The 144179-nt window shown below is 44.7% G+C and overlaps 1 protein-coding gene and 1 long non-coding RNA gene across 2 annotated transcripts; one reads left to right on the top strand and one right to left on the bottom strand.

Moving 5' to 3' along the window:
- Positions 1-10380: 10380 nt before the first annotated feature.
- LOC143934893 (uncharacterized) lies at positions 10381-12193 on the bottom strand. Its single transcript, XR_013263420.1, has 2 exons — positions 11333-12193; positions 10381-11065 (listed from the first exon to the last, which is right to left on the bottom strand). It is a non-coding gene; the product is annotated as an uncharacterized LOC143934893 (long non-coding RNA).
- A 37323-nt stretch (positions 12194-49516) lies between these two features.
- Positions 49517-101854, top strand: FAM83C (family with sequence similarity 83 member C). Its single transcript, XM_077459565.1, has 4 exons — positions 49517-50314; positions 80846-81013; positions 88654-88778; positions 99418-101854. The coding sequence occupies exons 1-4, from the start codon at positions 49814-49816 to the stop codon at positions 100205-100207; spliced, it is 1584 nt and encodes a 527-aa protein (XP_077315691.1). The 5' UTR covers positions 49517-49813; the 3' UTR covers positions 100208-101854.
- The last annotated feature ends 42325 nt before the right edge of the window (positions 101855-144179 follow it).

A 144179-nucleotide genomic window follows, 5' to 3' on the forward strand; every position in this document is an offset into this window, starting at 1 on the left:
GGTTTGCGGCGCCAGTATGACAGGGGTGGCTTGACGGCACCAGGACAGCGGGACAAGCATTGTGGCGCCACAGCCTCCGGGAGGGCTTTCGCCCGGGGGGCTGGCCGCGTCCCCATCAGGTGAGCTGGAAGACAGATCAGAGGGGGAATTGTCGCAGGAAGAGGAACCACAACCTACAGCGAGGGAGAGCAGTGGTGCGGCTGTTGGGAGAGCTCCTGGACGGCTGGGTGAGTCACATGACCCTTTACTATTGTCTGACGCATTGCAGGATTTGCTGGGGGTGGTGCATGTGGGCACTGGGGGGACAGAGTCACACGGGGGGCAGGACAAGGGGGGTGCCAGTGCAGTCCATGGTGGTGGGGGGTCCTACCTCCGTGGGGAAGGTGAAGGACCTATTGGAGGGCCTGCAGGCCCTGGTGGGTAGATTTGATGGGGGTCAGGGACTGGCACCGCAGGTGGGGCCTTGGACGGCTTCGGGACCTGGGACCACTGGCAAAAAGACGGGGGGCGCCAAGGGCGTTGGCCCCTCAGCTACCTCGGCCGCGGAGGGGTCCGGGGAGGCAGGGATCGTGGGCCCGGCGGGGGTCGCCGTGGCCACGGAGGCAGTGGGGAGGACCGACGTGGTCAGGATAGCAGCACGCGGCACGGTGTGAAGTTTACGCGTGCTTCGAGGGCCCGCTTGGCGCACACTTGAAACAGGAGGTGCGCAACAAGATTGGTAAGGGTGAGTATGTTGAGATCTTTTCGTTGCTCCCCTTGGAAAAGTTTAATTTGGATAGGGTGAAGCCCGACAGTTCCAAGAAGGACGACGAGGAGAAGCGTTGGTATCGGCTGATCCCTCGCACTTTCTCCAATTGGCTGCAAGTGTTCGCCATTCTAGCTAGCATGATAGGGGAGAAGAACCCCGAACATTGCTCGGCGTTGTTCTGTTATTTAGACGCCATAGGGGAGGCTTATAGGGTGTATGGGGGGGGGGCAGCCTGGCTCCGTTAAGACAAGCAATTCAGGCAGTGGAAGGCGGTCCGATCGGAAATTGCGATGGGACCATAAGGACATCCGCCTCAGTTTCTTCAGGGGGGGGGGGCGGGAGTGCGCCGTCCTCAGGGCTGCCGGCCGGAAAGAAATGGGGAGTGTGCTGACAGTTCAATGAAGGAGCTTGTAAATTTGGGGGAGCGTGCAGGTTCAAGCACGAATGTTCAGGGTGTGGGGGAGCCCACGTCCTGGCCAGGTGCTTCAAGAGGGCGACATTGCTCACAAAAGGGACGACGCCGGTGAACCTGGAAAGGATGCTTCCTTGTTCGTTGGCGGACCCCGCCGGTGGCACGGAACTTGCGATCGTAGCACCCCTGGGGTGGTGGATGAGAAGTTGGGGTAAGAAGGTGGCGTTGGGATGTATGGGGGGGCCTTTCGAGACTAAGCCTTGGGGTGACTTGGTGGTGTCCCCGTTGGGGGTGGTCCCTAAGGAGCCCGACAAATTTCGCCTGATCCATCACTTGTCCTTTCCGAAAGGGGGTTCGGTCAATGATTTCATTGACCCAGATGCGTGCACGGTCTCTTACAAGTCGTTTGACGCTGCGGTTAGATGGGTGTGTCGATACGGGCAAGGATCGCTCATGGCAAAGGCGGATGTTGAATCTGCGTTTTGCCTGTTGCCGGTTCACCCGGACAGCTTTCGGCTGTTGGGGTGCCACTGGCGGGACAAGTTCTACGTGGATAAATGTCTACCTATGGGCTGTTCCATTTCGTGCGTCTATTTTGAGGCATTTAGCTCCTTTTTGGAATGGGTGGTGAGGGACGTTTCGGGCCTGGAGTCGATCATCCATTATTTGGATGACTTCCTGTGCGTGGGCCCACCTGCCTCCGCTGTGTGTGAGATTCTTCTTTCCACCTTGCAGCACATCGCAGGCAGGTTCAGGGTTCCCTTGGAGGGGGACAAAACGGAGGGGCCCATCACAGAGTTGAGCTTCTTGGGGATAGTGATCGATTCGGGGGCTATGGAGTGCAGGTTGCCCAGCAATAAATTGGAAGATCTGCAGAAGGAGATCAGGGAGAATCAGGGGAGGCAGAAGGCCCAGCTGCGGACATTGCAGTCGTTGCTAGGCAAGCTGAATTTCGCTTGTAGGATCATCCCCATGAGGAGGGTTTTCTGCCGACGGCTGTCGGCAGCCACTGCTAGGGTTAGTGTGCCTACCCATTTTGTTCGGTTGCGGAAGGAGCACAGGGAAGATTTGAGGGTGTGGCATAAATTCCTGGCCTCATATAACGGGCGGCCCATGTGGATGTCCGGTCCGGTGATCAATTTCGATGTGGATTTGGTCACCGACGCGGCGGGCTGTACAGGTTATGGGGCATTCTTTCAGGGTCGATGGAGTGCGGAACCTTGGCTGCAGTCCTGGGGCGAGGTGGGGTTCTTGGGAAACGTTGCTCGAACTCTTCCCGGTGGTGTTGGCTTTGGAGCTGTGGGGTGAGGAGTTCCGCAATCTGAAGCTGCGCATCAATTGCAATAACATGGGGGTTGTGCAGGTTATAAACCGCATGACAGCTTCATCACCTCCAGTCATTTGACTTCTGCGGTAGCTGGTGTTTAGGTGCTTGCAGCTAAATGTTTTTGTATAGGCCGTACACATCCCTGGGGTTGAGAATTCATTGGCTGATTCGCTCTCTCGTTTTCAGTGGGCCAAATTCAGAGCGCTGGCGCCGGGCGTGGAGGAGTCGGGGGCTCGTTGCCCCGCGTGGATGTGGGAGCTGCCTTTTGGATCCAGAGGTCTTTGAGCGAGGCCACTTGGTCGGCCTACTCGAGGGCATGGACGGAGTGGTTGGAGTTGGTTCAGGTGGTTGGGGTAAGTGATCGGGGCTCCGATCGGCGTTGGTTGGTGTTGTACCTGGTGGCTAGGAATATTGAACTGGGTTTGTCGCCCGCGTCCATTGACCATAAGTTGGCGGGGCTGGCTTTTCTGTTTAAGCTATTGAGGGGGGTGAATTGGACTTCTGGGTGTGGCAGACTTAGAAAGGGTATAGGAGACAGTGGAAAAGGCAGGACGCAAGAAGGCCGGTCACGTTCACGAACCTGGTGGCAATTTGTGGTCGGCTCAGGTCGGTCTGTGCTTCCCGCTACGAGGCGGTGCTGTTCACAGCAGCGTTCTCGTTGGTTTTCTATGGGGCGTTTAGGATTGGGGAGTTGGTGAGTTTGTCCAATATGTTGGCCAGGGGCCTGTTGGATCAAGACCTGCAGGTGGGTGCTGATCGGGTGAGTATCAGGTTGCGTAGGTCGAAAACTGACCAGCAGGGCAGGGGGACGGTGGTGTCACTGTTTGCCTTACCAGGTTCTTCGATGTGTCCTGTGGCGGCAGTATGCGAGTTCCGTACGGTGCGGCCAGGAGGGGCGGGGCCATTCTGCCGACACGAGAACGGCTCGTTCCTGTCCAAATTCCAATTTGTGTCGGTGTTCAGGCGTTGTCTGCGTCGCACTCCTTCCGCATCAGGGCGGCCACGGAGGCCGCCAGATGTGGATTGTACGGGGTGATAGTGCGACAGATTGGGCGCTGGGAATCGAAGAGATTCCGTTCTTATATACGGCCGCAGTTGGCCTTGGAGTGAAGGGAAGTGTGGGGGTGTGTTCGGGCAGGTTGGTATTGACTGGATGTATCTGCACTGTACATGCGGTTGTGTTTGTGTTTGTTGGATGTTATTTGTTGTGTTTTTTTCATACCAGATGGAGGTTTGGCTCGCCTCGTTTGGATCCTAGGGCACTTTATTCCAATTAAAAGGTGTAGTCTCATCTTTAAGAGGGAAGGTAAAAGGGGAAGGGCAAGGTATTTGGTGATAGGGGTATAGGAGGGGGAGAACATTCAGGCTACACTGGTCAAGGTCAGACGGAATAATTTCATTGGATATTGCAATCGTGTGTTGGCTTCATCTGACTTTTTTTTTTCAAAAATTCTGACAGACATAGAAATAGAAAATATTTTAAATCTTTTTGATTCCGTTCGTCTGTATGATATTACGACGGACCAAAAACGACGCAAGGGCAGATATTGGCTACTGGCTATTGAACTTCCTTTTTCTAGTCCCGTCATACGTCATTGTGTTCTAAACAAATGGACTTTGGTGTGATCGTGTGTAGGCAAGTGCTCCGTCACAGTTTATGCTGACGGAAAAAACGGTTGCGTGTACGCGGCATTACACTACTCTCTGTAATTGCTCCTGTCTAAGGGTTTAACCATTGCTCACAGCATATAGGTCCATTTGCTGCTTCAATGTCTGCAAATGGGTGTGTGGATGGCCACTGATATTGTATTAAGGCTATGTCCTAGCCAGTACTTCCAGATATTTATTATGACCACACATCTGATGGAATCATTGATGGAATGGAAACCAAGTCTACTATCGTGGAGCAGCAAAGTTCCTTTTCACTCAAATGTGCCCAGTAAGTGTCAAATTGCAGAAATGTATGCAAATTTGGGCAGGAGGCTCAGGATCAGTGGGGCCTGTGCAGCACTTATTTTGTTATGTGATCTGTCTGCAACAAAACCTTGGGACAACAACAGAAGATTCATGGTGTGCTGGTGAGTTGTACTTTGTGCAGTAAGAAAGTCAATAGAATTTCTTTCCACTTTTCCAACTCCTTTAATTATCACTATGGTTCTTTAGAAATATCAAAGCTTTAAGCAAATGTTACCAAATCTTGTCCAACGGGAAACATTGGTACATTGTTCTTAGTCGGAAAGCAGATTTAGGCAAGATATGAAACGAAGGATCAAGATCCCAAAAAAAAATCATATGAAGTTATTGAGAACAATCACGCAAACTATTAGATAAAGCAGCTACAGTTTTCTTCGGTACACCCAGGCTTCACCTTGGGCTCATTTAACAACAATTTGACCTTTCCACATACTCAAGACATTTTTCCAGAACATTGCTTCCAGGAGTGGCCATCTTGCAGAAGCAAGGACTGCAGGTTCCTTATGCGAACAACAGCTGCGGGTGGCTCAACATCCTCCAGGTCTTGGCAAACCCTGATTCAGAGGGAAGGCCAACTAATCTCATTATAATAATGACATTTTAGACATTCAGGAGAATACTGTAGAGTTGCCCTCATGGAGGTGACAGTATTAGGTCTTAGGTAGAGGCAAATCCTCACTCTATCCCATCTGTTTGCATCCCATAGTATTAAATGGTTGAAGTAAGTCTGCAGTAATCCATGCAGTCAGTTGGATGCACTGGAAGATTGTGAACATCAAAAACTGGCCTTCTAGGGTAGTGAAAGATTAGCTTCCTATTCCAGGGAAGATTACCCCACATATGGGACTAGACCCGTTGATGGTGGCTAAGGATAGTTTATCTTATCAACTTCAAGGCATACCAATCATCAAAGTCTATTCACTTTCTTGGTATTCACCTCAGTGACCTCCTAGCTCAAGGTCAGTGACATAGGCCAATGGAGGATGAAGTGTCTAACATCAGGGGTACAGTGATTGCCAAGTGGGGAAGTTGTTTGGGCAACACAGCCTAGGAGGCCTCAGTTATGCCCCAAACAGACGGCAATAGGTAATCTCCTATCATCATGGCAAGAGGTGTCTCCCATTCAGGTTTGCCAACAGTAAAACCTGTCTCATCTCATTGCTTTGTGTTCTGGCTTCCCAGAACTTCCTGTCAGATATGATAAAATACGAAGCCTTGGATGTCAAAGTTGAGTCCCTAGACCTAAAAGTGTTTCAATGAATCTCAACTTGGCAGTAAACTCAATGGTCAGGAAGGGCAGTTATTCCTGCAAGAAGAGCTTTCCAGAAGTGGAAGCAGTGGATTTACTTAACATCCAGCTGGGTTGGCAGGTTAGCTAGCATAGAATTCCCCCTGCTGAAGATAAGATTACCCTGTATCGAACATGTGTATGGGAGGGGCCAGGACGGTACAGCAGGCAGTCTATCTGCCTAGGAGGAAGCATACACCATTCCAAAACCAGCTGCTGTAATATTTCATGCCATGCACAGAGTGGTGCACTGACGCACCTGATACATGTGAGTACCTCATTGGGGGATTGTTCTTATTTGTTTGTTAAAACTTTTAAAGCGATATCACACTATCAAGGATTTTTTATTCCCCATTATTCCCGAGATACTGCGTGGGAAGCTGCGTGGAAGCCCAGGAGCCTGTTACCATTATAGAACCCAGGGGTTGTTCACAAGTGTGTATTGACTAAGCGTAATTGCTAAGTCACACTCTCCAAGTTGAGCATTCAATACCTAGGGCAGTGATGGCGAACCTTGGCACCCCAGATGTTTTGGAACTACATTTCCCATGATGCTCAACTACATCACAGAGTGCATGAGCATCATGGGAAATGTAGTTCCAAAACATCTGGGGTGCCAAGGTTTGCCATCACTGACCTAGGGGGTCACTGGAATAAGAGTGCCAATGCATGATCTGAAACACCTGTCAATAATTTCTAGACGCATGGATTTATAAGCATGTCAGCAGTGCTATTACTGGATACCACGCATATACACTTTTTTCAACAGAATTGTTACAGCATTGTTTTAGTAAAAAGACGTTTTTGCACAATAGCACTTTCTGCTATTTAAAGTGGGACTAGTGTTGTTCCCTATATACCACCTGACACTTATATCTGTGTTACAAAGCACTTGGATGCACATGAGCACTTTATTATTAATGTTTTAATTGACATATTTGTTGTTTTTATTTTGGTCATATCCCATCTATGTTACATATGTCACTTACGTTTATATTAACACTACACGTGTTTGTTTTAATCTTCAGCACGCATTTATTGTGTAATATTCTAAAGCGCAGCGTATAATTTACTATTTTTGTCTATGTGCACAAGCTTATGAGACGTGTGTAACACTTGCAACTGGTTAGTGATAATCAGGCTTTGGGTTGATTGAGGCTCGCAGGAATTTTATTTTTTTGCTAGCCTATATAGCTACCAGACTCAGTGATCTCCAAGTTCCTCATCAAGATCATAGTAAATAGTTAGGCAGGTTGAAAAGACACAAGAAAAAGACAACTTCTCCTGCGCTCTGGTGTCTAGGTCTTCAAAGTGTGTCTTCCTTTTTTTGTTTTGAAAAGACACAAGCCCATCTAGTTCAACCAGGATCCGTAGTCCTACAGCTGGGATAAGGGCAATAATGATCCATTAGCCTTACAGGTCGTGGTGTCCTCAAAGTACAGTCTTTGGCCCAAGAACCTCCTATTCTATTCTTCCTGAGATCTCAGACCTTACGCAGTGGAGCCAAATGTATCCAAATTCAGCCACGTTGGAACTAGCAACTGGGGGACCGAGTTAGGAAGGCTCATTGAGGGGTCACGCCACTATTATTTGAAACCTTGTGGAAACCAGGGGAAGCTGCAGCAAGCTCCAGGTATACTAGAACATGGGAAATCTCACCGAATTTTAGGATAGAATCCTATGCTCCCGGCTGCAAATTAAGAATTAAAATTAAGATGTCTGCAAGTAATATAAGATAAGGGATTGAGCAGTAGCCAAGTCTTGGCCGGGTCCTCAATTCCTGAAATCCAGTGACCACCGCACAGCTGGGGGAACCAATTCCGAAAGGCCGGTACAGATCGTTCTTTCCCCTTAAAACTTGCAGTGCAAATAGTGTTTGGAAGGTTGTCCCACTCCTCCATTCTTCTGAACAAGACTACCTCAATAGGTTCAGTGACACTAAAGCAGTATTTCTTAAGGACATCCCGTCTGAAAGAATTATTTCAGAGATCCAAGCGTAAAGCGGTAAACTACCTCATTGCTACCATACTCAAACAAAATAGCTCTGGTTTCTTCCTCTCCAGCACCAGACGAGAGTCTGTATCCTCGCTTGTGGGTCAAGACATCACCCTTCCGGCATGTCCAAACTGAAATGCCTGCGTGACCACAAGCTGGAGTAATGGACTCTATGTGGAAGAAATACATGGAAGTGGCTCTTCTTTAGAAGGTCAGAGAGTGGCCTCTTCAGGCCTAGCAGTATCAGAAGAAGACTTTTCACGGTCCACTAGAACAATGGCATTATCTCAGGTCAGAGTAGCCTAAGGGGCTTATAGGATGAAGATAAATTCATCAATCTAGTGCAGAGCTCACTTTATCAGATGGGTGGCGTGCTCGTGGGCAAAATTCAGAGGTCCAGAATTTTTACAGGATACCAACCAGGTTCATGTACTACAAACCATTTTTTGCCTATTGCAAAGTCAATTAAGCAACATTGGAAGCAGGGGAGTTGACTTCAGTTCTGTTGATTCAAACGCTTCAGCATGGCCCTCCCTTATAGGTTTTGTTGGCGTGCTACATCCCATTCATGTATGCTGTCATGCTTGTGTCAGGAAAACTGAAAATTGTATACTTACCTGACAGTAATTTTGCTTTCCTGATGCAAAGCATGACAGCATACAGGTCCCTCCCTTGTGGAATGTCACCTGGGGGGAGGCGACTCATTTATATATATTCTATCCCATTAGTGTATGCTGTCATGCTTTGCATCAGGAAAGGAAAATTACCGTCAGGTAAGTATACAATTTTCCATTTTATTGCCTTACATGCCCTTGTGGCCAACGGTTGTGGCAAACCGCAAACGGTTTGGTGAGCATCGCCCTTTTATTACAGAGGGAATTGACACACATAGTGTACCTAGACATTTTTTGCAACACCATAAAAAGTCTACAGCTGGTTTAAAGGTGCGAGTCATCGAGGCTATGTTCAGGGATCTCTCTCTAATGGAACAGTTTTGCAAGCTGTGCTACTGGCTCTATTCCCTTGATGTCTTATCACCTGGTGGGATCAACGAGGAATTGGATTTAAATACGTTACTATAACCAATCACTATACTTCTTTTTATTTATTTATTTTTTTCCATTATCCTTATGCTTCCTCCATTTCCATATGACATCTCTTGGTACTTTGGAATCATTGAAATAATGTTATTTAGTTTCTCATTGCAACTGGGACTTGTAGTCTCACGGATCGTTTTTCAGCTTTTTATGTTTTTTGTTTTTTTATGTACTTTTCGTATAAAGGTTTATGTTCTTTCTTTTTCCTCCCCCTTTTAACTGTTCAGCAATAGTTTTTAGCTATAGTCTTTAGTCACTATTTTTTAGCTTGGACTCGGCATTATGCACAGTATATCAGCACTTCTGACTCTCCTGCCCTTCTTTCCGGTCCCCGGCACGCCCATTGCTCTATATCTGTGATTGTGCAGAGACTCATCTCCATTGGTATGAAGAAGAAGCCAGTCACTCTGAAATGCATCGCACCATTTATACATCACTTCTGGGACCGTGCGTTCCACACTGGTTTCGGGCGCACTTTCGGTGTCAAGTGTCAACCAGCGTTCTATGCTGGTCCACAATAGCACGGCAGTTTCCTCACTGATCTCCTGTCACATGGCTTCCCTCTGCTGGACGGCTGGGATACCCATTACTCTGCTGCAGACCTGATCATCCCAGGACTACCACCATTGCTGGACTCCTCCATATGATGAGCCTTTTTACCACCACTTTTTAGTAAGGGTTTTTAACCCCTTTGGCTAATGAAGTCCTTTCTGCACTTAGAGGTGCCTTCCTTTTGTTATGTTTCTTTAGAGTAGTGGCTTTCCTCTTGAAGTGCTGCCTTATGCCACGTATACACCATCGGATTTTCCGATAACAAATGTTGGATGTGAGCTTGTTGGCGGAAAGTCCGACCGCTTGTATGCTCCATCGGACATTTGTTGTTGGGCTTTCCGCCAGCAAATGCTGGCTAGCAGGTTTCCAACAAATGTTTGTTGTCGGACTTTCTGATTGTGTGTACACAAGTCCGTCGCACAAAAGTCTACAGTACAAACATGCATGCTCGGAATCAAGTATGAGCCGGAGGCGCTGTCTTGTAAAACTAGCGTTCGTAATGGAGATATCACATTTGTGACGTGGCAAATTCTGAAATCTCTCAATGCAGCACATTCTCTTCTTTATAATGGTATTATAAAGAAGTTGCTTTGCTGCTGATGTTCCCAGAGTTCTGACAAACTGATATATATATATATATATATATATATATATATATATATATATATATATATAAATTTTAGTGATCTCTAGAATTAATCTTTTTTTTTTTTCTTCCAGTGATCTCCAGAATAATCTTTTTTTTCTAGTGACCTCAAAAATATTTTTTTTTGTGTGGGTGTTTTTTTGTGATCTCCAGAATATTTTTTATTTTTTTGTTTTGTGTGTCAAGTTACCACAACACCATTATTATGTTGTATTTTGTAACCTCAAAGATACAACTATGTTGGTGCCCCTTGTTAATTAATTTGACATTGTATTTTTGAAATGTACCTGCCTACTCACAAAAAAACTGTTCTTTTTGAAGTAAAACACATAGCTAAGTACTTGGTAAAACAAACCATTTTTAATTTAATAGGGAGCACAAGGTCCTAACAAAATAAAGAGGAAGGCAACGATGGAGAAACAGTTGGAATTGGTGAAGCCTTTGTACCCCAGGGCAGACATAAATTATTTGACTGTCAAAATTGGTAACCAGAGCAGTCCATTTAATAGGGAGCACAATACAGTCCAGGACTCCGAGAGATTGGGAGCAGCAGCAGATGACATATATGTCCTGAGGCTGTGGTCTTACAACAGCCTGTGTTTTTTGCCAAACCCAGGCCATCACTCTCAACACTTCCTTCCACGCATCCTTCCATGCTGCTGTGGTGGGTGGTGTGGCTGTGGTGTTGGTGGTATTGTTGGAGGTGGTGGAGGAGCATGGTCCAACTCACAGAGGTGTGTTTAAGGTATGAGTTTGCACCTCGTCCCCTTGTTTATGGCCTTCAGAATAATCTCTTTGCATATAGTGCATTGGGTCTCCTCCATCTGTTCTAATTTACTGTCAGTGACTCATCCAAACACCTCGTGGCCACCGGGGGCCATGTTAATTACTACAGTAGCCTGTCTTAGGAAAGCAGCCGTGGTCTCCTCCAGATTCCTTGCCTTCCTGGTCCTTTTGGTTGCAGGGGGGAGGAACCTGTGATTCAGTCAGGCTGCTTGCCACGGCCTCCTCCTGGCTGAGACTATCCTGTGTATGAAAATGTTACAGGAAAATGTTTTAGGTTTTTGGTCATCAATCACACACAATTTTGAGCTCATGACTGTTGCAAATTGAATATTAAATAGAAAAGACTATCATTCTGACCCCAGCATTTTTCATTCTTGTCCCAATCATTTTTGGCTACTACTGTCTATTGATATGTAAACCACTTTGTTAAATCAGAAATTAGTGATCCATAACATCTAGTTAACATCATTACATTTTTGACAAGAAATATGTTCAACAATGCTATACCTGGGTCGAGCTGGGCTCAAAAGCTTCTTCCTGGGTGGAAGGCCCAGGTTGGACCTCAGGAGCCTCAGCTGATGTGGAGGGAAGTGTTGATAGTGATGGCCTGGGTTCCATCTGGTCGTAAAAAAAATGCAGGCTTTTGTAGTACCACATCCTGGGGACATATATGTCATCTGCTTCTGCTCCGGATCTCAGGGAATCCTAGACTTTCTTGCGCTCCCTTTATACATGCTCCTCAGGCTACCAATTGTGGCCCTCAAAAAGTTGATGTCTGCCATGGGATACACAGGCTTCACCAATTCCAACAGTTTATCCATCGCTTTCTTCCTCTTTTGCTTGCTAAATAGTCCCTGCATTGGACTTGCAAGAGACATGGCAGCTCCCTGTATTTGTCAATAAAGTTGGGCAGGAACTCAGGGGCTGTGAATTTGTCAACCATTTTATCTGCAAGACACAACACAAGACAAACCCTAATGTCAGGCTAAACTCTCCTAATTTTGTCCCAATATAGGCCTCAATCTATAAGCAGTATAGGCCACTAACCACTGATGTCCCAAGTTACAATTGTACCTTTGTTTGAACGATCAGCACTACAATCCTCCGTCCTCCACTCACAGATCGTACGTATGTTGCCCACGTGTTATGCTTTATATACACTGCGCATGCGTGAAACTTCGCTCCTGTCCTTTTTTCTAGTGTAAAAAAGCTGTGCATAAATCCGCGAACAGGAAAAAAACTAAAAAAATTAAAGGAAGAAGAACTGCTGCCCCTGCAGATATACTTTCACCTAGGTGAAGTATGTTTTTAGAAAAAAAGGAGTTGCAGGTGTGGCGCTGTTCTAATTAGGAAGGTATTTGAGTATTTGGTTTGAACCTATTATAATGATAGTTCTGTTTTGCACCCTCTGCAGCTTGCAATGATATAAACTTTAAAATCCCAAAAATAAAAAGTGATAGAAATTGAATATACATCTAGTTATGCCAAAGAACACTGTATATATCCTCTGCAAGATGCGATATTCAATGAACCATGTGCTGATGAGTGTTACAACCTCTGCCTGATACAACAAGGCAGGACAGAAGCCCTTGGAGGATCATTCAATAATTAGTGATATCACTTACTGGAATAAACCAAAATGGTGTAAACCAAAAATTGGGGAAGTGCAGCCCCTTGGGTATGAATGTGCTAATGTACTACACCCTCTGCATAAATGTCATGTAATTAATTTTAAACCCCACGTGGAAGAAGGAATGTTGGATTGAACCTTAGTGTGGATGGTGTAGGGGTTGTATCCTCAGCCTAGGTGAAGTGTACAAAAAGAAAAATTGGTAAAAATAAACAAAAGTGAAACGTGTTCTTAAATAAACTTGTCTATAACCTTATTCCACAGTGCCTGTGCAAATATGACAAAGAATAAAAAAGTGCTTATGTGCATTCAATAAGTGCTGGTGCAGTGCTTTGTTGGAATTGTTATGCCATGTGTTACAACCTCTGGCGGGTGTTTTCACAAAAGTTATAACCAGTTAAGAGAATATATTGCCCAAAGAATTAATTAGATACCTATATTATGATGATAATAAATGGCTTAACAACATAAGTAAAAAAAATATATATATACAATTTGCTAGTGATGAATATAAAAGTCCGAAAACAAACAAAGTGACTAGTGCTCAAAAAGTGTCCAGTGATTTCTGAAATCTAATTTTCCAAACAGCTTCTTATTTAGGTGACAGCTGGTGTTGGTGATTCTTATCTGTGCTCCTATTATGAATGCACTCACCAAATAGCATCACCTCCCCTGGGGGAACTGCAAAGTCAGAGTATGTGCCACTGTGTAGCAAACCTTGGACCCCTGGTGCGTACTTCATTGGTATTGGCAATGTTTTCACTCACCCACCATATGGAGAAGAGAAGGGATGCCCATAGTGTGAATCCGTATTAAAATAATTTTATTTCATAATAATAGGAGATATACTCACATTTAAAACAATTTTATAAAAGCATGAACAAATATACACGAATGAATGCCGTTGGAATCCTAATCACGACCGACCGGAAGTGATGACGAAACGCTTGTTTCTCCACCATGCGCGTTTCGTCATTCAGACGTCATCTGGAGCGTCCATCTTGCTACACTTCCTGTCTTAATATAGTACACAGTGTCCATAGTGCGCCTGCGCATAGAAATAGCGTGGCCATTTTTGGTCGGATATTGGAGACCGAAGTCCATGATGGAACATAATCTAGTAGGGAAAATATCAGATATGCAGCAGCCAATCCTTATAAGGATGTTGGAAACCAACATTTATATGAAAATCCGCATTCCAATCCCCACCCCATAGGTCTCAATGAATGTTAGGCCATCAATAGGTATAAAGCAATGATATACTGATCACAAAATGGCACTATATGATGATTTCAGTCCGTGTCGTCAGTGTGTTCAAAAAATGGGGTCACCGTGTACTACCTTCTGGTAGCACACTATCCTAATACAAAATTACAAAATTAAAACCTGCAAACGAGAACATAAATGGATTAGAAATTAAATGTTGGATTAAAAATTAAAATGAATATTAAATGTTATGATGTTGATAACCACACAATGTCCTAATCTTCTTTATGAAAATGTAGGAATGAATGATTTTAACCATATTAGGGGAATCAATTAAAAGGTTATAAAATAACTGGGGATAAAAAAGGGAGCCCCAAATATTATATAGAATTCCAAAAAATAGGATATTGTTTTTGGGGTGTTATCCTTAGATTTATACAAGCTAAGAGTGCTAAATGAATCAAATAATAAGATAAATTGTACCATAAATAATGAATAGATGTTAGGTGAATAATCATAAAAATGTACATGAAAGATGTACTGAATCAATGTATAAAATGTTTGCTGGCAGGAGGGTTACTTCTGAAAAATGATAGGTAAATGGACTACATGTGAAGCCTATGTATGAGGAAACAGAGTTTGTTTTTATAAGGGGGGATTTATTTTGAATCAGATATAGTTACATCTGATATGCGAAAATCATCTGAATTAAGCCACGACAGCTCTAGGAGAAAGAAAATTGTATGTTAATGTCTTTTCGCCTAATCATAAAAATTAAAATATAAAAATGGAGAAGACTAAAGTGGGAATGTGAATTTTTAGGATCCCATCTTCCAAATGTTATGTATAACAGGGTCGGATGTAGTTTATTCAAAAAGAGTCAAATGTAATATATTCAAAAAAGGTCAAATGTAATGTATTCAAAAATGGGTCGAAAGTCATGTATTAAAAAAAAAAAAAAAAAAGAGGGGAGCTCCACTCTAGGTAAATGTAGACACCAAAATTAAACAGATACTGTTTTTTCATGCTGCATGATGGTTTTAAGATCTGACATGGAGTATAACAATTCAACTTGTAATCATATAGCTCACAAATTTGTTAGATCCACATCTATATTCATTCTTGCTGGTTGGAGGATGTCTAATCGAAAAATCTATTTTGTCTCATTCTGTGAAATTTTAATTCTTTTTGTTTTCACCCCTCCAATGCCCTTTGATTTTGTCTATGGCATAGAATACCATATAGGTTGGGTCTTTGCCATGATAGTCCCTAAAGTGTCTTGAGACGCTGTGTTTATTAAACCCGTTTTTTATATTAATGATATGTTCCTGAATTCTGACACATAGCTGCGTCGTTGTCCTACCTACGTATTGTTTGTGGCATGGGCACTCTATTACGTAGCTAACATGGGAAGTGTTATGGGTTATTAATTCTTTGTTGTATTCCTTTCCATTAGCTGCTGACTTGAAGTTTGTTATTTTTTTATTTGTTTTGTTTTTTGGTAACTTTACACGGTAGACACTTCCCACATTTGTAAAATCCATTGTTTTTATGTACTTGTGTCATGGTTATGCAGTGATCTTCCTGTGTTTGCTTACCTCCCCTCATGTCTTCAGACTAAGAGGCCAGCCACTTCCACCTGGTGGTTTTTATAACCTCTCCTCTAAGCATGGCTCCACCCCAGGCCCTATCAGGGAGCCCTATATTAACCTGTGCACTGCAGGCCATCAGTGCTGATCAACCATTGTGTGTTCCTTTGTGTGTTTAGCTTCCTGTTACCTGCCGTGTGCTCTTCTACTGTTTTCCGTTACCGACTTTGGCGTGTCTTTGACTATCCCTGCTTGCCTGTGATCCTGACCTTTTGGCGTGTCCCAGACTATTCTTGTCTGCTTGTGGCCCCGACCTTGGCTTTGTCCCTCACCATCCCTATCCTCCTGTTGCCTACTGTGGGTGTGAGCTGGGGGCCCCATCCTCACCACTAGAGGCACTGGTGAACACCTGCTGGCTCTTAGACTCCGCGCCCCAGGGAATCTTACGCTGTAACCCCAGTGGGATCTGTCCCCCGTCTGCAGCAGTCAGCCGTAGGGTCCACAACCTTGCGGTGCACTCCTGATTCCTTCGGTGTGCACCTGTCACCTCGCCTCAAGGTGACCTGACAACTTGCAAATCGAGATAGTCAATGCTTTGTTTATTCCAGTTTGCTGAAAAGGTGATGTCATAGATGTTTTGATTTATTTTGTCAAAAAAAGACTTCCACCTCTGTGCCTCTCCATATTATGAAGATGTCATCTATGTATCGATGCTACATTTTTACATTTTTTCTTTGCATGCTATATATTTGTTCTTCTTCCCACCAATTTAAAAACACATTTGCTACACTGGGGGCATATTTAGCCCCCATTGCAACTCCTTTTGTTTGGGTATAATATTCCCCTTTATGTCAAAAATCCGTCGCCTTGTATAATATTAGTGTATAAAGAGTTTACCTCTATTGTTACCAGGATGTCATCTTCATGTATTTTGAAATTCTTAAGTTCTGCAATTAATTGCATGCTATCCTTTAAATAGGATTTCCCTTCTGCCACCATTGGTTGTAAGTACCCATCAATGTATGCTCCTAGTCTTGAGAATAGGGAATCTATGCCAATTATTATTGGTCTCCCTGGAGGATTCGATTGATTTTTATGGATTTTGGGGACATAATAAATCACCAGAGTTTTAGCCACTTCTGGGGCCAAATATCTTGCTTCCTTCTTTGTTAGAATTCCCCTTTCTTCACCACGTTTTACAGATGATTTAAGTTTCTTCTCATATTCGTTTTTTGAATCCCCTCTGAGTTTTTTTTTTATATGTGTTTGGTGTCTTCAACAAATTTCCCATTTCTGCTTTTATTTTGTATGACTAGGCCCCCTCCCCCCCCCCCCTTTATCGGCCAGGCAGATGATTATATCTTTTTTCTTTTCTACCATTTTTTTAAAAGCTAATAAACTTTCATTATGTTGCATTTTCGGATTTAATGTATAATTATTCCTCAAATTAGAGTGCTTGAAATGGGAAATTGGCTTTGGCTTTGAGGAATAATTCTACATTTAATCCAAAAATGCAACATAACGAAAGTCTATTAGTTTTTTAAAAAAATGATGGAAAATTATATTAGAAAGTTAAAAATAAACAAATCCAAAAAGAAGCAAAATTTGGAACACCATTAAGGAGATAGAAAAGAAAAAGGATATAATCATCCGCCCAGCCGATAAAGGGGGGCCTAGTCATACTAAATAAAAGTGACTGTGAAGCAGAAATGGGAAATTTGTTGAAGACATCAAACACGTATAAAAAAAAAAGTAAAAAAAAAAAAAGGGTCTAACAAAAAAGAATTAGTGGCATTAACTTGTTGCTGACCGCCAGCTGTCAAATGACGGCCAGGCGGTGCAGCTCTTGTGGCGGAAGGCCGTCCTATGATGGCCTCCCGTTTAAACAGGGAATCCCCTGTTCCCTCGGTGGCGGCGTGTCACGAAGACACCGCTCACCACGAGGGTGGTAAACAGCCATTGGTCATGGCTGTTTACCACGTGATCGGCCGTGATGAAGTCACGGGCGATCACAGCTAGTGCTAGTATTGTGTGAACGGCGGGAGCGCGCTGCTCGTTCACATCGGTGGCGGCGTGTTCCCCGGGAACACTGTTCGTCACTGATGCCGGTAAACAGCCATTGGCTGGCTGTTTACCCATGTGATCGGCTGTGAACCTTTCACAGCCAATCACTAAATGTAAACAGAGCGGTAACTGACTGTTACCAGCACTTCTCTCCTCACACACCGTTTCCAGTGTGAGGAGAGAAGAGCCTGGAGCAGTGAGTTATCGATCTGTGTTTTGTAGTGTCTGCACAAACACCACACTGATCAGATCGCCCCCTCCCCCTGTCACCTGTCACCCAACAGTCACCACAGTCACCCAATAAAGTGAACCTGTCACATAGGAGACTGCCATCAGTGACCGTCAGCGGTGCACCTGTCAAACATCACCCGTCACCCACCAGTAAAGGCCAGCTGTCACCCGTCACCCATCAGTGACTGTCAACTGTCACCCATCACCCATCAGCCACCGCCAGGCGTCACTCGTTACCCATCAGTGACCGCCAGGCGTCACCCATCAGTGACCGCCAGACATCACCCGTCACCCATCAGTGACCACCAGACATCACCCGTCGCCCATCAGCCACCGCCAGCCGTCACACATCAGCCATCGCCTGTCACCCATCAATGACCGCCAGCCATCGCCTATCACCCATCAGTGACCGCCAGCCATCGCCTGTCACCCATCAGTGACCGCCAGCCATCGCCTGTCACGCATCAGTGACCACCAGCCATCGCCTGTCACCCATCAGTGACCTCCAGCCATCGCCTGTCACCCATCAGTGACTGTCAGCCATCGCCTTTCACCCATCAGTGACCGCCAGCCATTGCCTGTCACCCATCAGTGACCGCCAGCCGTCACCCATCAGTCACCGCCAGCCATCAGTGACCGCTAGCCGTCACCCATCAGCCATCACCTGTCACTCATCAGTGACCGCCAGCCATCACTCTTCACCTGTCACCCATCAGTGACCGCCAGCCATCAACCGCCACCCATCGTGACTGCCAGCCATCAGTGACCATCACCCATCAGTGACCATCACCCATCAGTGACTGCCAGCCATCACTGACCATCACCCGTCACAGTCCATGGCCTGTCACACCGTCATCACCTGCCACCCATCGCACAGCCCATCAGTGAACGTCACCTGTCACACAGGCATCAGCGTCATGGCCAAAAGAGTATACACCAGTGAGGAGGCGTTCCAGATCCTCTCCATGACCGATGAGAGCAACGGGGAATTCTCATCAGATTCCAATTCTGATTCTGATTCCGAATCAAATTCGGCATTTAACCTGAATAGTGAATCGGAAAATGAATCAGGGGGAAGAAAGGGTCCCTCCTAAAAGGGCAAGGTCCTCTGAAAACCAGGATTATATTCCCAGGCCCAGTACCAGAGCTCCTGCCAGCAATAGGCCCCAAGAACAAATTCCCAGGTCCAGTACCAGCGCTGCCGTCAGCGTTAGGCCCGGGAACAAATGCCTAGTACCAGCTTTGCCGCCGGCGATGGGCCCCACCAACAATTGCCCAGACCCAATACCAGTGCTGGCACATCACGCCTGAGTACCAGCACAGGAAATTCCAATCCAACTACTAGAGTGTCACATCCCCCAAGAGCCAGGGCCTCTACATTTATGCCAGATGGTCTTGCCAACCCAACATGGCTGCCTTTCGACTCGGCATCACCAATTATTCCCCCTTTCACAGCACAGCCAGGTGTGCAGACCAACACCCACAATTTTTCAGAGATCGATTTTGTTCATCTGTTTTTGCCTGACACATTTCTGCAATTAGTTGTGGACCAGACAAATAGGATCTGTAGTCAGTGGATCTCACCATCTGCTGCGCATGCTTCGCAGACTCATCCCTTTTATCCCAAAGAATTACAAAGCAGTGGTAGTTGGAACAATCATTAATTCACGACTGGACTACGCAAATTCGCTTTACATAGGATTACCACAATATCAACTTGCGCGATTACAACTGATCCAAAACACAGCGGAAAGGCTGATAACAGGAAAAAAACGCTGGGAATCAATCTCTTCTTCGCTGAGGAGCTTACATTGGCTAACCATAAAAAAATTGGATCATGTTCAAGACCCTTTGCCTCACCCACAAATGCGTGCATAGAGAAGCTCCGCAATACCTAATGGAGAAAATAAATCATTACACACCAAACTGCAGTCTTCGATCAGCCAACAAAAACCTCCTCCTCGTGCCCAAAGCCCGGTATAAATCCAAGAGGGATCGGAGATTCGCTGTCCAAGGGCCTCGGCTATGGAATGCTCCACCAATCAACATCCGCCTGGAAGAAAATCACCTGGCTTTTAGGAAAAAACTCAAGACCTTCCTCTTTTAGCAGATGATCAAAGCTCGCCACAGCGCCTAGAGGCGATTCAGTTCGCATTGTGCGCTATACAAGTATTTCATTCATTCATTCATTCATTCATTCATTCATATGCCCAGTAGTATATTGCCAATAACCCCCACTCATCATATGCCCGTCCCTTTGAGTGGAGAGATCTCAATTTGGAGGAGTTCAAAATTTTTATGGGCCTCACCCTGAACATGGGGATTACAAAAAAAAATTAAGGACATGCCTATTGGTCCACCCAACCCATCCACTACATGGCTATTTATTTTGCCGAAATGTCCAGGTCCCGATACAAGAAGATAATGCGCTTTCTTCACTTTAGAGACAACACCGAGTGCCTTCCCCACAATCATCCAAATTATGACAAGTTATGTAAACTTCGCCCACTGATAAATTTCTTTTCCCAACAATTTGCAGAACTCTATGTCCCCGATCAAAATATATGTGTCGATGAGTCCCTGGTACCCTTTGCAGGCCGGCTAGGAATAAAGCAATATATACCTAGCAAAAGGGCCAGATATGGAATAAAATTATACAAGCTGTGTGAGAGAGCCACGGGATATCTGTATGCGTTCCGCATATATGAAGGAAGAGATTCCCAGCTCCAGCCCCCTGAGTGCCCGGCCTTCATGGGCACAAATGGAAAGATTGTATGGGACCTGGCATACCCACTTCTGAACAAAGGATATCACATATACCTTGATAACTTTTACACCAGCCTGCCCCTTTTCAGACACTTATACCTTGCAAAAACCCTGGCCTTCGGAACCTGCAGAAAAAATAGAAAGGGCTTCCCACAATCACTGGCAAACAAAAAGCTGCGAAGGGGGGGAAAGAGCATCACTGAGATGCAACGAAGTGCTGGTCTTGAGGTGGAAGGATAAAAGGGACGTGCACATGATGTCCACCATCCATGAGGACACTACAATTGAGGTTCAAAAAAGACAAGGTCCCACTGAAAAGCCAACGTGTGTCCAAGATTATAACCTCTACATGGGGGGGAGTGGATTTCAACGATCAAATGATTCAGCCCTATTTTTCAATAAGGAGGTCCCGATTCTGGTACAAGAAAGTAGCAATCTCTCTAATCCATTTGGCCATTTATAATTCCTACGTAGTCTACACCAAATCCATGGAAAGCCCCGCCCCCTTCCTAAAATTCATCGAAGAAGTTGTCATGTCCCTCGTCTATCACCAAAGACCCCCCTAGAAGACCTTCGCTCTGAGGCTGTTTGCCGACTTTGTGAGCGCCACTTCCCCTTCAGAATTCCACCATCTGAAACAGGCCGAAGACGGCAAAAAAAATGTCGCGTGTGCACCAAAAATGGGTTTCGAAAAGATACCAGCTACCATTGTCCCGAGTGTCCCTCCCAACCTGGCCTTTGCATTGGTGAATGCTTCAAACTTCATCATACATCCCTAAAATACTAGCCCATATTTTTAACCATTTCCCCATTTTCATTATCTGTGCTGACCATTTTTCATGCTTCCCCCAAATAACCATGCCACTGCCTTCCCCGTGAACTGACCCTGGCCTGTTTTACCAACTACGCTTATGCCTACTGCTTGGACTGCTTTCACGTCATCTGACCCTGGCCTGTTTTATGGACTATGCTCTTGCCTACCGCTTGGACTGATCTGTTGCCCTGCTACTCTAGGACACAGGGGTCTCACATGTGAGGGGCTCCAGAAATGTTTTTCCGGATGGAGGAAACAATTTTTATTGTTTCCTCCATCCGGATATCCCTCTTCTAAAATAGGACGTACATCGGCGTGCGCTGGTCGTTAAGAAATAAGCTGGTACATAAAGCTCTAGATCCACCAAAACAGATTCAACTATTAAAAAATGTAAAAGTATTTTACAAACGTAGAAAGTGTTTACCGTGTAAAGTTACAAAAAAACAAATATAAAAATAAACTTCATGTAAGCAGCTAATGGAAACGAATATAACATCAAAGAATTCATAACATGTAACAGTTCCCATGCTACCTATGTAATAGAGTGCCCATGCCACAAACAATACATAGGTAGGATAACCAGGCAGCTATGTGTCAGAATTCGGGAACATATCACTAATATGAAAAACGGGTTTAATAAACACAGAGTCTCAAGACACTTTAGGGATTATCATGGCAAAGACCCAACCTGTATGGTATTCTATGCCATAGACAAAATCAAAGGGCATTGGAGAGGTGAAAACAAAAGAATTAAAATTTCACAGAAGGAGGCGAAATTGATTTTTCAATTAGACACCCTCCAACCAGCAGGAATTAATATAGATGTGGATCTAAACTGCTTTCTTACACATTTTTGAGCTATATCATTACACGTTGAATGTGTGCTGATAGCAGAAATGACGAAAGCCCGGAGCAAGGCAGTTCCAGATCCAGGAAGAGATATAAGGCCTCAAATATGGTGGAGATAGCGGACATCTTAAAGAGGACAGACTAGGATGGGAAGCATGGGCCATACAGAAACCCTAATGTGAGAAAGGCCAAGATCATGGCTAAAGTTGTGAGAAGTCTGCACAGGTCTTTTGGGGTACAACGATCCAAGGATCAATTGAGGTAAGGCTGGTCAGACCTGAAATTGAGGGAGCATGATCAGTATAGAAAGATCAGGAAAGTGCTGCAAGAAAAGTATGTATTTGTCGTGTGTTCCTATTATTATTATTATTACTTTCGTGCTGGTCCATGTGCTTTTTTTTACTGTTGTACAGTTTAAAATGCCAAGTTTGAAGTTCGTGGATACAGGAATCGTGTGTATTAAACATCATTTGTTCGACCACTAATATGTCGATTTTGGTAGGTGCATGTTAACTACATTTGTTCACGCCTATTTGGATTAAAATAAGTTTATTACATTGTTGTCTAGATGTGTTTGAAACTATAATGAAATTACAACTCTATTCAGTGTCAGGAGAGGACACTAGTGTGGGACACCATAACACCCTTGTTATGGTGTCCCATGCAGGTGCTCCAGTGGATACTAGGGGTCTCCCCATGTGTGAACCTTGTGTGAACCTTGCACAAAACAGGTAAGTATTCCAGCTTTTGAAAGTGAAAAAATGTCTTCAGCTTGGAATTCTGCCAAAACAGACAATTGGACGACACTTCCAAGCAATGTTTTATATTACTATTTCTAGCCTAACATATCTGTCTGCTACGTATACCTTTTTTGTATTCACATAGGGCAGAAAAGAATTGGGACATCTGAGGACACCAGTAACCCCACACCGAATGAAGAAAGGGAACTCGCCACATACCATGAAGATGTGGATGCAGAGGTTCAGGAAGTGCTGGGTGAAGTGAGAAAAATGGTGTCGACCACAGGTAAGTGTCTGAGACCACAGCTTCAGGTAATAGATGTATGCCTGCATATTTTTAATACATGGTGTTTTTTATTAATTTTAGGTAATGTGAATGTTGAGGAAGAAGAAACACTTCAGCAGTGCAAGTGCACAAATACAGATCAGTGAGATCATGGTGTGCAATCGTCATTTGGAAAAGATAAAGCAAAACATCCATGATGTTCAAAAAAGACTGAGCAACATCATCGATATTTTAGGCAAAATCTAAACCCATTTTTTTTTTTTAAAGTTGTCGTTATGTCATGTTTTTAAAGTTTTAAATGAATTGCAAAGCCAAATTCGGAAGATTCACACAGAGGGGGTTATTTACAAAAGGCAAATCTACTTTGCACTACAAGTGCGAAGTGCACTTGAAATTGCACTGAAAGTGAGTCACTGTAAATCTGAGGGGTAGATCTGAAATTAGGGGAAGCACTGCTGATTTTATCATCCAATCATGTGCAAGCTAAGATGCTGTTTTTTATTTTCCTTGCATTTCCCCCTCAGATCTACAGCAACTGATACTCAGATGGGCTGAGACATGTGCTCAGGTACTCGTGTACTCAGATGAACTGTGACAGGTACTCAGGTATTCAGATGAACTGTGACAGATACTCAGATGGGCTGTGACAGGTGCTCAGGTACTCATGTACTCAGATTAATTGTGACAGGTACTTGGTTACTCAGATGGACTGTGGCAGGTACTCAGGTACTCATATGGGCTGTGACAGGTATTCAGGTACTCAGATGGACTGACAGGTACTCAGGTACTCAGATGGACTGTGACAGGTACTCAGGTATTCAGATGAACTGTGACAGATACTCAGATGGGCTGTGACAGGTGCTCAGCTACTCATGTACTCATGTAATTGTGACAGGTACTTGGTTACTCAGATGGACTGTGGCAGGTATTCAGGTACTCAGATGGACTGTGACAGGTATTCAGGTACTCAGATGGGCTGTGACAGGTATTCAGGTACTCAAATGGGCTGTGACAGGTATTCAGGTACTCGGATGGACTGTGACAGGTATTCAGGTACTCGGATGGACTGTGACAGGTATTCAGGTACTCAGATGGGCTGTGACAGGTATTCAGGTACTCAAATGGGCTGTGACAGGTATTCAGGTACTCGGATGGACTGTGACAGGTATTCAGGTACTCGGATGGACTGTGACAGGTACTCAGGTACTCGGATGGACTGTGACAGGTATTCAGATACTCGGATGGACTGTGACAGGTACTCAGGTACTCAGATGGACTGTGACAGGTACTCAGGTACTCAGATGGACTGTGACAGGTACTCAGGTACTCAAATGGGCTGTGACAGGTATTCAGGTACTCAGATGGACTGTGACAGGTACTCAGGTACTCAGATGGACTGTGACAGGTATTCAGGTACTCATACGGGCTGTGACAGGTATTCAGGTGCTCAGATGGGCTGGTGACAGGTACTCAGATGGGCTGGCGACAGGTACTCAGATGGGCTGCGACAGGTACTCAGGTGCTCAGATGGGCTGCGACAGGTACTCAGGTGCTCAGATGGGCTGGTGACAGGTACTCAGATGGGCTGGCGACAGGTACTCAGGTACTCAGATGGGCTGGCGACGGGTACTCAGGTACTCAGATGGGCTGGTGACAGGTACTCAGGTACTCATATGGGCTGTGACAGGTATTCAGGTACTCAGATGGACTGACAGGTACTCAGGTACTCAGATGGACTGTGACAGGTACTCAGGTATTCAGATGAACTGTGACAGATACTCAGATGGGCTGTGACAGGTGCTCAGGTACTCATGTACTCAGATTAATTGTGACAGGTATTTGGTTACTCAGATGGACTGTGGCAGGTACTCAGGTACTCAGATGGACTGTGACAGGTACTCAGATGGACTGTGACAGGTACTCAGGTACTCATATGGGCTGTGACAGGTATTCAGGTACTCAGATGGACTGTGACAGGTACTCAGGTACTCAGATGGACTGTGACAGGTATTCAGGTACACGGATGAACTGTGACAGGTATTCAGGTACTCGGATGGACTGTGACAGGTACTCAGGTACTCAGATGGACTGTGACAGGTACTCAGGTACTCAGATGGACTGTGACAGGTACTGAGGTACTCAGATGGACTGTGACAGGTATTCAGGTACTCATATGGGCTGTGACAGGTATTCAGGTGCTCAGATGGGCTGGTGACAGGTACTCAGATGGGCTGGCGACAGGTACTTCAGATGGGCTGCGACAGGTACTCAGGTGCTCAGATGGGCTGCGACAGGTACTCAGGTGCTCAGATGGGCTGGTGACAGGTACTCAGGTGGGCTGCGACAGGTACTCAGGTGCTCAGATGGGCTGGTGACAGGTACTCAGATGGGCTGGCGACAGGTACTCAGGTGCTCAGATGGGCTGCGACAGGTACTCAGGTGCTCAGATGGGCTGCGACAGGTACTCAGGTGCTCAGATGGGCTGCGACAGGTACTTTGATGGCTGGTGACAGGTACATTGATGGGTGGTGTCCGGTACTTTGATGGCTGGTGACAGGTCCTTTTTATTAAGGCGGCAATCGGTGTATGTTGGTGTGCACTTTGAGTGGTAACGAGATGTTACCGCAATCTCCTTCTTACACAAGATTACAAGATTAAATTATATATTTGTTTAGCAGAGACCATAGAGAATAAATGGACTGTGACAGGTACTCAGGTACTCAAATGGGCTGTGACAGGTATTCAGGTACTCAGATGGACTGTGACAGGTACTCAGGTACTCAGATGGACTGTGACAGGTATTCAGGTACTCATACGGGCTGTGACAGGTATTCAGGTGCTCAGATGGGCTGGTGACAGGTACTCAGATGGGCTGGCGACAGGTACTCAGATGGGCTGCGACAGGTACTCAGATGGGCTGCGACAGGTACTCAGGTGCTCAGATGGGCTGCGACAGGTACTCAGGTACTCAGATGGGCTGGCGACAGGTACTTCAGATGGGCTGCGACAGGTACTCAGGTGCTCAGATGGGCTGCGACAGGTACTCAGGTGCTCAGATGGGCTGGTGACAGGTACTCAGGTGGGCTGCGACAGGTACTCAGGTGCTCAGATGGGCTGGTGACAGGTACTCAGATGGGCTGGCGACAGGTACTCAGGTGCTCAGATGGGCTGCGACAGGTACTCAGGTGCTCAGATGGGCTGCGACAGGTACTCAGGTGCTCAGATGGGCTGCGACAGGTACTTTGATGGCTGGTGACAGGTACATTGATGGGTGGTGTCCGGTACTTTGATGGCTGGTGACAGGTCCTTTTTATTAAGGCGGCAATCGGTGTATGTTGGTGTGCACTTTGAGTGGTAACGAGATGTTACCGCAATCTCCTTCTTACACAAGATTACAAGATTAAATTATATATTTGTTTAGCAGAGACCATAGAGAATAAAATGCCGGTCATTGCAATATGTAAAATAATACTTTATTTGCACAGATGTCTTTCAGTTTTTTTGAAAAAATACAATTTAGAACCTTTCACATCGAGGCGTTTTTTTTTTAGGTGCTTTTGGTCTAAAAATAGCACCTGTAAAGTGCCTGATAAATGGCTCCCCTGCAGTCTCAGTGTGAAATCCCGAGTGCTGAGGCGATGCGCTGACAGGACATTAAAAAAAACTCCTGCAAGCAGCATCTATGGAGCGGGGAAGGAGTGGTGTATAGACCACTCCTGCCTGTCCATTGAAATGAATGGGTGGCATTTTGTGGGTGGTTTTAACCCTTTTTTAACCCTTTCTAGGCCGCTAGGGGGGGTTAAAAGCGCTCCGCTAGCGGCCGAAAACCTTGGTAAAAACAACGGTAAAGCTTTACTGCTGCTGACACCTCGGTGTGAAAGCCCCATAAATAAATAGAAAAAAAAAACAGTAAAGTTAGTCCAATTGTTTTGTATAATGTGGACGATGATGTTACGCCGAGTAAAATAAATACCTAACATGTCATGCTTTAGAAGTGCGCACGCTCGTGGAATGGCGGCAAACTACAGTACTTAAGAATTTCTATAGGCGACGCTTTAACATTTTTTACAGATTACCTGTTTAGAGTTGCAGAGGAGGTCTAAAACCAGCATTATTGCGGCGATACCTCACATGTGCTGTTTGAAGACTGTTACATATACAGGCGCGACTTTTGTATGCGTTCGCTTCTGCATGCGAGTTCAGAGGGATGGGGCACTTTAAAAAAAAAATCTTATTTATTTTACTTTATATTTTTTATTTTTAGAAAGTCCCTATATATATATATATATATTATATATATATATATATATATATATATATATATATATATATATATATATATATATTATCGCTTTTATTCCTATTACAAGGGAATAAGTATGACAGGTCCTCTTTATTGACAGCAAAAATAAAAAAAAATGATCCTGACAGGAAGTGACGTCAGATGTCGCTCCAGTCCTCCAAAGGCATAGAACCCTCACTCAACTTCCTGCCTAGCCATCGAACAGTTACGGGCTTACCGATGGCTCTGGTAAACTTCGGAAATGACTGGGAAGTGGTGGGAGGGGGCACCTCTCCTGAGTGTGTTGTGTGATGTCATAGTGCAATGGAGCCGAGTGGAGTGGCCGGAGCCACATGGTCTGCGGGACGGTATCAAGGTAAGCCAGGAGCTGGATTGTCAGTGGTGTTTGGACTGGAGTGGACTGAAGGGACCACCTGGTGCAGAGAGACTGTCACTGTGACTCGGGAGGGGACATGTCGTGTCAGTGATCTGTGCTGCTGCACACTGCTGCCAGTATCACTGTGAGAGTCAATGTGTGTACGCCGCCCATTCTAATTGAAAATAAGAATATCTACCTTAAATCGCATTGCTAATTGCATATTGTACTTGTTTGTAGCCTAAATACTGAAATTTGCCCTTAAAACTATAATTTTGTAACTTTTAAAAATGTCACAACAAATTTGGCTGTGCCAGTAAATTGTGGGTGTTGTGTCAGTAAATTTTAATCTGGTAGGTTGGTCACACTGGTATGGGGGTGTTTTTGGGGTGATGTTCAATGCCATTTGACCTCCAAACATGGTGTGTACTATGGCATCCAAAGAGTTGAATTTTGGTCTCATCTGACCAGACTACATGCTCACAATTTTTCACAGGCTTGTCTAAATATTATGCAGCAAACCTTAAATGACTATTGTTTTCTTTGAAACAATTGTACCTGCTAATTCCAGGTCTTTTTGAAGCTCTCCACAAGTGGTCTTTGGCTCTTGGACAGCTCTTCTGATAATTCTTTTCGCTCCTCTGTCATCTTGTGAGGAGCACCTAGTCCTGGCCAGTTTATGGTGAAATTATGTTCTTTCCACTTCTGGATTATGGCCCCAACAGTGCTCACTGGAGCATTCAGAAGTTTAGAAATCCTTCTGTATGCCATATGCATATGCTTCTGTATGCCATAAGTATGTTTTGCAACAATAAGGTTACAAAGGTCTTGAGGGAGCTCTTTGCTTTTACCCATCATGAGATGTTTCTTGTGTGACACCTTGGTATTAAGACTGAACCAGCTGATATTAGTTTGCACTGACAAGGGGCAGGATTGCTTTCCAATTACTGATAGATTTCAGCTGGTATTAAAAAATAGTTTTGTTTTTTTGAGGACTTTATATGAAGCAATGATCTGGTCATATGCCTCCATCCCTATCATTGCGCTCACAGATTTCAGCTGGTGACTTTGCTTTCAATGCCTTTTTGCACCTCAGTTTCTTCATGTGTTCAATACTTTTTCTCTGTGCCATTCTATTTTATTACACATAACTTAATTTCAGCACTTATTTGTTTTGGTTTCTTTGTAAGAATGGAATGTATGGGTTGTTACCGACATGTGGTGAAAATTTAATGTCAATAGCATCTTTAGAAATAGATTTACCTAGAAAAATGTTGACGTGTTCAATACTTATTTTACCTGCTGTATAGGGTACTGAAGTCTGTCACCATTTCAGTAGTGCAAGCATATTTAAGGTTTGACGTGTTGGGCATCTATTTACATTTCCTAGAATTTGAACTACCACTATTTTATTCCCAAAGGTGTTTTCTTTCATAAAATATGTAAACATGTTTTGGAGGTTTTATGCAATCTTCAGGCCTAAAATGATTTTTTAAACATGTGCAAAAAACGGCTTTGGCAGTGAAAGGGTTAAACTACTAGCCAATTGAAAGTGTGAGAATGCAGACCTCATAGTAAGGTGAAGAGAATTTATGATGTTCTTAGTAAATAGTATAGTTATCAAGGTTTATGTTACATTTTTACAGGATGTTTAGAGTAGACAGTGACAAAGATCACCCTGGAAGATAATTTGTGCAACAACATGAAAGAATGTAAGAAACAAGGAGGGGGCAGGAATGAGAGTCAGGGGGAAATAAGATGACTTTAAAGCCACGTACACATGATCGGACTTTCCGACGGGAAATGTGTGATGTCAGGCTGTTGGTGGAAAATCCGACCGTTTGTCATCGGACAATTGTTGTCAGATTTTCGGCGGACAAATGCGTGTTGTCTGATTTTCCAATCGTGTGTACACAATTCCGTCGGACAAAAGACCAAAGTACAAGCACCCATGCTCGGAAGCAAGGAACGAGCCGGAAGCGGTCGGTCTTGTAAACTATAGTTCGTAGGGAGAATTAACATTCATGATGTGGCAAATTATTAAATCTGAAAATGCAGCGCACATTTGTCTTCTTCTTTAACCACTTAATGACTGTGTCATAGCCGAATGACGGCTATAGCGTAGCTCGATAACTCTGGGGAGGCATACAATGACATCCTCCCAGAATCCGGCTCCCCTGGGAATATCTGTCACCGGATCACGGTAAATGACCACTGACATCGGCCATTTACCATGTGATCACTCCGTCAAATGACGGAGCGATCACTTGTAAACAAACTGGCGTCTTGTCCGGTTCCTCTCTGTGCCGATCAGTACAGTGAGGAGAGAGATCGGGTGCAGCAGCGCTGTGGGCTGGATGTGTATGGCCCACAGTGCTGATCTGTGCCCATTTATGATGTCATACTCATCCAGCAATCCATCCATCCATACTTAGCAATACTCATCCATCCATTCATGCTCCTCCAGCCATAGCAATACTCATCCATCCATGCTCAGCAATACTCATCCATCCATCCATGCTCAGCAATACTCATCCATCCATTCATGCTCCTCCAGCCATAGCAATACTCATCCATCCATGCTCAGCAATACTCATCCATCCATCCATGCTCCTCCATCCATAGCAATACTCATCCATCTATCCATACTCAGCAATACTCATAGTTTCATAGTAAGGTTGAATAAAGACACCAGTCCATCCAGTTCAACCTGAGTCAGTGTCTACAATTGTCCCTATCCCTGTACATTGCACACTCACATCAGTCCCTACCCTCAAGGAGGCCACAATCCAAGGTCCCCATTCATATACTAGGGCCAATTTTCCTACCTGCATGTCTTTGGATTGTGGGAGGAAACCGGAGTACCCAGAGGAAAACCACGCAGGCACAGGGAGAACATGCAAACTCCAGGCAGGTAGTGTCGTGGTTGGGATTTGAACCAGCGACCCTTCTTACTGCTAGGTGAGAGTGTTCCCACTACACCACTGTGCCATCCATCCATACCCAGCCATCCATTCCTAATCAGCAATACTCATCTATGCTCAGCCATCCATCCATACTCAATACTCATCCATCCATCCATGCTCAACCATCCCATCCACCCCATCCATACTCAGCCATACCCAGTAATACTCAGCCATACCCAGCAATAGTCAGCCATACCCAGCCCCATCCTCGGCTCATCCATCCCCATGCATGCCACATCAGTGCCTCACAAAAGTGTAATAGGTAGTCAAATTAGATTTTAAATGTATGCCCCTAGAACACCTGATGATGTTCACTGTTGGGTCTTTGTATGTGGCCAGGCTGTGTAAAAGTCTCACATGTGGTATCGCCATACTCAGGAGAAGTAGAAGAATCTATTTTGGGATGTAATTTTTGGTATGTTCATGCTATGTGTTAGAAATCTTGTATAAATGGACAACTTTGTGTAAAAAAAAAAAAAAAAAAAAGCGTTTTAATTTTCTTTCCACATTTTCCAAAAACTTGTAGAAAAAAATGACATGTTCAAAAGACTCATTACACCTCATAGATTATACATTGGGTTGTTTTCTTTCCAAAATTGGGTAATTTTTGGGGCGTTTTCATTGTCTAGGACCTTCAAAAGTGTAAGAGGTGTTCAAGAAATTATGTGTAATTTATGCTCCAAGAACGCCTGATGGCGATCCCTGCATGTTGGGCCTCTGTATGTGGCCACGCTGTGTAAAAGTCTCACACATGTGGTATCGCCGTACTCAGGAGGAGTAGTAGAATGTGTTTTGGGGGTGTAATTTGTGCTATGCATATGCTGTGTGTGCGAAATAACCTGCTAATATAAAAATTTTGTGAAGAATTTTGGGAAAAAAATTACAACTTCAAAAAACTCACCATGCCTCTTACTACATACCTTAGAATGTCTACTTTCCAAAAAGGGGTCATTTGGGGGGTATTTGTACTGTCCTGGCATATACATATAGAAAATTCAAATAGTGATCATGCAATATTTTGTTACACAGTGCACGGCATTTTTTCAACTGCAATTTTTTGGGGAAAAAATACACTTTAATTAATTTTAATGGAAACAAAAAAATAATAATATGTAGCCCAATTTGTAAAATATAAAATTGATATAAAAGTGGCGTAAATGATATTACGCCAAGTAAATAGATACCCAACATGTCACGTTTTACAATTGCACACGCTCGAATGATTGCTTCTAATGTTCACGACGATACCTCACACGTAAACAGTAACACCACACATATCTGTTCGCTTCTGTGCATGAGCAAAAAACAAAAAAAGCATGCTGGGACTGTGACCCGGTGACCCCGCTCCATGCCTATATAAGTAGTTGTGCACACAGCATTACAGTGGGAGAGAGTGTCATGTCAACATCGGAAAAGAAGAGAAGAGGGAAGAGGACGACGGAAGGGACCAGATCACCACTAGCAAAAGTGCGGCAAAAGAGCAGAAGATAGTGGAGGAGCCCGGGAGAAGGCCGGAAAGTGGGAGAAGAGGCCGGAGAGAGTGGAGGAGTCAGAAAAGACCCCCGAAGACGGAAGAGACCCCCGGAGCTGCCTAATAAACTACTTTAAAAACCTGTCTAGTGTGTTTTTTTTATTGACTTTCTTTCCCCCAGGTGAATGGGTAGGGGTACGATGTACCCCATACTTATTCACATAGGGTGGGGGGCCGGGATCTGGGGGCCCTATTATTAAAGGGGGCTCCTGGATTCCGATAAGCCCCCTGCCCACAGACCCCGACAACCAACGGGCAGGGTTGTCGGGGAGAGGCCCTTGTCCTCATCAACATCACAAATCCCTGCAAGCACACATGGCAGGGCATGGCAGGGACAGATATCAAGAATCTGAGTGGGAGAATGATCTGCCTGCAAGGCAAGGCAGAGTGGCCTAATAATGAACTCCTGAACCCTGCACTCGGTACACAGTGCACTCCTGAACCCTGCACTTGGTACACAGCGCACTCCTGAACCCTGCACTAGGTACACAGTGCTCTCCTGAACCCTGCGCTCGGTACACAGCGCTCTCCTGAACCCTGCGCTCGGTACACAGCGCACTCCTGAACCCTGCGCTCGGTACACAGCGCGCTCCTGAACCCTGCACTCGGTACACAGCGCACTCCTGAACCCTGCACTCGGTACACATAGCACCCCTGAACCCTGCACTCGGTACACAGCACACTCCTGAACCCTGCGATCGGTACACGGCGCACTCCTGAAACCTGCGCTTGGTACACGGCGCACTCCTGAAACCTGCGCTCGGTACACAGCGCACTCCTGAAACCTGTGCTCGGTACACAGCGCACTCCTGAAACCTGCGCTCGGTACACAGCGCACTCCTGAAACCTGCGCTCGGTATACAGCGCACTTCTGAACCCTGCGATTGGTACACAGCGCACTCCTGAAACCTGCGCTCGGTATACAGCGCACTCCTGAACCCTGCACTCTGTACACAGCGGACTCCTGAACCCTGCACTCGGTACACATAGCACCCCTGAACCCTGCACTCGGTACACAGCGCACTCCTGAACCCTGCAATCGGTACACAGCGCACTCCTGAACCCTGCACCGGGTACACAGCGCACTCCTGAACCCTGCGATCAGTACACGGCGCACTCCTGAAACCTGCGCTTGGTACACGGCGCACTCCTGAAACCTGCGCTTGGTACACGTCGCATTCCTGAACCCTGCACTCGGTGCACTGCGCACCCCTGAACCCTGCACTCTGTACACGGCGCACCCCTGAACCCTGCACTCTGTGCAAAACGCAATCCTGTACTCTGCACTCTGTACGTAGCGCACCCCAGATACAACCAGCCCTTTGTGGGCAACTATACTGCAAATGTGGCCCCCAATCAAATTGAGTTTGCCACCCCTAACTTACAACATAGTTGAGAATGGTTTGCGATTTTTATGATTATTATTATGATAATAATCATCATTATTGTTGTTTTATCCCTTCATGACCAAGGTCAAAACAAATCTTAACAACCAAAGCCGGTTTTGCAACTTTGGCATGTGTTAGTGAAACCATACATATCTTTGTAAATATTTACTGGTGCATGCGTGGATTATACCTTGTTTTTTCAGGATAGATCAGGCTTTCATTTGACGATAAATGGAATGGATATCTCCTGACTTATTTGTTATCAAAGGTAAACTGGTCCAAAATAGTAAAAAAAATGGTGCTATAAATGAGCTATATACACTCACCAGCCACTTTATTAGGTACACCTGTTCAATTGCTTGGTAACACAACTTGCTAATCAGCCAATCACATGGCAGCAACACAATGCATTTAGGCATCTAGACGTGATGAAGACGACTTGCTGAAGTTCAAACTGAGCATCAGCATGGGGGAAAGGGGGGATTTAGGGGACTTTGAACATGGCATGGTTGTTGGCACCAGATGGGCTGGTCTGAGTATTTCAAAAACTGCTGATCTACTGGGATTTTCATGCACAACCAAATCTAGTGTTTACAAAGAATGGTCCAAAAAAGTCAAAATATTGAGTGAGCGGCAGTTGTGTGGAGAAAAATGCCTTGTTGATGTCAGTGGAGAATGGCCAGACTGGTTCGAGATGATGGAAGACAACACTAACTCAAATAACCACTGGTTACAACCAATGTATGCAGAATATTGAATGCACAACACATTGAACCTTGAAACAGAGCAGAAGACCACACCGGGTGCCACTGCTCTCAGATCATAACAGGAAACTGAGGCAACACTTCACACAGGCTCACCAAAATTGGACAATAGGAGATTGGAAAAAAGTTGCCTGGTCTGATGAGTCTTAACCACTTCAGCCCCGGACCAATAAATACCTTAAGGACCAGAGGTCTTTTTCCAATTTCGCACTGCGCTGCTTTAACTGGTAATTGCGCGGTCATGCAATATTGCACCCAAACGAAATTTGCGTCCTTTTCTTCCCACAAATAGAGCTTTCTTTTGATGGTATTTGATTGCCTCTGCATTTTTTATTTTTTGCGATATAAATGGAAAAAGAGCGAAAATTTTGAAAAAAAATGATATTTTCTTCTTTTTGTTATAAGAAAAATCGAATAAACTAAATTTTAGTCATACATTGAGGGCAAAATTTATTCAGCCACATGTCTTTAGTAAAAAAAATTTCAATAAGCGTATATTTTTTGGTTTGCGCAAAAGTTATAGCGTCTACAAACTAGAGTACATTTTCTGGAATTTACACAGCTTTTAATTTATGACTGCCTATCTCATTTCTTGAGGTGCTAAAATGGCAGGGCAGTACAAACCCCCCCCCAAATGACCCCATTTTGGAAAGTAGACACCCCAAGGAAACTGCTGATGGGTATGTTGAGCCCATTGAATATTTTTTTTTTTTGTCCTAAGGGATTGAATAATGACAAAAAAAAAATAAAAAATGTACAAAAAGTTGTCACTAAATGATATATTGCTCACACATGCCATGGTTATATGTGGAATTGCACCCCAAAATATATTCCGCTACTTCTCCCGAGTACGGGGATACCACATGTGTGGGACTTTTTGGGAGTCTAGTCGCGCACGGCATCCCGAAAACCAATCACCACCTTCAGGATTTCTAAGGGTGCAAATTTTTGATTTCACCCCTCACTACCTATCACAGTTTCGAAGGCCATAAAAAGCCAAAATAGCACAAAACCCCCCAAAATGACCCCATTTTGGAAAGTAGACACCCCAAGCTATTTACTGAGAGGCATGTTGAGTCCATGGAATATTTTATATTTTGCCACAAGTTGCGGGAATATTACAAACTTTTTTTTTTTGCACAAAGTTGTCACTAAATGATATATTGCTCACACATGCTATGGGCATATGTGAAATGACACCCCAAAATACATTCTGCTGCTTCTCCTGAGTACAGGGATACCACATGTGTGGGTCTTTTTGGGAGCCTAGCCGCGTACGGGACCCCGAAATCCAAGCACCGCCTTCAGGATTTCTAAGGGCATAATTTTTTTATTTTACTCCTCACTACCTATCACTACCTATCACAGTTTTGACGGCCATAAAATGCCAAGATGGCACAAAACCCCCCCAAATGACCCCATTTTGGAAAGTAGACACCCCAAGGAAACTGCTGATGGGTATGTTGAGCCCATTGAATATTTATTTTTTTTGTCCTAAGGGATTGAATAATGACTAAAAAAAAATGTACAAAAAGTTGTCACTAAATGATATATTGCTCACACATGCCATGGTTATATGTGGAATTGCACCCCAAAATATATTCAGCTACTTCTCCCGAGTATGGGGATACCACATGTGTGGGACTTTTTGGGAGTCTAGTCGCGTACGGCACCCCGAAAACCAATCACCACCTTCAGGATTTCTAAGGGTGCAAAGGCCATAAAATGCCAAAATAGCACAAAACCCCCCCAAATTACCCCATTTTGGAAAGTAGACACCCCAAGCTATTTACTGAGAGTCATGTTGTCTGAACGAAAAAAAAGAGATTGATCGGTGGGTATGCCCACCATTAGATACCTCCCTTCATCCACCCACTTCTAATGATGGACATACATGCACCATTTATATATGCCGAAGCATGGGGGCATCCTCCCGCAAAAAAGTTATGCCGCGTACATACGTTCAAACTTTTCCATGGGCAAGCCCCCTGTCGGAATTTTGACCGTATGTACGCGGCATTAGGAGCAAAATCGCTCCTCCACCCCTTATGCCCCCATGCTTCGGCATATATGCTCTTTTTTAACTGTGGTGGTGAAATCACCGCCTACAGCACTGGAGTCACGGCTTTATGTATCGTGGGAACAAACGCTGTTGCTGTCAAGATAAATAAATCCGCGCTGCAGCTGAATGGCGTACCTGCTAAGCAAATTATGGTTAATGTTAAAACAAAGTAACATCCCAGTAAAACCTTACCATACCATACCTGCAAAGCAATTGCCAAAAAAAACAGTAAAAAATAAAACATTTTTTAACACAACCTGTGCCTAAAATATATATATGCCGAAGCATGGGGGCATCCTCCCGCAAAAAAGTTATGCTGCGTACATACGTTCAAACTTTTCCACGGGCAAGCCCTCCGTCGGAATTTTGACCGTATGTACGCGGCATTAGGAGCAAAATCCCTCCTCCACCCCTTATGCCCCCATGCTTCGGCATATATGCTCTTTTTTAACTGTGGTGGTGAAATCACCGCCTACAGCACTGGAGTCACGGCTTTATGTATCGTGGGAGCAAACGCTGTTGCTGTCAAGATAAATAAATCCGCGCTGCAGCTGAATGGCGTACCTGCTAAGCAAATTATGGTTAACGTTAAAACAAAGTAACATCCCAGTAAAACCTTACCATACCATACCTGCAAAGCAATTGCCAAAAAAAACAGTAAAATATAAAACATTTTTTAACACAACCTGTGCCTAAAATATATATATGCCGAAGCATGGGGGCATCCTCCCGCAAAAAAGTTATGCTGCGTACATACGTTCAAACTTTTCCACGGGCAAGCCCTCCGTCGGAATTTTGACCGTATGTACGCGGCATTAGGAGCAAAATCGCTCCTCCACCCCTTATGCCCCCATGCTTCGGCATATACGCTCTTTTTTAACTGTGGTGGTGAAATCACCTCCTACAGCATTGGAGTCGTGGCTTTATGTATCGTGGGAGCAAACGCTGTTGCTGTCAAGATAAATAAATCCACGCTGCAGCTGAATGGCGTACCTGAAAACATGAAAAATGGTTAACAATAACACAGTAAACAGTAAAGTATAAAAAATTTGAGAGAAGAGAGAGAGAGAGAGAGAGAGAGAGAGAGAGAGAGAGAACAATAAAACGACAACTATTTTTGGTTTTTATATTTTATATTTTTTTTGTTTTTTTTATTTTACTTTTTTTTTTTTTATACACTTTTTTTTGAACTGTAAACTGTAACTGTAACGGTTCGGGTCTCTCAAAATGCGATGGCATCTTGGGAGACCCTGTGTAAGTGTGCCTAGCCTGTGAAATGCTGTATCCTACGCTAATACTTCACTAGTTCATGGTAGCGTTCAAAACACTCACCCTGACAAAGACCAGGATTGCCAGGACAGCGTGGACAATAAGAACGGGTGTCACGCCTATATCCGCGCTTGCTACAGACACGACATCTTTTTTGGGGGGCTCGTTGGGTAGGGGTACTCGGGAGGACATAAGAATAATGCCTCTCATGCAGCCGGCTTACTGCATTTGGTTGGGAATGGTGAGGTACAGAACCGTCTGGAAACAGAAGCTCTGTGACAACCTCTCTTTGGAAGAAAAGAAAGGTTAATGTTCCGCCTGAAGTTTTGTATAGCACAAAAGCATTCAGCAAAGCCAATTGAAATAAGTAAGCAGACACTTTTTTGTACCAGCGTCTGGTCTTACGGGAAGTTAGATACGGCACCAACATCTGGTCATTGAGGTCCACCCCTCCCATATTTTTGTTATATTCGTGGACACAGAGGGGTTTCTCCACAATACCAGTCGCCGTAGAAATTTGGACCGTCGTGTCTGCATGAAGGGAGGTAAGAACGAAAACATTCTTATTATGCCTCCACTTCATAGCGAGCAAATTATTACACCGATAGCAGGCTCTCTCCCCCAGCCTAAGACGGGAATCTACAAGCCGCTGGGGAAAGCCCCGGCGATTAGGTCGCACGGTGCCACATGCTCCAATCTGATTATCAAATAAATGACTAAACAGTGGCACGCTGGTGTAATAGTTGTCCACGTACAAGTGGTACCCCTTTCCGAATAAGGGTGACACCAATTTCCACACTATCTTGCCAGCGCTTCCTATGTAATCAGGGCAGTTCTCCGGCTCTACGTAACTATCTTTACCCTCATAAACCATAAAGCTCCATGCATAGCCTGTGGCCCTGTCACAGCACTTATAGAGCTTGACCCCGTATCTGGTACGCTTGTTGGGAATGTACTGTTTGAATGACAAGCGACCAGTAAACTTAACCAGGGACTCATCAACGCAGACAACTTTTTGGGGAGTAAACAAGTCTGCAAAACGTTGGTTGAAGTGGTTTATGAGGGGCCGAATTTTGTAGAGCCGATCGTATTCAGGGTCTCCACATGGACGACAAAGTTCATTGTCACTGAAGTGCAAGAACCGCAAGATCTGCTCGTATCGTTTCCTGGACATGGAGTTAGAGAACACGGGCATGTGGTCAGACGGATGCGTGGACCAATAAGCCCGCATCCGCATAAATTTATGTGTGCCCGTGTTGAGGGAAAGGCCCAAAAACGTCTTAAATTCGGAAACCGTAACTGGTTTCCAATCTCTGGCAAGAGACGGCAACTGGGGATTAGCGGCGATGCGTTGACCAGCATATAAATTGGTTTGGTCCACAATAGATCTATAGAGATCTTCCGTGAGATACAGAGAATAAAAATCGAGTGGCGTAAAATCATCTGTATCCACCTGAATACCGGGTTGGGCAGTGAATGGGGGAAGTACGGGTTCTGCAGAAGTGGTGGGCACCCAATTGGGATAGGCGAATTCTGCAGGAAGGGCACTATGGGTACGACGGGCCTGTCTTTGTCTTCTTCTTGGTGGCAGCGGGACACTACTTGTGCTTGCCACCTCGCCAGCTTGAACTGCACTTATGGGACTCGCCACGTCACCACGTGATACTGCAGTGCTGGATGTACATCCAGGGTGTACTAGGCCGCTGGTGCTTGCCAGTTCACCAAAAGGATGAGCGGCGCTAGTACTGGCTCTATACTCCATACGAGGGACTTGCGGTTCCTGCACCTCAACAACATCAGAAAATCGGGGTTGGGTACGCCTGACAATAGCAGGGACCTCTTCTTCGTCGTCAGAGCTATCTGACATGGAGGCGCTGTCCTCTACAGGTTCGTATTCTGAGCCTGAATCTGACAGATCAGTGTCTTCCTCTTCACTATCTGTCATGCTCAGAAACGTGTAGGCCTCTTCACTAGTGTACCTTCGCTTTGCCATTTTGGGCTCTAAATTTAGGGGTACAGTAGTGAGACTCACAGGTAAAAAAGCACCTAGCCTGTCAGCGACTGTATAAAACGCTACAAAAAAAACTGTTAGCGATCGCAGGGATCAGGCCTGACTCTGCGAACGCTGCAGTTATGTGTGTTGTGTTTTGTAAGTGACAGTGATCGATCGATACTGCACTTGGGTGGGCTGGGCTGGGCTGGGCAGAGGGGCAAAACGCAGGTGCTAGCAGGTATCTGGATTGATCCTGCTAACAATGCGTTTTTTTAGAACCCTAAATTGCTGGGCACGCTAGTATAGATCTGATCAGATCAGATATTGATCTGTTCGGATACTATACCACTAAGGGAGGTGTATGCTTTGCGCGTGGGTGTTAGCGGTGCTGGCACTAACCTAGCACTGCCTGGGGCGACGCAGACCCTTTCTGACCCTAAAACCAAATTTATATCACCCGCCGGGTGATCAGGGGGTTAAACCTTTATTAGGTAATAAATGGCGGGTGCCCTGATGCTATAAAAAGCGAACTACCTAACCAGCGTCACCCGTAACACTTATACGGTGATCACTGGTGAAAGGGTTAACTAAGGGCAATCAGGGGTTAAAACCTTTATTGGGTATTTATATGGGGGTACCTGAAGCTTTATAAAAACCTGACGGGGAACCTAAATAACTAAATAACTAACTGGCTAACCAGCGTCACCAGTGACACTTATGCAGCGATCGCTGGTGAAAGGGTTAACTCTAGGGGCAATCAAAGGGTTAAAACCTTTATTAGGGGGGGTAGGGGGCTACCCTGGACCTAAAGGGGCCTAACACTAGCTGCCCTGACACTTTTTACAGTCACAACTGACACTAAATGTAGTGATCAATAAATAAATGAACACTGCATTAGTGACACTGTGACTGGGGGGGGGGGGGCGGGGGGCCGATCGGGGGGTGATCGGGGGGTGACTGGGGTGAAATGTGTGCCTGTGTGTACCTATGTGTCAGTGGACTGTTGGTGCACTTACTTGGACGTCTTCACTCCTCGCTGTCCGGTTCAAAAAGACCGCCACGAGGAGTGTGACATCACTTCCTCCTCCTGTGTTTACATTTTCACAGGGGAGGAAGTTCGTCACTGGCCAGGAGCGATCGAGAGGGGATGGGTGGAAACCAACGGCCATCCCCTCATCGCCGATCGCTCCGGCACCGAAAGGGACCGCCGTATCTAGCGGGAGGGGGTCCGATCGGACCCCCCACCCGCTAGAAGGCATTCACGTACATTTACGTGATTGTGCCTGCCTGTGCCATTGTGTTGACGTACATTGGCAATACGGCGGTCCTGAAGTGGTTAATTTTAGCTGCTGCATTCAGATGGTAGGGTCAGAATTTGGCATAAACATGAAAGCATGGATCCATCCTGCCTTGTATCAATGGTTCAGGCTGGTGGTGGTGTAATGGTGTGGGGGATATTTTCTTGGCAAACTTTGGGCCTCTTAGTACCAATTGAGCATCATTTAAATGCCACGGCCTACCTGAGTATTATTGCTGACCATGTCCATCCCTTTATGACTACAGTGTCCCCATCTTCTGATGGCTCCTTTCTGCAGGATAATGCACCATGTCACAAAGCTCCAATCATCTCACCACCAGACAATGAGGTCACTGTACTCCAATGGCCTCCACAGCCACCAGCTCTCAATCCAATAGAGCACCTTTGGGATGTGGTGGAATGGGAGATTCACATCATGGATGTGCATCCAACAAATCTGCAGCAACTGCGTGATGCTATCATGACAATATGGAGCAAAATCTCTGGAGGTAAGTTTCCAACACCTTGTTGAGCCTGTCATAAAGAATTAAGGCAATTCTGAAGGCAAAAGGGGGTCCAACCCGGTACTAGCAAGGTGTACCTAATAAAGTGGCTGAGAGGGTGCAATCAACCGTACTTCCAGCGCAAATGCAGTTATCCATAAATGCCGTGCCCAGGAAGAAAGCCTACTTCCTTGATGCCACATGTATGGTATCAAGGAAGTGGGCTTTCCCCAATTTCTAGAATTGCACTGTTGAATTGTGAATGTAATGTTTAACCCCATGTCACACATACATGTGTAATACAGTCATAAAGGGGTTAAACATTTCATTCACAATACAACAGTGCAATTCTAGAAATTGGGGAAATTCCACTTCCTTGGTATAAAATGTAGTCCCTCGCGCTACTAAGTTAACAATAACTAACTAAATACTGTGAAAATGCTGCTGGACCTAAAGTGAGCACACAATGCACAAAACAATATGATATAAGGGAAGGTGGTCCGTGCAAATTCCTAATGAATGACAAATTGAAGTAATAGTTTCAGTAATAAAGCCCAATAGAATATAACACAAAGTGTCCAAACAAGTCAATTTTTTAAAAACGTCAAGTGAATCCTTACATAAAAGCAAAATACAGGGGGTCCTGGGTTACGAACCCGTTAGGGACTTACCTCCTGTTTGTAATCCGGAAATGTTCGTAAGTCGGCCACGCAGAACGGCAATTACGCACATTTCCGATGTTCCGTCGAATGACGGTCGGTGCATGCGCGGCAAATTAGGAACATTTCCGACATTTTCCGAGGCTCCGTCTGGCCGAGCATGCGCAGAATGGCAGAGGTTCCCCACAGCGCCCTGTTCGTAAGTAGGAGTGGTTCGTAAGTCGGGCGTTCGTAAGTCGGGTACCCCCTGTAAAGCAGGCTATTGCAAGGGTGTGGTCGGATGTTTTAACAAACCAAAAGTGACGTAAATATCGTGCTTTCATTGCAATAGCCTGCTTTCATTTGCCTTTATGGAAGGATTACCTTGGCATTTTAATAAGTTGACTTGTTTTATACATATAACACTATGGGAGGCTATCCTTTATTTTTCCTTTAATGGTTGGAACTGGAGTTGTACCATGTCACTGTAAGGTATGAAGGAGCAGTGGACTATCCGTGAAGGAGCTTGGCTGGACATCAGTAGTGAAAAACCCCTTATATGGCCACCAACTGGAGACGTACCCACCCCCACTACAGGACTCCTACAAGGCTCTTTATACTCCCAATGGAGGTGAGCGCTCTGTGAGCATTCAGATTTTGTGAAGATTTATATTAAGAAGAATTTGTTATCACTTTTCTGAAGAACAACTTCACCCTCACATGTTTGGACACCTTGGTTGTGTTATATTTTATTGGACTTTATTACCGAATCTATTATTTCAATTTGTCATTCATTATTATCACCTAGGAATTTGCACAGATCACCTTCCCTTATTACACTTCTTTGATACCATACATGTGGCATCAAGAAATTGGGGATTTCATTATGCTGCCTAATATCCACAAGTCGGGAAACCCAGGTAGACTCATGATAACAGGTATGAATACACTTAGGGCCGGTTCACACTGCGGGCGATGCGAGGCGACACGACTCGCCTCGCCGCAGTGTGACAAGTCGCCCCCGTTCTGTACAATGGAACCGTTCTGAGAGGAGCGACTCGAGTCGCTCCGACTCAGAAAAAAGGTTCCTGTACTACTTCTGGGCGACCTCGGGGCGACTTGCATTGACTTCTATACAGAAGTCATGTGCAAGTTGCCGCTGAGGTCGCGGCAGGTCGCGGCGAGGCAAGTCGGTGTCGCCTCGCCTCGCCTGCAGTGTGAACCGGCCCTTAGGTAACAAATCTCAGACCTTAAAGGAAGTGCCAAAATGATTAGTCACTAGTTTCCTGAAAGAGATTACTGATTTCCTGGGCAAACTCCACAATGAACAGCAATTATTGACAAATAGTAATGCTGGTTGATACTTTGTTAGGGCTTGTTCAGACATGCTTCCGGGGACAGTAAAAGCAGGCAGTTAAGCTGAAGTTTTACTGCCTCCCTCCTATACTAAGACATGCAGCTGCTCAGGTCTGTACACACTTATTAAAGCCCTGTTGCTTTCGGTGGGCAGGACCACCACTAAATGTGACCTACAGAGAGGAAAATAATTATTTGATCCCCTGCAGATTTTGTAAGTTTGCCCACTTACAAAGAAATGAAGGGTCTACAATTTTCATCATAGGTGTATTTTAAATGATAGAGACAGCATATCAACCAAAAACCCAAATGGTGTCCGGGCTGTACTGCGCATGCGCAGTACGGAGCAGACGAAGCTTCGGAAAATCTCCGAAGCTGAACGGCGCCTGCGCCGTGAGTGGAGGTGGTAGCCCCACCATCCAAGCGGACATAGGGTTGTGAATATTAGAGGGCCCCTCGCGGGCGAGCTTTGCTCGCCAAGCTTCGGGCTCGGCCTCTCTGCGCTCGGCTTTTTTATTCCCACTCTATGTCCACTTGGATAGTGGGGATAGAACCTGGACTCACAGTGCAGGCGCCGTTCATCCTAGGCAATTTTCGGAATCTGTGTCGCTGTGTACTGCGCATGGGCAGTACGCAGCGGACACTATCGGATGGAGGACGTTATATGACGACACCGATCCCCAGGCACCGGCATATTTACTGTGGGCAGAAGGATGTGACTCCATGCAGCTTCACAGCTGGCTCCCCACTGGTACCGCAGTCTTCTGGGAACTGTGATATGTCCCAGAAGGTTGCAGGTGGTCCAACCAAAAGCAGGAGTTGGTACCTGTCAAAACCAGGTACCTGCCCCCCCCCCCCCCCCCCCAAAAAAAAGGGCCAAAAAAAGGAGAGGGAGGAGGAGGGCATAAAATTAAACTTCCTCTTTGGGGTGAAGTTTCGCTTTAATCTGGCCATACACTAGTAGTTTTATACAAAATGTTTCCTTTTAAGAACACTCATTTCTAATTATCTAACAGTTCATAGGGTCAAATTGACATTCAAATTCTTATATCCTGCAGCACTTGAAGTGAGACTTTCATTTTGTGAATTTCAAAGGGCAGTCAAAACCTTCATCACAAGACAAAACAGCAATTCACCAGACATTTGGGCCCGAAAATATTAGAGGTCAATATAGTCTTTATAGAATGTAAATCCAATTATAGGTAGTACTGCACCTGTAGTGAGACTTCACCACCATGCAAACAAATGTGAGCGCCAAAAAAAGGTAAGGATCAGCAATGAGGGGGAGCGTGGGTTAAAGTGGTTGTAAACCCTTACAACACACTTTGACCTACAAGTAAGCCTAGATTAAGGCTTACCTGTAGGTCCAAGAAATATCTCTTAAACCTGCACGGTTTAGGAGATATTTGCCGAAGGACAGGCACCGCTGTCTACGGCGCATGCACCGTAGACAGTGGCGCGCAGGCGCACTGAGCGTGGCACTCGTCAACGGCGATATGCCGTGCGTGGCGGCTCCCGTGCGCATGCGCGGGAGTGACGTCATCGCGGCTTCGCCGAATGACAGCGGCGAGACTCACTGAGAAGATGGATGCGCTGGACTACAGGGGACAGTGGTGACATCGCTGGCTCCTGTGTCAGGTAAGTGACACATAATGGACTACTATGCGATGCATAGTAGTCCATTATGCTTTACCTTTGCAGGGAATGAAAGGAAGTAAACTCATCAGGGTTTACTTCCTCTTTAAGCTGACACCGCGTACACACGACCGGACTTTTCGACGGACTAGGTCCGACGGTCTTCACGACGGACTTTCGGCGGAGTTCCGACGGACTTTCCAAATGAACGGACTTGGCCACACACAATCACACCAAAGTCCGACGGATTTGAACGTGATGATGTACGACCGGACTAGAATAAGGAAGTTCATAGCCAGTAGCCAATAGCTGCCCTTGCGTCGTTTTTTGTCCGTCAGACTAGCATACACACGAACGGATTTCTCCAAAGGAACTGGGTCCGGCGGCGTTCTGGCAGAAAAATTTGAAACATGTTCTATTTCTAAAATCCGTCAGATTTTTGGACAGCAAAGTTCCGATGGAGCCCACACACAATTGAATTTTCTGTCGAAAAGTCCAATCGTCTGTACGTGGCATTAGAATGCGTATAACTTGAAATTGTTCGTTTTAAGAAATTTCATTTGATTTTCGAATAGTTGTGGGGTCGAATTGGTATTAGTTTTTGACTGCAGTGATGAGAACATTCAAATTAACAGGATGGAGGAAAATTTTTCTTGAATGAACACATTTCCAAGTGTTCTCTCAGGCTAGGTGCAAATTTGTGTGGGAGGTTGTGGGTGCGAGGCAGCCTGTAAATCACACGTGTTCCCGCACCCACAACCCCCCCCCCCCCAGCCAAATCGCATTGCTCTTTTGCAGACGCGCGGGGCTGCCATTTATTCTTAATGGCATCCCTATGCATCTGAAATTGCAGCACAATTTCATTTGCGGGAAATTGTATGGTGCAAAAGCACAGTGCGATTTCCTTCTGGCTATGGTTTATATAAAAGGTGCAGGAACTTTTTTCTGCATGAAACACAGGAACAGCAGCCTGTTCAAATGAATGGGTTGCCATGCCAGCACAAATGTAGCTTCCAGAGTCGCATAGATGTGAACCTAGCCTCAGATTTGAGGCCAGGGGGTAGTAAAATCTGGCGGCTGAGCCATGGCTTTACCCCCCCACAGTCCACCTGAACTGGCCTAATACAGCCATGCAGGGCTATACAGATGCTGCTGCCGCGATGCTTTGCTTTGTGGCTGCAACTATTTTTTTTAAAGATTAAGACTTTATTCAATTTCAAACAAATAAGTACAGACATTACAGAAGACAAAGCCCCATCAAGGGGTTTCCAAAAAAAAGAACGGGTACAGTAGTTAATGTACAAATCCAGTCCATAGTAGCCTGAGGACTTGCATATAGAGGAGCAACGACAACCAAAGGGCATGTAACAATATATGCAAACCAAATTATTGCAAGAAAAAGGGAACATATTATAAGCATCCAGTATGCTTCATAGAAGGAGGACATTAACCGAATAGATGGTAGATGTGTTGCTGATGTCTCAGCAAGGGTGTTGGATAGTAGACATCAGCTGGTATGGATCATACTGTATATGAAAAAGAAGGTTCTCTCTGAATTTTTTTTAAATTTAAAGCGGAGTTCCACCCAAAAATGGACCTTCCACTTATACGGCCGCCCCCCCCCCCCCCCCCCTTGGTGTCACATTTGGCACCTTTCAGGGGGCTACTCCATGCCCAGTCCTTCCTCAGTCCCCCCCGCTGTCTTCTGGGAGACACACAGGCCCCACAAGACAGCAGGGAGCACTCAGGACATGCAGCGCGTCTCGCGCATGCGCAGTAGGGAACCAGGCTGTGAAGCCGCAAGGTGAGCACACCGCTGGATCGGGGGAGTGGTTGTTTTTTTGAAAATGTCAGCCACTACAGTTTTTGTAGTGGCTGACTTATTTTTTTCACATGTGGCTGCAACTTCGATTTAATCACCACTGAGTTTTTTTATTTTTTTGCTAAACAAATGAAAAAAGACCAAAATATTGAAAAAAATAAGTTTTTCTTATTTTCTGTTATAATATTTTGTAAATAAGTAATTTTTCTCCTTCACTGTTGGGTGTTAATGCCTATAACCAGCAAATCCTGTTTACAGTGTGATCATCTGTGATTGTACACAGTTGGTGATATGGTATAGAGCCGCCATGATTGGCTCTTTACCCCGATCTGGGATCAGCTGTGTCTGAAGGAAAAAAAAACACTTTAATGAATTTTAATGAATTTTAAGTTTTAAATTGCATACTTCTGTGGAACGGTGCCAAACTATGGTACCTCAAAGGTGACAGCCTAGACTTATTGTTCTTGCTCTGATATTCGCCATGATGTCTCACATGTATGGTGCAATTGTCATTTTCTTGTGCATGCAGGACCGATGTGTGCGTTCATCTTTGTGCGTAAGCATTGGAGGATGGGGGAGCTTTAAAAAAAAAAAAAAACATTTTTAGAATTTTTTTTATTTTTACACTGCCTTTTCTCAGCCAGCAATTCCTTTTAATGTAAAAGTCATCCTAGTGGCTAATAAGCCATTGAATGGATTTTACAGGCAGTGGGAGGGGTCATTCACCCACCCTCTCCCACCGCTTTCCCATGCAATAAGGGAGCTCCACACTGAAGCTGGATGTTGCGCTGGCTAACCATACCATAATTATTATTTTTTTTATATTACTTTTATTGCTGTCACAAGGAATGTAAAACTCCCTTGTAACAAAAATCAGCAGTGACGGGTCCACTTTAGGGTCGTTTCACACTGGCCCAACATACGCTCTGACTACGAGAGCACAAGTCACATAACATGTCAAAATGAATGGTTCCCTATGAGAGCCATCTTAACCGGTCTGACTTGTGTTGGTCCGACTTTAAAAAAGGTTCCTGCACTACTTTGGTCCAACTTGGGTGCGATTTCAGCCCATTGTTTTGAAGTCAATGCAAAGTCGGATCACCATCTTAACTGATCTGACTTGTGGCATGGGACTTGTGCTCTGAGGATCTTGAAGGGGAACCCCATGCCAACATTTTTTTTTAAATGGCGTGGCCCCTCCCATGACCATGCCAGACCCTTCGGTCTGGAATAGATTTTAAAGGGGAAACCCCACGCCAAAAAAATACATTGTGGGCCCCCCCCCAAAATCCATACTAGATCCTAATCTGAGAATGCAGACCGGCAGGTCAGGAAATGGGGGAGGGGGAACACCCCCTCTCCTGCACCATCTCAGGCCACATGCCCTTAACATGGGGGGGTGTGTCCCCCCAAAGCACCTTGTCCCCATGTTGGGGACATGGGCCTCTTCCTAACAACCCTGGGCGGTGGTTGTGGGGGTCTGCGGACAGGGGGCTTATCAGAATCTGGAAGCCCCCTTTAACTGGGGGGCCCCTAGATCCCAGGCCTCCCCTATGTGATGTGATGGAGTATGGGGTACCCATTCACTCTTAAAAAAACAGTGTAGTGTAGTAAATGTCCCCGCTGTAGCTCCAGTGTGTCTTCTTTCACCGGTTCTGCCACCCATGTGTTCCTCCTCCGGTCTTATCCCTCCACTGCTGTCTTCTCTGTTGCCGACCTGGTCCTCCTCAGATGCTGGCTCCCGCTGTTGTGTCATCTGAAATGTCTGCCATGTCTTATATAGCCATGGGGGGTGGCCATCTGGTGATGTCAGTGTGAGACTCTGCCTTTTGTGACATTGTGTGACGTACCCCATACTCATTCATATGGGGGGGGCTAGGATTTGGGGGTCTTCCAGATTCCTATAAGCCCCCTGCCCACAGACCCCCACAACTATCATTCAGGGTTGTGGGGAAGAGGCCCCTGCCCCCATCAACATTTGGGTAAGGTGCTTTGGGGTGGGAGGCATCAATCCTGTTTAATGATGTCAAATGAAAGTCAGACATGAAGTCGCAGGACAAAGTCGGATCAGAAGTCATACAACTTTTGTGTCAGATCAGTAAGAAACAGCAGCTGTAGGCATTATCCTGGTAGAACGGCTTCAACCCAAGGACGTATGGCAAGGAAGTGGTTAATCAGGCAGTGAGGAGGCATTATAACTCCTTCTCACTGTGTGACAAATGCCCTCTGAAAAGCAATTTGAAGAAGCCCTTGCAGCGTATGCGATTTTCATCCAGGAAAGTCCAAGCATTCCAAAATCAAATAGTAAAAGCAAATGAAAATGTGGAGTACTTTCAAATGACATTCGTCAAATCATCAAATGTATTGAAAATGTATGAATGTGACCAGCTTCAGTGCAAATAAAAAAGTGTCTCGGACAGCCCTGAACCATGAATAACACCAACATTATTAGAGATTCACTTTTCACATTGACGTTCCACCATCTGAACCCTTTTGTGTTGTACAGTAACTAGAGCAACCGTCTGATTGATTGAGCTTTGAATAGGCCAATAAAAAGGGCAGCGTGTTGTCATCCGGGCTTATCTATAGCCTGCTGGAACAAGTTGGATAGTAACTGCTACAACATTTGAGGAGGGGTGAAGAAAACTCAACAAACAGGTAGCTGGATGGGGGAAGGGAAATGTTGGGCTGTGAGAGTACAAAGCTAAGCAGTTAAAAGAGAGTTAGCAGCAGTATGAGGAAGTCTATCCACAATGACAGGAAAGAGCGTATGGAAACAGCCAATCTGATCCTCTCTAGTGACAAGTAGACTGAAAGCTATTTAGACAGCTGACCTTGTATACAAGGCTTAACAGGAACCACCGCTAGGCAGAATCCCAAGCTGGGTGCATCGGATTTTGGGAAGCGTGCAGTTCATCCGGACCGCCAGCCATGCTCAATCCGGAGGTAAGAAGAGGAGTGAGGTCCATTGGCCAACTGAAATGTAGAGTGGAAGAGCTGAAGAACCCTTGGAGACAAAGTTCCCCGCTAGTCCTCAATTACAACGAGTCTGCCCGATTGGCGACTGATGCTCTGGTGGAGCAAGGAGAAAAGGCATACTTCCAAGCGCTGATCGAGGAAAAAGAACTGCCCTTCCTCTCAAGTTTAGATATAGAATACATCTGCAGGAATACCGACGTTACCAGCAAATCCCAGGACACGGGCTTGGAGAAGGATGGCGATGGTGTCGTTGACAACTGTCCTTCCGAGATGACGTCCGGCACCTACTTTCCTTTAATGTCTGACATCGATGTGCCCGTTTTGGAGCTGGGCTGGCCTGAAATCCCTCTGCTCACCCGCAGTAAAGGGACAGAGGTACAAGTTATCTTCCAAAAGCACAGAAACAACGAAATCAAGGATCTGATCAGGTCCCTCATTAACAAGGCAAAATCGGTAAGTTGTTGATCAGCTTAATTATACAATGGTCCAATAAAAAAGGACTATAATTATAAAGCGTTTAACACTTTTACTGCAGTCTTCATGCTTTATACACATTTATATTTATTTTTATGACACTAAATGATATCCTTATTCTCCTCCAAAAATATCAAAAAAAGCCTTATTTTTCCAAAAAACAAATCCGTTTATAAAAAAAAAAAAATATATTGAATAAAGTACACTAAACAATATCCCTATAGCTATTTATAAAATGTATATATAAAATATTTGAATAAAAATACACTAAACAATATCCTTCTCCAAAAAGAATCCATTTTATAAAAATCATTTAATAAAAATACATTTAAAAAAAATTGAATAAAGTACACTAAAGAAGATACTTATTTTCTAAAAATATTCTATATAAAATAAATGATTAAAGTCACACTAAACATTATCCTTTTTTTTTTTTTTCAAAAATAAGCCATACACATCTAACTACTTAATGACCCTATAATCCATTTTTCATGAAATGGTTTCTTATTGTGTTTTTTTTTTTTTTTTTTTGTGTCTCCTGATAACATTCCCCAAGAGCTCCCAAACCTACCCTTTTCCCCCCTTCAGTTTTTTGTTTGGTTAGAGTATTAAAAATATTGCAGTCATGTGCACTGCTCTACACATACTATGGGATTCATTTACTAAAACCGGAGAATGTCTACCATGCACTGCTGCAATCAGCTTCTAACTTCAGCTTGTTCAATTAAAGTGATTGTAAAGTCTATTTTTTATTTTTTTTTGCTATAAAAATAATAAACATGTTATACTTACCTGCTCTGTGTAGTAGCCCAGATCCTTCTCTTCGGGTCCCTCTTTAGTGCTCCTGGCCCCTCCCTCCTGTCAAGTGCCCCCACAGCAAGCAGCTTGCTATAGGGGCACCCAAGCCAAGCTGCAGCTACATGTGTCCATTCTGTAGCTGCAGTTCGGGCCCCATCAATCTCACTTAACTGACTTTTAATTGACAGCAGAGGGAGTCAAAGGCGCCACCGCTGTGTCTCAGCCAATCAGGAGGGAGAGTCCTGGATGGCTGAGGCACTTGTATACATCGCTGGATGGAGATGTGGATCAGGTAAGTATTAGGGGGCTGCTACACATAGAATGCATTAAGGTTAAAAAAACCTTCTAACTTAACAACCCCTTTTAAGCTTTGACAAAAAAACCTGGAAGCTGATTGGTTTCTATGCAGAGCTGTACCAGATTTTGCACTCTCCAGTTTCAGTGTGTATACACACACACACACACACACACACACACACACACACACACACACACACACACACACACACACATTATATATATATATATATATATTATAAAAAAAAATTTTTTTGGAGCCTGAATTCAATATCGAAGGGACCTTTCTGAGTTAAGAATACCTACTTGGATAGAATTTTATTTCATTTTTTTTATTTTAATGCAGAGTTTATTGCCACTTTTCAATCGGAAGTGTTGCACTAAGCACCTGTGCTTTGGGTCTTGTACTTAGTGCACTGGTCTCCTTTGCAGTAATTGCTGCATTTAGCCCCATAATGGTCCTCTTGGCAAACATTGTTTATTTACTGGACTTTACACATTAATCTTGTATGCCGTGTTGATGCATTTAATTTATATTTCAGTAATGCCATCCATTTTTTGAAATTACAGTTATGACTGTTTAACGCTATATTATTTTTTGCAGTAAAATGGATTCGATTTGACCCAGATATGATCCAACTCTATTTTTATTTTTTTTATATACCAACAAAAGGCATTCCTAAGCACCATAGTTGCATAGTTAGTCAGATTGAAACCAGGTTCACCTACCGGTTCATGTAATAGTATCAGCTTACTTGTGTGTTGTTCATTGCAAGGAATTTTTGGGGGCTCTTTAGCTTGCTATGCCTATCCGCAAAGGGCCAGTGACCTGATAGGCAATGGTGGATATACACAAGTAGAATTTTGTTTGAAAATGATGGATTTTTTTTTTTTTGGAACATTCCAAAAATGGGGTTGAATCAGCGGTATGTGTTTTTGTGTGTGTGTGTGTGTGTTTGTTTTTTTGTTTTGTTTTTTCATCCATCTATAGCGACGAGAGAATTCGAAGGAGTAGGATGAACTTTTTACAAAAAAAATTAAAAAAAAAGTTAAAATTATTTTTATTCAGGAAAAATCCTAGATAATGTAATGAGAGCTGTTTAAAATGTCTGGGGCTTTTGAACAAAATGAGTTGAACCAAAGATGACAAGAAAGAGAAAGTTCTGCTAAACGATTTCTGTACATGTTTAAGGATTTGAGTGTATCCCCCCCCCTTTTTTTTTTTTTTTTTTTTTTTTTTTTTTTTTTTTTTTAAAAGCAGAGCTCAAGTTAAAAAAATGAAAAAATTGTGAATTGCAGAAGAGTGCTATGGGAGTTATTTACTAAAGGCAAATCCAGTTTGCACTAAAAGTGCATTTGAAATTACACTGGAAGTGCAGTCACTGTAGATCTGAGGGGGACATGCAAGGAAAATAAACAGCATTTTAGCTTGCATACGATTAGATAATAATATCAGCAGAGCTTCCCCTCATTTCAGATTTACAGCGATTGCACTTTGGGGGTTATTTACTAAAGGCAAATCCACTTTGCACTACAAGTGCACTTGGAAGTGCGGTCACTGTAGATCCGAGGGGGACATGCAAGGAAAATAAAAAAACAACATTTTTGCTTGCACATGATTGGATGATAAAATCAGCAGAGCTTCCCCCTCAGATCTACAGTGACTGCACTTCCAACCCCTCGTCTCTTCTGCGATGAAGTACATTTACCTGCCTATTCAATCCTCACATCTCAGTCTACATTCAGGTGATGTGTCTAATTCTGTCCCCTGTCGGATAGTGTCCACCCTTGCGCAGTATGGAGGACAAGGAGATGCTGAAGGTCTCTGAAGATGAACGGCGCCTGCACACAGAGTCCAGGTTCAAGCCCCACCATCCAAGTGGGCATAGAGTTAGAATAAAAAAAAAATTGCAGAGCGAAAGCGAGGCTGTGCCCGAAGCGTGGCGAGCGGCCCTGTTACTAAGTGCTACCGTATGTCCACTTGCATGGTGGGGCTTCAACCTGGACTCAGGGCAGAAGGTACTATTAAGTGCGCAGGCGCCATTCATCTTCGGAGACTTTCAGCGTCTCCTTGTCCTCCGTACTGCTCACATAGAGAACTGGCAATGGTGTAACTGATAAGTCAGCAAAGACTGAAAGTATAGGAAATTCCAGCTCACAAGATTTTTGGCAGGCTCAACAGGTATTTTTGCATGTTTTGAATAGATACAAAAGACGCAACATTCAGCCCCTGATTCTGTGTGACTCATGAAATATTTTTTATTGAAGCAACAAGAGTGTCATAAGTTTATCTTGGTCTCATCAGACCACAGGGCATTATTCCAACAATCCATGTTCATAGTGTGCTTGTCTTCAGCAAACTTTGAATTGTGGTCTCTCTTGTGCATCATCTTTAGAAGAAGCTTCCTTCTGGGATGACAACAATGCAGACCAATTTGATGCAGTGTGCGGCGTATTTTCTGAGCACTGACAGGCTGACCCCCGACCCCTTCAATCTCTGCAGCTATGCTGCCAGCACTCATCTGTGTATTTCCTGAAGACAACCTCTGAATATGATGTTGAGCATGTGCACTCAACTTCTTTGGTCGACCATGGTAAGGCCTGTTCTGAGTGGAACTTGTCCTGTTAAACCGCTGTATGGTCTTGGCCACTGTGCTGCAGCTCAGTTTCAGGGGCTTGGCAATCTTCCTATAGTCTAGGCCAGTGATGGCGAACCTTGGCACTCCAGATGTTTTGGAACTACATTTCCCATGATGCTCAACCACACTGCAGAGTCCTTGAGCATCATGGGAAATGTAGTTCCAAAACATCAGGGGTGCCAAGGTTCGCCATCACTGGTCTAGGCCATCTTTATGTAGAGCAACAATTCTTTTTTTCAGATCTTCAGAGAGTTATTTGTCATGAGGTGCCATGGTGAACTTACAGTGACCAGTATGAGAGAGTGAGAGCGATAACACCACATTTAACACACCTGCTCCCCATTCACACCTGAGACCTTGTAACACTAACGAGTGTGTGGGGTACAGGGCAGCCATTAGAAATTTTACGCAACCAAGCCCCCCCCGCCCCCAATCTTGTGTGTGTGTGTGTGTGTGTGTGTGTGTGTGTGTGTGTGTGTGTATGTGTGTGTATATATATATATATATATATATATATATTTCATGCCAGCCCCCCCCCACCTGTGTGTATATATATATATAATCAGCCCCACACATATACAAATCTGTAAAAACACAAGCCTCTGGCCCTCCCTGTACACAACAGCCCCTACTTGTAAAGGGAATCTTCCCACCTAGTCCCAGCTCATTTTCACAAAGCTGACATGTTGCTGACACAGAGGAGCACAGTACAGGTAGCTCACACGAGGGGTGCACATGCACATAGTAGCCAGAGGTGGCAGTAAAGAGCTCAATGTCTGAGCTCAATGACACAGAGGAGCAGAAGCTGCCAGATTGTTTCTATAGAGCACAACATGGCTCCCCTTCACCTGTCCTGCCTTCTTCTGGCCCGGGTGGGCCCCTTACAGTTTTGTCGGCTGTACTCCCCTGATGGCAGCCCTGGTGGGGTGTAATCACTTTTGTGAGATACCGTATGTAGGGATGGGGGGCCTAAAACAAAAAAAAGGGAGGGGGGGGAGCTTGGTGATTATATTTGCTTTGGTGTAACTTATTTTATTTTTTGAGCCATCTGGGATCTAAACAACCCTGGGGGTCTCCCTGGTGCTCCATGGAATGTAATGCAGTTCAGATTGCATTGCAATAGCTTATTTCCTGGCCATGCTGGCTGGGGAAGCTGCCAGGGGGACCTGGAATTGACGTCAAACGCATCTCTTCCAGGTCAGCAACAAGGAGGAGAGGGGAGTGGATGTGTGCCCACTCTGCTGCCTTCCCTCTACCCGGCGGCATCCGCTATGCTGGTCCCGTGTGTGTGTGTTATAAATAAGAGAAGTTCATCAACAAGGTTTGCATACACTTTGCGGCTCCATGGAACACTCGCTTTTTTTATTTTTAAGCTAAAAAAATGCTGGTAAAAAAAAAAAAAAAAAAAAAATAAAAATAAAAATGCTGGTAATAGCTTTTTGTAGTAGTAATTTTAGGAGCATTAGTGTTTTATTGGCATTTTTGCAGTTTCCTGTTTATTTAAAAAAATTAAAAATATTAGCAGTGTTTAGGAGCGTTTCTGCTGGGGGAAAAAAAACATTCCAAGAAATTCTACAAAAAATTTTTTTTTTCTTTTTTTTTTTTCTGCTCCTAGATGCTGAAGCTCAAAAAATTATAATAGCCTAATGTATTGTGCATGGACACATAAGATAACACTATTTAGCTTCTAGGAGCAGAAAAATAAATGCGAATAACAGCTTCTAGGAGCTTAAAAAAAAAAACGCTAGTGTACATGGAACCTAAAGTGTACGTCTTTGGAAGCAGTGAATAAAATCCTATCAAGCTTTAATACTTTTCTAAATTATTGCCCTGGCACAAGCATACTAGAATGCCCTGTACACACGGTCGGATCATGTTGTCGGAAAATCCAATCGCGTGTGTGGGCTCCATCTGACTTTTTCCGTTGGATTTTCCGACAACAAAATTCGATTGCATAAATTCCGATTGTGTGTAGACAATTCCGACGGACAAAGTGCCACCCATGCTCAGAAACTAAGAGACGAAAGATATTGGCTACCGGCCTGTTTATAGTCCTGACGTACGCGTTTGATGTCACCTCGTTCAGAACGGTCGGATTTTCCAACAGCTTTGTGCAACCGCGTGTATGCAACGCAAGTTTCGGCCAAAATCCGTGGAAAAAATCCGACAGATTTTGTCGTCGGAGTGTCCGACCGTGTGTATGGGGCATAAGTGTCAAAGTCTCCGATTTCCTTCTCTATATAAACACATCATCCATCCATCAATCCCATCCCGTCTTATTTCATCCAGCCATCCCATCCATCCCACATTGAAAGTGCTATTGATCAAAAGTTGTTTTCTTGCCAACAAAAATGACCTTTATTTGTCTAATATAAACAAATCATTAGAGAAACTCCGGTGACACCCTGAAAGTATACCTGTCACGAGGCTGATTCAGGTGAGTAACTCATAGTAAGGACAACCCAGAAGATAAATTTTGTTCTTGACTGTATTCATAGTGAACAATAAAGTTTTGTTTGTAGCCCCCATTTCTACCTGAATGTAGAATTGATGGGCGACTGAGGCTTTTTTTTTTATTTGTATTTTTTTTTTATTTTTTTTTTTTTTTGGGATGTTTTTATGTATATACAGTGCCATACAAGAGCTTGTTTAGAATTTTTGGCCTATAGATTCTTATCATGGGAGTTCCTAAAAAAAAAAAAAAAAAAAAAAAAAAAAAAAAACCCAACAAGCTCAGACACCTTGTGGGGCCTCAGGAGATCACTCGCATATCTAATTGGAGGTTTCAAAAATAAGCACGCATTTTAAAAACTGCTAGAAACAAGGAGGAGATTTTTTTTTTGGCAGAGGAAGGTTTGCATGTGTCTTCTATCTCCTTGCAAATTCAAATGAGGGACTTTAGTTCCACCCAAAGCAAAAGCGCACGTGTTCTTGTCACACTTCATAATGTTCGTTTTTATTCCTCCATCTGCCTGAAACTCCATGCTGATTTCACTATGATCTCAGTTACACGCCTTTTTTTTAAGTCCAAATGACTTCTATGTGTGAAGACTAAGCCCCCGTTTGCACCAGTGCGACTTGTCATGCGATTTGACATTTCCAAATCACATGGAAAGTCGCACCCCATTAGCAGCAATGGAAGTATTCATGCCGTAGCAATTATGAAAAGGGCACCTGCACTACTTTTTGACAAATTCATTGCGACTTGCATAGACTTCTGCTAAATGAAGTCCCAATCTGCAATGAAATCAGCAGTACAAATCCCACTGATGTGCGGCTCTGAATTTGTGGTGAAGTAGTGCGACTTTTTTTTTTTCTTTTTTTTTAAGCCATACCAGTGTGAACGGAGGCTTAAGGCTACATTCACATCTGTGGGTATTGATGCATTTTTAGGAGATCGCACACTGACTTGAATGTCGTGCAACAAATGTGCCATAGAAGTTGCAGTACCAATTTTTTCACTGACCCAAGCGTGTTTGGCAACGCATGACTGCAACCTATGTTTGGGGTGCCATTAAGAAATAATGGCATCACAAGTGCGATATGGGCAAACACGTTTTTTTTTATTTTTTTGCCCACGTTTCCAAGTGGTTTAGAGATGAATGTAGCCTAAAATAGTAGTGGATGACGTTTTGCAGGAAAGAGGGACAGAGGGGCATTGCTCTCCAAATCGGGGGCAGTCCCTCGAAATCGGGGACAGTTGGGAGCTATGTTTTTGAGATGAGAATGAGGGGAAACCTTTCAGCAAAAGTATGCAGGCATAGGACACACCCCTTGCCATGCCCCCTTAAAGGAGAATTGCACAAAAAAGTGCAGAATTGTGCTGCATTTCTCTTTTTTCCTTTTTTTTTTTTTTTTTTTTTTTTTACAATCTCTAAGGGGAGCACTGATATAAGAGAATCTGATCTAATGGGGAACCCCTAAATTATGAAGGGGGTGACACTGACCCCTGTGTTATGGGGGGGTAACACTGACCAATAAAGCGTGCCGCATTATTGCTCTCCTTAGCGCACTCAAAGGTGTCCCGAGTCTTAACAATCCTATTATATTTATTACAAAAAAAAATTGCTGTGACAAGCCTTTGGTACCTCCCCTTTTTTTTTTTTTTTTTTTGTACCACCACCCCCTGCCTTTTAGAATGTAAGCTCTATGAGCAGGGCCCTCCTGTACCTTTTGTACTGTAATAGTGTTGCCCCACACCCCCCCCTTATACATTGTAAAGCGCTGCGCAAACTGTTGGCGCTATATAAATTGTGTATAATAATAATTACCCTAGTTGAGGTCAGGGCTCTGTGCAGGACACTCGAGTTCCTCCACACCAAACTGGTCAAACCATGTCTGTTTCCATCCCTTTAGTGTATACTAAAACAAAACAAAAATGCTGTGCGCCGCTAAAGTGTTTGGGTTTGGCTTGAAGGAAAAGTGGCAACCCTATTACAGAAGGTTCTTCAGCTTAATGCATAGAATGTATTAAGGTGAAAAACTTTGGGGGGGGGGATGGGGGGGGTTATAACCCCGTTAATCTCTTCCTTCAATCTTTGCAGCTACTTCCTTTCTACTTATAGCTTTGTGCCACTTTTACAGGGGGGCAGGGGTTCCTATTATTATTATTATTAGTATTATTATTAATAATAATAATAATATAATAATAATAATTATATATTTTATTTATATATATATATATATATATATATATAAAAAAAATTTTTTATATATAACAATAGAGAATGCTTGTATAATGTACATAAAAGGATCACTTGTCTCCATTAGAAGCCTGTGTGACAATACAGGAGCAGAATTGGGAGCCAAGGACAGAGCATTGTCAACTGACTTTTTCAAAACCATGAGGCTATACTGGGCAATAGGAAAATTCAAAAGTGGATTTTATGGGCAAAGAGGAGTAACAACGTATAAAAAATGATACAAAATGTATTAAGTACAAAGCGGTAATAAAATTAATGCACAAGGCATATAAACCTAAAAACATAATGGGTAGTCAGACTGAATAGTTACATAACAGCTAGATTCTGGGACACACAGTTCATCTCATGATGAGAGGCCAAATGATGTGTGTGTGTGTAGACAGGAGCCCAGGGGCGGACTGACCACTCGGGCACTGCCCGAGGGCCCCATGCCACTAAGGGGCCCCATCAGGGTTGCCAGCCTCAATAAAACCAGGGACAGTATGTAAAAATCTAATTTTTATTTATTTATTTTTAAATCCCAAGATTATAGCTGCCCCGCCTCTCCAGTACCTTTTCAGTGTGTGTGTGTATACTGTGTGGCCCCATAATCTACTGCCTGGGGGCCCCATAATCTTCTATTGCCCAGGGCCCCATGAGTTGTCAGTCCGCCCCTGCAGGAGCCCCAACATGTTTCGGAATATAGGTATGGATAATTCATTCCTTCTTCAGGGGCTGATTTAAGACCAGCTGTTTTATTACTAAAAACAGATAATACTCAGTGTGACTATCTTTTTGTGAATTAAAGTACACATCAGGGTTCACACAAAGGAGGGGCTTCCATCTTTAAGCTGCTCCATCACACAGTGGAATACTCTAGGTTATTACCTGCCATTTCTATATGCCCTGCTGTTACCTACTGTGTTCTTACATTTGCATAGAGCTGGGTGATTTCCACCAAAAAAAAAAAGTCTGCAATTGAAAAAAAAAAAAAAAAAAATTGCTTCACGAATAAATTTATTATATATATTATTATATATTATAAAAATTTATAATAATATGTGTGTGTGTGTTTGTTTTTTTTTTTTTTTTTTTTTTCTGGACACCGCACCAGTCCTGAGGAGCTACAGGCAGGAGTTTTTAGGGGCCCGGCCTCACGGAATAGGCTGAAGCTGCGGCCTCGCCTAAAAACTCCTGCCCGCAGCTGCTCAGGATGGGCACGGTGTCAGCACCGGTCCTAGTGAAAAAAGAAAATTCGATTCGCTGAAATTTTTGAATCGATTTGACCTCTCAACTTGGTTCAAGATTTAAATTGCTTTTTTTTTTTTTTTTTTTTTTTTTTTTCCCCAGCCCTACATTTTGCATATTTGTTTTTCATACTATTTTTGATATTTCTGCTGTTTTTATTACCAGACAAAACAGCTTGTCTCACAACAGCCCCTGAAGAAGGAATGAATTATCCACACCTATATTCCGAAACATGTTGGGGCTCCTGTGTACACGCACGTTGTTTGGCCTCTCGTCATGAGGTCAACTGTGTGTCCCAGAATCTGTTATGTATCTATTCAGTCTGACTACCTATTATGTTTTTAGGTTTATATGCCTTGTGCATTAATTCTATTACTGCTTTGTACTTAATACATTTTGTATCATTTTTTTTTTTCTTTATACGTTTGTTACTACCCTTTGCCCATAAAATCCCTGGGGCACCCACTTTTGCATTTTCCCCTTTCGAATTGGGATGTGGCAAAGGTACCATATCTATTGGTGGGTTTCTTCCATATATTCTTCCTCCTTCCATAGATCTTGAATTTGTCTGAATAAGAGAAATCCATGAATCTTTCCCTGTACACAGTGCGGATTGATGAATTTCCCGCTGCCAGTTATTGTATTCCAGCAGCCGTACCGCCCACAGCCATCAGAAGCCCCTGATCCTGATTGCAGCTCATTGACTGCAGTCACTGTTTGCATTTTCTTTTCACTACCCTTTGAATTCTCAATTGACGTTTTTTTTAGAGAAGGGTGGTGGTTTTTGTTAGGACCAATTGGTCAAAAATATGAGTCTTGCCAGCCTTTTTTTTTTTTTTTTTTTTTTTTTTTTTTGGATAGTGAAGGTTTATAACTCATGTCAGATTATTATTTTCACCATCTATGCTCCATTGCGGAGATTTCCCTTCACTTCCTGTACCATACCCAATCAGGAAGTGAGAGGAGATCCCTGCAAATTAAGGGAATTCCTTGGGGACCCCCTATGGTCACCAGAACCTGTGTCCCCCTTGGAAGATTTCCCCTCTATTACTTTTCTAGGGACAACCCAAAATTTGGGATCTTATTTTACTTTCTCAACCAATAGGAATGGTAAACAGAACAAATGGAGAGGGTGTATCTCCCTAACAGGGGCACAGAAAGCAATAAAAGCTGACAGGGGTCCTAATTCCTCATGTGCGGAAATGTACATAATCACGTGGCACACCAGCGCATCGAGCTACTGTACAGTGCCTTAAAAGAAAGGGAAGTATAACATGTTTGTTATTTAAAAAAAAAAAAAAATTCCCTTTTACAACCACTTTAATACCCCTGGCTTGTCCACCAAGGTACATTTCTAAATGGCATGGTAAACAAGAGGTTAAAGCAAACTCATGGCTGCTACTACAGCTGTGAGCTTGGTGTGAATTTCACCAATCAACAAAGAGCCTTCAGATAAAAATGATCCAGGTACCCGAACACCTTGTATGGGGCTCTGAATGTGTGTTTTCTGGGGCTCTGAACGTCTGTTTCCCCAGTTCTTTCCATCTGTGACTAAGGCTCGGTTCACACAGGGGCAACACGTCGCGACTTGACGCGACTTGGACGTGACTTGCAACACTACTCCAGGCCAGGCGACTTGCCGTGGCCAATCAGAGAATGAGCTCTCAGGGGGGAACTCCTTTTGAGAGCTGATAATTCTCTGAGAGTCGCCTCTGTATAGACAGAGATCCGACTTGGAGGCAACCTCCATTGAAATCAATGGGTACCAGTCGCCTACAAGTCGGATTGAAGTAGTACAGGAACCTTTTCTGAAGTCGGAGCGACTTCAGTAGCGTGCATTAAGACGGCTCTCATTCACTTACATTGATTTCTACATGTTGTGCGACCTGAGGTGACTTGGGGCGACCTGAAGTCGGATCTGAGTCGCCCCTGTGTGAACCGGCACTCACGAACCCAAAAGCAATTTGTATTATTTCACTTCCAGTTTCAGAGCTGGCATTTCTTGGCTACTGTAGCTGAGGATGCAGCTAATCAAGCACAATCTGTACTTGATTAGCTGCATTGGATGGTAGGGGAGATGCAAGAGATCTAACAGACCCCTGATGTCTCCACAAAGAATCTGTCACTTGCCCATGCTATCCCATACAAAACAGAAAAACGTCAAATAAGTGCCCTCACTTTTTGCTCTGATAGTCATCAAACATGTAAAATGGAGACAGAAATCAATCCAATAGGGACATGGCAATAAAAAGTTGACAGAGATCCTAACCCATCCTTACTTTATCTTTGTTTTTGGTGGGGGGGGGGGGGGCGCAGATGCAGGTAAATATACAGAAACTGTGACAAATGACCTGTAAGTGAATTTTAGTGAAGAAAGTTACTAGGATGTGGCCAAAACAGTGCAGGCAGCAGGGTGTGGCCTGTGCCACGTGCATTTGAGTTTTAGACACATTTGTTGTTATGAGCCATAAGAAATGATGTCACTGCTGCTATATTTGTGTTCATCTACACCCTGTCTGCCGGTGAGATGGATTTAGCTTTTTGGTACGTCCTAGATTTTAATGATGTACACTTGTACAGGAATACCACACGCCTTCCCTAATAAACCATCATTCAGGCAGTGCTTTATGTATACGAGTACAGTGCTAGACCTGGAAACATTTGCTTTCCTACAACCTGCTGTATTATTCAGGCACAAAGGCAGGCAAGGCTGAGACAAGCGGGGGAGGGGGCAAGGTAATCTGGATGGGAGGAGCAGAAGGGTCATAAGTCCCGGGCGCAGTGTTTATATGGATGCCTGCTGGGAGCTTCAGCTGCTCTATTCTTCATCAATACTGTCAGATCATGGGCCTCATTAGCTGCTGGAGGGGGAGTCTGCTGTTGCCTCCCTCCAATGACAGCCTGCTGTGGACAGCCACTGATATTGCACCTCATTTTTAGCACAGTGCTGATGGGGAGTGAGGGCAAGAGGGCAATCTGTCCTTCTTCCTGTCTCCTGGTCATGTGACATAACGTGGTTATTTTTATTGTGACATAACGTGGTTATTGGCAACATCACCACTCCAGGAACCTTTTTCCCTTCCAGTGACACCACGGGGACATTTCTTCCCTTCCAGTGACACCACTGACACGGGGACATTTCTTCCCTTCCAGTGACACCACTGACACGGGGACATTTCTTCCCTTCCAGTGACACCACCAACACAGGGACATTTCTTCCCTTCCAGTGACACCACCAACACAGGGACATTTCTTCCCTTCCAGTGGCACCACCGACAGAACCTGGCAGTTTTTTATGCTGCATGTAGAAGTGGTGATATCTGACCATTCTTTTTCTAAAAGCCCTACTATCATTCATCTAATGTGTGTGGATACAATACTGAATCCTAGTGGTTTAGCATTTGGAGCATTGCACAATGATCTATATATTTCCCTCTGTTTCCTATAAGTAAATGTCCATCCTTGAGCGGAGCAGCAGGATAATCCCTTTTTAATCATTCCACCTGGACAATGGGATTAAGGTGAAGCTTGTATATCTTGGGATATCCCCATTATGCTGGAAGCCTAAATGTGCTCAGGAGTGGCTATTTCTTCCTTTAATCACTATTGCTGGTTACACTGAATAAGTACTTTTATCCCCTAAAGCTTGTCTATTCATGATGATATATTGAGACTATATTATTATGGGCTTTATGGTGATATAGTTTTATTTTATTATGTATCGCTGAATATAGCCAACTGGACATTTTGACACATAAATCTATTTATTTTTCTACATTGTATATCAATTTTGTAGATTGGCACATTGTTTTGGTATTCTAACCTTGGTATATATTGTTGCACCACATTTTTTTTATGGTGATTTTTTTTTTATTTACTTGTATTGCATATCACACATTAGTGTCACGTATCTATTGATTTAGTTTGTTGGAATCACATTTTGGTAGGGTGGTTTTTGGGGGATTTCTCTCTCCCTCACCCCATATTTCACTTCCAGTGACACAGGGACTTTTTTTCCCTTCCAGTGACACAGGGACTTTTTTTTTTTTTTTTTTTTTTCCCCCTTCCAGTGACACAGGGATATTTTTCCCTTCCAGTGACACCAGACACAGGGACTTTTTTTTTTTTTTTTTTTTTTTTCCCCCTTCCAGTGACACAGGGTATTTTTCCCTTCCAGTGACACCAGACACAGGGACATTTTTGTTTTCGGTGACACCTCCTGGGGATGTTTTTATTTTTTGGTTTCCATAGACACTATGGATGCAGGAACATATTTTTTTTCCCCCTTGAAGTTACATTACTGATACAAGGGACAGTTTTCTTCACTGTAAGCTGCTTTATTATATTTAAAAAAAAATAATGCATTTTGTGGCCGAACTGCCATTCCTTCAGAAAAGGTGCATTACAATGGGCAAATAGTAAATGAAAAAGGAAAACTATTGTGGGGTGTTGTGCAGATGATGGATAAAGAAATAATTCCTTCTAGTAAAGTATAAATCCAGTAGAAGCTCAGTGCTAATTTTTCTGTACATACATATGAGTCCTTTGTCCCGTCTGGGTAATGGTCAATCTCTATTTCTAGCAATAAATCAGTAACAACATGTGTACACAGCTAGAAATCTTCAAAGACAGCACTATTCTGGTACTACGGAAATGAAAATATTTTTTTTTTGGCAACCCTGAGCAAGGATTGTTTTGGAGGAAACCAGGGTTGGGTGGAGACCAGAATACATTGCATGTGTTTACATCTATATTGTAAGACTTGACGTGGACTTCTTAAAATTCCCAGATCACATATTTAGTAGAATATCTGTCACCACCACCAAATTACATTATGTTAATTAAAATAATACTTGTTATAAATAAACTGGGCTGCTTCGGAGTTCCCTTCCTGAATTCTAATACCTAGACATACTATTTTCTGGCTCCCTGTAAAATTCTGGAATTTTAACACCATTTAAGAGACCTTGTACCCATGTAGAATAGAAGGGTCACAAAACCACCCCCTCCTAACACAGCAATTTATACTAAATATTCTTTGCTTCCATGGAGCTCCATTTGGCTGCCAGGACCAAGAAGAAGCCTGTGAAAGTTGTGAGCTGACTTGTTGGAGCTTACACGGGGCAATGGACTCCATCTTCTGTCAGTGCAGTCAAAGAAGAAGCATCTAGTTGTTTCACATGGGAGACGGGGAGTGAGACAAATAGCGGAACTAAACCCATCAATTTAACAGTTCCATTCCTGGCATGGGGATGTAACCGTCCTATTGTGCTCTCAACCAAACCATCAAATGGCTGGTGTCAGAACTGATCACATGAGCAGCATCATTGCAACCACAGATCAAACCGAGGCCAAGATGGCAGCTTTCTTGGCTAAAAACAATAGGAAGGTTTAGTTCTGCTTTAGGCTAGCCATGCGTGGCTCAAATTGTGGCTGATTCCAGCTGGATTGGCTAAAATTCAAGCTGTGGCTGGCCCTGTTGGCACCACTTGACCCAACAAAAGTTAAAAAATTGAAACTACCAAAAAAAAAACCATACTTCTGCACTTAAGAATATAAGAAGTGCTAAGGCCAGCCATAGATGGTTCGAATCTCAGATGGTTCAGCAGGAACAGGCCGAGATTCGAACCATGTGTGAGCAGGCTGAATGTACCAAGTTGATCGCTCAACTTGGGTACAACCAGCCTGCCAGATCTTAAATGCCATTATCACTGGCGACTGGTATAGCCGCTAGCAATAATCACTGTCTATTCCTGTCGGGGATGCTTCACCTTCCCTCCTTCCCTCCCTCCCAGGAAAAACACAATGGATATCCCTGTCAACACTGTCTGTGGTGGTTGCAGGGAAAAAAATTGCACTGTGTATGGGCTGCTTTCACACTGAGGCACTTTACAGGCACTATAGTGCTAAAAATAGCGACTGCATAGTGCCTCACTCCAATGTGAAATCCAGAGTGTATACACAGCTCCTAAAGTGCCCCTGCCCATTGAAATGGGCAGCGCCACTTTTGTGGGTGGTTTTAACCATTTTTCAGCCTCTAGCAGGGGTTAAAAGCACCCTGCTTGCTGACAAAAAAGCGCTGCAAAAACGACGGTAAATCGCCGCTAAAAATAGTGGCACTTTACCGCCGACGCCCCCACCTACTCACTGTGAAAGCAACCTAAAGCTTCATACATGATGTGCGTTTAGCCCCAGTGCATAAGGCTCTGTTGTTTATCTATGGCTGGAGGGCACAGGCTCACCATCCAGCTCTGCCGCTGGCATCCTGTCACTCTCAAAGTCTGACGGCTGGAAGGTGCACCTAGTGGCATGTTCTGTTTAGGCCAGTTCCCAGAACACAGACGGCTTGTCCCTGTGCACATACTGCCCTAAATGTACATTCCACTAGGTGCACCCTCCAGACGCAGCAGCTTTCAGTCTCTCATAGTGTGTAACAGGTTGTCAACAGTTGGGCTGGACAGTGCACATGTGCCCGTCATGGGTAGCTAAATGCAGCAGTCTCACTGCAAAACATCCAGTATGCATGCCTAGTATCATATAAATGTATTTGGATTCCAAACTGCCTCATCAAGGCCCCTCTGCACAGCATAGTCCCTAGCTCTAAACCAATATTCTCCAAACTGGGGCCCAGGGGCTGGGTGTGGCCATTTGCTTGCATTTATCCAGCCCTTGGGGCACTATTCCTCCCACTCATATGAGGCACTATTCTGCCAACTGATCTGAACAATGGGGCAATATTTTTACTGCTGACACCAACAATAGGGCACTGCCCCCCCCCCCTCCCTAATACCATATGTGGCAATGTTTACTCCCACTGATTCCAGGAAAATTTCCACTCTCACTGTCTACGGTCTGCCCCCCTAAAGTTTGAAGGACCATAAACGGGCCCTTAGTTTAGAGCCTCCAAACTTTCAAAACAAACAAAGCGCCCATCATAGGCCATACACAGCAATAACTAGATTCAAGGCAGGTGTGCTTGGTGGTAACTTATTCATCCTTAAGACCCCTTTCACACTGGAGGTGTTTTCCAGGTGCTACAGTGCTAACAATAGCGCCTGAAAAAAGCCGAACCCAGTGCGAGCAGCTTCTTTGCGGCAGTGGAGGAGTGGTGAATACAACGCTCCTCCACCTCTCCACCACCACTCCTGCTGATTTAAAATTGGGCAGCACCGTCATACTGCCGGCAAAGCGCTGCTGCAGCAGCATTTTGTGGGTGGTTCTAACCTTTTTTTGACTGCTAGCGGGGGTTAAAATCGCCCTGCTAGCAGCCAAATAGCGCTGCTAAAACAACGCCCAAAATAACACCACTTTTATGCCGACGCCCGGGCGATTTCAGTGTGAAAGCGTTCTAAATGTGTACAGACATACCAGAAGCCCAGCTCGGTACACAGGCCTCCGGGCATACCTGTGGCTCGGCTCAGGTCCCCCCATAGCAACCAGGGGGGAGGGGCCAGGAGCACCAGCAAGGATCTGGAGAAGAGGAGGATGGGGCTGCTCTGTGCAGAATAGGTAAATATAATAATGTTTGTTATTTTTAACAAAAGGAAAAAAAAATCAAGACGTTAGTATGATTTTATGGGCATTCCCACTGGCCCCGTGTTTTTCTGAAGAGCAGAAAACCCTGTGGTTTTCATGCAGGTTAGCTGCACTTTCCCATAGACTTCTATGAAGTCCTGCAGTTTTGGTGTGGTCAGAAAGCGCACCAAAACTCCTGCATGCGGCATCTTTGGTTATCGTTCTGAAACGGCACCAAAACCGCAGGACTTCATAGAAGTCTATGGGAAAGTGCAGCTAACATGCATGAAATGCTATTATTTAGTGTCACTTTATTCTATTCCATGATGGGCTCCTTGTTTAGAGGTAGGGTCCATGCTGTTCAGAGGGGTTTCCACACCAAATTGCAAATCTATACTACTAACACCTGCTGCTTTTAATATTTCATAAATAATGGAAAGAGTGGTGCTCTCTCTTTTGTTTGGACTCTGCAGTTCCCCCTTTGGCCTTGTACACTACTCATTTCCCCTGGGCGACAGGATGCTAAAAGTTTCATAAACTAGCTGTCATGAAGGTTCTACTGTAAAAGTGTATGATAAATGTGCTCAGTCATTTTGCTTTACTGAACACAAACCAGGAGCATACATCTAGTAATGGAGAAAGAGAGCCGTTCTCCCCTGCAGCGCCCGCGGTGTGTTGCATGACTGCCGCCTCTGAGCACCTTCAGTATGATGGGCCTCTTCTATAACCAGCTGAGCGGGGCTGTCATTGTCTACACCGATCGTATCTACCATGGTCTGTACTGCTTCACTCCTAATGAACAACCATGTAAACAGGGTCTATCCAGGAGAGCCATATTTAACCACTTAAGCCCCGGAAGGATTTACCCCCTTCCTGACCAGGCCATTTTTTGCAATACAGCACCGCGTCGTTTTAACTGACAATTGAGCGGTTGGGCAACGCTGTACCCAAACACAATTGATGTCCCTTTTTTTTCCACAAATGGAGCTTTCTTTTGGTGGTATTTGATCACCTCTGTGTGTGTTTTGTTTGTTTGTTTTTGCGCTATAAAAGTGCCAGTTTTTTACTTGCTATAATATATATGCAAAATGTATTCATCAGTTTAGGTCAATATATATTCTACATATTTTTGGTTAAAAAACAAAAACGCAGTAGGCGTATATTGATTGGTTTGCTCAAAACTATGGGATAGATTTAGGGACTTTTTATTTATTTGAATTTTATTTTTTTGGGATTGCGGCGGACAAATCTGACCCCCAAAACACACTTTTTGGAGACCAGTGACATTATTACATTGATCAGTGCATTTTTATAGCGCTGATCAATGTATTAAAGGACACTGGCGTGGAAGGGGTTAACACGGGGGGGGGGGGGGGGGGTTACAAGGGGTTAAGTGTGTTCTAACTGTAGGGGGATGGGTTGCCTCAGACATGACAGAGATCACTGTTCCCGATCACTGGGAGCAGAAGATCTCTGACATGTCATCCAGCAGAACAAGGATCTGCCTTGCTGTAAATCCACGCTCTGCCTCTGTACACCGCGATCGCGGGTCGCTGCCAGACATTGCAGTATGCAGAGGGCACCCGCGCCTACTATCTCCCATGCATGGACCGCCGTACAGCCGCCCTGCCGCAGTATAATGATGATGGCTGGTCGGCAAGCAGTTAAAGTGTGTCTAAACCCAAAAGCATACATGTAATATGTTGCAGCTTACTAGTCCTTGGTGTGGTGGCTGCATTCATTTTTTATTTTTTTTTCCAAGCTGCGTTTTGCTTTATTTTCACCTTCTACTTCTGAAAATAACACACTCTCTGTACCTGGGTGGCTACATCACTCCTCCACTGTATCTATGGAGGGAGCCATGGTTGTTAACCCTACACTGCTTTTCAATATGGACTACAAAAGTGTCCATATCACTTCATCCCCATTATGTGAGGGGAAGGGCAATTGGTACGTTTACAAAGGATGGCTAGGCAGGAAGATATTCCTCAGCGCAGGTCACAGGAAGTGACCGGGACATTGCATTTTTGAAAATATCAATGAGGATTTGATTAACATGGTCTTGGCTTGAAATAAAAAATAAAAAAAGAGAAAATGAATGCAGCCACCACATCTAAGGATTATAAGCTACAATATGACGTTTTTTTTGTTCTTGGGTTTGGTTATCCTTTAAATATTGAATGTCAGAGACTCTTAGCTGTTATAAATACAAGCAGCAGATGAATGTATGTGATTTGTGTCAGGATGTATAACCTGCAGATTTTATGACATAAGGCCTCCTTTGACAAATCCATTGTCTGATGCTTCAAACACGTCCCTGACTGCATGTTGGTTCTTGACAATGGCTGATTTTGTCATGAAGTTATTGTAAAGAATATAAACTCTTCAGCACCCTAATCAGAGGGAACTGCTGTTCATGAATTTTGATGGCGGGTGGGACCTCAGTGGGAGATTCATCCATTCGCACTGCATAGAGTGAATGGAGGAATCTGCTCCCATGATTGAGATTTGCATACTTACATTGGTCCATAGTTGACCTACTGTATGTAACTACTATAATGTGAATCTCTAAATTCCAGCTTTAATAAATAGACCCCATAGCGGTAGGTAGGGATGAGCTCAGGCGTGTTCGCATTGAACACGTGCTGAGCCCGCCAAGAAGTCGGCGCAGTGCTGTGCTAATCACAGGCAGTGAGACTTTGCCCCTATGTGCGGCTGCAGAGATCGGGCAATGTCTCACTGCCTGTGATTAGCGCAGTGCTGCGCCAACTTCCTGGTTGGCTGAGCACGTGTTCCATGGGAACACGCCTGAGCTCATCCCTAGCAGTATGTATGTACTGTATATTAGGGATGAGCTCCGGCGTATTCGCATGTGCCACGTGTAGAGCCCGCCAGGAATCGCAGGCAGTGAGACATTGTCCCCAAAAAAAAAAATATATATATATATATAAAAAATATGTGTGTATATGTATGTATGTATGTGTATGTATATATATATATATATATATATATATATATATATATATATATATATATATATATATATATATATATATATATATATATATATATATATATATATATATATATATATATATATATAAATAATTATTATTATCTCTCGAGTCCTGTGGGAACGGCGTCCCTGCACTATTATCACAGCGGGAACGCCGTTCCCTTTGCAGGACTCGAGCCGCCTGAATGAGATGTATGCAGAGTAGCGCAGGAAGCGTTTGGCTGTAAGCTCTCCCTCACTTCACACAGCGCTGTTCGCTCCCCGGCGGCCCCCCCTCTCTTCTCGTCTATGGTCTATCCCAGATGATGTCACTAGCCAATGGGATAGACGAGAAGAGAGGAGGGGCCGCCGGGGAGTGAACAGCACTGTGTGAAGTGAGGGAGAATTTACTACAGCCAAACGCTTCCTGTGCTACTCTGCATACTGCCTAGTAAGATGACGATGTGCCCCCTGGTGTGCTATGTGCCCCCTGCCCTGATGTCCTATGTGCCCCATTATGTGCCCTGATGTGCCCCATGCCATAATGTGCCCCCTGCCCTGATGTTCGATGTGCCCCCTGCCCTGATGTGCCATGTGGCCTGATGTGCCCTGTGCCATAATGTGCCCTGATGTGCTATGTGACCCATAATGTGTCCTGATGTGCCCCCATGTGCCAACATTTCCCATGCCCTGATGTGCCACATGGCCTGATGTGCCCAGTGCCCTTATGTGCTATGTGCCCTGATGTGCTATGTGCCCCATAATGTGCCATAATGTTCCCTGATGTGCCATGTGGCCTGATGTGCTATGTGCCCCATAATGTGCCAACGTTGCCCCAATGTCCTATTTTTTTTTTTTTTTTTTTTTTTGGTGGGGGAGTGGATCTTGGGTGGGAGTTCCCACACTTTTTTTTTCCCTAGGACTTGACATATATATATATATATATATATATATATATATATATATATATATATATATATATATATATATATATATAATTTATTCTCTGTCAGGTCATACATTTGCCTGTATTCAGGCTCCTGTGTATGCTACAGGTACTCTTTATAATCAGTGCAGTGCATTTGGCACATGAAAAGGAAATGGGAAATTCCCCAATTTGCTGTTACAAAATTGCTACAGCTAATTCTAAAATAAATATCAGGCTTGTATAAAGATAGATTGTGTTTACATTGGTTCAGATGTAGAGGCCAGAATAAATCATGTGAAAGTATTCTAATGACATCCTGTTTCTGTGACTCATTCGTTGTTTCTGTATACTGAAACCAGTGACTTTCCCCCAGGTGTCTGAATCATTATTGCCTATCATTCACACACAGGCTTTAATTACCAGTCCGGTGTTCTGTCAAAATAATCAACTTACCGAAATCTCCAATGACATCACTTCTGGTGACTCTCCAGCAGCAGAGTGACGATTTGGCTCTACTGCCCATGCACGCACGTGCACCCGACAGGATAACAGAAACCCCGCCACGTCACAGTGGTCATCAACCCTGTCCTCAGGGCCCACTAACAGGCCAGGTTTGCAGGATAACCGAAATACATCACAGGTGATATCATTTGCTGCTCAGTGATTGCAGTATTCTAGTCTGCATCTCCCCAAGGTAATACTTTAAATCTGGCCTGTTAGTGGGTCCTTAAGGACAGGGTTGATGACCACTGCTCTAACAGCAGCCAATGCACAGGTTGGTGACATACCTTGCCCATGCGCACTGGCAGCTCTTGGAGAACTCGACGAGTTTTCAAAAAGGTTAGTGATGTAGTGGGGTTTCTGTTATTCTGTTGGGTGCATGCACACGCATGGGCAGTAGAGCCAACTCGTCACTCTGCTGCTGGAGAGTCACCGGTAAGGATGAGCTCTGGTGTGTTTGCATGCTCCACGTGCAGAGCCCGCCAGGAAGTCGGCACTGTGCTGCAGAGATCGGGCAATGTCTCACTGCCTGTGATTAGCGCAGCACAGTGCCGACTTCCTGGCGAGCTCTGCACATGGAGCATGTGAACACGCCGGAGCTCATCCCTAGTCGCCGGAAGTGACGTACGTTGAGATTTCAGTGAGTTTGCTATTTTGACAGAACACCGGACCTCAATGACCCAGAGAGGGATATGTGTGTTCTAATTATTTCACTTCCTGTCCATTAGACACAGCAGGAAGTAAGAGGAATTCCTTCCAACATTAAATCCCCTCTAAAGATTGCCATACATTAGAATATTTGTATAAAAAGTCTCATACTTTCAATGATTTAATAAACTTAATTTATAAGAAGTTCAACATTTTAATTTCGGAACGAATGTCATTTCCTGACTCAAAACCACAGACGCTGTTAGAAATGAATTTGAGAAAGAAACTTCCATCTACCATCCTGTCCCCTCAGATTTTCCTCTTACTATGGTCAAAAAACACAGTTGATTTGACCCTCAGTAAAGTTTTAGAAAATAAAATGAATGTTTTGAAACCGAAAAATTTCATACAAAATTCTACTACTGTATAGATAGCTTTAGACTGGCCATACATTATACAATTTCCTTTAGCTTTACCATCACCTATATATGGCAAGGGCCTGCCTGATTGCATACAAATTGAAAGTGTTTAGGTTTAAGCTCATATTATTTGGACTTGGTAAATCTAAGGCTGGGTTCACACTAGTGCTTATTGGATGTGGGTTTCTACGCATCTAATTCGCATGGCAGGAGACTGTGTCCGGCTCTCAAAGGAGTTAGATCACACATCTCCGGAGCGGCTGCTGAACGAATTGCACAAAAGTCCTGTGCGTTTCTGCTCCGAATTCAGGCAAAAATGTAGACCTGAAACAGAACAGAGATGCACCAGACCCCTGCTGCGAGCCGCATCTGGCACAAGGAAAATTGTATAATGTATGGCCAGCCTTAGACCGGTGTCACTGGAACAAGAACCTTCTTTGGGAAAATTGCCTCTTTTATTTCAGGTAATAACTCATGTCCTAAGTTAAGGGATACCAGAGCAATTACATCTGCTACCATGTTCACATCACAAACCTCTTCACGCCGGCCACATGCATATATGCGACCTCTCGGCGTGTGGGCCTTAATGCCAAGTGGCCACATACATGCAGTCCTGTATAAACCACTTTCCATGCTGAGAGCATACTCCCTGCGTGCTCCCAACATGGTAGCCAGCGGCTACTGGAAAGATCTTGATGCATACTAGTGGTCGGGAGTTTTCTGATCATGTGACCAATGTGATTGGCAGAATGCCCACCTCCACCTCCCAGCTTTTAGAGCCCTTAAAAGGCCAGGAGATGGTTGGTGGGAAGGGGTTAAAGAGTTTTTCCACTTTTGCAGTCAAAGTGGGATAACGCCTTCTTTTTATTTGTTACACATTCCCACTGGCATAGCATAGGGATGCACATAAGCATAAACACTGGAATATTGCTTAAAATTCCAAAGGGAAAACAGGGGGGCCAATGGGGCTGGGGGGTAACCAACCCCGGGACTTTAAACTGTATCAAATCAAATGGATCATACCATTGTAATGTAAAATAAATGTATCAGTTGAATCTGATTTACAAAAATAAGAAATTTTATTCTCATCTCACAACATCAGTATTGCGACATCAGTACATAACCATGAAAATGAACATACATGGTGCATAGCGTAAATCCATAAAGAATTACCAAACCTGAAAAATGTATTTCTGTTTTTGGCATTTACTGTGGGCTGTATTATTTCCTGAATAAGCGAAACTTGTTGAGAGTCGCAGCTTATTTTTTGTTTTTATCTATAGGTTTGGTAATTCTTTATGGATTTACGCTATGCACCATGTATGTTCATTTTCATGGTTATGTACTGATGTCGTAATACTGATGTTGTGAGATGAGAATAAAATTTCCTATTTTTGTAAATCGGATTCAACTGATAAATTTCTTTTACATTACAATGGTATGATCCAATTGATTTGATACCGTTTAAAGTCCCGGGGTTGCTTACCCCCCAGCCCCATTGACCCCCCTGTTTTCCCTTTGGAATTTTTATGTATACTATTGGGACCTGGTATCTTTGTATTTTGATCCTCTTATCTTGATGCTCTACTGGAATATTGCTGCTTACCTCTTTTACATGCTACCATGGTTCCCTTGTCCATATAATATTAAAGCGGTAGTAAACCTGCACATTAAAAAAAAAAAAAACCCTGTAAGGCAAAGGTATAATGAGCTAGTATGCAGCCTTACCACAGAAGCAATGGATAAGATTCCAACCTCTCTGCCATGGCCAAGACCAAAGAGCTGTCCAAGCAATGGCGGCTCATCCATTAGGACTCCGTAGTAGCCCATTAGGACTGCATAGTATCCCATTATGCTTTGCCTGCAGGGAAACAAAGAGGAAGTAAACCCATCAAGGTTTACTTCCTCTTTAAGCATGTGATTTGAGCCAGGGGAAAAAGAGCAAAGCAAAAAGAATGAACGGTGTAGGAGAGGGGAGCTGTAGTGCTTTGTGTAATTACTGTGGGTGATGGAAAGTGTAAATGCTCCTAAAGCATATCAAAACCCCAAGTAATGATCTATTGCAGTTTATCAGTCCTTAGATGTGGTTCCACATAAAGAAAGCCCGGAGCTGGGGAGGAACGGAGGGGGGACATGACAGGGTGGTAAGGCCAACCTAGCAGCAAAAGGGTTAAAGGTGGGTCAGGAGGTGTTGATCAGGGGGTTGGAGGTCATTGGTTAATTTTTGGTGCAGAGGAGGGGGCTTGTAGGGGCTACATAAGAGTGGCTGAGGGGAGGGGTCACTTCAGTGGAGAAGCAGTTAGCAAGTGTCCCACCCTCCCGTCCTTGTCCTTTACGTTGGGGCTGTGTCGATAGTGGGGGTTAGCGAAGGCATTTTGGGGCCCTTGGTGGTGGTAGCGGTTGGTGTGTTCGGTCAAGCGGTATGGAACCATCTACGGTATGGTATCCTCGAGTGGGAACAGGTCACTGGATAGTGACCAGGTAGTGCAAGGACCCTGGGGTGGCTGAGGTCAGCTGGGTTTAGGCTCCGAGCCGGCATAAGTATCGGCTGGGGTGGCAGCTCAGCTAGATGGTACCTCAGACACATTAAAAGGAGTGGAGAATAGATTGGTACCGTCAAGGATCTCAAAATAGTTACAGTATATAGGACAGGTAAGGTTAGGTGGGTGTACATTGTGACTTGAGATGTTAATAAATTTGTTTATGTTAATGTTTTTTTTAATAAAAGGCCATTTACACCACCTATGGTGTAGTGTGGTTATTTATGGATGGTTACACGTTGATGCTAAGTAAAGGGGAAAGTGTCTAAGTGGGCAAGGTCAGATCTTACCTACCTGTGTCATGGCATTTAAACGGAAATTAAAGTGAAACTAGAGAGGTTCTGTGTCAGTTTTTTTTCTTGTATACAGTTTTAAACTGATAGTTTTATATCTGTATTTTCATTAAAACCTTCGTTTTTAAGCAAACCTATATAGAGAACCTCAAGTGTGGAAGCCGTGCCCAAAAAAAAGGAAATCCAGGACCAAGGACTGGTCATCAGCATTAGGACCAATGCACACCGGGCATTTCACCTTGGTACATAAGGCTCCAGGGTTTGGCTGCAGGTGGAGAGCACAGCAACCTGTCAAACCCTATGAGATTTCACACTGCTGATATACAGCTATGATGCTCCAGGCATAGGAGTGCCAAGGTACACAAAGTACTTTCTTTCAGAAGAAATTTTAGGTAAAAGGTACATTTTCAGAATACTGCTCAGGCACTGTTAACATTTCTAGATGCCCTAGAAATGGCAAATATTTACTTTTTGACATCTGGCTCATTTAAAGGCTGTTTGCCTTTTCTAGAAAATCTCCTAAGGGGTCCTAGTATGTATTTAAAAACTGCAGATTTGAAAAATATTCATTACATTTATTGTCTTACCCAGTGGTGGCCCGTCCATTATGGACGCCGCTCCCCCTAACACCTCAGCCATCCTTCCTATTCATGTGCCCGGCCCTTTTTCAGGATGGCAGACACATGAAATACTATGGCAGGGATAGGCAGGGGGGTGTATTTTGAAGCATTAGAGCCAGTTGTGTGGGCTTGGGGCACAGAGCACCCTGTGACATGGCAAATAAAGTTTCGCTATTTTCACAATAACGTTCCTCCCTGCCAATCAGGAGGCAGGTCAGTGAGACCTGTTTCCCGATTGGCCAAAGCATCAGCCGATGCTATTGGATGCCTAATGCTTTGGAGGCAGAGGGGACATGTTGGAGGAAGCCTGAAGAGCGGAGCTGCCGCTTCCCGCCACTGCAGAATAGGAGGATGAGAGCCAATCACTCCAGGAGAGGAGCAGAGCCCTGCTACATGAACGGTAAGTGCCGCCGGACCAGCCACGGGGGGGGGGTTTGTGAAGTGACAACCGGGGGATGCGCCTGGGTGCATTTGATGGGCGCAGTGGGTGCATTTGATGGGCACAGTGGGGTTGCAATAGATATTTTTTGTTTTTAAGTATTTTTCTGAATTTTTCTTGTTTGCACTGCCCCCCCCCCCCCCAAAAAAAAAAATGTGAGCACCAGCTGCCACTGGTCATACCTGTAGGGCATTTCAGCCCCCTTGAAAGCCTGGCTTAAAAACTAGCAAAGCCCTTTGGACACTCACTTCAAGCATTACATGCGCAAAAAACTTAAATTGTTTTCTATACTAGCCTCCTGTCCCCTGATTGGCTGGTGGTACTGTGCCACTTTGTCAGGGCGCATTAGCTTCCCAGCTCCTGTACCTTGTGATGTCTCTGAATTGCTTGGTTACTGTTCCTTGCCTACAAATTATACCAACTGCCCTCACCCTTGCCTGGATGACCTATTATGCTATTATTTGCCACCAGCTCGGACAGCTGCTTGCTTGACAACAGGTCAGCCATCAGCCTGGTCTCCCTTTACACAGTATCAACATTGAAAGTTCCCATCGTGAAGCCATCAGACATGTTATTCGAACTCTCTCTCCCCCTGGGTTTCTGGGCAGCGCCAAGGGTCTGCAGATATAGCATTATGCCTAATGTTCCAGGGGCATCCAGGTATTGCTAGGCCTACTTGACTTAAGGGAAAGTCGTTGAAATCGCACTAACGTCTCCCAATTTTTCCAGAACGGGACACTAACCAGTGATCTTTGGAATCCCATGGGAAGGCACACGTTACATGTGACCCCTGCATTATGAGGATCAAACCACAGTCCTAAGGAATCTGAAACAGATCTTTCATCAGTCCACAGCAACGTTTTGTCCTCAGTTATTTTAGAAGAACTGGAATTACTTGTATTTTAAATAAGCAGAGACAGCAGAATTATGTATTTTTATATTTTCCCTCTCTGCTGTCAATGTCCTGAGAAACAAATTACTAGCTTTAGGGTTAACGCAGATATGTGAAAAGACTGCCAAACTAAAGAAGTCCTCAAACTGAGTTGCTGTGAAACTGAAGGACATTCTTGGTCACCTTGGCCTTCAGCTTTCAACTTGGCTGCAAATTAAGTAAAACGTAGTTACCCATAGTATCCCATCAGAACCTAATGAATTGCTGTTGTATCACTTCAGTTTTCTTGCTTCACCTTTTTATATCAGCCCCTGTTTGTGTGTGTGTGTGTGTGTGTGTGTGTGTGTGTTTGTTTGTTTGTTTGTTTGGTTTTTTTAACAGCATGAGTACATAAAGAAATCCAGTACTATATTAATTTGTAATTTCTTTCAGGTGTTGTGTGCATTTTCATTACATGTTATATTATTGAAAAATTTATGTGAAAATTATTTAGGATAAAACCTTTTGCATTTTACATATGCTATGTGTTATATGTTGCTACTGGCATTCTCTACTACAATGTTCATGGTATAGCTGGAAGCCCCAGGGAGTGGTGTTCAATGGTATTTTATACAGGTATAGACCTGCTATGAACAGATTAATATACATCTTAATACGTATTACCGCTTTATGAAGTTTTCTATAATGTGCACAATAGGCTTTATTTTAAATAAAAATGTATGTAAAGGAGATGGAGAGGTGTGTGTGTGTGATAAAATATATATATATATATATATATTTTATCTATATCTCACACAGCCATTAATGTCTAAACCAACAAAAGTGAGTACACCCCTAAGTGAAAATGTCCAAATTGGGAAAAAAAGAGGCAATATTTTATGTGGCCACCATTATCCAGCGCTGCCTTAACCCTCTTGGACAGGGAGTTCACCCGAGCTTCACGGGCTGCCACTCGAGTCCTCTTCCACTTCTCCATGACAATTTCATTGAGCTGGTAGATGTTAGAGACCTTGCACTCCTCCACCTTCCATTTGAGGATTCCCCACAGATGCCATTCGGTCTGGAGACATGCTTGGCCATTCCATCAGCTTCTTTAGTAAGGCATTGGTCATCATGGAGGTGTGTTTGGGCTTGTTATCATGTTTGAATACTGCTTGACATGCTTGATAGCATGTGAACCAAATAAATGTATCTTGGTCTCATCAGACCACAGGACATGGTTCCAGTAATCCATGTCCTTAGTCCGCTTGTCTTCAGCAAACTGTTTAAGGGCTTTCTTGTGCATCATCTTTAGAAGAGGATTCCTTCTGGGATGACAGCCATGCAGACCAATTTGATGCAGTGTGCGGAATATGATCTGAGCACTGACAGACTGACCCCCACCCCTTCAACCTCTGCCGCAATCCTGGCAGCACTCGTACGTCTATTTCCTAAAGACAACCTCTGGATATGACATTGAGCACGTGCACTCAACTTCTCTGTTTGACCATGGCGAGGCCTGTTCTGAGTGGAATGTATCCTGTTAAATTGCTGTATGGTCTTGGCCACCATGCTTCAGCTCAGTTTCGGGGTCTTGGCAATCTGGCTCACACAAAGTGCAGTCTCTGCCAGAATCGGCAGCAGGTCCTTTTCTCCCGCTGATGTAAGTAGCTGGGCACAAGCAGCACATCCCCTCTCTGTGACGCTCTTTCTGGTGTCATGTGCCGCCATGGGTCCTCTTGACTCTGCTTCCCCTTGGCAAAGGCCCTTCCATCACTGGATTTACCTGGGAAAAGCAGGCCTGTCACGTCTTCTCCTCTGTGTCCAGGGATTATGGCTCATGTAGTTTAGAGTCCATCTGTCCCTATTCACTTGTATTGTGCTGCATCCCTTTAAAGTGGTTGTAAACCCTTACAAACCACTTTGACCTACAGGTAAGCCTAGATTAAGGCTTACCTGTAGGTCCAAGAAATATCTCCTAAACCTATACGGTTTAGGAGATATTTGCCTGAAGACAGGCACCGCTGTCTGCGGCGCATGCGCCGTAGACAGCTACGCGCAGGCGCACTGAGCGCGGCATTTCCAACAATGGATCTGCCGCGCGTGTCGGCTCCCGTGCGCATGCGCAGGAGTGACGTCATCGCGGCTCCGCCGAATGACAGCTGCGGAGCTGCGAGGCGCCACCAGCAAGATGGATGCGGCGGACTACAGGGGACAGCGCGACTTCGCTGGCTCCTGTGTCAGGTAAGTGACACATAATGGGCTACTATGCGATGCATAGTAGTCCATTATGCTTTGCCTTTGCAGGGAATGAAAGAGGAAGTAAACTCATCAGGGTTTACTTCCTCTTTAAAAGTAAAGTTCCCAATAACCATGCTGCCTCCACAGCAAGTTCTCTCCCTATCTCTGATTGGTTCCAGCTCCCTGATTGGTTCACGTCCAGTGCCAGGAGGGAAGGGGAGGTTGAAGCAGGAGTGGAGGATTTCACATAATGGTTCAGCCAGCAATATGGAGGAGAAAAGCTGTCTGCATTCTTCTCTATTTACAGCCCAACGGCTGGGCGTGTGGGGGCAGGGGATTACACAGCGTGCGGCACCAGGCTACACATGAAAAGTAGATTAAGGGGCCAATAAATTGTGGAGACGTAAGGATACCATTTAGTGTTATTCTCATCTTTATGTAGAAATTAAAACAGAACTAATCTGTATCTGAGCAACACAAACTGAAAACACTGTTTAATTTTTAATATTCAAAGCCCCCCCCCCCCCCCCCAGCATTTCTTGCCATGGTCATCTTGAGTAAGGGCATATGATCCATGTAGCATTTACTTCTTGGACCATCTGCCCTTAGGCCAGTAATGCAGGCAGGAGGGTGTGCTTAGCTGGGAAAATCACTCTTCCAGATCAGAGACAAAAAAAATGTCCATGAAGACTCCTGGGATATGTGACATTATTTTGACCTAGGCTAGAAACCCGGAAGCAACTAAAGAAATGTAGGGAGATTAAAAAACATAAAAAAAAGGCTAAAACAAGTAAAGAGCAAATTTTAATAGTAACATGAAGATTTTCTCTTTTTAGGTCATTGCAGTGGTCATGGATCTTTTCACAGACGTTGACCTCTTATGTGATCTCATAGAAGCAGCAAGCAAAAGAAGAGTACCTGTGTATATCATACTTGATGAAAAAAATCTGAATTACTTTATAGAAATGTTTCAGAAGTTGGGATTCGACAAAATTCATCTACCTGTAAGTTTCAATTGTAAAAATATATTTAAAGCGTGTCTTCCAAAGAGTTTGGCTGTAAGTCCAAGTTTCTGGGGTTTAGTCATGGCTGTGAGATGGGGCTTCATTGAAGAAAGTGAAATTTACATGTTCTCCTTTTTTTTTTTTTTTTTTTTATTCTTTGTAAATAGAAAAATACATCTATCTTAGAGTCGCCTCATCTTGAAGCCACCCTGCACTTGCTAGATGCCAAACCCAATGCATTGCATTGAAATATGAAATATTATAATTAAAGTGGAAGGTCTTTACATAAACCTGTCAATAACCTGGACAATTCAGACTAAGCATAGGAGTTTATGCAGAAGATGGCTTTATTTTATTTAGCTCTGTCCTTCCTCCTCCTGCCAATCTGTGTTGGTGATTGCTAATCTCACTAGCCAATGAGAAGGTTTAGGAAGTGGGAGAGGGCGGGGCTAAGGTAGACCTATGCATAAAAAGTTCACATTTGTTGTAGGTACAATGCCTTTCTAGACATCTAAGATTGTTTTAAAAAAATCATCAAAGTTGAGGTTTAGTTTTAATGCAGTGAGCACAATAAAATAAACATTCCCTAATAAACTATTTGGTAAAATTCTTACCCCACAATTTGCAGTTTACCACTTTCAATGCTGCTGGTTCCTGCTTTTTTAGTGCTGCGTCCCTGAACTTCTGGTCTTCATGGGAAAGGGTTAACAGTGGACAGTGCAGTCTCTAGTCAGTCTGTTAGCGCAGGGAGGGGAGGAGCAGGGGGTTGCCTTGCCATTCGATGCTACAGTTTTTTTTTTTTTTTTTTTAGTTCATATTTTAGTTGAAAAATACAGACAACACATATCACACAAGATGTCACAAATACAACACCTAAACAAAGGAGGAATAAAACAACAACAAAAATAAATAAATACATTTTAAGAAGGTAACATTTACATATAAACGACAATCGCTAAAGTGCAAATTGGCCTATAATAGAGGGGACATAAACTTAAAGGGGTTGTAAAGGTTAGTTTTATTTATTTACTAAATAGGTTCCTTTAAGCTAGTGCATTGTTGGTTCACTTACCTTTTTTTCCTTCAATTTCCCTTCTAAATATTTTTTTTCTTTGTTTTCTTTGTCTGAATTTCTCACTTCCTGTTCCTCCTCAGTAGGATGTTCAGTAAGCTGTTCTGGGTTACTAAACACCGCTCGGATGATGGTGTGAAGTTTACTGAGGAGAAACAGGAAGTGAGAAATTCAGACAAAGAAAAAAAAAAAAAACATTTAGAAGGGAAATCGAAGGAAAAGCTAAGTGAACCAACAATGCACTAACTTAACCACCTCGCGCCCGCCCTATAGCCGAATGACGGCCGTAGGGCAGGCGCGTTCCTCCGGGAGGCCGTCCCTGGACGTCCTAATGTTTACTTCCACAATGCGCGCCGCCGCGGGCGCGCATCGCGGAAGTTCTGTGTTCGGCATGTCCCCCGGGGACAGGCAAACACAGATCGCTGTAAACGCCCAATCACAGCGGCCGTTTACAGCGCGATCGGCGTGTCCAATGGGAGATGATCTCATATGTAAACATATGAGATGAGATCATCTCTCAGCGCCGCTCTCCCTCCTCACACAGACAGAGTGTGAGAGGGGAGAGATGAACGGCTGCAGCGGCAGCCGTTCTGCTTTCCTTTGTTTTTATAAAAAAAAAAAAAGTGCCATCCTCCCCCAGCAGTGCCATCCATCCTGCCCCAGTTACATCCACCCCAGTGCCACCTGCCCCCAGTGCCACCTGCCCCCAGTGCCACCTGTTGTCAGTGCCATTTGCCACATAGTGCCATCTGTCATCAGTGCCATATAGTGCCATCTGTCATCAGTGCCATATAGTGCCATCTGTCATCAGTGCCACTTAGTGCCATCTGTCATCAGTGCCACATAGTGCCATCTGTCATCAGTGCCACGTATTAGTGCCATCTGTCAGTGCTACGTATCAGTGCCACCTGTCAGTGTCACGTGCCATCTGTTGTCAGTGTCACGTGTCATCAATGCCACTTATCAGTGCCATCTGTCATCAGTGTCTTGTGCCATCTGTCATCGGTGCCACGTATTAGTGCCACGTGTCATCAGTGCCACGTGTCATCATTGCCACGTATCAGTGCCATCTGTCATCAGTGTCATGTGTCATTGTCCTGGTGCTTCAAAAGTGTAATAAATAGTCAACAAGTTAGATGTGTAATTTATGTTCCTAGAACACATGATGGCGCTACCTGCATGTTGGGCCTCTCTATGTGGCCAGGCTGTGAAAAAGTCCCACACATGTGGTATTGTAATACTCAGGAGGAGTAGCAGAATTTTTTGGGGGGTGTCATTTGTGGTATACACATGCCATGTGAGAGAAATAACCTATTACAATGACAATTTTGTGGAGAAAAAAAAATGAAAAATCTTAATTTTGCAAAGAATTGTGGGAAAAAAATGACAACATCAAAAAGCTCACTATGCCTCTTACTAAATACCTTAGAATGTCTATTTTCCAAAAAGGGGTCATTTGGGGGGTATTTGTACTTTCCTGGCTTGTTCGGGTCACAAGAAGCGAGATAGGCCACCAGTACATCAGATGTGATCAATTTTGTGCGATTCGCACCACAGCTTGTAGACTCTCTAACTTTCACAAAGACCAAATAATATCCACTAATTTGGGTTATTTTTACCAAAGATATGTAGCAGTATAAATTGTGGCCAAAATTTATGAAGAAAAATTAATAATTTGCATAATTCTGTCACAGAAACAAAGAAATATGCGTTTTTTTTTTTTTTTCAAAATTTTCTGTCTTTTTTCATTTATAGCGCAAAAAATAAAAACCCCAGAGGTGATCAAATACCACCAAAAGAAAGCTCTATTTGTGGGAAAAAAAGGACAAAAAATTCATTTGGGTACAGTGTTGCATGACTGAGTAATTGTCATTCAAAGTGTGAGAGCACCGAAAGCTGAAAATTGGTCTGGGCAGGAAGGGTGTTTAAGTGCCCAGTAGGCAAGTGGTTAAAGGAACCTATTTAGAAAATAAAAAACAAAGCTTTACAACCCCTTTTAAGCCAGCGTGACCAAATGGCATCAAACTTCTTCATTGAATTTCTCTGAAAATATATATATATATATATATATATATATATATATATATATATATATATATATATATATATATATATATATATATATATATATATATATATAATATTTTTTTTTTTTTTTTTTTTAGGAGAAGCTTATTAACTACTTAAGGACCAGGCCTATTTTTCAAACATGTTACTTGGAACCCCCAAACATTATATATTTATTTTTTTCAGACACCCTAGAGAATAGGTCGTTGCAAAATTTTGTCACACCATATTTGCGCAGTGGTCTTACAAACGCAATTTTTTTGGGGAAACAATTCACTTTTTTTAAATAAAAAAAATAAGACAACAGTAAAGTTAGTTCTATATTGTGAAAGATAATGTTGCGCCAAGTAAATTGATACCCAACATGTCATGCTTCAAAATCGCGTCCGCGCGTGGAATGGCAACAAACTTTGACCCTCCATAGGCGATGTTTAAAAATTTGCAGGTCACCAGTTTTGAGTTAGAGTTCTTAGGCTAGAATTATTGCTCTCACTCTAACAATCATGGTGATGCCTTATATGTGGGGTTTGAACACTGTTTTTATATATGCGTTCGCTTCTGCACGCGAGCTCGGCAGGACGGGGTGCTTTAAATAATAAAATATATATGAAAAAAATTCTTATTTAACTTTTTTTTTTTTTTTTCTTTTAAAAAAATAATAAATTTAGGTCACTTTTACTCCTACTGCAAGGAATGTAAACATCCCTTGTAATAGAAGAAAAAGCACAGGACTTCTTTCATGTGAGATTGTGGGTCAAAAAGACCTCCGATCTCAAATTTAGACCCCTTTCACATTGAGGCATTTTTGCTCTAAAATGGCGCCTGTAAACTGCCTCTTCTGCTTTCACACTGGGGAGGTGCGCTTGCAGGACAAGAAAAATGGCCTGCAGTTTATACACCCCTCCTCCACTGCCCGTGCCCACTGAAATGAATGGGCACCGCTGCTGAAGCGACTGCAAAGTGCTTTTCTGGCACTATTAACCCTTTCCTCCACCACTGTTAAAACAATGTATAGAATGCATTAAGATGACAAAAACTTCTGCCTTTTATAACTCCTTTTTAATATGACTTTAATATTTAATTCAAGCTGAATCTAAAATAAAATAAGTAGGAGACCTAAACAATTTTTCTTTCTCTTTTATCCAATTTCAGAATTCCATAATAGAACCAGCTTTGCCCAATAATACGTTCTTGCCTCACTTCCTGCCTCCCCATTAAGGATACTCTGGCTTGCAGCTTTTGTATATAGCTTAGGTCACCTGCAGTCAGGTTGAGACATGTACAATGCCTTGAAAAAGTATTCACACCTCTTGAAATTTTCCACATTTTGTCATGTTACAACCAAAAATGTAAATTAATTTTATTGGGATTTTATGTGATAGACCAATACAAAGTGGCATATAATTGTGAAGTGGAAGGAAAATGATAAAAAGTTTTCAACATTTTAACAAATATATGAAAAGTGTGGTGTGCATTTATATTCAGCCCCCCTGAGTCAATACTTTGTAGAACCACCTGTCACTGTAATTACAGCTGAAAGTCTTTTTGGGGATGTCTCTACCAGCTTTGCACATCTAGAGTGACATTTTTGCCCATTCTTCTTTGCAAATTGCTCTATCTCTGTCAGATTAGGTATAGAGTGTCTGTGAACAGCAATTTTCAAGTCTTGCCACAGATTCTCTATTGGATTTAGGTCTGGACTTTGACTGGGCCATTCTAACACATAAATATGCTTTGATCTAAACCATTCCATTGTAGCTCTGGCTGTATGTTTAGGGTTGTTGGAAGGTGAACTTCTGCCCCATTCTCAAGTCTTTTGCAGACTCTAATGCCGCGTACACACCATAGGAATTCTGGCCAGAAAAAGACAGATGAGAGCTTTTCATCGGAAAAAGCGACCGTGTGTATGCTCCATCGGAATATAGCTGTCCGAATTCCCGCCAGACAAAAATTGATAGCATGTTCTCAATTATCCCGACGGAAAAACTTTCTATCGGTAATTCAGATCGTGTGTATGCAATTCCAACACGCCAAAAATCACGCATGCTCAGATTCAACTACGAGACAGAAGCTATTGGCTACTGGCTATTGAACTTCCTTTTTCTAGTCGCGTCATACGTGTTGTACATCACCGCATTATAAACGATCGGAATTTGGTGTGGCCGTGTGTAGGCAAGACAGCTTGAGCCGAATTCTGTCGGAAAAACCATCAGAGCTTTTTCCGACGAGAATTCTGATCACGTGTACGCGGTATAACCGGCTTTCATCTAAGATTGCCCTGTATTTGGCTACATACATCTTCCCATCAACTCTAACCAGCTTCCCTGTCCCTGCTGAAGAAAAGCATCCCCACAACATGATGCTGCCACCACAATGTTTCATGGCGGGGATGGTGTGTTCAGGGTAGTTTTTTCCACCACGCATAGCGTTTTTTGCTTTTAGGCCAAAAATTTCAATTTTGGTCTCATCGGACCAGAGCACCTTCTTCCACATGTTTGCTGTGTCCCCCACATGGCTTATCACACATGGGACTTCTTATGGCTTTCTTTCAACAGTGGTTTTCTTCTTGCCATTCTTCCATAAAGTTCAGATTTGTGGAGTGCACAACTAATAGTTGTTCTGTGGACAGATTCTCCCTAAAGGAAAACGAGGACAGAGGCCGTACCAGCCTTGTGCATTACCTTTTTCAACACAGATTTATTACAAATAAAATATTGTACTCACAGATGATTGATCAAATAAAACGGGGGGGGGAAAAGCAAGGTCCACCATTGGCCTCATCCAACAGGATCGGATCTGCTGCTCACCCTTGAAACATGACGGCCTATTTTGGACTGTTTTCATCCAACTTAAGTCTACTGGCCAGCAGATCCTGTTGGATGAGGCCAAGGATAGACCTTGCTGTTGTTTTCTTTTTTCACCTGATTTTATCACACGTTTGTGAGTACAATATTTTATTTGTAATAAATCTCTGTGTTGGAAAGGAAATGTGCAAGGCTGGTGCGTTCTTGTTTTTCCTTTAGTTTTTCCTGTGTTCTGCCAGACCTGTTGAGAGTGGCAGCACAGCCAACGCAGTGGTGTGATTTGTGAAGAACTCCCTCTTGAATTTACCCTAGGGCAACCTTTTGAGTGCAGGAGCATTTGTTTCTTTTTTGTATTGGACAGATTCTCCCACCTGAGCTGGGGATCTCTGCAGCTCCAGAGTTACCATGGACCTCTTGGCTGCTTCTCTGGTTAATGCTCTCCTTGTCCAGCCTGGCAGTTTAGGTGGGCAGCCATGTCTTGGTAGGTTTGCAATTGTGCCATACTCTTTCCATTTTCAGATGATGGATTGAACAGTGCTCCGTGAGATGTTCAAAGCTTGGGATATGTTTTTAAAACCAAATCCTGCTTTAAATTCCTGAAACTTTATCCCTTCATGATGCTGTTTCTTCACTAAAGTTCTCTAAAAAAAAAAAAATATATAAAAAAAAAAAAAACCTGAGGGCTTCACAGAACAGTTGTATTTATACTAAGATTAAATTACGCACAGGTGGACTCTATTTACTAATTAGGTGACTTCTGAAGGCAGTTGGTTCCACCAGATTTTAGTTAGGGATATCAGAGTAAAATGGGCTGAATACAAATAAATGCCACACTTTTCACATATTTGTAAATAATTTGGAAAAACATTTATTATTTTCCTTCCACTTCACAATTATGTGTCACTTTGTGTTGGTCTGCCACATACAATCCCAATAAAATACATTTGTTTTTGGTTGTAACATGACAAAAAGGGGTATGAATACTTTTTGAAGGCACTGTGACCGGTCCTTTACTATGCTGAAATTGATTACTCTCAATTTCCTGCAAACTTGCATCTTTACCGCCTACTCCACCCCCAGGGGGGATAGCAACACATAATGTGTAACCTTCATGTATTCTTCTTCTGTATCCAGCTCCCCCAACGCCCCTCTTTATACTTACCTGAGCCCCAGTATGATCCAGCAGCTCTCTCTCTCTGCTGTCCCTCCTCACAGGGCAGATCTATAGCAGTGAGAGCCATCGGCTCCCACTACTGTCAATCGAACTCTGTGTCGAGGGAGCGGGGTATGGACGCAGGGAGTGGGGCTCAGGAGGGAGCCCAGACAAGTCCGCCATAGAAAGCTGCTTCCTTTGGGGGCACTGGATGAAGAGGAGGAGACAGGAGTGGACCCAAGGAGAGGAGGATCGGGGCTGCTCTGTGCAAAACTACTGCACAGAGCAGGTAAGCATGACATGTTTGAAATTTTAGTAAAAAAAACTTTTACCTTTTTAGGAAAACTTTAACTAGTTAACTACAGTATTGTAACATGATTTTTAACTGAGATAAAAAGACACACAGATGTTCTAATTGTGCTTTCAACTCTGCATTATTGAAACACTGGGAGCATGCTGGCTTGTTTAATTCTTTAACAAAGAAAAAGTTATTTGGTTTTTCAATGCTTCATAAGAAATACGCCGTTTTTTTGTTTTGTTTCAGAATATGAAGATACGGACTATAACAGGAGATACGTACTGTACGAAGTCTGGAAAGAAATTCTCTGGACAGTCTCTATCAAAGTTTCTTCTGATTGACTGTGAGCATGTCATCGCTGGTTCCTACAGGTAACACGACTTTTATCACTGATAATATCATCATATTGGGCTTGAACAAGTTCAGCAGGGATGGCACGTATCCCACACGTATGGTTTGGCTTAGGCCCCTTTCACACGTGACGGTTCCGTAATGATCCGCCCTGTGATGATCCACTTGCTCAGCGGTGATCGCTCTGTTTATCCCCGCTGAGCCGGCGGATGACAAGGAGGTCCCGGCACACTGTGCAGGGACCGCCCTGTCAGATCTCCACTCTCCTCTATGGGGGATCCGCTCTGTAGACGGATAGAAAAATAGGATTTTCCTCCGTCTGCAGAATCGGACCATAGCGGAGACGGACGATATCGCGTGTCTGCGGATGTTTATCCCCAGACACCCGCTATCCCATAGGAATGCATGTATGTCTGTATTTCATCCACAAACGGATGGATGAAATATGGACATACTGTCCAGGGCTTTTTTCAGTGGGGAGGGAATGCATCTCCAGCACTGACTGTATGTAATGGCAAGGGGTGCTGGGGTGTGCTGCAGGGTCTATTGATGCTGGCTGATGGGGGATCTATTTTTGCAGGGGGGGGGTCTATTGTTGCTTTGGGTGGGTCTTGTATTGCTGGGGTATCGGTCATTGCTGGGAGAGCTCTACTGTTGTGGGAGGGGTCTATTGTTGCTGGCTGCTGGAGAATCAATGCTGGCAGTAGGGAGACCTGTTGCTGTCGGAGGTCTATTTTACTGCCTTTCTGGTTATCATTAACAATTTCCATACAAATGACTTCTCACCACAAAATTATACTTGGTTCTGTATTCTCTAAAAAGGGCAGTAATGGGAGGTGGGTAGGGGGTGGAACCAAGGAACAGGGAAAAAAGCTCTATTAACCTCCCTGGCGGTACGATTATTTCGGATTTTAGGTGCTAAAAGCGGTACCATTATTTTGCATGAAAATTTGGCGTTTTATATTGTAGTCCTGCAATTCTTAGGAATAACTCACTTAAATCTGTCCAAACCAGAGTCTAGCAGACATCCCGGGTATAATAAAGTTTGAAAAATGAAATCATAAATTATAATATAATAAATAATTATAAAAAATTGTACCAAATAATAATATAACAATAAGAAAAATTATTCAATAATGTAATCAAATCAAAAACTGAAATTTGCTCAGTTGCAGAATTGTCACTGTCATTGCTTTTCAGTATTTGAGGACGGATCTCCCCACAAATCGCTATCGCTCAATTCTGCGAGTGATTCCAATTTATTATTGCTGTTTTCTAGCTGGTCTAAAACCATTTTTGATGTAAAATGACAGTTTGGTTGCTATGGACAATCTCCAGTTTCCAGGCATAAAGAACAGTTTTTATTACATAAAACTGCATGCAGGACACTGGACAGACCACTAGGGACAACGGGGATGTGAAATATTTACATACAGCAATGTAATCTGTAAGATTACATTATACTGTATGTTTACTGTTTGTTTCACTTTTTGAATTTGGCGCCGATCTCCGTCCCCGTGCGTCGCAACGGTCGCAGGGCACGGAGATCGGCGATGTGATGCATCGAGCGAGACACGGCTCGCTCGTACAGCGGGGAGACAACGCTGGATCCGAGGGAGAAGGTGAGTAAACCTCCTCCTGGATCCAGCGATGCAGTCCCGAGTCTGGCTCGGGGATACCGCTTTTGGTATGAAAATTCCACCCCGAGCCAGACTCGGGAATACCGTCAGGGGGGTTAATGGCAAATGGACTGGGCGCGCTGCAAATGAGGTTGCTCCAAAGTTTAGTAAATGTGAAGAAAATCTAACTTCCGTCAGCCAATCATATGCAAGCAAAAAGACGTGTTTTTTTTTTTTGTTTTTTTTTCTCTCTCTTGCATGTGATTGGGTATTCTTTGTAAACGGAAGCTTTACAACATTCACTAAGCTCTGGAGCAAATGCACTTGCTATTTTGCCTTTTAGTAAATCAACCTCATCATGGTTTTTGGCCAAAGACTTAAAACCAAACATAAAGCAACTGATGTACCTTGTACTGATTTTGTGCGTGTTTGCAAAATTAAAGTGGGCCGTCTGGATGAAGTCCCAGTCCAGCTATGATGGGTAGTATAAGATTTCCATGGCATCAAGCAAAATTCATTTAAAACATGTGCTGCAAAATATGTGTAGACTGCACCTCTCCTTCCAGTTGTCCTAGCCACTGGTCTCTGGTTCTCAGCTAAATGCTTCGATACCTTCTGAGTTAGGCTCCTTTCACATGAGCTGGATCTGGTTTTGCTCAGCAGGGGATCTGTCTGCTGATCTGTCCACTGATCCCCTGCTGAGCAGAGTGGAGCTGCTGGATGACAGGTCTGTGTCTGCTCTGCTTATGCAGAATGGTCACAGACACAGCCCACCCTGTCCATTTACACCCGACTGCCCTCTGATCCAATCCAGCCAGGGGGATGGGAAGCGTTTTTTTTTTTTTTTTTTTTATCACATCAGAGGTAGTTGCATGTAAATGGACACAAGTCCATTTACATTTGACTGCTCATATAGGAGAATGGAGGGTCTTATCAGGTCCACCTGAAAAACGGACAGGTGGACCTGATCAGAGGACAGCCCATGTGTAAGCGGCCTAAAGCTGGCCACACATTATACAATTTTCTTATTCAATTGCCTTTTAGATTTAAAAGAAAATTTGTACTAGAAGATTGTATAATGTATGACCAGCCTTAATAGTTTTTAAATACAGAAGAGACCTACTATGGGGTGTATTTACTAAAATTGGAGAGTGAAAAACATGGTATGCTTGTAAACCAATCAGCTTCTAAATTCAGCTTGTTCCATTAAGCCATGACAAAACACCTGGAAGCTTATTGGCTACCACGCAAAGCTGCACCAGATTCTACACTCTCCAATTTTAGTAAAACAACCCTTATGCCTCTTCTGTATTAAAGTATGCTTATGCCTGTTCTCAACGTATGCATAGCTCAATGTGCAGTATTGGCATCTGCCAAGGTGAATACACTCCCCTACATGTGTGAGTCATGTCCTCTCGTACCAGCCAATCAAAATAGTCAAAGATTGAAACTTGGAAGATGACCAGCCAAAGATGTCAGCGGCTGGCGAGAGAGATCCGGGATACCGCATCGCTGGGGTAAAGGTGAGTATAGTTTTAGCTTTAAGAACACTGACTTAAAGTCACTTTAAGTTTAAAAAAAAAACTTATGCCACGTACACACAATCGGAATTTCCGACAACAAATGTTCGCTGGGAGCTTGTCGGAAATTCCAATCGTGTGTAGGCTCCACCGGACATTTTTTACTTATTTATTTATTTTTATTTTTTGTCGGAATATCCAACAACAAAAATTTGAGAGCTGCATCTCAAATTTTCAGACAACAAAATCCGTTATAGGAAATTCCGATCGTGTGTACACAATTCCGACACACAAAATTCCACGCACGCTCGGAATAAAGCAGAAGAGCCGCACTGGCTATTTAACTTAATTTTTCGCGGCTCGTCGTACGTGTTGTACCTCACCGCAGTCTTGACGTTCGGAATTTCCGACAATATTTGTGCGACTGTGTGTATGCAAGACAAGTTTGAGCCAACATCTGTCGTAAGTAAATCCAAGATTTTGTTGTTGGAATGTCCGATTACGTGTACGCTGCATTATACTTACCTGCTCTGTGCTGTGGTTTTGCACAGAACAGTCCCGATCTTCCCTTTTCTTGGGTCCCATGCCAGCAGGGCCGGATTAACATAGGGGCTATCTTGAGAAAGGGGCTGCAGCTCCAGGCCCCTTTCTCAAGATGGCCCATTTGTCCAAAAAAAAAAAAAAAGGAAAAAAGATTGGCTTCAAGGATTGTAGCTCGGCGTTCAGGAGTCACAGAGACCCCACATTTGGGGGGTAGGTAGCTAAAGACACACCCCAGCACTGGTTAAATATGGGGCTGCTATCATCTATGGTTCCAGAGATACAGGGCTCCTTGCCCAGCCTGTCAGAAGCTACATACAGAGCGGTCAGTCTAAATACAAGCTGGAACACTCTGCAGCAGACTGAGAGGATGAACTCACAGTGCTTATAATAATAATTATTTGTATATTACTTGCGATAATTAACCCCTTGTCACCCAGGCCCATTCTGAGACTTCTCTCCTACATGTAAAAATCCAAAAAAATTTTTATGCTAGAAAATTACTCAGAACCCTCAAGCATTATATATTGTTTTAGCAGACACCCTATGGAATAAAATGGTGGTCTTTGTGACTTTTTATGTTACATGATATTTGCGCAGAAATTTTGCTAACTTTTTTTTGCAAAGAAACTGTTTCATTCATAAAAAAAATAACACTAAAGTTAGCACGATTTTTTGTGTACTAAGCGATGCTTTACATTTTTTTACAGGTTACATGTTTGGAGTTACAGAGGAGGTCTAGTGCTAGAATTATTGCTCTCGGTCTAAGGATCGTGGCGTATGTAACCTGTGTGTATCTGGCTCTGATACTAACCAGTGCCTACCCACTGACTGACTAGTATCTCTCCCCAGCCTGTCCCCACACTCCCTCTCACCTGCTGACCTGTGAATGTGGCAATCACTCCCACGGTGTTATTGTGTTGTGCCAGTGAATACAATGATTAGTGTTGCTAACTATAGCTGGCAGCACTGATTGTTTTGGGGAAAACCTGACAGGCTGGTTGTACTCAAGTCGGTTAATAGGTTGACTTGTGTAAAACCAGCTAGCCTATACATAGATCGACTATGGCTGGTCTCTGCTTAATTGGTGTAATTTCAATCCATGTATGGCCCGCTTAACCACTACGCAGTCCCTAAACATCCTTCCACAAACATTTACATTTTTCCTTCCCAGATTACTTCATCCTCCTCTCCTATACATAGTGCCCACTGTCATACTCTCCACACTTCTCTCCTATACATAGTGCCCCCACTGCCATACTCTCCACCTTTCTCTCCTGTACATACTGCTCACTGTCATACTCTCCACACTTCTCTCCTATACATAACGCCCGCTGTCATATCCTACACACTTCTCTCCTGTACATAGTGCCCGCTATCATACACTTCTCTCCTGTACATAGTGCCCACCGTCATACCCTCCACACTCCTCTCCTGTACATACTACTCACTGTCATACCCTCCACACTCTTCTCTTATACATAGTGCCCAATGTCATACCCTCTACACTCCTCTGCTGTGCATACTGCCCACTGTCATACCCTTCACACTCCTCTCCTGTACATAGTGCCTTCTGCCATACCCTCTGCACTCCTCTCATGTACATAGTGCCCACTGTTGGACCCTCCATATTCCTCTCCCTCACCTGCACATACTTCCCACTTGTATACCATCCATACTCCTCCCCTATGCCTCTTACCCACAAAAACTGTTCTTTAAAATTATACTGAATATCCTCAATGTTAGCAGCTCTAGAATGGGCACTTTTGTTAGTTCAACTAAAGGAAATCTCACAGTCCTCATATTTGTTCTGCCCCATTGTTAGTACTTATTTAGTTTTGTAATTACTATTGTGATGTATAGAGGAACATAGGGGATGTCAGCTACTCTAAATATAGCACTTGTAAAAAAAGCATCCCTGAAAATATTTTGGAAATGTTGACAACTATGCACTTAGGCACTGCCCAAGGGCCACAGGGTCAGTAGGGGGCCCCATGAGAGGCTCCTGTGATATTAACCACTTGCCGACCGCCGCACGACGATATACGTCGGCAGAATGGCACGGGCAGGCATATGGGCGTATATATAAGTCCCTGCCTGCCCGCGGGTGGGGGGCCCGATCGGGCCCCCCCCCGGTGCCTGCGGCGGTCGGCATTTCTTCGAGAGCGATCCGGGATAAGGGGGGCGGCCATTCATTCATGGCCACCCCCTCGCGATCGCTCTCGACGAATGGAAATCCCCCGTGACATCACTTCCTCTCCTGTAATGTAAACACAGGAGAGGAAGTGATGTATTCTCTCCTCCGTGTCGGTATTTTCCGTTCCGACACGGAGGAGAGCGGATCGGTGAGTTGCACCAACACTCTACACACACAGTAGAACATGCCAGGCACACTCACACCCCCCCTTTACCCCCCGATCACCCCCCCAATTACCCCTGCCCCCCAGTCACAGTGACACCAATGTCATTTTTTTTTTTTTTTTTTGCATTGGTGTCATTTGTGACTGTAATAACTGTTAGGGCAGTTAGAGTTAGCCCCCTTTAGTTCTAATGTACCCCCCTAACCCCCCCAATAAAGGTTTAACCCCGTGATCACCCCCCGTCGCCAGTGTCACTAAGGCTGGGTTCACATTGCAGCGGTTTATGAGAACGAATGTGATTCGCACCGCACTGCAGTGCAAATCACATCCGATCTCTGTGCGATTCGAGTTCAGCCATTCGCCGCACCCGCCGCACCCGCCACACCCGCCGCACCCGCCGCAAATTCGCACGGGACCCTTTTTTTGGCCCGCAGCAGAATCGGATCGCATGGGTGTTCACACCATGCGATCCGAGTTTGCAGATCGCACTGCGATATGCGAACTGATCTGGGGGTGTCAGTAACATTTCACTGACACTCCCAGCAGTTCGCATAGGGCAGTGTGAACTGCCGCCGGGAGGCATGCGATGCGGGAACCCGCCGCGGATTCGCGGCGTTTCCGCATCGCTCCAGTGTGAACCCAGCCTAATAAGCAATCATTTTTCTGATCGCCGTATTAGTGTCACAGGTGACGCTAGTTAGGCAGGTAGGTATTTAGGTTCGCCGCAGCTTTTTATAGCGCCAGGGACCCCCATATACTACCGCATAAAGCCCCCTGATTGCCCCCTAGTTAACCCTTTCACCAGTGATCACCATATAACTGTTACAGGTGACGCTGGTTGGTTAGTTATTTTTTTATAGTTTCAGGGCACCCGCCATTTATTACCTAATAAAGGTTTAACCCCCTGATCACCCGGCGGGTGTCATTTGTGACTAATAACTGTTAGGGCAGTTAGGGTTAGCCCCCTTTAGTTCTAAGGTACCCCCCTAACCCCCCCAATAAAGGTTTAACCCCGTGATCACCCCCCGTCGCCAGTGTCACTAAGGCTGGGTTCAGATTGCAGCGGTTTGAGAACGGATGTGATTCGCACCGCACTGCAGTGCAAATCACATCCGATCTCTGTGCGATTCGAGTTCAGCCATTCGCCGCACCCGCCGCACCCGCCACACCCGCCGCACCCGCCGCAAATTCGCACGGGACCCTTTTTTTGGCCCGCAGCAGAATCGGATCGCATGGGTGTTCACACCATGCGATCCGAGTTTGCAGATCGCACTGCGATATGCGAACTGATCTGGGGGTGTCAGTAACATTTCACTGACACTCCCAGCAGTTCGCATAGGGCAGTGTGAACTGCTGCCGGGAGGCATGCGATGCGGGAACCCGCCGCGCATTCGTGGCGTTCCCGCATCGCTCCAGTGTGAACCCAGCCTAATAAGCGATCGTTTTTCTGATCGCTGTATTAGTGTCACAGGTGACGCTAGTTAGGCAGGTAGGTATTTAGGTTCGCCGCAGCTTTTTATAGCGCCAGGGACCCCCATATACTACCGCATAAAGCCCCCTGATTGCCCCCTAGTTAACCCTTTCACCAGTGATCACCATATAACTGTTACAGGTGACGCTGGTTGGTTAGTTATTTTTTTATAGTTTCAGGGCACCCGCCATTTATTACCTAGTCTCACTAGTGTACCCCTAAATTTAGGGGTGTCTACTTTCCAAAATGGGGTCATTTGGGGGGGGTTTGTGCCATCTTGGCATTTTATGGCCTTCAAAACTGTAACGCCCTTAGAAAGCCTGAAGGCGGTGCTTGGTTTTCGGGGCCCCGTACGCGGCTAGGCTCCCAAAAAGTCCCACATATGTGGTATCCCCGTACTCAGGAGAAGCAGCAGAATTTATTTTGGGGTGTCATTTCACATATGCCCATGGCATGCGTGAGCAATATATCATTTAGTGACAACTTTGTGAAAAAAAAAAAAAAAAAAAAAAGTTTGTAATTTTCCCGCAACTTGTGGCAAAATATAAAATATTCCATGGACTCAACATGCCTCTCAGCAAATAGCTTGGGGTGTCTACTTTCTAAAATGGGGTCATTTGTGGGGGTTTTGTGCCATCTTGGCATTTTATGGCCTTCAAAACTGTAATAGGTAGTGAGGAGTGAAGTCAAATATTTACGCCCTTAGAAAGCCTGAAGGCGGTGCTTGGTTTTCGGGGCCCCGTACGCGGCTAGGCTCCCAAAAAGTCCCACATATGTGGTATCCCCGTACTCAGGAGAAGCAGCAGAATTTATTTTGGGGTGTCATTTCACATATGCCCATGGCATGTGTGAGCAATATATCATTTAGTGACAACTTTGTGAAAAAAAAAAAAAAAAGTTTGTAATTTTCCCGCAACTTGTGGCAAAATATAAAATATTCCATGAACTCAACATGCCTCTCAGCAAATAGCTTGGGGTGTCTACTTTCTAAAATGGGGTCATTTGTGGGGGTTTTGGGCCATCTTGGCATTTTATGGCCTTCAAAACTGTAATAGGTAGTGAGAAGTGAACTCAAAAATTTACGCCCTTAGAAAGCCTGAAGGCGGTGCTTGGTTTTCGGGGCCCCGTACGCGGCTAGGCTCCCAAAAAGTCCCACATATGTGGTATCCCCGTACTCAGGAGAAGCAGCAGAATTTATTTTGGGGTGTCATTTCACATACGCCCATAGCATGTGTGAGCAATATATCATTTAGTGACAACTTTGTGTAAAAAAAAAAAAAAAATTTTTTTTTTGTCATTATTCAATCGCTTGAGGCAAAAAAATAAAATATTCAATGGGCTCAACATGCCTCTTATCAATTTCCTTAGGGGGTCTACTTTCCAAAATGGGGTCATTTGGGGGGGTTTTGTACTGCCCTGCCATTTTAGCACCTCAAGAAATGAGATAGGCAGTCGTAAACTAAAAGCTGCGTAAATTCCAGAAAACGTACCTTAGTTTGTAGATGTGACAACTTTTGCGCAAACCAATAAATATACAATTATTGACTTTTTTTTTACCAAAGACATGTGGCTGAATACATTTTGGCCTAAATGTATGACTAAAATTGAGTTTATTGGATTTTTCTAATAACAAAAAGTAGAAAATATCATTTTTTTTCAAAATTTGCGGTCTTTTTACGTTTATATCGCAAAAAATAAAAATCGCAGAGGCAATCAAATACCATCAAAAGAAAGCTCTATTTGTGGGAAGAAAAGGACGCAAATTTTGTTTGGGTACAACATTGCATGACCGCGCAATTACCAGTTAAAGCAGCGCAGTGCCAAAGTGTAAAAAGACCTCTGGTCATTTACCAGCAAAATGGTCCGGTCTGAAAGTGGTTAAAGCGGTAGTACACTTTTCTAACATTACTACTTTTTAGAGGCCCTGGGGTAGGTTATGCCATAATGTACAAGTATGCCCAGCATATTGGCACATTAGGGTACACTTACCTGTCAGACTGAGCCCTCCAGTGCTGTGCTGTGATCAGTCTGGCGGGGCCCGGGCACTTCCATCTTCTCCCGGTCTTCCTTCTGGGTTCTCTGCCTTCGGTCACTTGCCTTGGCCAGGCTGCATTGTGGTCATTCCCACACATGCTCATGTGCATCCTCTCTCTCCCATCCCCCCCCCTTTCTCTCTCATCCTCCCTCCCTTACCCCTCACACACCCCTCTCTTTCTCTCTCTTTCTCTCTCTTTCTCTCTCTTTCTCTCTCTTTCTCTCTCTTTCTCTCTCTTTCTCTCTCTTTCTCTCTCTTTCTCTCTCTTTCTCTCTCTTTCTCTCTCTCTCTCTCTCTTTCTCTCTCTCTCTCTCTCTTTCTTTCTCTCTCTCTTTCTTTCTTTCTCTCTCTTTCTCTCTCTCTCTCTCTTTCTTTCTCTCTCTTTCTCTTTCTCTTTCTCTTTTTTTTTTTTTTTTTCTTTTTTTTCTTTTTTCTTTTTTTTTCTTTTTCTCTCTTTCAAATAGTTTACATTTTTATTTATTGTTTATAAAAGGCCCCACCAAAATCCTCAGCACCAGGCCCATGATGTTCTTAATCTGGCCCTGCATGCCAGCGCTCCAGGCCTCTCTCCTGCCACGTGCCCCCAGAGCAAGCAGCTGCCAATAGGGGTGCCCACGCTCTCTGCTCATTGGCTCACTAGCTGAGGCTGTCTCAGTCAATGAAGGAAAGTCCCCGGGGAGCCGATGCTCTTGTCCACATCGCTGGATTGAGTTGGGGCTCAGGTAAGTATTAGGGGGGGCTGCTGAAAAGAAACTTTTTTTTTTTTTTTTTTTTTTTTTTTTTTTTACCTTCATGAATAGAATGCATGAAGGTAAAAAAACCTTGAGCCTTTAGAACCACCTTAACTTGGTGCATGCTTGTTCCCAGGTCATTAAATTAAAGTATTGAAGCTGAAAGGGGCTAACAGTTTTGGAATCTGGTCACCGCTAGCAGGCAACATACTACTTTCAGTTCATGTTTGGGAAAATATATGGTAAATTCTTTCAGAACACGGGGTCACCGATCATGACCTTGAGACTACACATCTTTTTAGATTAGGTCCTATGGATCCAGTATACATTTTGTTGTATTATTTTTATAGATGTCTATTCCAACTTTTTGTGTTATCCTTTAGTTTCAGCTGGCTTTCTAGTCAAGTTCACAACAGCATGGTGACCTACTTCAAGGGGAACATCGTGGAAGAGTTTGACAGAGAATTTCGCTGCCTGTATGCCTGTTCACTGGAAACTGACTATTTCTCAGGTCTTGAAAATGAGAATGGCAACCATTTTGGACAAATTCCTACAAGGTCCAGATGGACGCCCATGAAAACCACCCCTATACCTGTACCAGTAATTGAAGATTCTGTACACTCCGACAGCAACTCTAGTTCTGATAGTCAGTCAAGTGTGAAGACCCCTCCATTTTTTAGGAACCAGGCCATCACAGTCATTCATGAAGATAAGCCTGTCATCTCAAAGTTCCTAAATAGAAACTCGCATGATACACGAGAAGAAACAAGTAAACAAACTGTGGAAAAAGTCAATGATCAGAGACGACCGTCAGAACCGCACTTGAATCCAAATAACCTCATGGGGATGCAGACACTTTCCTTATCAAAATCTACACCCAATCTGGATGACAAGTCACCTTCTCCTTTAAGGACCAAGTTTGAACAAATCCAGAATAAGTTTCTTAACCCACAAATTAAAACATCCCCAAGAATAAAAAGTGATGTGTCACTTAATAAACCCTTCAACCTCAATGGCTCTTCCGCAAACAGGAATGTCCCATTGGCTGATCTGAAAAGGGAAGAAGCAAGCAAGAGAATGACCCTGGGACATAGTAAGCTAGCACTAATTACAGAGAGCAATAACAAACAGCTAGAAAAGAAGGTCTACAGTCGCTTTCAGATGCGTCCATAGTTCCGTGCAAAATCTATGAATCATCATTATTACCTGCTTTATATTGCACTGGGATCCTGTACAGGGTTTTGCAGGCTCAGACTTTGCACAACCAACATAGGTCATGGCCAAGAGCAGCAGTGCTTTCAGGCAGAGCTGGGACAAGGGGTGGGCAGGAGGGGCGGCTGCCCCTAGCGCAATGGTTTATTGCAGGGGTAGGGGGCACCCTGACCCTAACCCTAAGGGAAAGGGGGGGGCGCAGTTTGGCATCTTTGCCCTGGGCGACCTTGCCCCGTCGCTGCTTTCAGGGGTGGCACACTATCACCCATACATCATGTTACTGTCATTTTATGAAGTCATTTGTGTCAGATAAGCTGCTCTTGCGTGGGATACCAGGCTTTTTCCCCCATATACTGCATAATGGGACCCCAGCTTTACCTGGGGCCATGGAGAGGCATGCATTAATCAAAAGTCAGTTAAAGTAAATGCACCAATACACTGGGCATCAGAAAATCTTGACGCATTTCACACCTAATGGGGCTAAAACATAATGTTATGTATACACGCATTGATTATTTTCACTCAACCTGGGCGCTATAAAGTGTGGACAGAGGAATCTTCTGCTGTAGCTATTATTTTTCGCCTGACTTCTGTGTGTGGGTTTTTTTTTTTTTTTTATTGAAGAATGTTGGATGGATGGTGACCGATGGGGACCGATGGGGATACCCACATAGCAATTTTGAGGAACTGGCCAAAATTCATATAGTGTGTACCTAGCCTAAGGCTCAGTGGTTTGGTGTTATTTGGCACCACTGTATGTTGGGCTACTGTAATAAACTTTTTGTTTGCTGCATGCTTCCCTATGGGCCATTTGTTTGTTTCCAAATGTCATTTGTGTGTGTGTACAATAAAATTAAATGTTTTTTTTCTTTTTGGGGTGGAAGAGTGTAATGTGTGCTTGCACTTCAGTTATGGGGCACATAATGAAGCAATACACATAAATGGGATCAGTGTACAAAAAATGTGCAAATGGCAACTTGGCTGATTTTGTGCCTAAGTCGTCATCATCATCATCATCATCATCCAGCAATCCAAAACGAGAAGCCTAAGGGCCTATGTCTAACTAATAGATTGCCAGGATTGTCTGGTTTTCAGTACTATCCTTACATATAATGTGGATCTTGGAGTGCTTCTCAGCTGCCTTCAGTTACGTTAACCTGTTGGGTAACATTACTAACCTGTTCCAACATGCTACCAGTTTTAATATAACAGAAGACATGGCACATGGCTGGTAAGAAGTATCTACTGGACAGTAGGCATTAATCCTTAAACACATATGGATGAATGCAGTTCCACCATTCTGATGTATGGAATATGCATAGAACTCTTTTAATGTAAAAACAAGAATATTATATTGTAAGCATGAATCACACAGCATAATTGCATTTTAACGCTACTGAGTGTATGGACATGAAGACCGGTAAATTTTGAAAATGGTGTCACTACATCAGTATTGCATTGATATGGAAAACACAGCCACAAACACTTTAATAAAAAGTCATATCCTGCTATACCTTCTGTTATTAAGGGTGTGTAATAAGCTACAAGTCTGTTCACGTACGTTTGCGTCTGCATTGAAAAGTATTAAACATAAATGTGTCAATACTCTTTTTTTTTTTTAAATGTGTTATTTTATTGTAGTGGGTACACAAAACAACCAACAGGGCCATAGATACTGTGTGTGTGTGTGTGTGTGTGTGTGTATATATATGTCACAAAAGTGAGTACACCCTCACATTTCTGTAAATATTTTATTATACCTTTCATGTGACAACACTGAAGAAATGACACTTTGCTACAATGTAAAGTAGTGAGTGTACAGCTTGTATAACAGTGTAAATTTGCTGTCTCCTCAAAATAACTCAACACACAGTCATTAATGTCTAAACCGCTGGCAACAAAAGTGAGTACACCCCTAAGTGAAAATTTCCAAATTGGGCCCAAAGTGTCAATATTTTGTGTGGCCACAATTATTTTCCAGCACTGCCTTAACTCTCTTGGGAATGGAGTTCACCAGAGCTTCACAGGTTTCCACTGAAGTCCTCTTCCACTCCTCCATGACGACATAAAGGAGCTGGTGGATGTTAGAGACCTTGCGCTCCTCCACCTTGCATTTGAGGATGCCCCACAGAAGCTCAATAGGGTTTAGGTCTATAGACATGCTTGGCCAGTCCATCACCTTTACCCTCAGTTTCTATAGCAAGGCAGTGGTCATCTTGGAGGTGTGTTTGGGGTCGTTCTGTTGGAATACCGCCCCGCAGCCCAGTCTCTGAAAGGAGGGGATCATGCTCTGCTTCAGTTTGTCACAGTACATGTTGGCATTCATGGTTCCCTCAATGAACTGTAGCTCCCCAGTTCCGGTGTTGTAAAAATTGTTGCGACTCGTGAAAAAGCAAACCCCGTCACTTCCGGTGCGGCTCCGTCACTGAAACAGCTGATGGTGGGCCTTTACCGCGCATGCGCCAATTCATGGATATTAACAGCGCATGCGCACGATATTTTAGTGGTGGAAAAAAATTCTGGACTCAAGTGGGCGGAGACTTGCAGGCGGGTGGAGCTGAACAGATGGTTAGAACGTCAGCAGCAGCCCCACCCACCCCACGATTTTTGTTTACTGGTCGAGAAAAATTATGGCTTCAAGCGGGCGGAGACTTGCTGGGAGAGATAGAGTGGAGCTTGGAGAGGGGGGGGCGGGGCCCCGTACATAGTACTGACTACATGTACAGTACATTGTTCTGCCAGTAAATACACTTCACTGTGCCCAGAAAATACCTCACTGTGCCCAGAAATCGCCACCTCACTGTGCCCAGAAATCACCACCTCACTGCGCCCAAAAAATGCCGCCTCACTGTGCCCAGCAAACACCACCTCACTGCACCAAAAAAATCCGACTCACTGCGCCCCGAAATCGCCGCCTCACTGCGCCCAGAAATTGCCGCCTCACTGCGCCCAAAAAATAGCGCCTCACTGCGCCCAGCAAACGCCTCACTGCGCCCAGCAAATGCCACTTCACTGCGCCCAGAAATCGCCACCTCACTGCGCCCAAAAAATGCCACCTCACTGTGCCCAAAAAATGCCGCCTCACTGTGCCCAGCAAACACCTCACTGGGCCCAGAAAACGCCGCCTCACTGCGCCCAGCAAACGCCACCTCACCGTGCCCAGCAAACGCCTCACTGCGCCCAAAAAATGCTGCCTCACTGTGCCCAGAAAGCGCCTCAGTGTGCCCAGCAAACACCGCCTCACCGTACCCAGCAAACGCTGATTCACTGTGCCCATCAAACGCAACCACTGTGCCCATAAATTGCAGCCACTGTGCTATCAAACACAACCACTGTACCCATCAATTGCTGCCAGGTTGTCAAGCCGTAGCTGTGCTCCCTGGGGATATACTGATGATCACCCATCTGTGCTGCTGGAGGAAGCCCAGACGGGCATAAATGAGGGACCTGCATGCCATGGTAAGTGAGACCATCCCATATCCCACTCTATCTTTCTCAAGAACAAGGACCCCTTCCAACCCCCTCCCAGAAGAGGGACCCCCTTCCCCCCCCTCTGAGGACAGGGACCCCCTCCCCCAAGACAGAGACCCCCTTCTCCCCCCTTAGGACAGGGAAACCTTCTCCCCCATGAGGACAGGGTCCCCCTTCTCTCCTGGGGACAGGGACCCCCTTCTCCCCTGGGGACAGGGACTCCATCACCCCTGGGGACAGGGACTTCATCTCACCTAGGGACCCCATCTGCCCTGGGGATCAGGACCCTACCTCCCTAAGAACAGGAACCTGATCACCCTGTGTGCACCAACCTCACTGCCCTGCCTGCCATGGGTCCTGTGTGAGGGCCCTCCTGTGACAACTCTTATAAGGACTTCACCCCACTGTGTGATCCCCCTACATGACTGATCCCTCTGTGTCCAAAACTTACATGGGGAACCCCTGGTCCCCCTGGTGTCCCCTCCAACACGGTGGACAAGCCCCATCTAGGTGGCAGGGTGCGAGCAGCGGCTCTGGTTTCCCCTTCAGCACTGCAGGCGGGCCCTATCTAGGTGGGGAGGTGCGGGCCGTGGCTCCATTGTCGGCTACTCCAGCGGCTTCTGCCATGCATCTTCACTCTCTTCCTACTAAGCGCTAGTTGTCTAATAGGATCGTCTGCCATTTTGGCCAATGGGGTCTCCTGACCTGCTTCCTGATTGATGGGGAGGAGATTTAGCGTGAAAATCGTGACTATTCATTCGTTATCATCACACAACTGGGTAGGCTTCGGGCGCAGTCATTTGGGCCATGTATCGATGCAAAAAAAGTTTTTAAAAATTGATGTTTTTTCGGGAGCACTGATTTTAATGACGCTTAAAGTGAAAAAAAAGTGAAATATTCCTTGAAATACCGTGCCTGGGGGGGTGTCTATAGTATGCCTGTGAAGTGGCATGTGTTTCCCGTGTTTAGAACAGTCCCTGCACAAAATTATATTTCTAATGGAAAAAAAGTCATTTAAAACTGCTTGCGGTTTTAATGTAATGTCTGACCCTGGCAATATGGATGAAAATCATTGAGCAAATGGCATTACCCCCATTACCAGCCCCTTTGGGTCTTCTACGGATATTAAGGGGAACCCCATACCCAAATTAATAAAAGGAAAGGAGTGGGGCCCCTATATACTCAGAAAAGCAGTATACAGGCAGTGCAAACAAGACAGGGACTGTGTAGGTTTGTTGTTAAGTAGAATCTGTTTGTAATTTTGAACTGGTACATTTTTGTAGCTCCAGTCAAAAAATCTATTTTTAAGCTTTTTGGAAAACATGGGAAGGGTTATCACCCCTGTAACATTTTCATCCGTCTGTGCACCTCTTCAGAAGATTTCACCTCACTTTCTGTCCCAAAGACCAATTTTTTTTGAATTTTTTTTTTTTTTAGTAAAACAAGGATTGGGATAAAGCATCAGTGGAGAGGAGACACGTTTTTTCCCATATCGGCTCTTACAGGAGAGAATTTCCCTTCCTAGGTGTAGATTTCATCTCACTTCCTGTTGTTTCCTTCCATTTGCAAGTAGGAGACGTTTGTAAGTTGGTTGTTTGAAAGTAGGGGCCTGCCCTATATGCTCTGCAGAAATATGGGCCTAAGGTTTTGGTGTTGCTACAACACTGTAAGCCCTCAAAGTGACTCTAGGTGGGCTCTGGAATGCCCTACTGTGAACTGTTATATCAAGAATTGTAATTACATACCATTGTTGAACAGTGGTAGAAAAATTGGGCCTTTGGTGGTAGTGTTGGTGTCATGACACTGTAAGTCCTCACAATTACTCTTGGTGGGCGCTGGAACGGGCCCTGCTGTGAAGTATTATATCAAGAATTGCAATTACATGCACCTGTTGAACAGGGGCAGAAAAACTGGGCCTTGGGCACTGGTGCCACGACACTGCAACCCCCCCTAATACTCTAGGATATGTGCAGGAATGAGCCCTGCTGCAAAGTATTGCATCAAAAATTGTAATTACACATCCCTGTTAAGCAGGGGCTGAAAAATTGGGCCTTTGCCACTGGTGGTGGCGCCCAGAACCAAAAATGTTCTTCCAACCTATCAGCAGGATCATTGAGGAGGAAGAGGATAGTCACTCAGCATAACAGGCTAGGCACTCAGCATAACAGGATAGTCATTCAGCATCAGCATAGGCAGTCTTGAAGGGATCTGACATTTAAAAAAAAATTATTCGGTTACATCAGCTTCAGGTGCTTGGTTGCTGGTGGTTATCCAAGACTGATTCATTTTTATGAAGGTCAGTCGATCAACCGAGTCGGTGGACACGCGCGCCCTTTGATCGCTTACAAAGCCTCCAGCAGCACTGAATGTGCGTTCCGAAAGAACGCTGGATGCAGGACAGGCCAGTAGCTCAATTGCATACCGTGCAAGCTCTGGCCAGTGATCTATCCTCAAGACCCAGTAACCCAGAGGATTTTCGGTGGAAAAGGTGTCCAAGTCTGACCTTGCTCCTAGGTATTGTGTGTGTATATATATGTCACAAAAGTGAGTACACCCTCACATTTCTGTAAATATTTTATTATACCTTTCATGTGACAACACTGAAGAAATGACACTTTGCTACAATGTAAAGTAGTGAGTGTACAGCTTGTATAACAGTGTAAATTTGCTGTCTCCTCAAAATAACTCAACACACAGTCATTAATGTCTAAACCGCTGGCAACAAAACAGAGTACACCCCTAAGTGAAAATTTCCAAATTGGGCCCAAAGTGTCAATATTTTGTGTGGCCACAATTATTTTCCAGCACTGCCTTAACTCTCTTGGGAATGGAGTTCACCAGAGCTTCACAGGTTTCCACTGAAGTCCTCTTCCACTCCTCCATGACGACATAAAGGAGCTGGTGGATGTTAGAGACCTTGCGCTCCTCCACCTTGCATTTGAGGATGCCCCACAGAAGCTCAATAGGGTTTAGGTCTATAGACATGCTTGGCCAGTCCATCACCTTTACCCTCAGTTTCTATAGCAAGGCAGTGGTCATCTTGGAGGTGTGTTTGGGGTCGTTCTGTTGGAATACCGCCCCGCAGCCCAGTCTCTGAAAGGAGGGGATCATGCTCTGCTTCAGTTTGTCACAGTACATGTTGGCATTCATGGTTCCCTCAATGAACTGTAGCTCCCCAGTTCCGGTGTTGTAAAAATTGTTGCGACTCGTGAAAAAGCAAACCCCGTCACTTCCGGTGCGGCTCCGTCACTGAAACAGCTGATGGTGGGCCTTTACCGCGCATGCGCCAATTCATGGATATTAACAGCGCATGCGCACGATATTTTAGTGGTGGAAAAAAATTCTGGACTCAAGTGGGCGGAGACTTGCAGGCAGGTGGAGCTGAACAGATGGTTAGAACGTCAGCAGCAGCCCCACCCACCCCACGATTTTTGTTTACTGGTCGAGAAAAATTATGGCTTCAAGCGGGCGGAGACTTGCTGGGAGAGATAGAGTGGAGCTTGGAGAGGGGGGGGCGGGGCCCCGTACATAGTACTGACTACATGTACAGTACATTGTTCTGCCAGTAAATACACTTCACTGTGCCCAGAAAATGCCTCACTGTGCCCAGAAATCGCCACCTCACTGTGCCCAGAAATCACCACCTCACTGCGCCCAAAAAATGCCGCCTCACTGTGCCCAGCAAACACCACCTCACTGCACCAAAAAAATCCGACTCACTGCGCCCCGAAATCGCCGCCTCACTGCGCCCAGAAATTGCCGCCTCACTGCGCCCAAAAAATAGCGCCTCACTGCGCCCAGCAAACGCCTCACTGCGCCCAGCAAATGCCACTTCACTGCGCCCAGAAATCGCCACCTCACTGCGCCCAAAAAATGCCACCTCACTGTGCCCAAAAAATGCCGCCTCACTGTGCCCAGCAAACACCTCACTGGGCCCAGAAAACGCCGCCTCACTGCGCCCAGCAAACGCCACCTCACCGTGCCCAGCAAACGCCTCACTGCGCCCAAAAAATGCTGCCTCACTGTGCCCAGAAAGCGCCTCAGTGTGCCCAGCAAACACCGCCTCACCGTACCCAGCAAACGCTGATTCACTGTGCCCATCAAACGCAACCACTGTGCCCATAAATTGCAGCCACTGTGCTATCAAACACAACCACTGTACCCATCAATTGCTGCCAGGTTGTCAAGCCGTAGCTGTGCTCCCTGGGGATATACTGATGATCACCCATCTGTGCTGCTGGAGGAAGCCCAGACGGGCATAAATGAGGGACCTGCATGCCATGGTAAGTGAGACCATCCCATATCCCACTCTATCTTTCTCAAGAACAAGGACCCCTTCCAACCCCCTCCCAGAAGAGGGACCCCCTTCCCCCCCCTCTGAGGACAGGGACCCCCTCCCCCAAGACAGAGACCCCCTTCTCCCCCCTTAGGACAGGGAAACCTTCTCCCCCATGAGGACAGGGTCCCCCTTCTCTCCTGGGGACAGGGACCCCCTTCTCCCCTGGGGACAGGGACTCCATCACCCCTGGGGACAGGGACTTCATCTCACCTAGGGACCCCATCTGCCCTGGGGATCAGGACCCTACCTCCCTAAGAACAGGAACCTGATCACCCTGTGTGCACCAACCTCACTGCCCTGCCTGCCATGGGTCCTGTGTGAGGGCCCTCCTGTGACAACTCTTATAAGGACTTCACCCCACTGTGTGATCCCCCTACATGACTGATCCCTCTGTGTCCAAAACTTACATGGGGAACCCCTGGTCCCCCTGGTGTCCCCTCCAACACGGTGGACAAGCCCCATCTAGGTGGCAGGGTGCGAGCAGCGGCTCTGGTTTCCCCTTCAGCACTGCAGGCGGGCCCTATCTAGGTGGCGAGGTGCGGGCCGTGGCTCCATTGTCGGCTACTCCAGCGGCTTCTGCCATGCATCTTCACTCTCTTCCTACTAAGCGCTAGTTGTCTAATAGGATCGTCTGCCATTTTGGCCAATGGGGTCTCCTGACCTGCTTCCTGATTGATGGGGAGGAGATTTAGCGTGAAAATCGTGACTATTCATTCGCTATCATCACACAACTGGGTAGGCTTCGGGCGCAGTCATTTGGGCCATGTATCGATGCAAAAAAAGTTTTTAAAAATTGATGTTTTTTCGGGAGCACTGATTTTTAATGACGCTTAAAGTGAAAAAAAAGTGAAATATTCCTTGAAATACCGTGCCTGGGGGGGTGTCTATAGTATGCCTGTGAAGTGGCATGTGTTTCCCGTGTTTAGAACAGTCCCTGCACAAAATTATATTTCTAATGGAAAAAAAGTCATTTAAAACTGCTTGCGGTTTTAATGTAATGTCTGACCCTGGCAATATGGATGAAAATCATTGAGCAAATGGCATTACCCCCATTACCAGCCCCTTTGGGTCTTCTACGGATATTAAGGGGAACCCCATACCCAAATTAATAAAAGGAAAGGAGTGGGGCCCCTATATACTCAGAAAAGCAGTATACAGGCAGTGCAAACAAGACAGGGACTGTGTAGGTTTGTTGTTAAGTAGAATCTGTTTGTAATTTTGAACTGGTACATTTTTGTAGCTCCAGTCAAAAAATCTATTTTTAAGCTTTTTGGAAAACATGGGAAGGGTTATCACCCCTGTAACATTTTCATCCGTCTGTGCACCTCTTCAGAAGATTTCACCTCACTTTCTGTCCCAAAGACCAATTTTTTTTTTTTTTTTTTTTTTTTTTAGTAAAACAAGGATTGGGATAAAGCATCAGTGGAGAGGAGACACGTTTTTTCCCATATCGGCTCTTACAGGAGAGAATTTCCCTTCCTAGGTGTAGATTTCATCTCACTTCCTGTTGTTTCCTTCCATTTGCAAGTAGGAGACGTTTGTAAGTTGGTTGTTTGAAAGTAGGGGCCTGCCCTATATGCTCTGCAGAAATATGGGCCTAAGGTTTTGGTGTTGCTACAACACTGTAAGCCCTCAAAGTGACTCTAGGTGGGCTCTGGAATGCCCTACTGTGAACTGTTATATCAAGAATTGTAATTACATACCATTGTTGAACAGTGGTAGAAAAATTGGGCCTTTGGTGGTAGTGTTGGTGTCATGACACTGTAAGTCCTCACAATTACTCTTGGTGGGCGCTGGAACGGGCCCTGCTGTTAAGTATTATATCAAGAATTGCAATTACATGCACCTGTTGAACAGGGGCAGAAAAACTGGGCCTTGGGCACTGGTGCCACGACACTGCAACCCCCCCTAATACTCTAGGATGAGTGCAGGAATGAGCCCTGCTGCAAAGTATTGCATCAAAAATTGTAATTACACATCCCTGTTAAGCAGGGGCTGAAAAATTGGGCCTTTGCCACTGGTGGTGGCGCCCAGAACCAAAAATGTTCTTCCAACCTATCAGCAGGATCATTGAGGAGGAAGAGGATAGTCACTCAGCATAACAGGCTAGGCACTCAGCATAACAGGATAGTCATTCAGCATCAGCATAGGCAGTCTTGAAGGGATCTGACATTTAAAAAAAAATTATTCGGTTACATCAGCTTCAGGTGCTTGGTTGCTGGTGGTTATCCAAGACTGATTCATTTTTATGAAGGTCAGTCGATCAACCGAGTCGGTGGACACGCGCGCCCTTTGATCGCTTACAAAGCCTCCAGCAGCACTGAATGTGCGTTCCGAAAGAACGCTGGATGCAGGACAGGCCAGTAGCTCAATTGCATACCGTGCAAGCTCTGGCCAGTGATCTATCCTCAAGACCCAGTAACCCAGAGGATTTTCGGTGGAAAAGGTGTCCAAGTCTGACCTTGCTCCTAGGTATTCCTACACCATGTAAATCAGATGCTGGCAATGGTTGCTGGAACCGATCATACCTTGGGGCTGCCGACAAAAAAATTATCTGAACGCATCAGTCAGATTGCCACCTTCTCCACCGCTCATTCTGTGACTGACCGAAGCCTCAGCAACACGTTTTCCAGGACCTGGAATTTGTAACCTCCCAGTCTCTGGGAATGCATTGCACAGACCTTTCTGCAAGGCCTCCCAAATCTGTCTCATCCTCTGCTCCCTCTGCAAAGTCAAGATAAGATCCGCAACCTTACCCTTGTAAAGTGGATCAAGGAGAGTTGCCAGCCAGTAATGATCACTCTCCTTGATCCGCTGAATACGAGGATCCTTCTGCAGGCTTTGCAGGATCAGGGAGTGTAGGTTAGCTGAGGCATTTGGTCTGAAGTCCTCTGGGTCACTAAGGACGACATGATCCACAGCCACCTCCTCCCAGCCACGTACAGGTCCCTGGGTTTCTTGGGACTGTCAATGATCCCTAAAAGACTGCTGCTGATGCTGAGTGCCAGTCTCCACCTCCATGCTGACACAATCTGCCTCCTCCTTGTCCTGTGCGATCGGCGGGCCAGCAGGAACACTGTCTGGATAAATGGGGCTTTGAGAGGCAAGGAAGTCCTCCTCTTCCTGCCTCTGTTCTGCCTCAAGTGCCCTGTCCATTACTCCACGCAGTGTGTGCTCCAACAGGTAGACAAGAGGGACAGTGTCACGGATGCATGCACTGTCACTGCTCACCATCCTCGTGCCCTCCTCAAATGGTGACAGGACAGTGCATGCATCCCTGATCATGGCCCACTGGCATGTGGGGAAAAAAACAAGCTCCCCTGACCCTATCTTGGTGCCGTAGTCGCCCAGGTACTCATTGATGGCTCTCTGCTGCATGTGCAGCCACTGCAGCATGGCCAATGTTGAGTTCCACTTGGGGGGCATGTCACATATAAGGCGGTTCTTGGGCAGGTTCAACTCCTTTTGGAGGTCAGCCAGCCGAGCACTGGCATTATATGACCAGTGGAAATGCACACAGACTTTAGTGGCCTGCCCAGGTACCTGCCCAAGAACCACTGCACCACCAAGTTAAGGACGTGAGCCACAGAGGGCACATGGGTCAGTTGTCGCTGTCGGAGGGCAGAGAGGAGGTTGGTGCCATTGTCGCAAACCACCATTCCTGGCTTAAGCTGACGTGGTGTCAACCGCCTCTCAGCCTGCCCCTGCAGAGCTGACAGAATATCTGCCCCAGTGTGGCTCCTGTCCTCCAAGCACATCAGCGCAAGCACGACATGGTATCTTTTGCCTGTGTACTTGTGTAGCCACTTGAACGCCTATGGAGCACCGCTGGTTCCGAGGACTTGAGGACTAAAGGCTTTTTAGGAATGGCATGAGAAGATCAGGAGTCTGAGCAGGGACCCCCACACCCTTAAAGATGAGCTGGGCATCCATAACAGGACCACCAGACTGGGCAGAGGTCAGTGGATCCCTGAGGTCATGTTGGCTAGAAAGTGACATGTCACAAGAGTCAAGCTGGGTAGCTGCAACACAAACAGAATGCAGAGAACCCTGAGAAAAAGATTGAAAACCCCTCCTGGCCGAATGAGGTATTCTATCCAAAGGATGGATTGAGCCTCTTAAACGGGTTTGAACGGACATAGTAGCAGTAGGGTGAGGCCAGGTCACGAAGGTGTTAAACAAGAAGCAGGAAGCTCATTGGGCATGGGCTGGACTGGCATAACTGGTGCAGAGGTCGACTAAATAGTATTGTCAGGTGTAGCGACCATCTCGAGGGCATAGCAACTGTGGAACTTGCAGACAAGTTAGTCTGGCTGTGCGTCGAAGGGAAATTAGGGGCAGGCAAAGGTAAATGGTTATGCGAACTGGAGTGAATGATCGACTCAGGTTCATAGGTGGGCCCCTCATCCAGAGTACCACATGACCTAGAGAGTGCATCAGTCCGACTATTGCAGGACGCATCCCAGAGATCGCTATATACAGCGGGAAGAGCAGAAGATACTGAGATGGTGGTAACAGGAAATTTCTCCTTTGGGGTACCCTTGAGTAGGCAGGAAGAGGAACAGGAGGAACCCCAAGCCAGGATCTGACCGGCAGACCAGTCAACGTGTGGAGAATGGAGCTGTAACCAAGGAAGACCTAATATGATAGGAGATGAAGCCTTAGGTAAGACAAGGAAGGATATCAACTCCTGGTGGAGTTTCCCTACTGACATCTTAACAGGAAGAGTCTGGAAGCGGATAGGGCCCCCTGGGAGAACAGTGCCATCAATCGCCAAGACCACCAATGGCGTTGTAAGGGGCAAAAGGGTAAGTCTCATGGAGTATGCAGTTTCCCAATCCATGAAATTGGCAGCGGCTCCGGAATCCAGATGTGCTGAGACCGAACGAGAGGAAGCACCGACATGAAGCAACACAGAAAGGAGAAGACGAGAAGGTGAAGGTGATATTTCAGGGTCTAATACGCCGCCTTCCAGATGTATTAGCCCTGAGCGTTTTTCCGGACGAAGAGAACAAGTGTCACGGAAATGACCTTTGGCCCCACAATAGAGGCATAGGCCCAGAGTTCTGCGCCTAGTGCGTTCTTCTGGAGATAACTTAGTCCAGCCCAACTGCATAGGTTCCTCGGTAGGCAGGGGGTGCTCCTTGGATCGAAGAGAAGGGACTGGGGACTCAGGCTGCCTAAAGAACGGGGAGTGCTGGCGTCTTTTTTCCAGGGCCCTCTCCTGAAAGCGAATATCGATCTGGTTACACAAGGTGATGACACTGTCCAGATCAGCAGGAAGGGATCTTCCTGCTAATTCAACCTTCATTCTATCAGAGAGGCCATGTAAAAAGGTTGCAACTAGGGCCTCATTATTCCAGCTCAATTCAGCTGAGAGGATACGGAACTGAAGAGCATACTGTCCCACAGACGCGGACTCTTGACGGAGACGTAAAAGAGCGCTAGCCGCTAAGGAGACACGACCCGGTTCCTCGAAGATATTCCGAAAAAGTTTCAAGAAATCAGACAGGCTAGAAACCACTGGATCATTCAGTTCCCACAGAGGGGCGGCCCAGGCTAACGCCTCGCCGGACAGGAGGGATATGATATATGCGACTTTTGCCAGATCGGACAGGAAGTTTTGGGGCAGAAGTTCAAAATTAATTGTGCACTGGCTAAGGAACCCCCTGCAAGCCTTGGAGTCCCCAGAGAAACAGACCGGAGCTGGTAGTTGTAATGAATGTGTGGCTGCGACTGATGCGATAGGTGCAGCGGCAGATAGAGGTTGAGGTTGATGAACTGGGGGTCCTAATGAGGCCTGAACCTGTTCAAAACGGGATGCCAAATCCTGAAGGAATCGCATCACCTGGGTCTGATGCGATTCTTGGGTCTCAAGTCTACGAACTAAGCTCTGCAATGGATCATCTGCAGGAAGCGGCACGTCAGCCGGGTCCATGGCTGATCAAACTGTCAGGTCACCTTGAGGCGAGGTGACAGGTGCACACCGTAGGATCAGGAGTGCACCGCAAGGTTGTGGACCCTACCGCTGACTGCTGCAGATGGGGGACAGATCCCACTGGGGTTAGAGCGTAAGATTCCCTGGGGCGCAGAGTCTAAGAGCCAGCAGGTGTTCACCAGCACCTCTGGTGGTGAGGATGGACTTGGATGCAACTGTCTCCAGGTCGCGACCCCCAGGGTCCCCCAGCTCACACCCACAGTAGGCAACAGGAGGATAGGGATGGTGAGGGACAAGGCCAAGGTCGAGGCCACAAGCAGACAAGAATAGTCGGGAACACGCCAAAAGGTCAGGATCACAGGCAAACAGGGATAGTCAAAACACGCCAAAGTCGGTAACGGAAAACCGTAGAAGAGCACACGGCAGGAAACAGGAAACTAACACACAAAGGAATACACAATGGTTGATCAGCACTGATGGCCTGCAGTGCACAGGTTAATATAGGGCTCCCTGATAGGGCCTGGGGTGGAGCCATGCTTAGAGGAGAGGTTATAAAAACCACCAGGTGGAAGTGGCTGGCTTCTTAGTCTGAAGCCATGAGGGGAGGTAAGCAAACACAGGAAGATCACTGCATAACCATGACACGGAATCACCTTCCGTGAGAAAAAGTGGAGTTTGGGAACCTGTCACTGAGGAACTGCACATTGCACAAACTCACGGAAGGGGGCAGAGTCTACCAACTGAAAAGGAAGCAGTTGAACTGCTAGCAATTTAGCCAAGCTAGCATTCAACCGCTGGGCATGTGGATAGCTGAGAGTGAACTTCTTTCGACGGTGCAGCAGCTGGGGCAGGGAAAATTGCCTGGAACAATTGGACGTCGGTGTACCGATAGCAGATTGCCCGCAAGTACTTGGGTGTGACACACCTAATTCTACACCTTCATTCCTCTCAGTGCAGGTTTCAGAGAGCACTGAATGTATAGTGGGGTTGGAGATCCTAGCTGATGAGGAGCAAGGAGAGGTCTGCTTTGTTCTTTGATGTGGGTCTTTTAGGTACACTTGCCAATGAACTGCATGGCAGGTCGACATATGTCTGGTCAAGCATGTGGTGCACAAGCGACTGATGTTTTGGTCACGCGAGATACGCTAGTAGCGGTGCGATCTGATGCACTCGTCTCAAAAAAGACCCACACCAAAGAACTTTTGGAATAACACGCAGAGGCAATGCCCTGCACATGCGGAGCTCTGCTGTGCGATGCAGTCGGTGTGCTGCCCTTAAGTTGGCCCCTGGAGGGCATCCTCCAGGGGCCTCGTTGTGGATGTGCCTCGTTGGAGATGTGCCTCCTCCTCCTCTCTTCTATCAGGCACCCACGTGGAGTCAGTGACCTTATCATCCCCTCCCTCCTCATCACTGGAGCAAACCTGGCAGTATGCTGCAGCTGGGGGAACATAACTGCCAGATTGCTGTCCTTCTTGGGCATCCCCTCTCTCTGGGCTCACGTTACTACCTTCCTCTAGCTGGGTATCATCATCAGAGCCTTCAAAACGCTAGAGCATGTACCGAACACTGTGCTCAAACAGTTCGGGAGACTTCTCAGGAGGAGGACATGGTGGGGCTAGGGAAGGAGTGACTGATGCCATTGAGACAAGGGTAAGAGGCCACGTTGGCAGCTGCTTTGCCAGTACCCTGAGCCTGGGTGAGGGAGGATGAGCAGGGCTTGGTCATCCACTCTACCAGGTCTTCGGCATGATTCGGCTCAACCCGTCCAGCTGCCGAAAATAAGGACAAACGTGTCCCATGGCCACGTGCTGATGAGGATGCACTGTGTCCACGACACAGAGCCTGCTTGCCCTCTTATATTGGCTCGTGACTGTCTGCCTCTCCTTGTTGGCCTTCCAGACATACTAATGGCCTGCAGGGAGATGTAGCTGCACAAAGCTGGGACGTATATACTGATTATACTGCAGCTAGCAGAATCAACTACCTGCCTGTAGTATTATTACTATGAGAACACCAGCAATTGGGCTATCTTTAGGTGCACACTATGCAGATGACACAATACACTGACTGTAATTACTGCAGCTGCCTGCCTGTGGATAGGATCAGCAGAACACCAGCAATTAGGGTAGTTTTAGGCGTACACTGTGCAGATGACACAATACATCGGCTGTAATTACTGCAGCTGCCTGCCTGTGGTATAGGATCTGAAGAACATCAGCATTTGGGGTAGCTTTAGTTGTACACTGTGCAGATGACACAATACACCGACTGTAATTACTGCAGCTGCCTGCGGTATAGGATCAGCAGAACACCAGCAATTGGGGTAGCTTTAGGTATACACTGTGCAGATGGCACAATACACCAACTTACTGTAATTGCACCAGCTTCAAATGAAATTGAAAGACACTGTCTATCTCTCTCTCTGCCGACGCAACACACTACGCAAGGCCGCCGCGCAGGCGGCCTTATGTAGGGTGGGGCGTGTACTAAACCACCTGAGCCATAATTGTCCAAAGCCACCCTGGCTTTGCCCAATTACTGCTCGCTGTACAGACGGTGCTGTGATTGGCCAAGCATGCAGGCCAATCATCAGCCAGCAATGCACTTCGATGCCGCAGTGAATTATGGGCCGTGAGCGCCACTCGAATTTGGCACGAAAGTCCCATAATGTTCGGAATTCACCGAACGGGCAAACAGCTGATGTTTGAGTCAAACAAGGGTTTGACTCAAACATGAAGCTCATCCCTACTCCCGAGTATGGCGATACCACATGTAACTCTTATACACCGTGGCCACATACAGAAGTCCAACATGTAGGGCATTCTTGGAGCATAAATTACACATCTCATTTCTTGACTACATCTTGCACTTTTGAAGGCCCTGGAGCACAAGGATAACAAAAATGCCCAAAAAAATTACCCCATTATGGAAAGAAAACACCCCAACGTATAATCTATGAAGCATATCAAGTCCTTTAACCACTTAAGGACCGCCGTATTGCCAATGTACGTCATTGCAATGGCACGTACAGGCACAAGCACGTACATGTACGTGCTTGCCTTCCAGCAGGTGGGGGGTCCGATCGGACCCCCTCCCGCTGGATACGGCGGTCGGGTTCGCTTCAGGAGCGATCCGGGATGAGGGGATGGCCGTTGGTTTCTGGCCATCCCCTCTCGATCACTCCTGGCGAATGAGAAGCTTCCTCCCACTGTGTATTGTATACACAGGCAGGGAGGAAGTGATGTCATTCTCCTCGGGGCGGACTACGAGGAGAAGACAGAAAGTAAGTGTGCACCAACACTACACTAACATGTAGGCACACACAGGCACACTAGTGTCGCTAGGTAGCTAGTTATTTTTTTAGGTTCACCGCCAGGTTTTTATAGCGCTAGGTACCCCGATATACTACCCAATAATGTTTTTAACCCCCTGATTGCCCCTTGTTAACCCTTTCACCCCCTTTTGCCAGTGTCACTAAGCGATCATTTTTCTGATCGCTGCATTAGTGTCGCTAGTGTCGCTAGGTAGCTAGTTATTTTTTTAGGTTCACCGCCAGGTTTTTATAGCGCTATGTACCCCGATATACTACCAAATAATGGTTTTAACCCCCTGATTGCCCCTAGTTAACCCTTTCACCCCCTTTTGCCAGTATCACTAAGCGATCGTTTTTCTGATCGCTGCATTAGTGTCACTGGTGTCGCTAGGTAGCTAGTTATTTTTTTAGGTTCACCACCAGGTTTTTATAGCGCTAGGTGCCCCGATATACTACCCAATAATGGTTTTAACCCCCTGATTGCCCCTAGTTAACCCTTTCACCCCCTTTTGCCAGTGTCACTAAGCGATCATTTTTCTGATCGCTGCATTAGTGTCACTAGTGTCGGTAGGTAGCTAGTTATTTTTTTAGGTTCACCGCCAGGTTTTTATAGCGCTAGGTACCCCCATATACTACCCAATAATGGTTTTAACCCCCTGATTGCCCCTAGTTAACCCTTTCACCAGAGATCACAGTATAAGTGTCACTGGTGACGCTGGTTAGCCAGTTAGTTATTTAGGTTCCCCGTCAGGTTTTTATATAGCGCCAGGGACCCCCATATACTACCTAATAAAAATTTGAACCCCCTGATTGCCCCTAGTTAACCCTTTCACCAGTGATCACCGTATAAGTGTTACGGGTGACTCTGGTTAGTTTGCTTTTTATAGCATCAGGGCACCCACCATTTATTACCCAATAAAGGTTTAGTCCCCTGATCACCCGGTGGGTGATATCAATTAGGTTTTAGGGTCAGGGTCTGTGTCGTCCCAGGCAGCGCTAGGTTAGTGCCAGTACCGCTAACACCCACACGCAAAGCATAAACCTCCCGTAGTGGTATAGAATCTGAACAGATCAATATCTGATCTGATCAGATCTATACTAGCATCCCCAGCAGTTTAGGGTTCCAAAAAAACGCATTGTTAGCGGGATCAGCCCAGATACCTGCTGGCACCTGCGTTTTGCCCCTCTGCCCAGCCCACCCAAGTGCAGTATCGATTGATCACTGTCACTTACAAAACACTAAACACATAACTGCAGCGATCGCAGAGTCAGGCCTGATCCCTGCGATCGCTAACAGTTTTTTTTGGTAGCATTTTATATTTAAATCCGGAAGGCAGTGCTTGGTTTTCGGGGTCCCGTACGTGGCTAGGCTCCCAAAAAGTCCCCCACGTGTGGTATCCCCGTACTCGGGAGAAGCAGCAGAATTTATTTTGGGTTGTAATTTGACTTATGCCAATAGCATGTGTGAGCAATATATCATTTAGTGACAACTTTGTGCAAAAAAAAAAAATTGTAAACTTCCTGCAACTTGTGGCAAAATATAAAATATTTCATGGACTCAACATGCCTCTCAGTAAATAGCTTGGGATGTCTACTTTCCAAAATGGGGTCATTTGGGGGGGGGTTGTGCTATTTTGGCATTTTATGGCCTTCGAAACTGTGATAAGTAGTGAGGAGTGAAATCAAAAATTTGCACCCTTATGCCGCGTACACACGATCAAACAAGCGGGTGGAAAAGTCCGGCAAACTCAAGTCCGCCGGACAATCCCCCCGTGTGTAGCCTCCGGCATACTTTTTTGACCCGAAAGTACGGCGGACTTAGAAAGTAGTTTTACACTCCAATCTTCCCGCCCAGACTCGCATTTCGGCGGACAATCCGGCCGTGTGTATGCAAGTCCGCTGTACTTTTGAAATGAACGGACTTTTCCCACCCGGAGAAAAGTCCGCTCATTTCGAGCGGGTCTCCAGGTAGGCGGGGCCCGCGAAGGATACGTCGCTGGCCCCGCCGCCTGGTATGGACTTAAAGGGGAACCCCAACGCCGAACAAAATCGGCGTGGGGGTCCCCCCAGGTCCACATCAGACCCTTGTCCGAGCATGCTACCCGGCCGGCCAGGAAAGGGGGGGACGAGCGAGCGCCCCTCCTCCTGAGCCGTACCAGGCCGCATGCCCTTAACATGGGGAGTGCCTTGGGGAAGGGGGGGCCGCGCGGCCCCCCCACCCCAAAGCACCTTGTCCCCATGTTGATAAGGGCAAGGGCCTCTTCCCGACAACCCTGGCCGTTGGTTGTCGGGGTCTGCGGGCGGGGGGCTTATCGGAATCCGGGAGCCCCCTTTAATAGGGGGGCCCCCGGATACCGGCCCCCCACCCTATGTGAATGAGTATGGGGTACAATGTACCCCTACCCATTCACCTGTAAAATAAAGTACAAAAAAAACACAACACAAAAGATAAAATAGTTTATTGCACAGCTCCAGGGGTCTTCCGTCTTTGGGGGTCTTCTTGTCGGACTCCTCCGCTATCTTCTTGTAGCTCTTTTACTAGCAGAGGAGGGCTTTCTTCCTCGCCGCCGGCCTCTTCTTCCGACTTCGGGGGTCTTGTCCCCCTCTTCGGTTCTTCTGCCAGGCCACCGCGCCTTCTTCTAGCTCTTTTACAGGCAGTGGTCCGGTCTTCTGTCGCCGCCGCCGCCTTTCGTTCTTCTGTTCTTCTCATCTTCTTCTTCTTCTTCAGATGTTGCCTCGCCGAGTCCTCCGCTCACAATGACAGGGACTGGGCACGCGGCGACTTATATAGGGACAAGGGGCGGGGTCTTCGGTTGATGTCACATGGGTTGTTGTCACATGGTGACACCGCCCCCTTACGATGTCACAGTCCCGGAGGATGCTGGGACTGTCGCCATGTGACGTCAACCCATGTGACATCAACCGAAGACCCCGCCCCTTGTCCCTATATAAGTCGCCGCGTGCCCGGTCCCCGTCATTGTGAGCGGAGGACTCGGCGAGGCAACATCTGAAGAAGAAGAAGAAGAACAGAAGAACAGAAGAACGGAAGGCAGCGGTGGCGACAGAAGACCGGGCCACCGCCTGTAAAAGAGCTAGAAGAAGGCGCAGTGGCCCGGCAGAAGAACCGAAGAGGGGGACAAGACCCCCGAAGTCGGAAGAAGAGGCCGGCGGTGAGGAAGAAAGCCGGGCTCCTCCGCTAGTAAAAGAGCTACAAGAAAATAGCGGAGGAGTCCGGCGAGAAGACCCCCGAAGACGGAAGACCCCCGGAGCTGTGCAATAAACTATTTTATCTTGTGTGTTGTGTTTTTTTTGTACTTTATTTTACAGGTGAATGGGTAGGGGTACATTGTACCCCATACTCATTCACATAGGGTGGGGGGCCGGTATCCGGGGGCCCCCTTATTAAAGGGGGCTCCCGGATTCCGATAAGCCCCCCGCCCGCAGACCCCGACAACCAACGGCCAGGGTTGTCGGGAAGAGGCCCTTGTCCTCATCAACATGGGGACAAGGTGCTTTGGGGTGGGGGGGCCGCGCGGCCCCCCCTTCCCCAAGGCACTCCCCATGTTGAGGGCACGCGGCCTGGTACGGCTCAGGAGGGGGGGGGGGCGCTCGCTCGTCCCCCCCTTTCCTGGCCGGTCGGGTAGCGTGCTCGGACAAGGGTTTGATGTGGACCTGGGGGGACCCCCACGCCGATTTTTTTCGGCGTTGGGGTTCCCCTTTAAGTCCATACCAGGTGGCGGGGCCAGCGGCGTCTCCTTCGCGGGCCCCGCCTACCTGGAGATGCGCTCGAAATGAGCGGACTTTCCTCCACGTGTGTGGGCGAGTCCGTTCATTTCAAAAGTAGGGCGGATAGTACGGCGGACTTAGTACGCTGTATTAGTCTGCTGAAAAAGTGCCGTGTGTGGGCAAGTAGCCCGTCCGGAAAGTCCGACGGACAGTCTGGCGGGAAGTCCGCCAGACTAAGTACGTCGGACAGACGGCTACGTGTGTACGTGGCTTCAGAAACCCTGAAGGCAGTGATTGGTTTTCGGGGTGCCGTACGCAGCTAGACTCCCAAAAAGTCCCACATATGTGGTATCCTCGTACTCAGCAGAAGCAGCAGAATATATTTTGGGGTGCAATTCCACATATAACTATGGCATGTGTGAGCAATATATCATTTAGTGACAACTTTTTGTAAACTTTTTTTTTTTTTTTTGTGTCATTATTCAATCACTTGGGACAAAAAAAAAAATATTCAATGGGCTCAACATGCCTCTCCACAACTTCCTTGGGGTGTCTACTTTCCAAAATGGGGTCATTTGGGGGGGTTTTGTGTTATTTTGGCATTTTATGGCCTTCGAAACTGTGATAGGTAGTGAGGAGTGAAATCAAAAATTTGCCCCCCTTAGAAATCCTGAAGGCAGTGATTGGTTTTCGGGGTGCCGTACGCGGCTAGACTCCCAAAAAGTCCCACATATGTGGTATCCCCGTACTCAGGAGAAGCAGCAGAATATATTTTGGGGTGCAATTCCACATAGAACTATGGCATGTGTGAGCAATATATCATTTAGTGACAACTTTTTGTAAACTTTTTTTTTTTTTGTGTCATTATTCAATCACTTGGGACAAAAAAAAAATATTCAATGGGCTCAACATGCCTCTCCACAACTTCCTTGGGGTGTCTACTTTCCAAAATGGGGTCATTTGGGGGGGGGGGGGTTTGTACTGCCCTGCCATTTTAGCACCTCAAGATATGAGATAGGCAGTCGTAAATTAAAAGCTGTGTAAATTCCAGAAAATGTACTCTAGTTTGTAGACGCTATAACTTTTGCGCAAACCAATAAATATACGCTTATTGACATTTTTTTTACTAAAGACATGTGGCTGAATAAATTTTGCCCTAAATGTATGACTAAAATTGAGTTTATTCGATTTTTCTTATAACAAAAAGTAGAAAATATCATTTTTTTCTCTAAATTTTCGGTCTTTTTCCATTTATATCGCAAAAAATTAAAATCGCAGAGGCAATCAAATACCATCAAAAGAAAGCTCTATTTGTGGGAAGAAAAGGACGCAAAATTATTAATGAGATATAAAAACACAGGACAATACAATGCAATGGTTATTCTCGCTTTAACTGACAATTGCGCGGTCGTGCGACGTGGCTCCCAAACAAAATTGACGTCTTTTTTTTCCCACAAATAGAGCTTTCTTTTGGTGGTATTTGATCACCCCTGCGATTTTTATTTTTTGCGCTATAAACAAAAATAGAGTGACAATTTAAAAAAAAAAACGCATTATTTTTTACTTTTTGTTATAATAAATATCCCCCAAAAATATATATATAAAAAAAAAAATTTCCCTCAGTTTAGGCCGATACGTATTCTTCTACATATTTTTGGTTAAAAAAAAATCGCAATAAGCGATTATTGATTGGTTTGCGCAAAAGTTATAGCTTTTACAAAATAGGGATAGTTTTATAGCATTTTTATTAATAATTTTTTTTATTTATTTTTTTACTAGTAATGGCGGCGATCAGCGATTTTTATTGTGACTGCGACATTGTGGGAGACACATCGGACATTTTTGACACATTTTTGGGACCATTGTCATTTATACAGTAATCACTGCTATATAAATGCAGTGATTCTTGTGTAAATGACACTGGCAGTGAAGGGGTTAACCAGTGGGTGGCAGTGTAGGGGTTAAGTGTTCCTAGGGGTGTGTTACTAACTGTGGGGGGTTGGGCTTTCATTTAGTGAACACTGATCTCTGCTTCAATCACATGGAGCAGAGATCAGCGTCACTAGTTGCTAGGCAGAATGGAGAAATGCTGTTTACACGGCATTTCCTCCATTCAGCCATCCCGTGAGACGATTGCGGGCATGCCCGTGGCGATCGAGTCCGCAGGACCCACGACCAGACTCACGGGGGTCCCGACCGGCACACGAGCGGTCCGCCGGCGGCGCGCTCACGATGGCAGGGCGGCATTGAAGATTGGACATACCTGTACGCCAATATGCCTGCCTGTGCCATTCTGCCGACGTACATCGGCGTGCGCTGGTCGGGAATCAGTTAAGCACACATAATCCCAACATGTTTCACAGTGAATTGCTTCTTCAGGGGTTGTGTGAATTTTTCAAAGAGATCTAAATCAAAGTACAAAAGAAAATAGTAACAAAAATATATCACAAATTGAAAGGTACAAGTACAGGCTTGAGAAAACAAAATTAAAAAAAAACACCACAACAGATTCCAGACCCACCTTAAGCCACAACAATGATGATGATGTAGGGAGTTTGTCCACCTCAAAAGTCACCCACAGCCATGCTGGATCGCAGGGGGCTAAAAAAACAGCCAAAAATGACTGACTAGAGAGAAAAAATATAATAAGATAAAAATAAAAAAGAATGAATACATGACAAAACTGAAAAAATTAGGTAAATGGTAAAATAGGGTAGAAGGTTGCTAAAATAAGTCAACCTAAGGGGGTAAACAACCCTCCTATAGAAAAAAGAAAAAGTATTTTTTTTTTTGTATTTTTGTATTTAAAAAAAATACCTAATTTTTTCAGTTTTGTCATGTATTCATTCTTTTTTCTTTTTATCTTATTATATTTTTTCTCTCTAGTCAGTAATTTTTGGCTGGTTTTTTAGCCCCCTGCGATCCAGCATGGCTGTGGATGACTTTTGAGGTGGACAAACTCCCTACATTATCATCATTGTCGTGGCTTAAGGTGGGTCTGGAATCTGTTGTGTTTTTTTTTTTTTCTCAAGCCTGTACTTGTACCTTTAAATTCGTGATATATTTTTGTAAATATTTTTGTTACTATTTTCTTTTGTACTTTGATTTATATCTCTTTGAAAAATTCACACATCCCCTGAAGAAGCAGTTCACTGCGAAACATGTTGGGATTATGTGTGCTTAACGAGAATAACCATTGCATTGTATTGTCCTGTGTTTTTATATCTCATTAATAATTGTTAATGAATTTTAACTTTGAATCTAATAAACAATTGTAATACAACTTTGTATCCTATCGAATAATGTTTACCATTTAGTTATTATATGCACCGCCAAAATCCCTATTTCCCTCTTTTGCTTTTGAATTATAGTTAAAATGAGTATGTTGCGGTCATATTGGTCCACTGACCCAATGAACCATATTGGGTCAGTGGACCCAATGGCCAATTGCTTCCATGGCCAGAGTACGATACAAGCAGATCTTGCGGTTCAAGCACTTCAACAACAATGAACTCTGTCGTCCTCGTGGAGACCCTGAATACGAACGGCTCTACAAAAATTTGTCCACTTGTAAACCACTTCAACCAACGTTTGGCAGACTTGTTTACTCCCCATCAAGTTGTCTGCATTCATGAGTCCCTGATTAAGTTTTCTAGCCACTTTTCATTCAAACAGTACCTTCCCAACAAGCGTGCCAGATACAGGGTCAAGATGTATAAGCTCTGTGACAGGGCCACAGGCTATACATGTAGTTTTATGGTTTATGAGGGCAAAGATAATCACGTAGAGCCGACAAACTGCCTTGACTACATAGGAAGCGCTGGCAAGATTGTGTGGGACTTGGTGTCACCCTTATTCATAAAGGGGTACCACTTGTATGTGGATAATTATTACACGAACGTGCCACTTTTTAGTCACTTGTTTGATCATCAGATTGGAGCATGTGGCCCCATGCGACCTAATCGCCTGGGCTTTCCCCAGCGGCTTGTAGATTCCCGTATTAGGCAGGGGGAGAGAGCCTGCTTATAGTGTAATAACTTGCTCGCTATGATGTGGCAGGATAATAAGAATGTTTTCGTTCCTACCTCCCTTCATGCAGACACGACGGTCCAAATTACTATGGCGACTGGTGTTGTGGAGAAACCCCTGTGTCTACGAATATAACCAAAATATGGGAGGGGTGGACCTCAACGACCAGTTGTTGGCACCGTACCTAGTTGCCCGTAAGGCCAGACGCTAGTACAAAAAAAGTGTCTGCTTTCAATTGGCTTTGCTGAACGCTTATGTGCTATACAGAGCTTCAGGACAGACTGGATCCTTCCTTAAATTCCAGTAAGAGATCGTCAGAGCCCTTCTGTTTCCAGACGGTGCTCCACCTCACCTTCCCTAACCAAATGCAGTAAGCCGGCTGCATGAGAGGCATTTTCTGTATGTTCTCCCGATTATCCCTACCCAACGAGCCTCCCAAAGAAAATGTCATGTCTGTAGAAAGCCCAGATATAGTCGTGACACCCGTTATTATTGTCCCCGTTGTCCTGACAATCCTGGTCTTTGCATTGGTGAATGTTTTGAACGCTACCATACATTAGTTGAGTTTTAGCGTAGGGTACAGCATTGCACAAACTAGGCACACTTTCACAGGGTCTCCCAAGATGCCATTGCATTTTGACAGACCCGAACCTGGAACCGAATCATTACAGTTACAAATAAAAGTGTAAAAAAAATAAATAAAAGAAAAAGTAAAAGAAAAAAAAAACACTAAAAAATATAAAATCAAAAAATCAAACATAGTTGTTGTTTTATTGTTCTCTCTCTCTCTCTATTCTCTCTCTATTGTTCTGCTCTTTTTTACTGTATTCTATTCTGCAATGTTTTATTGTGTTTTATTGTGTTTCATTGTTAATCTTTTTTTGTTTTCAGGTACGCCATTTAGCTGCACCACGGATTTATTTATCTTGACAGCAGCAGCGTTTGCTCCCACGATACATAAAGACTCCAGCGCTGTCTGCGGTGATTTAACCACCACAGTTAAAAAAAAAGAGCATATATGCCGAAGCATGGGGGCAGCAGGGTTGGAGGAGCGATTTGCTCCTACCTTTTGGGGCGAATGCCCCCATGCTTCAGCATATATATATTTTAAAGTGTCTGTAAACCCTTACAAACCACTTTGACCTACAGGTAAGCCTAGATTAAGGCTTACCTGTAGGTCCAAGAAATATCTCCTAAACCTATACGGTTTAGGAGATATTTACAAAAAGACAGGCACCGCTGTCTACGACGCATGCGCCGTAGACAGCGGCGCGCAGGTGCACTGAGCAGGCCGCAGATCACGGCGATATGCTGCTCGTGTCGGCTCCCATGTGCATGCGCAGGAGTGAAGTCATCGCGGCTCCGGCGAATTACAGCGCCGGAGCAGCGAGACCCGGAAGTCACTCCAGTATACATGGCAGCGGCGAAGATGAAGACGGAGGACCGCTTCGGGGGCTTCGTTCTCAGGTAAGTTATTCATAATGAGCTAGTATGCTATGCATTATGCCTTTGCCTTGCAGGTTGCATTTTTTTTTTTAAATAGCCTTTACTTCTTCTTTAAGCACAGGTTGCGTTAAAAAATGTTTTATTTTTACTATGTTTTGTTTTCTATTTGCTTTGCAGGTATGGTAAGTCTTACTATTACACTGTAATGTTACTTTGTTTTATTGTTAACCATCATTTGCTTAGCAGGTATGCCATTCAGCTGCAGTGCAGATTTATTTATCTTGACAGCAACAGCGTTTGCTCCCACGATACATAAACCCGTGACTCCAGCGCTGTAGGAAGCGATTTCACCACCACAGTTAAAAACAACATGGTGCATGTATGCCCATTATTAGAAGTGGATGGATGAAGGAAGGTAGTCTAATGGTGGGCATACCCACTGATCAATCCCTTTTTTTCGTTCAGCCCACAGGCTGCATGAAAAAAAAAATTACAATATATGCCCAACAAGGATCAGCAACATACTGGTATGTTGCTGAACTTTGAGTGGTTATACCAGAATGATGCCTATGGGTTTACGTATCATCTTGGTATCACTTTTCAGCCAGTGGTCGGCTTTCATGTAAAAGCAATCCTAGCGGCTAATTAGCCTCTAGACTGCTTTTACAAGCAGTGGGAGGGAATGTCCCCACCCACCGTCTTTCATGGATTTCTCTGGCTCTCCTGTCCCAACAGGGAACCTGAGAATGCAGCTAGTGCTTCCGCCAGCTGACCATAGAGCTAATCAGAGACCAGAATGGCTCCAATCATCTCTATGGCCTAAGAAACCTTAAGCTACGAGCATTTCATGACTTAGCTTTTGCCAGATATAAGCAGCGCCATTGGGAAATTGGGAAAGCATTTTATCACATCAATCTTGGTGTGGTCAGATGCTTTGAGGGCAGAAGAGAGATCTAGGGTCTAATAGACCCCAATTTTTTCCAAAAAAGAGTACCTGTCACTACCTATTGCTATCATAGGGGATATTTACATTCCCTGAGATAACAATAAAAATTATAAAAAAATATATAAATGAAAGGAACAGTTTAAAAATAAAATAAAAAAGCAAAATAAATAATAAAAAAAAGCACTCCTGTCCCCCCTGCTCTCGCACAAAGGCAAACGCAAGCGTCGGTCTGGCGTCATATGTAAACAGCAATTGCACCATGCATGTGAGGTATCACCGTGAAGCTCAGATCGAGGGCAGTAATTTTATCAGTAGACCTCCTCCGTACATATAAAGTGGTAACCTGTAAAGGAGTTTAAAGGCTTTTAAAAATTTGTAGTTTGTCGCCGCTGCACGTTTCTGCGCAATTTTAAAGCATGTTGTATTTGGTATCCATGTACTCGGCCTAAGATAAATTTTTTTATTTCATCATGAAACATTTGGGCAATATAGTGTGTTTTAGTGCAATAAAATGTAAAAAGTGTGTTTTTTCCAACAACAAAAAAAAGGTGTTTGAAAAATCGCTGTACAAATACTGTGTGAAAAAAAATGAAACACCCACCATTTTAATCTGTAGGGCTTTTGCGTTAAAAAATATATAATGTTTGGGGGTTCAAAGTAATTTTCTTGGAAATTTTCTTTTTTTTTCATGTAAACAAATAGTGTCATAAAGGGCTTTGTCTTCAAGTGGTTAGAAGAGTGGGTGATGTGTGACATAAGCATCTAAATGTTGTGCATAAAATGCCAGGAGAGTTCAAACCCCCCAAATGACCCCATTTTGGAAAGTAGACAGCCCAAGCTATTTTCTGAGAGGCATGTCGAGTCCATAGAATATTTTATAATTTAACACAAGTTGCGGGAAAAAGACAATTTTTTTGTTTTTGCACAAAATTGTCACTTAATTATATATTGCTCAAACATACCATGGGCATATGTGAAATTACACCCCAAAATATATTCTGTTGCTTCTCCTGAGTACAGGGATACCACATGTGTGGGACTTTTTGGGAGCCTAGCTGTGTACGGGACCCCAAAAACCAATCACCGTCTTCTGGCTTTCGAGGAGTGTAAATTTTTGATTTCACTCCTCACTACAAATCACAGTTTCGATGGCCATGGAATGCCCAGATGGCACAAAATCCCCCCAAATGGCCCCATTTTGGAAAGTAGACACCCAAGTTATTTTTTGAGAGGTATGGTGAGTATTTTGCAGACCTCGCTTTTTGTCACAAAGTTTTGAAAATTGAAAAAAAAAATGTTTTCTTTTCTTTCTTAATTTTCAAAAAAAATGAGAGCTGCAAAATACTCACCATGCCTCTCAGCAAATAGCTTGGGGTGTCTACTTTCCAAAATTGGGTCATTTGGGGGAGTTTTGTGCCATCTTGGCATTTTATGGTCTTCAAAACTGTGATAGGTAGTGAGGAGTGAAATCAAATATTTACGGCCTTAGAAATCCTGAAGGCGGTGATTGGTTTTCGGGGCCTCGTACCCAGCTAGGCTCCCAAATAGTCCCACACATGTGGTATCCCCGTACTCAGGGGAAGCAGTCATAAACTAAAAGCTGTGTAAATTCCAGAAAATGTACTCTAGTTTGTAGACGCTATAACTTTTGCGCAAACCAATAAGAATACGCTTATTGACATTTTTTTTACCAAAGACATGTGGCTGAATACATTTTGGCCTAAATGTATGACTAAAGTTGAGTTTATTGGATTTTTCTTATAACAAAAAGTAGAAAATATCATTTTTTTTTTCAAAAGTTTAGGTCTTTTTCCGTTTATATTGCAAAAAATAAAAATCGCAGAGACAATCAAATATCTTTAAAAGAAAGCTCTATTTGTGGGAAAAAAGGACGCAAATTTTGTTTGGGTACAACATTGCATGACCACGCAATTACCAGTTAAAGCAGTGCAGTGCCAAATTGTAAAAGGTCCTCTGATCTTTAGGCAGCCTAATGGCCCGGGGCTTAAGTGGTTAAAAAATAAAAATTCTATTCTGGTGCGACTTCTATTCAAATCAATGGACTCTCATAGGGAACCACTGATCTTGACGTGTGCACTTAGACCAAGTTGGGTTTATTCCCTCACGTGAAAAGAGGGATAATACCATTAACGTACTCAACTTGGTTCATTATGCCAATAAAACAAAAACTCCTTGCGTTTTCCTGAGTACCGACGTGGAAAAAGCGTTTGATAGAGTTAATTGACAGGTTATGTTTGAGGCTCTGAGACACATGGGACTGGGAGAGCAAATGCTATGGTGGATTGCTGGGGTGTATGCTTCTCCACAGGCCCTGGTTAAAGTAAATGGGGTATTCTTAGAGCCTATTAAAATCTCAAATGGAACGCGCCAGGGATGTCCCCTCTCAGCCCTGCTGTTCGCCCTCTCATGAGAACCATTATTGAATAAAATTCAACAAAATCCTGATATCCAGGGGCTCCAAATAGGTGATGGTAATTATAAAATTTCAGCCTACGCAGATGACCTGTTGTTCTAACCCACATGTCTCACTGCCAAATCTTATGAAGGAATTTTAAAGATTAGGTACATACATTCCATCAAGGCTAGATAAAACCTTTATAGTAAAATTTACACCGATATATAAGGCAGTCCGCTCTTTATTAGATAAATGGCAACGAGGATTCCATTTGTGGTTTCGCCGATGCAATATCATTAAAATGAGCATTCTGTCAAAATTTCTGTATTTATTTCAGGCCCTACCTATAGACATTCAAACAGCTTTTTTTTTGCCAAATAGATACCCACTTTACTAAATTTATATGGGCGAATAAACGACCAAGGATCAGTAGAAGCCTTATGATAATCCCTAAACGTTTTGGCGGTTTAGCAGTCCCAGATGTATCTAAATACCATCAAGCAGTTCATATTGGCAGAGTGATCGACTGGTGTAGACATACAGAATTTAAATTGTGGACAGAAGTGGAACAAGAGTTTCGTCTGGTACCCTTGCGTACAGCGCTTTGGTGCTAGGCAATACTACCAGACCCTCTCAAAAGGTACCCCCTTTATAGGCCCAACACTGCGAATAGACTCTAAGATCTGTCAGAACCCTGAATATTCGTCAAACAATCACCATTGTTCCCTATTTTGGGAAATCCTAGCTTTAGGCCAGGTATGAAGTCAGGATGCCTGTGGCCAATCATAGCTCAGGCTGTGTAGTACACGCCCCACACTATATAAGGCCACCAGCGCGGCGGCCTTGTGTAGTGTGTTGGCGTCTGTAGGAGTTAGTGGGTGTTCTGTGTACCTTCAAAACAGTATACACCAGGCATGTCCAAAGTCCGGCCCGCGGGCCAATCACGGCCAGTTTTGAACGGCCCGCCTGGCTACCAGGGCTGTCAGATGAGCGATCCCCTGCTGAGCTGTACATCAGTACTGTGAGAAGCTCCTCAGCCCCAAAAGTGAAAGTAAAGTGCAGAGGAGATTGCTGTGCTCTCTGCTTCCCCCTATAGTGCAGTACCCGGCTGAATGAGAAAGCTGGAAAGTACTGTGCTAGAAGCTAGATTAGTTTTAAAAGTGCTTTATTCATGTGTGTGGGCATGTGTCTCTATGTATGTATATGTATGTGTGTGCGTGTATTTGTCTGTGTGTGTGTTACTTTTAATCCAGACCCCCACCCCCCCCCCCCCCCCCCATTCCTGTACCATCAGAACTGCTTTTGTGGGGCTTGTGTGTGTGTGTGATAGCAGCCAGGACTGCTGCTCCTCTGAAAAGCAATTCATACACAAATCGCTTTTCAGAGGCATTTGAAAGGTGGTAAAGAGGCATTATGTCTCCTCACTACCTGTTTTAAGCCCGTAAATGCAGCATCACTATACCACAACTGTGCAATGCACACAGTTGCGGGGTAGTTGCAGTGCAGGCCCATTCACCCTGGGTATACCTCCAGCTGCAGCCATATCATGTGTACACCCCAGCTGTTCCCTCTGCAGCTAAAGGGGGAGAAGTTGGGGGTGGTAAAAACAGCTTAACCATGTAGTTTTACTGCCCCTCCAACCTGACATGTGAACAAGCCCTTGGTTCACATCTGTGTGGCTGCGAGCTGTGTGTAGGGAAGCCCATTCATTCCAATGGGCTTCCCTACCCACGAAAATGCAGAGAAAGAAGTCCCCAATCTTTTTTTTCTTTTTTTTTATTGAACTGCACCAAAAGCACTCCACGTTTTCCAATGTGTGGGGTACCATTAAGAATTAATGGTACCCCTAAAGAGCAGAGGCAAGAGAATTCTTGCTGGGCAGTGTATTAGTGCTTGAACGAACACGCAGACAGAATTTTAATGGTTCAATGGTCGGCCCTCGTGCATGTTCACTTCATCAAATCTGGCCCTCTTTGAAAAAAGTTTGGACACCCCTGGTATACACCGTTGGTTATCGGCCGATATTGCGTTCTTGCTCTTCTGTAGTGGTTGTTGTCTGCGTGTCCTGATGTACGTGGACGTACACCAATCCGAACACGCGGACGCACCTGCGCAGACCGAACGTGTGTACGTACTTACGCACGTACGGCCACTTCCACCAATCCTGGCACATCTCTCCCTATATAAACAGGATCCTGGCCTGATACCAGTGCTGGATCGTCTTCAGCTATTCCTGAGACACCTGACCGTTGTTGGTTCCTGTGATCTTGTTCCTGATTCCCCGTCACGTTCGCCTATTCCTTTGGATACTCCTTGTTACTATTTCCTGGACTACTACTGACCCCGGCTTGGACTTATTACTTCGGCTTTCCTCCTGATTTTGTACCTCACTGCCACTACAAACTACATGCGTCCGTTCGTTCTGGAACTCGTACACCGCGCATGGCGCCTAGAACGAAGGTGAACCGCTGCTACACGGGGACGGACATTCACATGGTGAGTTCCCTGACAGTGCCCCCCCCCCTTGATCAAGTATTGGTTTTGTCCTTGACGCTTCCTGTAATCCAAAATGGCTTTGATCTCGAACTCCTCCTCTCCATCTACCAACACAGCTTCTGGAGGGCCTATCTCCCGATCTGGAAAGGAATTGGGTACATCAGGCTTAAGTAAAGAAGTATGGAATACAGGATGGATCTTGAATGAGCCGGGAAGTTCAAATTCATAGGCCACTGGATTGATTTTCTTTTTAATTGGAAAAGGTCCCAAATATCTGGGTCCCAATTTTTTAGAAGGACATGCTAGTTTCAGATTTGCGGTTGAAAGCCATACACGATCACCGACCTTTAAGTCCAATTCCCCCCTTCTTTTCTTGTCGAAAAATCTTTTATTGTCTTCCTGTGCCTTGGAAATGGTTTCTTTAAGTACCTGATTGTTGGTAACAAAGAAATTTAGCCTATCCTGGACAGCTGGTACAGAAGAATCCAGTATAAATGTTGGCAGAAAAGAAGGATGAAAACCATAATTAGAAAAGAATGGTGACTGGTTTGTGGCAGAGTGAGTAGAATTATTGAATGCAAATTCTGCCAAGGGTAATAATGAGGCCCAATCCTACTGGGAAAAAGAAGTGAAACAACGTAAGTACTGCTCCAACGTCTGATTAGTACGTTCTGTCTGCCCGTTTGTTTGGGGATGATAGGCTGAGAAAAAATTTAGTTTGATACCTAGAGTTTCACACAACGACTTCCGGAATTTTGACGTGAACTGAACTCCACGGTCAGAGACAATATTACTGGGAATTCCATGGAGTCTAACAACTTCTTTAATGAATATTCTGTCTGTCTCAGTTGCAGATGGAGTTCCCTTCATGGGAATGAAGTGTGCCATTTTAGAAAAACGATCCACCACCACAAAGATAGAAGAGAACCCTTCAGATGGAGGGAACTCAACAATAAAGTCCATTGCGATTTTATCCCATGGTCTTTCAGGAATGGGTAATGGTCTCAACAATCCCCAGGCTTTATTTTTGCTACTTTTATTCTGGAGGCAGGTTGGACAAGAGTTAACATAGTTCCTACAGTCCTTTGCAAGATTTGGCCACCAGAAGTGTCTTTGAACTAGATTCATAGTCTTGTGACCCCCAAAGTGACCTGGCAAGGGGTAGTCATGACAAGCCTGTAAAACAGAAGTGCAGAGATTTTGAGGGATGAAGAATTTGTTTCCTTGCCAGAAGAGACCATCCTTCTCTTGGAGATTAGCATCTGGAGAGACTGATGCTCCTCGGGACGACTGACGAACCTGTGATAGAAAACTAGATTGTGTTAGTAAAAAATTTCCAGCTTGCAGAATAGTGCCAGGAGGGGAAGAGACTTCAGTTTCTGTGAACATACGGGATAACGCATCAGGTTTACTGTTTTTGGATCCTGGTCTGTAAATTATATGTAAACTAAAGCGGGAAAAGAAAAGAGCCCATCTTGCTTGCCGGGGCCTGAGGCGTTTGGCCGTTCTGAGGTATTCCAAATTTTTATGATCTGTGAAGGTCAATATTGGGTGTGTTGCCCCTTCCAGGAGGTACCGCCATTCTTCTAAGGCCAATTTTATTGCCACAAGTTCCCGATCTCCCACATCATAGTTCCTTTCCGACGCACCTAGTTTTTTGGAAAAGAAAGCTACAGGGTGCATTAATGACCTGGGCCCTTGGCGTTGGGACAGAATGGCTCCTACAGCATTCTCCGATTCTCTGGTATCAGGCCAGGATCCTGTTTATATAGGGAGAGATGTGCCAGGATTGGTGGAAGTAGGCGTACGTGCGTGAGTACGTACACACGTTCGGTCTGCACAGGGGCGTCCGCGTGTTCGGATTGGTGTACGTCCACGTGTTCGGATTAGCGCGCGTGCGTTCGTTCTGGAACTCGTACGCCTCAGATGGGGACACCGCGCATGGCGCCTAGAAAGAAGGTGAACCGCTGCTACACGGGGACGGACATTCACATGGTGAGTTCCCTGACACAGTTGTAGGAGATTGTGTGTGCTGTCTGCGTGCCCTGACCACAGTATACACCATTATATCCACCTACATAGCTAGCTATATTGCTCTTTTTAAACAGAGCTTGCAGTCAGTTGTAGGAGATTGTGCGTGCTGTCTGCGTGCCCTGACCACAGTATACACCGTTATATCCACCTACATAGCTAGCTATCTTGCTCTTTTTAAATAGAGCTTGCAGTCAGTTGTAAGAGATTGTGCGTGCTGTCTGCGTGCCCTGACCACAGTATACACCGTTATATCCACCTACATAGCTCTTCTCTAATTGAGCCATCTGCCATCTGCAGGAGTTAGTGGGTGTTGTGTGTGCCTCCAGCACAATATACACTACCCAATTGCTGGTTTTCCCATCTCCCTTCAGGCCATTACCATGTCTGGAAGGCCAGAAAGGAGAGGCAGACAGGCGCAAGCCGATAAAAGAGGGCAAGCAGGCTCTGTGTCTAGAGACAACAGTGCTGGTCGTGGACCAGGTGCATCGTCATCATCAGCACGTGGCCATGGGACACGCTTGTCCTTCTTTTCAGCAGCTGGACATGTTGAGCCGTAACATGCCAAAGACTTGGTAGAGTGGATGACCAAGCCCTCTTCATCCTCCTCATCCTCTCTCACCCAGGCTCAGGGTACTAGCAAAGCAGCTGCCAACGCATTGTCTTACCTCCTCTCAATGTCATCATCAGTGACTCCTTCCCTAGACCCACCACGTCCTCCTGAGGAGTCTCCTGAACTCTTTGAGCACAGTGTTGGGTGCATGCTCCAGGAGGATGTCCAGTGTTTTGTTGGCTCTGATGATGATACTCAGCTAGAGGAAGGCAGCAGCGTGAGCGCAGAGAGAGGGGATGCTCAAGAAGGACAGCAATCTGGCAGTCATGTTCCACAAGCTGCAGCATACTGCCAGGTTTGCTCCAGTGACGAAGAGGGAGGGGATGATGAGTGCACTGACTCCACGTGGGTGCCTGGTAGGAGAGAGGAGGAGGAGGAGGAGGCACATGTCCAACGAGGCAGGATGCCCTCCGGGGGCCAGCTTAGGGGCAGCACACCGACTGAATCACACCGCAGAGCTCCGATTGTGCAGGGTGCTGCCTCTGCGCGTTATTCTAAAAGTTCTTTGGTGTGGGCCTTTTTTGAGACGAGTGCATCAGATCGCACCGCTGCTATTTGCAACATATGTCTCAAGCGTATCTCACGTGGCCAAAACATCAGCCGCTTGGGCACCACATGCTTGACCAGATATATGTTGACCTGCCATGCAGCTCGTTGGCAAGCGTACCTCAAAGACCCACACCAAAGAATAAAGCGGACCTCTCCTTGCTCCTCATCAGCTGGGATCTCCAACCCCACTAGACCTTCAGTCCTCTCTGAAACCTGCTCTGAGAGGAATGAAGGTGTAGAATTAGGTGTGTCACAGCCAAGTGCTTCCGGGTACTCTGCTAGCAGTACACCCACATCCGATTATAGCAGGCAAATGTCCCTGCCCCAGCTGCTGGACCATCAAAAGAAGTTCACTCCCAGCCATCCACATGCCCAGCGGTTGAATGCTAGTTTGGCTAAATTGCTAGCACTTCAACTGCTGCCTTTTCAGTTGGTAGACTCGGCCCCCTTCCGTGAGTTTGTACAATGTGCGGTTCCTCAGTGGCAGGTCCCCAAACACCGATTCCGGCTCTCTACCGGCATGTGGAAGGCAATGTCCTTGCCTCGCTGGACAGGGCGGTCAGTGGTAAGGTGCATATTACCGCTGACTCATGGTCCAGCAGGCATGGACATGGACGTTACCTGTCTTTCACGGCCCATTGGGTCACTCTTCTAGCAGCTGGGAAGGATGCAGGACAAGGTGCAGTAGTGTTGGAGGTTGTTCCGCCACCACGCCTCCAAAATGCTACTATTGGTTGTGACACACCTCTCTCCTCCACCCCCTCCTCTTCTTCTTCCTCCATGGCCTCTTCCAGTGCTCTGTCCTCAGAACCAGCGGTGCTCCGTAGGCGTTCCAGGGGCTACGCAAGTACACAGGCAAAACGATGCCATGCCGTGCTTGCACTGGTTTGTTTGGGTGACAGGAGCGACACTGGGGTTGAATGTTTTGTCAGCTCTGCAGGGGCAGGCCGAGAGGTGGTTGACGCCACACCAGCTTAAGCCAGGAATGGTGGTTTGCGACAATGGCACCAACCTCCTCTCCGCCCTCCGACAGGGACAACTGTGTAGCTCACGTCCTTAACCTAGTGGTGCAGCGGTTCTTGGGCAGGTACCCGGGCTTACAGGATGTCCTGAAGCAGGCCAGGAAAGTCTGTGTGCATTTCCGCCGATCATTTAATGCCTGTGCTCGGCTGGCTGAGCTCCAAAAGGAGTTGAACCTGCCCAAGAATCGCCTTATATGTGACATGCCCACCAGGTGGAACTCAACGTTGGCCATGCTGCAGCGGCTGCACACGCAGCAGAGGGCCATCAATGAGTACCTGTGCGACTACGGCACTAGGACAGGGTCAGGGGAGCTCGGTTTTTTCTCACTACGCCAGTGGGGCATGATCAGGGATGCATGCACTGTCCTGTCACCATTTGAGGAGGCCACAAGGATGGTGAGCAGTGACAGTGCATGCATCAGTGACACTGTATCTCTTGCCCACCTGTTGGAGCATACGCTGCGTGGAATAATGGACAGGGCACTTGAGGCAGAACAGAGGCAGGAAGAGGAGGACTTCCTTGCCTCTCAAGGCCCCCTTTATCCAGACAATGTTCCTGCTGTGCCACCCATCACACAGGAAGAGGATGAGGAGGAGGATGATTGTGTCAGCATGGAGGTGGAGGCTGGCACTCAGCATCAGCAGCAGCAGTCTTGTAGGGATGATTTACAGTTCCAAGAAACCCGTGGACTTGTATGTGGCTGGAAGGAGGTAGCTGCGGATCATGTTGTCCTTAGTGACCCAGAGGAATCCGGACCGAATGCCTCAGCTAACCTACGCTGCATGGCCTCCCTGATCCTGCAAAGCCTGCGAAAGGATCCTTGTATTCTTCGGATCAAGGAGAGGGACCATTACTGGCTGGCCACTTTCCTTGATCCATGGTACAAGGGTAAGGTTGCTGACCTTATCTTGCCATCGCAGAGGGAGCAGAGGATGAGACATCTCCGGGAGGCCTTGCAGAAAGGTCTGTGCAACGCGTTCCCAGAGACTTGGAGGTTACAAACTCCTGGTCCTGGACAACGTGTTGCTGAGGCATCGCTCAGAAGGAGCGGTAGAGAAGGTGGCTGTCTGACCGATGCGTTCAGACAATTTTTTAGTCTGCAGCCCCAAGGTATGATCGGTTCCAGCAACCATCGCCAGCGTCTGATTTACATGGTGCAGGAATACTTAGGGGCAAGGTCAGACTTGGACACCTTTCATCAAGATGAATCAGTCTTGGATCACCCACAGCTACCAAGCACCTGAAGCTGATGTAACTGAATAATTTTTTTTTAAATATCACATCCCTTCAAGACTGCCTATGCTGATGCTGAGTGACTGTCCTGTTATGTTGATTGTCTACCCTCTTCCTCCTCCGCTGATATGTTGGAAGAACATTTTTGGTTCTGGGTGATGCCACCAGCCCAATTTTTCTGCCCCTGTTTAACAGGGGCGTTTAATTACAATTTTTCATTCAATGCAATGCTTTGCAGCTCATTCCTGCACCACAACTAGAGTATATGGGAGAGGTTGCAGTGTCGTGGCACCAGCACCAGTGCCTAAGGCCCAATTTTTCTGCCCCTGTTTAACAGGGGCGTTTAATTACATTTTTTGATGCAATGCTTTGCAGCAGGGCTCATTCCTGCACCACAACTAGAGTAAATGGGAGAGGTTGCAGTGTCGTGGCACCAGCACCAGTGCCTAAGGCCCAATTTTTCTGCCCCTGTTTAACAGTGGTGTTTAATTACAATTTTTGATGCAATGCTTTGCAGCAGGGCTCATTCTTGCACTACAACTAGAGTATATGGGAGAGGTTGCAGTGTCGTGGCACCAGCACCAGTGCCTAAGGCCCAATTTTTCAGCCCCTGTTTAACAGGGGCATGTAATTACAATTCTTGATATAATAGTTCACAGGAGGGGCCGTTTCTGTGCCCACCCAGAGTAACTGTGAGGACTTATAGTGTTGTGGCACCAGCACCACAACCACCAAAGGTCAATTTTTCTACCACTGTTCAACAATGGCATGTAATTTCAATTCTTGATATAATCGTTCACAGCAGGGTGCTCTAGCGCCCACCAAGAGTCACTTTGAGGGCTTACAATGTTGTGGCAACACCAACACCTTGTTCCGCCATTTCTGCAGAGCATATAGGGCAGGCCCCTACTTTCAAACATCCAACTTACAAACGTCTCCTACTTGCAAACGGAAGGAGACAACAGCAAGTGAGATGAAAAAAGACGGACGGCAAAACAAATTATACAGGGGTGATAACCCTTCCCTATGTTTTCCAAAAAGCTTAAAAATTGATTTTTTGACTGGAGCTACACTTTAAAAATGTACCAGTTGAAAATTACAAACAGATTCTACTTACTGTAACACAACAAACCTACACTAATCTTTTGCACTATATACCATCTTTAAAGGGCTAGAGGATATCCCTATTTGTTTGAATGAGAGATACAGGACTATAGAAAAGCATTTCTACCTTCATGTAAATATGTAAGTAAGCATAATAGTATATGCATCCTTTTATATCTCCGCTTTATATATAAAAAATAAAAAAATTTAAATTAAAATTATAAATTCCATAAACATATAAGTATATATATATATCTCTAACTTAAAAAATTATACAAATAGAAGTATATAATAAATATTTTTGTGATTTTTTCTTTTCCCACAACATTATATATACTTATGTATTTTTTTATCTGCCCAGACAGACCATCGTCTGTGCTCTCTCTGCTGCTTTGCTTGGCTATTGGTCCCGCTACCCGTGCACTTTTTAACAACTGGATGATGTTTTCTTGGGGGAAGGGTTGGTGAAGTGGGGGTAAGCGCACTTGTTTAATTGAAGCCCTTGCCATATCTGTATATATGTTTATATTTATATTAATATACATAAATTTAATTGGATATGTATTTCTGCACCTTAATTGATTTTTTAAGCTATTTTGTCATTTTGCTAGCTTGTATATCCCCTGATGAAGCGACAGTGAAACATGTTGGGATAGACAAACTCACAAGCACCTTAATTAAACCACCATCTGGACCGCACGATTTATGTAACATCCTTGTAAAAAATTCGAAGGCTGTTATTGGTTTTTAACTGAATGTTGTTATAAATAAAATTTACTTTTTATTTTTTATAAAAATATTTTCTTTTTTTGTATTTCTCTATTATAATATCGCACTGTTAATGTCCCACTCCTCTTCTTGGGCTTTGTTCTCCCAGAAAATTTAGAATATTGTTAATAGGGATGAAGTGCCATTTGCCTTGGGTGTCGGGGGAAGTCTGAATCATGCTTGTTTGAAATGAATATTTAGCGTTTTAATACGCATCCCCATCCCTCTTTGATTCAGCTTCAGCCGACACAATAAATATTTGATACTATTATTGCAATAACATAAATACTGGAATATTACTGAAATAGAAGTTATAGTTGTGTGTTTTTTTTTTTTCCCTCTACCTCTCTTTTGTTTTTCAGTCATGGCGGCTTTTAGTGGAGAAGCATGGGAAGGACTAATGAATAAAATTCATGAATCTCAGAAAACAAGTGAAATAACTGACAAAGATTTGGAACATGCCTTTTTTCTTTTACAAAGGCTGTTGGAACGTAAAGTGAGAGTTTTTTGGCATAAAAAATTATTTTAGGATTCAAATCTTTCCAAATTTAAATAAAATTGATGATCTAATCAAAACTAAATGGGAAGAAAATTTGCAAAATTGCTCATTTCAAATGATGACCTTATTGAATATGCAATTTGAACATGACCTCATGCAGCTGGACAAAGACATTGACCAGTGGTATGAGGACTATACCTCAGCTGCTTCTATGCCTAGGTTTAAGAAAAAGGAATTGGAGATACTTAAACATATTGAATCATATACATTGGATATTATCCGTTCGAAAGAAAATAAATATTCCCGTGATCATAATGCATATAACAGTGGTTATGCTTATAAATGGCCTACAAATGAACGCAACAAAGCCTATAAAAATTCATGGTCTTATAGAACTAGAAATAATATACCTGATGAAAATATGTCTAACTCATCCTCTTCTTCTGCCCCATCTAGCCAGTCGACTATTTATAGAGACCTCACTGGAGATCGACTCCCCAAGAGAAGAAAGGGCAACACGGACACAGCCTCCTCTGAACTTTTGCACCCCCATTTGGGTACTCCTCTACCACCTTCAGCACAATCTACCGCTTCTAAGCAAGTACCTTCACGTCCACTTACTATGTTCCAATCACTATCTGCACCTTCTCTCCGTAGATCATCTATCTCTGCTACCTCTTTGGTCACCCCTATTCCTACTAATATCACTCCTACTATTATTTCCCCCACGGTGAGTAATTCTAATCATAATATCATCATTTCTCCTTCGGGTACATCCCTTCCGGCTGATCTCCGTGTGGCACCAATTTTTTTGGGGAAGGAATCTCCTCCAATCCCCACAAAGTAGATAATATTTTGTTTCATACTGACAAAGTAACAGGCTCTGAATTATCCATTATTAATCTATCTTCTCATTTACTAACAGAGCATGAAGAGGAGGTTTTGAAACTTGGTCTTACCTTTTGTCCCAATAATAACATTGATAAGTTTGATCTGATAAAAGACGTGCACTTGTTCTCCCGCAGACTCCTATTTAAAACTATTTTTCACAAAAATAGGGCTGAACCTATGCAGAACTCACCTGAATTTACATCAAATGAGAGTATAATAGAACATCGGGCGATACAGGATCTGATGGATTTATGGGAGGAGGGACATACCATTGGGGATGACTCGGGAATAATTGAATCTGTGGGATTGTCCATTGATGGTATGTCTTCCCCCCCCCCCCCCCCCCCCACAGTCCTTTAAACCTAAATCAAAGGCTTTTCCGCTATTAAATTCCAATCCAAATATTTGGGCCTTTACGCAACAAGTTTGTCAAAGGATTGAAGAAAGCTCTTTTACACCAACTAGAAGTTCAAACCTTACAAAACAACAACAAGAGGCCTTATATTCTTTACAATCTAATGTTGATCTAATTATTAAACCAGCAGACAAAGGTGGCAATTTAGTTATTATGAATAATGTACAATATACATCTATGTGCAATAATATATTAAAAAATAGAGATTGGTATCGTCCTATCTCGACTACTATAATCTCAAATTATGACGCACAGTATCGTCAAATAATATTCAAAGCATATAGATCAGCAATCATAGATAAAAGTACTTGGGAATTTTTGAATATAAAAGATCCAAAAACACCTACCTTTTACGCTCTCCCTAAGGTGCATAAGTCCTTAAGTGAACCACCAGGCAGACCTATTATATCCAGTTGCCAAAGCTTAACAGAAAATGCCAGTTCCCTAATTGACAATTACCTACGCCCACATGTTACATCTTGTGCAGGTTGTGCAGGCCTTCCTAAATGAGAGAGGACCATCTAATGTTCAATATAGTGGCTTTGTACTTGAACTTTTGAACTATGTGCTACGACATAATATTTTTCAGTTTGGTAGGACCCACTACCTCCAGGTGCAGGGGGTTGCGATGGGGACCAAGTGTGCCCCATCGTATGCAAACCTGTACCTGGGGGGGTGGGAAAAAGACTTGTTTTCACGTGATGATGTGGCCCCCCTTATAGAAAATGTGGTTGCTTGGTATAGATACCTGGATGACATTTTAATCTTTTGGTCAGGAACTGAACTTCAACTAAATCAATTTTTTCAACTAATCTTAAATAACGATCATAATCTTCATTTCACCCTAAAATATAGTAGTAAAGAGGTGGAGTTCTTAGACATAAAGATTAGTACTATACCGGATGGCTCTTTGGCTTCCTCACTTTTTAGGAAGCCTACAGCAGGCAATACTATCTTACACGCAGAAAGCTTTCATCCACCATCACTAATACAAAGTATACCGTATAGCCAATATCTTAGACTCAAGCGTAATTGCAGTCAAGAAATAGATTTTAAACAGGCAGCGAAAGATCTTTATGGTAGACTTAAATTGCGTGGATATAGTCATAATAGTTTAAAGAAAGCATATAACCAGGTCAAATTGAAGGATAGGAATGCACTTATCTTCTCGACCAAATCACGTGAAAATACTAATACAGTGAGACTAATTACTAAACATTCTAATCAAAATAAAATATTCAGGGATATCCTATACACATTTTGGCCTCTATTGTTGGCGGACCCGGTGGAAAATAAATATGTTAATAAATATCCAGAGATAACTTACAAACGAGCACCCTCATTGAGGGACCGCCTAGTGCATAGTCATTTTGCTGACCCTGAGAGAGTTACTGAAAATGAAAAACCTGGTACATACCCTTGTGGACACTGCGACATGTGCCATTATATGGCCAATTGTTCAAAATTCAAACTACCTAATGGCAAATGGCATAAACCAAAATCCCATGTGACTTGTTCTACGCTGGGCATAGTTTATCTAGATCAGTGCCAATGTGGAGGATTCTATATAGGAAAGACAAAAAGAGCATTTTCGGTACGCATGCGTGACCACATCAAACCTATACTAAATAAAAAAATGGTCACTGCGGTTAGTAGACACATTGGTATGTACCATGCATTTGATCCTGACCACATTCGATTTCCGGCATTAGACCATATTCCACTCACTTCGAGAGGAGGTAGCGTGGATAAAACCTTGCTTCAGATTGAAGCAAGGTGGATTTTCAACTTAAAGGCAACCATGTTTCCCGGCTTCAATGAAAATCTAAGCTATCAATCGTTTCTTTGAAATTTGGGTGAATTTTCTTGGATGCCTACAATGCTTCCCCTAGATGGCCTGCATGATAAATGGGGGGTATTGGGAGGATTGGAGGGAAATTAACTGTGTGTTTGTGTGTGTTTTTTTTTTTTGTTTGTTTTTTGTTTTGTTTTTTTCTGATTTGATAGTTATTGATATATTTCCATAATACATAAAATTAATTAGATGATAATAAATGTGATCTTTATATCATTGTATGAGTTCTTTCCAAGTTTTATTTTTATGTTTTGTTATGATATGACAGGGGCTTTAAAGTCTCTTGCTCTTGATTGCAGTCATTTCGGTCCAGGACTGCTGTTGAGCTTGTTGACATGCGAGTGTGACTCCCCTGTTTCTTCCCCCCCCCCTTTTTTTCTCCCCTTAGTTAATATTCGTTCTTTGGTGCACGGATGCTGGTCCGCCAGCCTATTATGCTTGCGGCATTATGGGAGAGCATATGGACACCCAAGGGCATCCCCGTCCTTATTGAACGGGATGCCCATTTACTGACAGCACTTTGCTGCCTGATCGCGTGGGAGCTATTATATCTAAGGGCGGATGGTCCTTTAACATCTTGCCCTACATATCCCATGTATGCGCTGCAGCGGGACATCTAGTGCCGGTATCAATACCGAGCATTATGGGAAATGTAGTTTTCTCTCCCTTGTTTCTCCCCTAGCGCCTGCGCAGTGTTGTCTCACGTGTCCGCATCGAGCCGGTGACGTCAGACGCCGGCTCGATGGACGGTGGCCATATAAACTGGATACAATCTGACACGGCTCAGTCACGGAGGAGCCGTGCTGGGAGGATACATCCAGCCGCATCGCTA

This window comes from Lithobates pipiens, unplaced genomic scaffold (genome assembly GCF_037356315.1).
Source record: "Lithobates pipiens isolate NorthernLeopardFrog02 unplaced genomic scaffold, aLitPip1_a1.2 Scaffold_28, whole genome shotgun sequence".
NCBI lineage: Eukaryota > Metazoa > Chordata > Amphibia > Anura > Ranidae > Lithobates > Lithobates pipiens.

Coding starts and splice junctions, on each gene's coding strand:
- FAM83C (XM_077459565.1), top strand. CDS start 49,814: ATGCTCAATCCGGAGGTAAGAAGAGGAGTGAGGTCCATTGGCCAACTG. Junction 81,014..88,653: donor TCGACAAAATTCATCTACCT/GTAAGTTTCAAT, acceptor GTTTTGTTTCAG/AATATGAAGATACGGACTAT. Junction 88,779..99,417: donor GTCATCGCTGGTTCCTACAG/GTAACACGACTT, acceptor GTTATCCTTTAG/TTTCAGCTGGCTTTCTAGTC.